Raw genomic sequence first — 144,179 nt, 5'->3', positions numbered from 1 at the left:
TCTGGTCACTTTATATCTTATATCAGAATATTATATTACTGTTAAGCCTACTATGAATATTAAAATACACCGAACCATGTGTCATGTATCATAGCTACATGAATGACATTTGCAGAAAAAAACCCCTTGTGAAAATCAGTTCGGTATTCAGTTCGGTATGATTAATTAAATGCGCTGACAGCTCATTGCACCGGCCATACAGATTACACTGAGTGGAGCGGGTGACCAGTCTAAGATGGCGGCCCCACGGCTCGACCGCGCTAGTAGGCAGTAGCGGTCGATAGGGCGTCTATCTATATGTCTATGGTTTTGGCTTTATTTTCTACAGTGAAAGGAAGCGGAAATGCGCTGTTCATCTACTTTATTTTTATTTTTACGGTCTATGACTGCAACATGTAGCAACAGAACATTAACCACTATATAAAAGTCCCTTTTTTATTTTCAGCAATATATTTTTCAGTTTTGCTCTAGTTTTACCCTGTATGACCAGAAAATCCCAGTGAACTGAAGTGTGACATTCAGAAATGGATTAATAAAATGCTCTTGCAGGAGTATGCAAGTTCTCAGCTTGATGGTTTAACAGTTGAAAGCAAAGAAATAAATATTAGTACTGTAATTGGTTCAGTAAAAACATCCTTGAGTTGAAGTTTTTTTGGAGGCAGTTTGAGGCTCTAACAGCTCAGTTTGTGAGTCAAAAATAAAACCTGCTGTGGTCGGAATAATTTCCTTCTGGACAAACAGCTTCTGCATGAGCATGTGTCTATGGACGTCTGTGGTTGGTGTCAGTTTGTGTGTCAATAGCGTGTGGTTTAAGAGTGTTTTTCCACTCCTTCACATACAATGTTCACAGTTTGACTTCTGCTTTACGAAGAACAGCTTTTCCACGAAATGAGCTGAGACTGTTTCATATCAAAAGTAACCTGCTCTGTCTTGTCTGTCAGTGTTCTCTTTGCTCCACTTTTTTCACTGAGAAAATAGACGAGTTGCATTAGAACAGTAACCTTTACCCTAATCCTAAAGGAAGTGACCCTGCAGATAAGCAGTGCTAGAGTCAGTAGTTATTTCCAGCTGCAGATACTGAAGTCATTTCTAAGAAATTACTTTTCTTGATTTCTCAAGAAACTTTTCTTGATCTCACTTTTTTTTTTTACTTTTCTTGATCTCACTTTTTTTTTATATATATATAAAAAAAATGTTATGGTAAATGGAAAATTTTGAGAGTACTTTTTGGAATAAATAAAATATATAATTCACTGTTTTAATATTTATATAATCATAAAAAATTCTTTTTTCCCTCACTTCTGGGGTATATTTGCAGCAAAGTATATTTTTAGGTAAAATAACAGTTCTGCTGTCCAGAGAATAGTTACATTTTCTTTTCTTTCAAGAATATCATCGCACATGTAGATCACACATTTTCTCAAAGTAGTAGTCTGTGATCTGTTCTGTTACAGAAAAGTTTGGCTCAAATTTGCTCATTAAAAAAAGAACTGAAAAATCTAATCAAGCCAAATTTAATTTTCAGCAACTTTAATGCCATTTTTCTGAGGAGTTACAGCTTTTGTCTTTGGGTGCATGTATCGTGACACTTGACTCATAGTAACATGTGACTGATCACTTATTACAACTCCCTCTCTTTTAAGATGTTTTAAGTCTTTGACTTTCAATCTATAATAATACTATGAATAGTGTATAAAAGGTAATTTCGCCCACATAATGGTGTAGTTAAAACATCTACAGTTTAAGCAAGGGTGAACAGACCATATAAACCAGACAAAACTTGACCCATGTATCAAACTTTGCTCCTGGAGGGCCACTGTCCTGTATTCACGTTTTTCTCATGTTTTCTCAATAGACTTCATAAAAGTATAGAATAGAATAGCATATTCCTAATAGGGGCTCATTGTAACGCAGTTTTACAGCATGCACCTGCTCAACTGGGGTTTAAACCCTGCTAGTGTCTTCTGCTAGTTAGTGAAGCATTAAAACACTATATCAACTGTTAAATAACATATTGGAGATTAAAATAATATCAGATTTGTCTAATTTAAAATAAACACCAAAAATAGAGATGAAAAAATAACAAGAAATTTACTTTTGCTATGGTAAAATAAATGTTCAGTGATATCTTCCAAAGATTTCTGAATTTTGCCGCATTTCTTTCTCTATATAGTGTTGATATGGCAACTAGTAAATACACTAAGTTTCAGCATGCTGGCATATGTGTAAGTATTTAAAACAAGGGTGTTACAACTATCCCCGCGCTCTCCCCTAATTACCATAGTCTCGAGATGACAACACGTGACGTCCCATTCGGAGCTGTTCTATGCATTTCTGTGGCAACACTATCAACACCTAAATTAATCTGCAGATGTCAGGTGTTACAGCAATCATGTGGTACAAGTAGGAGCTCTCGGAAATTTACAAGCTGTAATTACAAGCTCTACTAGGAAATGACCGCTTCTTACAAGTTGAAAAATCGGTTCAGTGAAAAGAGGAGGCGTGTTCCGGCGGAAACGTTCCCTGCTGCTATTTTGCAGTTGAAAAAAAAACAATTCCACCACTGACCAGGAAATCCCAGTCCAAAGACAGTGGCGGTTGCGCGATAGTCATATGCTATTTTAAGGGCGCATGCTTGGCCATTATGTAGGGGAGACCGGGGATGGTTGTAACACGGGTCAGTTGTACCTGATTCTGATTCACTTCGCACATGCTCAGTTTAGTTCTTATTCCTCATATGATAACGTAGAGCTCTGTGGCAGACACGGCAAATGTGGAGTGGAAAAAAATATATTTTGAGGTAAGAAAGTAACTTTTTTTACTTTTTTTGTTTTTGTTATGGGAATTTCTGCTTTGTAGTTAAACTCATCAAACTTTTATTATGTTTATTATGTGTCTGTGTAGATATTTTCCATGCAAATTGTTAGTGCTAATGTTTTGCCTATTAGCTGTAAGGTAAGCTAGTTCATGGCTACATGACTCTGGGTTAGTTGTAACAACAATGAAACACACACACACATACAATGTTCAAGTGTTCAATTTTATTATGGCCAATACTAACACTGTCAGTAACAAACATGCTTACAAACAAACAATGTTTGTGTTCAAATTCAATTTATAATGGTAAATTACTATGACTGAGAGTGACAAACACACTGAGACTAAGAGTGACACACACACATCAGTTATATTGAAAAGTCAGTGTTGAGTAAAAACCTTTCAAAATAAATTTGTCAATTCTTATTTCATTGTTACATATCACCCCGGTGGATATTATAATGTTACATCTCACCCCAGGGTATGTTACAACTAACCCAGACTATGGGGTGAATTGTAACATTTCACTCCTCGTGTTTGAAACTAAACCATGCATTTTCTGTTTGTGTTGCAAATATAATAGTTATGTCATTTAATAGCAGACACTTGTAACTAGTTTGACTTCAAAGTACTACAAGATATAGACAGAAAGGTCAAAATTGTTACAACCATCCCCGGTCTCCCCTCGCGTGTGAACAACGCGCATACACTTTGATTCTCTAAATGGACGCAGCAGTTTTTATTTTTGCAAATCATACATTATTACAAGGAAAAATATTAACACACTAGGGAAATCATTGTTGTGTCCATGAAGATGTGAAAATATAGGCATAAATCTAGCTTACACATTTACCCAAATTATTATACGCCTGTTTATTCGAAGCTTATTTGGATGGGTTTGTCCCATCCTCATACAATGTCACTTCTGTGTTTTACGGCCCTGACGAGAACGTCGGTCTCCTCGGCTGTGAACCGCTCCTGGCATGCGCTGGGAAATCCGCCGTTATAATAGCAATCCGCCATGGAACAAGCGTGCCGGCTCTTAAAGGGAATGTGAGAGGACGCTCTGATTGGTTTATTTAACGTTACGCCCAAACCACACCTATGAATAATAAAGCTACTTCAGACCAACACATTTTAGATTTGCGTCGGGCACAAGAGTCATTTATCCCGCCGGTATAATAGCAACAGCGCCCAAGACCCGCCCACAAAGTTACTTGCGTTTCGCGTTTGATACTTGCGTTTCAGAGCGTTAAAATAGGGCCCCTAGTGTTCAAAATATAACTTAACCTATTGAAAAGTAACAGCACTGATCAATAGAATGCGGTATAGACCAGGGGTTCTCAACCTTTTCCAACTCATGGCCCAGTGACTATTTAACAACATTCCGAGGACCATCTTTCCAAATATGATATTATGAACACAGAATAACAGAAAATTCCAAAAGTACAATGATATACTCTGCTGTTAATCTATTATGCCACTGTAGCAGACTAGGTCAAGTCAGCTATATAGATAAACTGTCCTTTGTACGAAAAAGACTCGGCAGGTTTACTCAGTAACCATTTATTCCTGTAACAATAACAGGGCAGGTCAGACCAAGGACTGGGTCAGACAAACAAGGGAAACACTCTTTTAACAAATTAAGTAATAATACATCCCCACATTCAGGCTAACATACCTGTAACAACAGGTCAGACATACAAGAGGGGAACATTCTCTCTATTCATTAGCAGAAATGTTCAACAAAGTTCATTCTCCACAATTAACATAGGCCTGCTGTAAGTGTAATTTATCAAATACAATAAGCAATATGAACATGACTGTTTAAAACGATATTCTGTCAGCAGATAATATGCAGTCAGCAGTTGCACATTTAGCTCTCAAAGGGAAGGACAAATACAGTAGTCAACATTTGAAGTGGATCAAAAAAGTTAAACAATATTGTCCTAAGTCACAAACGAGTATTGTTCAAAATTCATGTATAACTTTGATGAAAGGTTTTGATCCACTTCAAATATTGACTACTGTATGAACCCCAAAATGTTAAAGATGAGTTAGAGAAAATTGTAGATAGAAAATCTCACTTTAAGGGAACCTGATGGGAGTCCAGATACAAACTTGTGAGAGATGATGAAGATCTGCTCATGTTCTTCATAAACCGCCACCTGAGGAAAACAAACCATTATCAGGAAATACTTTACAAAACGGCTCAATGTGGAGTCAGGAGTGTGACTAGTGATGTATGTCTCGAGACCGGTCTCGAGACCAATTTTACGTGGTCTCGGTCTTGTCACAGCCTTGACGGTCTTTGGTCTTGTCTTGGTCTCGCTGTCTCAGACCGACATAGTGGTCGGGGGATTTATACAATACTACAATATCCACGGCGACACAACGTTCGATAATGCAACATTATTAATTATCTTGCGCCATTCAAATGCAACCAATCACATGCATGTATTTTTTGTGACACAGCTGTTTCGCCTATTTGAACAATGTATATCTTAATGGTCCAGCTGTAAAACTTTCGCCAACCGTGTTATTGGTTCTGGGTTCTAATCCGCACTCGTATAGATTTTTTTTTTCTCGTATAGTTTTTTTCTTCTCTCATCAAAACCGATTATGTTCATCAGTGGTTGTATCAAACCGTTTGTGTGCATTATGTTTTGTGATTTCACCAGAACGAATAGAGTATCTGCAATGGATTGAAGCGCGTGTCCGAGCGAAGACAGTGCGGAGTGCGCGCGAGTCACACGAGAAAACACTGTATCCGCGCCACTGATGATCGCAGCGCCGGCAACGAGCACTTTGATCACTTCATTTAAAAACACATATCAGTAACATGATGGGTTTTAACTTCATTCAGGAGATTTTGGGTACCTGCACAACTGACAGATGATTTTGAGCGCACCGCCAACGGTGTGTGTGTGTGTGGTTGTATAAGTGTGTTATTTGATTACAGTATTGTATTTAAGATGGTGTTAAACTAAATAAATGGTCTTAAATATCATCTGCATATCTCCGTTGTGTTGACTAAACATTAGGCATAATCCAAGTTTATAATTGTGTATCTTTAATTTGATGTTATGATTTTATCTACACATTAAGTATAATTTCAATTGGTTACATATTTCTCATTCTTTAGACAGTTGTTGGAGGAGCAAGATGGTGTTTGATGTTTTGTCATATAAACCAGTCAGTTCCAGTCATGTCAGTCCTCAACAGTACACAAAAGTTAAGGGAGTCTAATAGTGCAGTAACAGCCGTCATGCAATTGCTACACATAGTTGATCTCACCCAGTCTGCAAAAACATTTACAGTGAGCTCACAGTCACACACATGACATGGTCTGTCTCTGTATTGTTCTGCATGTGTAGTAGAAGTAATACCGTCTAATATGCATTGAATGTAAACTGCGGCTGAACCCTAGTAGGCTGCTGTTCTTGAATTCATACAAGTTATTGCTTAGCTTCAACACAAGTCTGTTTTTTCCCCCCTCCGGTCTCGACTTGGTCTGTCTTGGTCTCGACTTGGTCTGTCTTGGTCTTGGTACCCTCTGGTCTTGGTAGTGTCTTGGTCTCGGTTTAGGCGGTCTTGACTACAAGTCTAAGTGTGACATGATATTTATCATAAAATTAATTTAAAAGACTTTGTTTTTAGAAATGAATGCAATTAGCAAATATTTGTTTGTTAAATACAAAGTTATTTTTTTTATGTTTTTTAGTACCTGCCACGATTACGGTGCTTTGGGTGTTTCATTGTATATTTGTGGTTGTTTACTTGTCAAAATTCCCCCTCAAGTTTCTGTTATTGTGGTCTCCAGTTATATGGCAGCTACTCGGATTATTCTCCTCTAAATCATCAGGAAGCATCTTCCGTCAGGTAGATTACGTGTTTGCTATAGGCTACCGTCCATATGGGACAAACTGCTACTTTGATGTCTTAAATATGGGACAATACCATATTATGCAGGTTTATATTGGTTTATTCTTTAAGCCTTTTACTTTTATTCTGATAAGGTAAAACGGGTTAACGCGCTCAGATGTGGAAAACGTCTCCAATTACTATCATAACCTCGGTTCCCTGAGAGGAGGGAACTCTACATTTGGCGCAACTCTACATTGCGTAGCAATGCTGCGGGAACTCCTCCCTTCTCCACTTTTGTTAAAATCTTATGGGCTATTGCCAGCTTGGAACAGATGGGCAATTGTCGCGAAGTATGCAAAATACTGACAGGCAGTTTAAAATACACAAACGCGACAATTGCATCAGAATCATGACTGAACGTTTGCACAGCTGATCGAACACCGAAAACGCCGGCTAACGCAATGTCTCGTTCCCGCCTCTCAGGAAACCGAGGTTACGATAGTAATCGGAGAAGTTCCCTTTCGAGAGCGGTAACTCTACATTGCGTAGCAATACTGTGGGAACAGTATTAAATCCGGCTGTGAGAGTAGTGAAGATAAGCCCTGAGAAACGGGGTCAAGCTACACCAGTCACGGAAGAGAGAGAAAGTCAGCCAATAGCTCGCATCTGATAGGCAGAAGTAGATCAATGAGAAATCAGCTCCAACCCTATCCAAATTTGCATATCCAAATGCAATGAAAGCGAAGGCTGCACTGATCCAGGGCAGACACAACACAATAAGCACTCAAGCATGAGGGTTAAACACAGTGTCAACGGCGGTAGCAGCATAGCAGTCGAGAGAGAGCGGTAGAGCTAGATCTCACGGTGGCACAGATGGCGGCCGTGAAGGACACAATCTCCTCGCTCCCCTGAGAAATCTTGTCACCAGAGTGTGCTTACCAATCGATTGCCCGTCAACCGGGGAACAAAACGAAGCAATAGCGGCCACACACACCTTCAGCATGTGCTGTAAGAAGCCTAAACATCCGACACGGAACAGATCGCCGTCGATATCAATGTCCTGGCACCATTTAGCAAAAACTCGCCATTTTAGAGCGTAAAGGTGCCTAGTAGAAGGTGCGCACGCCTCCAGGAGTGTGCCCAGTTATTCGAATCACGCCAAACTCGTGATTGCAGAGTGTCCCGCTAATTTAAGGTCTCTGAAGTGGCCATACATGAATGTTCCACAGCTCGGGGCTGGGGAGCCATATCGTGCCGTTCGCCTAAGACAGCAGGTCCTGAACTGAAGAGAATATCCATGTTGAATTATTCCCAGTAGCCACGGTGATACACCCCTGCATAACCCTCCATGCGTCTAGGAAATGACACAGCGGTAGCGTTAGTTCTACGGCCGCCGTTGCCACTGACGATGTGTTTTGATTGGAGTCCCACCCCAGCGAGGCTAAAAGCACTGGCGGAGAAACGGCTTATGGAGGGGTAATATTGGCACTCTCGCTCCCTCGAGAGGCCATTATAGTTATGGGCTACGACTCTGCGTTGCTCTGGGGCAAGGCGAGTGACACAGTGTTGGGTGTAAGAGGAGGAAAAAGCTCTATTTGTGAAGGGATACATGTTTTTATTGTGGATCTCACACAAACAAACACATCTTTTACACAAACATTGCATTTGTCGCCTGCAGGAAGACAGGGGACACGATGCAGAACACGGCGATTAGGGGGGGGGCCTTCATCGAACTCTCCTTCTCTTGACTGATCCGTTAGGATGAAGGCTTGGTGGCCAAGGATGGTGTGCTGACTTTCTTGCGGCGCGGGGTTCTCCTCTGACCCTGACGCTTCCTCCCAGGCCCCGTCCACTGCTTGTGGCGAACATCCGGTTCGGGGTGGGGTGGCACGGCGGGCTCTAGCTGGTCCCTGAGCGGGCAGAGGCCCCAAGGAAGAGCGAGATCTCGACAAGGGCTGGAGCGAGCGACGGGGCATCACGTGGCTCATCGCTGATTGGTCTGAATTGTCGATCAGACCAATTTGATTTGTCAAAATTCTGATTGGTCGATTTTTTGCCGCGTTCATTTCATCAGTTTTGCCGCGTTCATTTCATCAGGTGGAGAGCACTAATTGCTAATGGGGGTGTTTTCAGAGCACCCCTGTTTCACAGGTAACAGTCTGTCTTCAGAACACCCCCCTTGGTTTCACTTCTTTTGGATTAGCCCAACCCACCAGAGAAGAGAGACAGATTGAAGAAAGTAGGCTACTAGAAGGTTTGCTGAATATTATTTATTTAATTGTTAGAGCATTTAATTCATAGTCAGTCTTCTTCTACCATGTCAACAAAGACATGGGCAGTGTGGCAGCATTTTTTTGCTGCATTGATTGGAGCCTAATGCGCAATGCATTAGTTGTGTGCATATGCTGTGCCCACTGTTTGCATTAGTTTTGAGCCTATGCTTTAATTTTCAGTTATGCACTTTATTTCATTTTTGCTCTTGATCTGTGTGGCGAGCAGGACGAGGTCGAGGGACGTGAGAGCGGCGCGAGACCGGTGACATGATTAATGATGAGCGACACCTGCGCAACGCACCAGTCTCGCATCTCTCACATCCCTCGACTTCCTCCTTCTCGCCACAATCTGGTTTGTTTAATAAATATATTTTTTTATTAACATGGACGTGCCTTTTGTGTTTAAGAGTAAAAGCTTTAAGTTAATAGTCTATTCGTGTCTCAGCCGCGAAGCTGCGCTCCTGTGTTCAGCCAGGCTGAAATGATAGTGCCTGTCAGTTATTATAACACATATGACAAAAACAATTGTCTAAATTATGTTGCATATTCCTCAAAAGTTATTGTGATGATAATATCACTAGTTGACAACATAGTACTATTTTCGGAAATCATCGGCTATGATATTGCGCAGGTGCATTTGATGCAACGCTGTCAAGCACTGTCAGAGCCAACAGACTCGTATGTTAGACTCATTTCAGTGCAAAATAATTAGGTCAAAAACGATTTAATATACTGCAAATAGCCTACTACTGTAGTTTTTTATGTTTATTTATAATTAATTTAGGAGGACAACAAGGCTACCAAATACTGCGCACAGTGCGCAGCTAATTAATTTAACGGGTTTTTTTTGTCTAACGTCATTTTTAGTTGAAAATTTCAGGACTTCAGTCGACCAAGATTTTCTTTGGTTGATTACAGCCCTAAAAATCACTAGTTCTCCTGATGCAGCTTCCATGATAGCAGCGTGAAGAAAGAGATTCGATTGAGGTTGGACGCAATTGTCCAATAATTTGAATCTCTGGTTTTTTTTTCAGAATTAAGTAGTAGGAAATTACTAGTCATCCTGTTTTTAATATCAGCTATGCATTCTGTTAATTTTGTGAATTGGTAAGTTTCGTCATGGTGTGAAGAAATATAGAGATGAGTATCATCAGCATAACAGTGAAAACTAATGCCATGCATCCTAATGATAACTCCTAAGGGTAGCATGAACAGAGTGAACAGTAACGGTCCAAGTACTGAGCCTTGTGGTAAGCCATAACTTTTGATCGATAAGACATCTCTTCATTTACTGCTACAAACTGATAACGGTCAGATAATTATGATTTAAACCATGCTAATGCAATTCCACTAATGGCAACATAATTTTCGAGTCTATTTAAAATAATGTTGTGGTCGATAGTGTCAAAAACAGCATTAACAGCAAAAACTAAGATCGAGTAACACTAATAGAGAGATACAAACATGATCGGATGATAAGAGTAAATAATTTGTGACTTTAATCAGAGCTATCTCAGTACTATGAAACGGTCTAAATCCTGACTGAAAATCCTTGCAAAAATAATTTCTTTCTAAAAAGGAAGATAGTAACTACGTGTAACTGTAACCATGGTATTATGGCAGAAATGTGGGATATATTGATTAAACATATTAAATGCATTATTAAAGTATTGGAATATAATTAAAGTATTATGTTATTAAACTATAGCCATTTTTGTGCATTTGTATGTAATCCACTGTTTTCATAACAAAACAATAGAAACATACAGTTATTTTTTACCAGTAGATATCCAAATGTAGGACACTATGGAAGCTGAATGGTTAATCTTAATAAAGTGGAGTCTTAAGAATATTTAAATTTTGTAACATAAAAATTATTTTGTTACCATTTTTACAGACGTTAATAAAAACAAAAACTGTAAAATGCAGGCCTGTATTCCTTTAGTTTCTCCTAAAACAAACACTGTTAAACTGTCTGACAGGAAGCTGAAGACAAACACATATGCACATATTTCTGCTTGTTTGCATGTCAACATGTGTGAGAGCAGAAACAGAACAGTCCATGAGAAAATGTGCTTTAAAAAAAAAAAAGAAAAAAAAAAAAATTTAGGTCTGCATTTAGATGGTCCATTTTGTGTTTGTTTGTTTTTTTTTGCAGAGAAAAAGAATATGAAATGCCAAATTGGACATGTTTCTCAGAGTGAAGCACGACACTGTTCATTTACACACAAGCAGCTCATGATCCAGTAGTGTGTCAAGAGCGTCTCGGTTCACAGTAAATGCCATAGATACAGTATCAACGGTAAATGTTGCTCCAAAAGAACTGCATCTCTGTAAGTGTTGTGACTTTGATTCACTTACGATGTACATTTAAAAATGTAACATGCACAAAATATCTTCCCAAATTTGTAATGAGAATCCGTTATAAATCTTTATCCACAAAAGAAAAGCTTTAATGTCTCTCAACAGGTCTTGTCTGTCAAAAAAAGCTTGATGGTTTAACATTTGAAGACAAAGAAATTAAGATATTAGTTTTCTTTAAAAAACTTCCTTGAATTAAATTTTTTTAGAGGCCCCTCGCAGTTTGAGGCTCTAGCAGCTCAGTTTGTATGTCAAAAATATAACCCACAGTGCGTCTGAATAATTTACTTCTGCACAGAGTTGTGGTTTAACCTGTTGCTTGGGTAAACAGGGTCTCCATGAGCATGAGTCTATAATGGACATCTGTGGTTGATGTCATTTATCTTGATGTCTATAGCGTGTGGTTTAAGTGTTTTTCCACTTCATCGCATACAATGCTCACAGCTTGACTTCTACTTTTCACAGAACAGCTTTACCACGAAATACCCATCACAGTTACAGCGTTGTGTTTTTGAGAGTGTGTAGCGTGACACTTGACTCATAATACCATGTGACTGATCACTCACTTTATATTACTTTTAACTTCTCAGACACAAGTTTCTTTTAAAGGGCACCTATTATGCAAAATTCACTTTTACATGGTGTTTGAACATAAATGTGTGTTGGCAGTGTGTGTACACAACCACCCATAATGATACAAATACAACCAGTGTTTTTTTTTTTTTTTTCATAAATCAAAAGCACTGTCTCAGAACGAGCTGTTCTCAGAATCAATGCAATGTGACGTAAAATTGCACAAGCCCCGCCCACGAATGTTGATTGACACTGCAGGTTGAGCATAGACACAGTCCGCCATTGTTTCGACGCTGGAGCCGCTGTAGAATGTCTCAGAAAGCGGTGATTGAGGTGTTTTGTTTTTTGGATGTTAGAATAAACATAGCAGTCTTCATTTACTCTCGTTGTTACTCGAGGATTGATCGGTACAACTGCTCTCGTGATACAGCTTACAGTCTCCGGAGCGACAGGACTAACGTTACTGATCACAACAGAAATGAAAGTGAGAGCGAGCACTTTATGATAGCTTGAGCTCATCGAGTCATTTTACAGATATACAGTTTACAAAGCACCCACTGAAAAGGTGTGTATACAGTCAGGTTCATAAATAATCTTTTTGGGTCTATACACCACCACAATGGATTTGAAATGAAACGAACAAGATGTGCTTTAACTGAAGACTTTCAGCTTTAATTTTAGGGTATTTACATCCAAATCAGGTGAACGGTGTAGGAATTACAACAGTTTGTATATGTGCCTCCCACTTTTTAAGGGACCAAAAGTAATGGGACAGATTAACAATCATAAATCAAACTTTCACTTTTTAATACTTGGTTGCAAATCCTTTGCAGTCAATTACAGCCTGAAGTCTGGAACGCATAGACATCACCAGACGCTGGGTTTCATCCCTGGTGATGTTCTGCCATGCCTCTACTGCAACTTCATTTTCCCTTGGCATTTTCCCTTCAGTTTTGTCTTCAACAAGTGAAATGCATGCTCAATTGGATTCAGGTCAGGTGATTGACTTGGCCATTGCATAACATTCCACTTCTTTCCCTTAAAAAACTCTTTGGTTGCTTTCGCAGTATGCTTCAGGTCATTGTCCATCTGCACTGTGAAGCACCGTCCAATGAGTTCTGAAGCATTTGGCTGAATATGAGCAGATAATATTGCCCGAAACATCAGAATTCATCCTCACATCCTCAATAAATATAAGAGAACCAGTTCCATTGGCAGCCATACATGCCCACGCCATGACACTACCACCACCATGCTTCACTGATGAGGTGGTATGCTTTGGATCATGAGCAGTTCCTTTCCTTCTCCATACTCTTCTCTTCCCATCACTCTGGTACAAGTTGATCTTTGTCTCATCTGTCCATAGGATGTTGTTCCAGAACTGTGAAGGCTTTTTTAGATGTGGCCTTCATGTTTTTGAGGCTCACCAATGGTTTACATCTTGTGGTGAACCCTCTGTATTCACTCTGGTGAAGTCTTCTCTTGATGGTTGACTTTGACACACATACACCTGCCTCGTGGAGAGTGTTCTTGATCTGCCCAACTGTTGTGAAGGGTGTTTTCTTCACCAGGAAAATAATTATTCAGTCATCAATTCCACCACAGTTGTTTTCCGTGGTCTTCCGCGTCTTTTGGGGTTGCTGAGCTCACCGGTGCGTTCTTTCTTTTTAAGAATTTTCCAAACAGTTGATTTGGCCACACCTAATGTTTTTGCTATCTCTCTGATGGATTTGTTTTGTTTTATCAGCCTAATGATGGCTTGCTTCACTGATAGTGACAGCTCTTTGGATCTCATATTGAGAGTTGACGGCAACAGATTCCAAATGCAAATAGCAGACTTGAAATGAACTCTGGACCTTTTATCTGCTCCTTGTAAATGGGATAATGAGGGAATAACACACACCTGGCCATGGAACAGCTGAGCAGCCAATTGTCCCATTACTTTTGGTCCCTTAAAAAATGGGAGGCACATATACAAACTGTTGTAATTCCTACACCGTTCACCTGATTTGGATGTAAATACCCTCAAATTAAAGATGAAAGTCTGCAGTTAACGTACATATTGTTCGTTTAATTTAAAATCCATTGTGGTGGTGTATAGAGCCAAAAAGATTAGAATTGTGTCGATGTCCCAATATTTATAGACCTGACTGTATATTTGTTTACTGTTAGTTGTAGCGAGTGTTTTGTGTACTTCGCTGTGTAATGTTATGTTCCATGATAATGAAAGGGAGAGAGAGAGAGTTTATGGATAAGACTTAATGCACACACTTCTTATACTGTGTTTATTCTTACAGTGATTTTCTGCAGTAAAACTAACTTCATCTTTTGTGTGATGTACAATAAACTTAATTGAACTCGTCAGTATATTTTGGTCATCATTCAGATTGGGTTAACTACAGCAGGCTTGTATTTATAGTGGAGCAGATGGCATATATAAGTTATAAACGTAATTAAAATAAACATACCTGTTCTATCTCTATTCAGCATATATTATCTAGCTCTGAGGGTATTCTTGTCCGACTCGAACACCGTTTTTTTTCTTCCACTTGGAGATTTCTTCTTTTTCCTTGTATTTGTATGGTTTAACCTTTGGCATTAGATATTACCTGAACTATTGCCTCTAGTGGCCAAAAATTTGTGTTGCAAGTGCCAGAGTGGCACACCTGAAACCAATGCGACTATAAGTATTGCTTGATTCTGTCTGTTTGTTACCAACACGCGTTGGTGTTTTAATGCTTTAGCCCAAACAATAAAGGCTTTTTTGCATCCTATTGAGTGCCTGGACTTGGATTTTTTTCCAATTCTTTTTTAACATTTAACCCTTCCAAGAGCACCAGACGATACAAGGGATACCAGCAGCGCTCCAGTTCCCCTTTGTCTACCGTTACTGTCAGTTTATGTTTTGATATTGTCATCTTTCTGTGAGATGAGATGTGAGATGAGCTCTGAGTGCGAGCTGGTTAGGCTCCGCCCACTGTGCGTGGAACTGCATCTCATTAACTTTTAAAGGAGACACACTAAAACGGTGCGTTTTTCTCAGCCCCCCAAAAACTGACAATTTAAACATGCTGTAAAAAATTATCTGTGGGGTATTTTGAGCTAAAACTTCACATAGGCTACACACTCTGGGGACATAAGAGACTTAGTTTACATCTTGTGAAAAGGGACATAATAGGTGCCCTTTAAGAGTGCCCTAACACAAAGTCTGTGACTTTGAAACTATAGGCTAATAGCAGAGCCCGTCTACGGAGAGCCTGTTCACTCCCTATTAAGTCCTATTGTACCGAATTTTGGTTGTAGTTCCACCAGAGTTCCACTGGGGGCGATCACCCCCGAGTGCAAAATGAATGGGAGTCTATGGGGCTAGACGGCTAAATTTGTCCCTTTCAGCCGATTGCCGTTGAGAAATCTCAGATTTGATTGTAGGTTTGGCAAGTTCAACATGGGTTATAGGTCGAAAATTGAATGAACGAGTACTTATGTCCTTTCGATTTCTTACAGGTTGAGTTGTTGTTGCCCATAACACGCTAGCATTCTGCTAATGAACGCTGATTGGTCAGTGAAGGACTGATTACGACCAGAGATACCGCTTGATGGCATCATGGCATCCGAAGCGGGAACAGAATGTATTCTAGCAGAAACTCTTCTAGCACGTGTATTTACCTGTGTCAGCTGTGCTGGCGATGCCTCCAGAGAAAATAAAGTGCAGAGCGCGAAAGCACCACAGTGACTGAAGGATTGCCGTAAAGCAGTATCTCTGGTCGTACGATGTGTATGACGTCATTGACATTTTGAAAGACTTTTTAAAGCAAATAAGTGACTCTAAAAAATCTAACACCCAGCAATGTGCAATTTCTTTGCATCTCCTTTCGAATACAACATTCAAATTACTAGACAAAAAATTATATCTTGAGAAAAGTGGATTTTGAGGGGTATAGCTCCATAGATCTCCATTCATTCTGCACTCGTCCTGTGAGCGCCCTCATGTGGAATCAGAGTGGAACTGCAACCAGTCAGAAGCCGGACGTGTAGTGAGAGAGAACCTTCTCCCCTTATTAGACATTCTCTGCTAATAGCCTAATACTATGAATAAATGACAGTAAAAGGTCATTTCACCCTCATAATGATGTAGTTACAAGTTCTAACAGCAGGGGTGAACAGACCATGTTAACCAGACAAACTTTGACCCTTTGGGATTTCATTTAGTCGTCATTTACTGCGAAAACACAAGCTTTTGCTGTCCGCACCATCTTATCTATAGGTCAGCATAACATTGAGTGGGTTGAGCCTTCATGCTCCATTGTGCCATTAAAAAGAGTCATGTGATCGTGGTTGGTGTCCGTACACCTGAGGTGATGTGATTCGCCACCACCACTTATCAATGACATATGACTTGCATTGACAGAGGAATATCCGATCTGTCCGCTTACATGGCAGACGCAAATGCACATCTTCAATTCACGTCAGATTTATTTCTACATTTGATTGAGGCCTAAAACCGATCTGAGAATAAAGTACTAACTCAAACTAGTGATTTATTCATGAATCGGGCATCGCTGGTTCTGATTTTAAATAGCCAACAGAAAACACCAGACACACATGATTACTGAAGAACTGTCAAGGAATGCTGTCCTCGTTGCTGAATACATCTAAATTATTTAAAAGCTAACAACGCTAGTATTGAGTAAATGGTTTTGCTTAGAGCAGTCAAAGTCGCTTTTAAGGAAAGTCACTTTGTTCACTCGGCAGCCATATTTGCAACACCTCCGCAGAGTTGCCAACTCTCACGCATTTGGTTGTCTCACATGGATGCTTTCAGGCTCTATTCTCTATTTCACACTCTCAAACTGCCCAAGTAAATCTCACGACAAATTAACCATTTTTGTTTATCCATGTTTTTCTAGTGTTTGGTAAGGTACGAATTTTGTTGTTCATTTTTTATTTTATTTTGAAAGATTATGAACTGTTCCTCTCAAAGTCAGGACTTCCTGTTTATTATTTTGGACTTCTCCCTTCCTGAAGCCTTTTGACACTTCCCTCTTTGTACTTTGAATCTGCCAAGTAAATGTCACTTTTGAGAGTTTCAAAGTGGACATCAGAGTTGGCTGCGCGGAGTTGAAGCGCGGCACTGTGTTCATTTGCATACAAGTAGCGTATGATCCTTTAGTGTCTAAAGAACTGTAACATCTAGTCTTGATTTGGTTATGTTTCATGTTCCTGTTAAAAATATGTCACGTCTTGTTTTGGTTTTGTTTTATGTCTTTGTCATCTGATTCCCTGTTAGTCATGTGATCCTGCCATGTGTTCCCTTGTCAGATGTGTCATGTTGTCATTGGTTCATCGTTCACAGGTGTCCTTTGTCTAGTCATACTAGTCATTGTATGTTTAAGCCCTCGTGTTTACCATGTCTTTGTCAAGTTTTGTTCCACTTTAAAGGATTAGTTCACTTTTAAAATGAAAATTCTGTCATCATATACTCACCCTTAAGTTGTTTCAAACCTGTATGAATTTCTAGTCAGTCAGACAGTTTCTGGTTCCCAATGACTGCCATAGTATATTTTTTTTCTACTATGGCAGTCATTGGGAACCAAAAACTGTCTGGTTACTGACATTCTTCTAAATATCTTCCTTTGTGTTCAGCAGAGGAAAGAAATTCATACAGGTTTGAAACAACTTAAGGGTGAGTATATGATGACAGAATTTTCATTTTAAAAGTGAACTAATCCTTTAACCACTGTTTGGGTAATATTCATGTTTATGTTTTGTTCTCAGTTCATGCCACGCTACGCTTTTTGTTTTCGGTTTGATCTTATGTTTCTAAATAAACTGCATCTCTGTAGTTATTGTGACTTTAATGTACATTTAAAAATGAAATTTGTAATGAGAATCAGTAATAAATCTTTTATCAACGAAAGATAAGCTTTAAGGTCTTTCATCAGTTTTCGGCCAAAATAATGGGTTGATGGTTTAACATTTGAAGGCAAAGAAATTAAGATATTAGTACCGTACTAGTATTCTGTAAAAACTTCCTTGAGTTCAACTTCTTTTAGGGTGTATTCACACCAGGAAAGTATAGTTCACTTGCTTTGGTCCGGACCAAATTTTATTTTTTTATTTTTTTGTTTGGTTTGGTTCGCTTTCACACTGCTCTTTTTGCAAGTGAACCAAAATTTGTAAACAAAACCACAAGTGTGCTAAGGTCGTCCATTCATTGGACAAGGAATCTCAAGTAGGCCTAGGCCTAGGGAAATCAGGAAGTGCAAAAAAAAAAAAAAGGCTCAGCATGGAGATATTTCGTACTGCAATATTTGTTCTTTTACTGTTTTTGTGTTATTCTCTACAAACGCAATATGAAGAAACTAATGAGTATCATATGACACAATGTCATCTATACGATGTTATAATTCGGATTTTGAGAAGACGACCATGTGCTGCAAGACGGTTCTGGCGGAGAGAATATGCTCTCATGTGCTCTGATGTGCGCCTACCATGGGATGCTGACAGTGGCACTGCGCAGAAGACGGATAAGGTGTAAATTTTTCATTCATAGAGAGGGGCTATGTTCACACATTCAAATAATGAGATTCTTATTGTATATACTGCTAACAAGCATTTATGCGCGATTAGACTAAAGAGAACGCTCTGTATGTGAATGTCGATGAACGATGCGCAGAAAGACGCGCAACAGTATCGTTTGGCCAGTGGGTCGGTTCATGTTCACATCGTAAACGAACCGTACCAGAGTTCGTTTGGAACTGTACAGAGACCACCTCTTCAGCTGGGTCTCGGTTCGATTGTTTTGTCCGTACCCGAGTTCGATTGCTGTATTCACACCTGCCCAAAAGGTCCGCACCAAGGGCGGGAACGAACTAGAGTTCGATTCAATCGAACCAAACAAGGCAGGTGTGAATACACCCTTTGAGGCCCCTGCCAGTTTGAGGCTCTAGCAGCTCAGTGTGCGAGTCAAAAATAAAACCTGCTGTGGCCTGAATCATTTACACCTTATAATAATAACTTATGACTTCTCTACAGAGTTTTGGTTTGATGTGTTGGGTGGACAAAAAAAGGGTCAGCATGAGCAGGAGTCTATAACTGGACATCTGTGGTTGATCTATATGTGTCAGTAGGGCGTGGTTTAAGGGTGTTTTTCCACCTCTTCACATACAATGTTCACAGTTTGACTGCTTTCCCACAAAATACACATCAATGATGATGTTTAAAAAAAAAATTTTTAATTCAAACATATTACTGCAAAATATTAAAATGTCATATACCGGTACAATAAAAGCTGAGACTGTTTCATATCAAACATCATACCCGTCTATGTCTAAGAGTATTTTTTAAATAAATGCAATGTATGATTTACTGTAATATTTTTCGAATTTAAAATGTTGATGATTATCTGTTAGTTCTCTTTCAAAAGACAAAACTGTCAAGTTGTTACAGCTATCCTGTCATCTTTGTCTAGATGCGTTTCTTTCTAAAATGTGTCATAGACAGTGGTTTAGCCATTTTTGTAATAACATAAAAAGGGTGCTAGTTGGAATACGGATATTGGTGCGAAGAAGAACATAACATTACTAATGGCGTTACATAACTGAAGAGACGAATTAGCATATTCTTATTAATATTAGCATGTTCTAATGCATGACAAGATAAATCACATTTAGAATAATCATTGAAGAATTGTTAAACGTTAGAAAATGTAATTATTATTATTTTTTTAAAGTGATGTATTTCCCTGGATCTGACAGGATAGGCAAGCCTATAGGCCCACCCGTAGATAAAATAAGCTATTTGGCGACACCAACTGGTTAAAAAAAGATTTTCTGGTGGCAGATGAGTGATTTGCAGTCAGTCCAGTTAACAAACTATAGTACCATCTATACATTTATTCTTCCGTAAATTGGCCCAATGTATTAACTCAAAATGTCACACCGCGCAAAACAAGAAAAGCTGCAAACTCCACAATTAAAATGTTATTCATCCCAATTAAGTAGGCATAAAAAAACAGCTTTAGCTCTCAAGAGAAGGACAAAGATGAACCCCGAAATGTTAAAGATGCAGACAGAAAATGTCACCTTATAACCTGATGGAGTCCAGAGATGATGAAGATCCGCTCCTGCTCTTCATAAACCGCTTCCTGAGGAAAAAGAGCACGGCGGAACGAGCAGTCTGTCTTGTTATTAATCCTTAAATGAATTAGGAAAATTACTTTATTTGAGAAATTATTACAATTAGGCTAGCATTTGTTTGCAAAGTTTTCTTATGTTTTTTTAGTAGCCTACCTGATGCGATTACGGTGCTCTGGGTGTTTATGTGGCTGTTTAGAAGTTAAAACGGTCCCCCCTCAAGTCTCTGATATTATCGTCTCCAGATATATGGCTCGGGTCCAAGATTTAAAACTCATGCGGAAGTCCATAATATGTTGATGACGTGCATATGGCGTCACGCGAACATGGCGGAACCCAGTGAGTTGTTTACAGTCTCAATACAAATTATTCCCGGTTTAGGCAAATAAAGTGGATCAAATGAGTTACAGTTCTTACACTATATTATAATTAAACCTTTTAGTAAACGTCTGACACTATCTGTTTATAATCGTACACTTGATCAAGCACTATATGAAACATGTATGCTAGCATATTGTGTTTATCCAAAATTACCACATTGTGGCGTATATAATATCCCACATCAAATGTATTTTTTCCACATGGCCTGTATTGTAAACATAGGCTACCCTCCTGCATTTCCATATCAAATGTAGGGATGGCTGACGCGAAACAGTCGATCCCGAAGCGCAGATGTTTCGAAACACTGATCCGAAGCGTGATTCAAAACAACACACATGTCACGTGACTATGGCCAAACGAAGCCTCGAAGTGTTTCATCAGGTGTGATCATAGACAGTATATAAACGGTGTGATCCGCCGAATCACCGTTTGATTGACAGGTCGGGAACAGACCACACAATCGCACATCTGTATAAAAGTGAAGTCAACGCATCTCGACATCGTGGGTTTTTGTGAGAGGAGTTTGATTTTGAGATAGCGGATTTTTGGTGATATATTGACAGTGCTATTTGATTTGTTAGGTTATTTAGGCTTACATTTAAATTTACACAACACATTGACTGATAGGCTAGAGACAGACAGAGTATACATATAGTGACACACATTAATAGCAGTTTCAGTCTGTGTTATGTACATCTGAATCATGTAGGCTAACGTTAATATGTACTTCATATATGTCGTCAGTTTAGGATTTGTTACTAATTGCTGTTTTCATTTTTATTCAGAGCCAGAAATGTCAACATCAAACCCATCATCTTCATCATCATTATCATCAACAACACCAGTAGAAACACAGGACAGTTTATGGGAACTTTTTTGATACTCGTATCCATCAAACCCAAACAAAGAAATTATCTGTAAAAAAAAGAAGTAGGCTAAGTCCTTCCACAGCAGAGAAATTAATATTTTTGAATAAAAATATAAAAAAAAAAGTGAGAGATTGTGGCTTGATTTATTTTATTAATATTCATTTTGCAGGACCAAAATAACATTATGCACAGTGAGGAGCCTATAGGTTACAAGCTTCACATATTAGAAAAAATACAATAATAAAAAAACCAACACATTTTTTAATGGCAGATCAACAGATCAACACCTGCAAGTGACCACTAGATGTCACCGTTGAGACGGGTGTCGGATTGTTTCATGAAGCCTCGACACAATATGGCCCATTTGGTTCAACTGTTTCATTGTTTCACGAAGCCTCGATCTGCCCACCACTAATATTATGTCAGTTAATACAAAGATCAGAAAGTTACACAGAGCTCTAGTCTATGTCAGTATATAGCCTATAGCCTAGTGTTACTTTCATCTACTGTACTATGTCACTGTCTTCCTTCATGTGCTGCCTGCAGATGTAAACACTCAGAAATGAAACTATAACAGTATTTGACCACTAGAGGGATGGGTCATACAGTATATTCCTACAGAATAAATGATAGGCTACTTGCTATGTGTTATTTGCTTAGGCAACAGTTCACTATTAGCCTATATAGTATAACAAATGTTCACCACAAAGAAGATTATACGCGCGTGATGACTCCGATCTTAAACCAGATGGAACTGAACAATATTCTGATTGTTCCAAACCAATCTGACTTCTCATTAGGTTTTTTCCTCTATTCTGTCACTGATGAAATTTTGGTTCCTCACCACGGACGCCTTTTTTCACATTTGTTGCCATTGGCTTTTGGCTTGCTTAGTTGGGGACATTTAATTTAATATTCAACAATAATATTGATCTGCCTGCATTGACACCATTATATGAGAACTGAACTGAGCAGCAAGAACATCACGCTTACCTCCATATATATATATATATGTATATATATATATATATATATGGAGGTAAGCGTATATATATATATATATATATATATATATATATATATATATATTATAATTTATATAGGCCTATATATAAATTAATAACTTTTTTTACAACAAAAATGAAACATCACTGAGCTTTCTTAAGCTGGACTGTGATGCTATTTTCTTCTGGAAACAAACTGTGTTGCATTATTTTCCTGTTATCTCTGTAAAGCTGCTTTGAAACAATCTGTATTGTAAAAAGTGCAATATCAATAAAGGTGACTTGACTGTAAATACCGTTTTTTGGCTCTCACTTTAAAATCATTATTTATTATGTCCAGAGTGTAAGATTTCCCTTAGATTAGGAACAATCCCACAGTGTGCTTTTGTGACTGACTGGTAACTCGTTTATAAATTGCAGTATATTATACTAGTGCGCCAATAGTGACCTAACCAGGTATTCCCAATTCCAAGAGCACCACGATTGACAGATTCTGACTGAATAAATGTTGCTTTCCCTTTACTACTTTCACTTACAACAAGCAAGCAAGTAAGCAATGATGCTCCATGCGTACTTCTTCTTCTGTTTGTGTGTTCTATGACTATGTCTATGACAGAAGGAGTTTAGCGCTTCCTACAGGCCTAGTGCAGACAGCACTAAGGTCATTTGTTCTGAAAGGTCTTTACTTGGTGATTTGTTTTTTTTAAATCAGAGGTGCAAGATTCAAAATGTAGGCCTATAGCCTGTATACATAAATATAAATATTTTTTTCTTTTCTTTTTTTATATATATTTCCTGCCTCAGTGTTTGTCCTATAAAGAGTCTTACATATTCTGCAGTGTGACTCAGTCTCCAAAATGTAAATACAATATATTTTGTTTCTTTTGTTTTTTATCATGTTAAAGAGAAATGACAAAACAGTGTGTTTTTAGATTAAACTGCATGTGGATTTAAATAGTTAATCAATGAATGTGATCTTATGATCAGCAGGATTCAAAGCAAATACAGAGCATTTTAACGAATATTTTAACTGCAAAACACGTATATTATAATATACACAAGAAGCACAGACCGTACATGAGTGTGATTGACTTGGACTCGAGCAGCTCAAAGTAAACCTCTATGACTTCTGTCCAGAGATGCGGTTTGATGTGTTGATGAAAATAAAGCTTCTGCATCATCAGTGTGTCTATATTCAGACGTGTGGTTTGTGTGCGTGTGATCGACGGATGGAGCCACGAGAAAACAAAGTTAGTGTTAGTTAGTAACCATTAGTGAGTAGTGACCATCCTGACCATCACACTTTTAATTGCAAAATCTTGATCCTACAATAAAATATGAAAAATCTACTGCTGCTTACAAAAACAAAAGCTTAAAAGGTCCGGTCCGCCATCTACAACAGTGTTATACAGAATATAGAGGAATATTTATAACCAAGAGTAGCGGTGTGTGTGAAGTAAGAGGGAGTTGCTGAAATATTATTGGTGGAGGAATCAGACGCAGTAACACTCTCAGTTTAACACTGTCCTGTTAGTCACAGTCTCTCTGTCTCGGAAGTGTTCATATAGTGCTATTATCTGAATATGGTTCACATGTTTGTGTTGTTCTGCTTGTGCCGTCTGGTCGGTGAGTTATAATCATATTCATTTTAACATATCACTTCTTGCTTTAGTTTAAATGCACACTATTTATAGAGATTTAATACAGAGCCATAAAACATTTTTATACTCAGCCAGAGGATTTTCTAGACAAAAGATGCTCAAACTAAATTATTATTGTGTTTGTGAGATCTATTTTAAACCACAAGACAAAAATATGACAAGTTCAAAAACAGCAGATCCTTTATTTCAAAGGATTCGTGCTTTACCACTAAACAATGACATGATATGAGTATTGATGAATCTCGCTGCTCTGAATACTGTTTGTTGAGTTTACTGGTTTCTTAATAAAAATACACTGGCTACTAAGAGAAAACTATATGTGTCCATATAAGTACAAAGTAAAGTCAAAGGCTTTAAGGACTGTTCATTTGGGTCTTTTAGTTCAAGTGTGTTTCTCTGTGAAACATTAGTGGGGTGTTTTTAACCACTTTACTTGATTTGCTCTATTTGGCTTCCCATAATCCTTCAGTCTCCAGAGCAGAGGCACTGAAGGAGCCAATCAGATTTAAGATGAGACACAATCACCCCTGTGGCTCCTCCCACAGATCACATGTATTGTGATAACAGTGCCAGATAACTAAATCACAAAAAATATTAATCTCAGCTACTTATGTTAAAACTCTATTTTGTATCGGTCTATTTAAGTTATTTGGGACACTTGGTAATAATCTCTGTTCTCCAGGAGTGTTTGCTGGTACAGATGCAGTGAAGTCAGTGTCAGTGACGGAGGGAGATTCAGTCTCTCTAAACTCTGGTCTCACTGAAATGATGGACGGAGATCAGATTCTGTGGAGGTTTGGAGATGAAAACACTTTAATAGCAGAAATCAATGTAATGGCCGGCAGCATGACTGTATATGAAGATGTTCCTGATGGGAGATTCAGAGGCAGACTGAAGCTGGACGATCAAACTGGATCTCTGACCATCACACACACCACAACTGAACACACTGGAGATTATAAACTAGAGATCAAAGATCGTGTGAGCAAGAGTTTCAGTCTTACCGTATACGGTGAGTTAAATAATTTTTGATATAATTAAAGTAGACACATTCTAAATAGTTATAATATTGAGATACACAAAACCTTTTTTATTTTCCTTTTCAGCCTATTGAACACTTTCCTTTTGATTAATTATTATGAATTTGGCAACTCAAACTTTTAATAATATCTGGAATCACAGTTGTCTACTATTTGTGAATGACAGAAACTCTCTCTTAACATATTAAAATGGTCAAAAGAGCCGTCTTATTTACTGATAACATTGTTCTCATCTTTCTCAGCTCGTCTGCCTGTTCCTGTCATCATCACATACTGTTCTTCATCATCCTCAAATTGTTTATTGCTGTGTTCAGTGTTGAATGTGTGTGATGCGACTCTCTCCTGGTACGCAGGAATCAGTGTATTGTCCAGCATCAGTGTGTGTGATCTCAGCATCAGTCTCTCTCTACCTCTGGAGGTGGAATATCAGGATAAAAACACCTACAGCTGTGTGCTGAACAATCCCATCAGCAACCAGACCACACATCTGGACATCCACACACTCTGCCACACATGTGCAGGTATATGATTTAATTTGTTGGTTTTACCGAGATATAAATTATGATGCCATATTATGAATGAGCTTCTTTCATCATTTACTCATGACTTCCTGAACAGGTTTGGTTTGTTTTATCTGTGGAGCACAACAGGAGATTGTGCAGATATCTATTTGGCTTATTTTGTTTTATTTTAATTTTGAGCCTGTGACAGCTAAAGTCAGTTTGTTGAAAATCTCAATTGAATTTATCATTTGTTTCATACGTTCCCCCAGAAGGCCACGCCCCCTTTTGTGATTCAGTTGAAGCTGTGCTGCGATTGGTCGTCACTGCGCTGATGGGCGTGGCTTCTGCGGCTGCTGCTGTTCTTCTGGTCAATGACGTCAGAGCTTCAAGAGGATAACAGGAGAAAACAGAACAGATATCATGAATATTGTGACATATTCGAGTTTTAATCAGTAAAAATGAAACAATATGTGTGGTCTATAATTATTAAGTAATGTGAAACAAAGCTTTGCTTACCAATGCTCTCTGAAGTGGATCGTTCATCACCTGAATCTGGTGTATTGGGCCATCTGGTGGCCAAAACGATGAATATTCTGGAATATTGAATATTTGAATATTTATTATTTAATGCCATCCATTTTACATTACTTTGTTTTCATTTTTTTCTTCATTTATGTTATGTAGCATTCCCGCAAATGCAAAAATATGTGTCACGCTAATAAATGACTGTGGAATTGAACTGAAAACTGATTATCAACCGAACTGCTTTACATCTATAAATCATGTATAGTGTTAGGAAGAATTTAAAGACCCAAGTACCAGATATGATGAATGAAGACCAAGAGTCAGAAGTGCAGTTAATTGAAGAAGTTTCATCAGGCAGAAGACATCTTCAAGACTTTCAAGGAGTTTGTAGGCCTCCCTCTGTACATTAGTTTTTCACAGCAATTACACCCTTCACCAATGTTAGGTCACCCATATGGTTTTTGTGTGTCCCATATGGAAATGTAATACGACATATGTCCCTATATCGCTAGTGACGCCGTCATATATGCTAAATATAAGACAAAATATTGCATATCACATATATACATATCTCTACATATATGTTGATATAGGTTTTTAACATATATAAATTCCCCATATTAAATATATTGACATATATTCATATAATACTACTGTATGTTTTGACCATCACCAATATTTTTAATTTATATGCCAAACTATATTTACTATTTAACTATTTATTTCAAGTCTACAGATCAAGTCTCCACATTTCATTTCAATTTTCAGTCTCATTTTCGAATATTTTATAAATTAAATGTATTATTTATTATTATTTTACCTCTTCTTGAACAGCTCATAAAAACAAAACAAATACTACACAAATTCTATTTGAAAACTGATAATTATATATGTGACATAAAAAAACACTATTATACACATACATAAAAAATATGGGCTGGTTTTATATGTCAATTGTTCCATTTTCTAATAGGTTTTATATATGTGGATATATTTCATATATATATATATATTTCATATGTGTACATATATTACATTTCCGTATGGGATAGCCCACCCTTGCCCCATTAATAGCACCCATTTGGGATCAAGTGAGCCCATATAATGAACACCTAAATCGGCCCCTCTTAGAGCCCACCATTGACCCATCATGTGCCCCTATGCACTACATGGGGCCCATGTGGGCCCGTTGGACAAATTTCTATGGGCCCCATCTGGGTTATATGCAGGACTGCAGTAACAGCCCATCAAAAACCCACATGGACATGTTGGCTGGGCTGCAACTGCAGTGATGATTCATCATTTAATTCAATTTGCAACAATTCTGCCCAAATCTTTCAAAAAGTTCTCTATATGATTGATATTGCAGTCTCTCATCACTCTTTTCTTGTTTATTAGATGTGCCATTGTATCAGCTCAAGACTTTTCCACCTACCTTTGGCTTTGACTAGACGTAAGATTGTCTCCGACGTGCTCTATGGATAAAAGTGCAACATGTATTATTCTAGACAGGACTTAAGTTGCATTTTATGTCCATCCTTAGAACCGGGTGTTTGTCCAGTTGGTGCAACCGGCCCCAGGGAATCAAGTAATCAGAAGAGCCTCATTCAATTCAACAGCATTCAGTAATATTCAACTAATTCATCATCACAAGAAGCTAATTGAGACATCAATTGTTCACACAATAGTATTAACTGTTTTTTGATTAGTTAGGGTTATATATTTGTATTATCTTGCTTAATCTGACGAATGTAAAAAAAGTTGCTGCCTTAAAATTTTAAGTACAATCAACTTGGATGTTTAAGTCATTTCAACTTAAATGACATTACACTGACTTAAAAAATGAACAGTTGTACTGTACAAGAAAAAATGTACAGTACAACTAAAAAGGTTGAAAATGGCTTAAATGAGTTAAAACAATGTAAAAACATATGCTGTCATAAATTATGGATCATATATTTTTTTAGCAGTATGCCATTTGACATTTGGGCCTGCGTGAAAAATTGTTTGTTTCATTTTCATCATTTATTTTGTAATTTTCACAATTCAACTAAAAACAGTCCATAGTAATCACACATGATCTCCGACACTATAAAAATGGGAAATGCTATAAAAATAGGAATGTTAGGGGGTAACAGTTTAGGACCCAAGGACCAGATGTTTGAAAGGAGACCCGGAGTCAGAATTATAATAAGTTGAAGAAAAGCTGAAGATAGTTTGCAGTTTCATCAGCAGAAGTTCAGCTTCAAGACTCACACAGGAGTTCGTAGGCCGTCCCGAAAGATCACAGTAGTTTTACCCTACAGGCTCTAACTATGAACAGGAGAGTATTCTCAAAACATCAAGATAACACGTTATTTCTCTTAAGGAGAGGACACTTTAGTCTAACTGGAAAGTAAGGCTTTAACTGAGAAATGGTCCCTTAAACTATAGACTGGAATGACCACTGTGACTTCTAGTCGTCTGGGTACCCTAGAAAAGCAGATGTATATATTGACACATGTTGAAGATTAACCAAACAAAACATCTTTCCATATTTCATTTCTGGAAGCCGGGCTAAATAAGCAAGCACTGTTACCGCATTCATATCAAATACAGACATTAGAGAATACATGAAAAGAACATTTCAGTAATCACACCGGTAACTTCTATAACAGAGTCAAATCTCATAAGCTTAGAGAAGTCATTCAACTCATGTGATGTTTAGAAGGAGAAATATTGATTAATACCTTGATTATAATCACTCATTAGATATAGATTTTAAGCTGCATTGGATTCCAGAATCCACCCCTTCAGGAAATATTAAGGTCATTACACACTTAGTCCCAAATTCATCATCTGGAGGCTCTGAACTGTAAAACACTTCTCAAAATGCTTGCTACGGATGCAAAAAACCCAGCAGAAAATCGAACCCGATCCAAAAAATGTTATACCTCAATTAATATAAGATACAGAAGTGGTGGTTGATTTTACTTGTTGCTAAAAACACAATAAGTCAACTATTTTTTAACTTCCATTCAAAGAAGTTAAGTTAGCGATATACTCGCCGGTCAATGTGTATCAACAGTGAGGAACTCAAACCCAGTCAGCAGGAAACTACAAGTGCAGTGCAGGGGAAATAAAGCCTCATGTGGAGAACAATCCAATGTCCACTCCTGGTTTCACTCTGTCAAACTTTTACTGAATCTTCCATTGAATTGTTTAAAAGGATAGTTCAAAGAGAAAATTAAAATGCGGTCATCATTTACTCATCCTCACGGTGTTTCAAACCTGTAGAGTTTCTGTCTTCTGCTGAACACTAAAGAAGATATTTTGTAGAATGTTAATGGACCCCAGTGACTTTTTGAATTTTTTTTTCCCTATGGAAGTCCAAGTATACAGTCACTGTTTGGTTGCTGACACTTCAAAATATCTACTTTTGTGTTCAACAGAAGAAAGAAACTCATACAGGTTTGAAACAACTTGAGGGCGAGTAAATGATGACAAAATGTAAATTTTATGGGTGAACTATCCACCTATGTCTTTGCACTTGACCACTTGCATGCCGTATCTCCTCTATTTGGCCCCAATGTTCTCGCTGGTGTGACGACTGCAAGTGTGTGTTGAACTTTTGATTACAGAGTGTTTACAGAGCTTTATTTTGATTTTCGATAATTTGCACTATAAAATAAACTTCTAAATATCTGGCCAGTAGTCCCTATGTAACAGAAGACACAATTTTAAAATTGTGGTGCATCTAATTATATGATAAAAACAGTTGCAAATGTTGTATATACACATACCCTAATAATCTTTGCACATAAAGAAACACGTTAACAATTTGTTTTACTACAAAATTACAAGTAGTATCTAATTAATTTAACTTAGAGTGGAATGTCTTCCTTGACATCTCGCGATTTCGTGGCACGCAATTTCCCGAATTTAAAATGCATGATGGGATACCCTTAGTATTCAAGAGTGTGATTTTAGTGTGGATTACGGGCACTACGGAAAAATAGTATGGGCAGGGGAAAATCACAGCAATAATATAAAAGCTGTTTAAATTTTACAGAGATTACATAACTAAAGCATGCGTTTGTTGCATCTTGTCATTCTGTGCACTTTGAGACGACTGTTTGGATAAAGTTTGGAGAACTTCACATTTTACTCATTTTGTGGATTAAAAAAACAATTGCATTTATAGCATTTAGTCAAGGCAAGTTTATTTCTGTAGATCATTTCATACACTGGCAATTCAAAATGCTTTACATAGAAAATAATACAAACAATCACAAAATAAAAGCAAGGAAAAATAAAACCGTTATTCCAAATGCTTTATATAGAAAGGAATTCAAATTTCACACACTATGGCAATTCAAAGTGCTTTGCATAGAAAATAAACACCAAATAAAAGCATGGAAACAGTTATCATTTAAAACACTTAAAAAATGACACTGTTACACCCTATGCTCTTTATATTTGTTAGCATTTAATTTAAAACAATGATCAAGTCTTAAAGAATTAAACATTATAATGTTCCAACATACAAACAGAGTGCAATATTTCATAATCTTTCAGTCATTATGACTCATAATTTTTCAGAAGTTATTGGTACTGGAAGTATTTTTCCTATAGTTTTCCATATCTCTGTTTAAATGAACTGAGTTCTCTGAATCTGAATCACACTAATACAAACTTTGATTCGAAGCAAAAAACTTTATGCAGATTAGGAAAAAGGCAAATATGTACTTTTTTTAGAACAACGTTTGCCATGATTCTGATTTTTGGAATATTGCAGTGATTGCAATGATTTATCCTTGTACATCTTATTTAAAAAAAAAATGCATGCACCCTCGTAACTTTAATCAAAATAAGTTATAACCACAAAAGGCACTTATTATTATAACTTCTTTGAATAAAGCTGGCTGCAAAATGAACTTCGGTTTATAAGCTGCAAATATCACATAATTAAAGGTGCTCTAAGTGATGTCAGGCCAAAATATTTTTTGTCACATATGCAAACATCTCCTCACTGTCCGCTAGCTGTCTGTCCCCTGAACACACTGTAAAAAAACGTGGTCTCTGTAGACACCACAGGCTCCACAAACGGCAACAAAAACAAACTTGGCTTACCCGCACCACGAAACATAACAAACAGTGTTCCAGCCAATCACTGGCAAGAAGTATTTGAGGGTGGGTCTGGGGGGTTAGTGCCATGGTTAATGCGGATGCACATGAAGGGGGTGTGTGAAGGAGAGAGAAGCATCAAGAGGGAAGTTTGAATAATGGCCGACACACGACCAAAGAGACGATGTTCCGATGATCAACTTACAAAGAAGAGGGAAAAGGATAAAGAACGTGCGAAGTACCGAATTTACATCGGTAAAGTGTAACCCCTCCACCCGGGTCCTTCTCACGCCGCTCCGTGCGGGTCTCGAACCCGGGTCAGATCAGAGATCAGAGGAGTGAGGTCTACTCGCACAGCGACTACTAGCTGGACTCCGTTTCACTCACCCCCCTAAACCTCACTCCCATCAGGGTCACGGCACCAAATGTAACCCCTCCACCCGGGTCCTTCTCACCCCGCTCCATGCGGGTCTCGAACCCGGGTCTCCGGCATGAGAGTCAGGCGCTCTAACAAGGAGGCTAAAGACTGCTGAGGCTAAGACAAGAGCGCCTATTGAGATCAGAGGAGTGAGGTTTACTCGCACAGCAACTACTAGCTGGCCTCCGTTACAAAAGCATTCGAAAGATGGCGAGAACTCTGCCGGCAGAAAATTCAAAATAAAAAATTAATTTTTTTATTTTTTTTATTAAATTTTTTTTTTTCTAAATTGATGCTTATGTTCGCCAAACCCACACAAGGATATAATTAGCTAGAACTATACAGATGCGGAGTAAGGAGGGTCTAGCTAGCCTCCGTTTTGTTTGACAATAGTTCGAACGTCAACAAGAAGTGACGTCACCCAGGATCGCTTAGAGAACCTTTAAACCAAAGTTGTTTTTTTAACACTTAAGGGTTGAAAAAGCCCTGCAGTAACAGTAAAGGATTCATGACATCATAATATTGCAAACCAACAAACAGCCATCTAGAAAATAGTCACAGTGAAAATGATCTATGCTAGTAACAGCTGATTTCACCATTTATAGGCAAAGGTACATTCGGAAAGAGTATTTCAAGTATTTCAATATGTTACAGTTCAACAGTTGTAATGTTTGTGAAAATAGGCGTTTTTGTTCAGCTATTTAAAGCTGCCGTCGGCAACATTTTTTTTATCAAATTCAGTGAAATTGACACTATAATCCGACAGAACAGCACAAATAAGGTGGTTTTAGAAAAAACCCGAGCTTCTAACTCCACCTGGAGCGTGTTATTTTGTTTTGCAAAAATCCACCGCTCCCGGATCATCGGGTCTAATCAGCGCATGGGGATGTGAGATCTGACTGTCAATCACAGGCCGTGCACAAATCACAGATCCCCCTCCCTCGCGCAGACGCGGACGTTACAATATCACATGCGGACGTTACAATATCACATGCACACGTCACGCCTGAAGTTCGCCTGAAGATTGTACGAAGCGTGATGGCAGAGGGAAAATCTAATAACAAGCTTCCAATTCCTCGGTTATTGCTATCTATGGATAGATTAGCCAGGGCAGCCTACCTCCGAGTCTATGGTGTTGATCGATGCTGAAGACGGACGCGTTCACAGTACACACGCACTGACGATGGGCGGGCGCTCGTTGGTAGTGGGGGAGGGGCATGAGAGTTGTAAACATTCAAAATTGTGTCTAAGTCCACTCAATCTGCCAGACTTGCCGACGGCAGCTTTAATTCAAGTGGAAATAATGTAGTGGCTATATGATGATCCTGAGGGATCCTGTCAGATCACGTGACCTCCACATTTCCCCTGTAAGAAAATTATGAATCACAGAATGTAAAGAGGAAGAAATGAACACTGTAATTTAAAATGACAGATCTGTCATCTATCAGTGATTATGACTATTTAAAATGTTTAAAGATGCTTTTGTCATCAGAGTGAAATCAGAGAAATGTGTACTCAGAGTTTTCCACAATGAAACGCTACAGTGATCTTACCTCATAGTTGGAAATTATACAGAACCTCTTCGCTGCTTTTTTCCCATGGCTGGTTTGAAAACTAAAATCACACAAACAATTAAATGCTAATTTAGCAAAATAAAGATGTTTCCACTTGCTATAGTCTCTAGGTGATCCTTGCCATTTTTAGATGTAATAAAATATCTGTTGTTAAAACTAGTAAATGTCTTTCTTTTATATTGCAGTATCTTATTTTCCACAGCAACATACACACATGTTCTCAAATAGGTTAATATCTGAATGAAGGTCAGTGTGTCTGAGGGTGTTTTCACACTTAAAGATAGTTGTTTTGTTCTGAAACAGGGACTTCATTTGTTAAATTGTTGCATTTTCTTCTTGGTCCGGTTCGCTTTCACAAGGCAACATTTCAAAGCGTACCAAAATGTCACATGTGAGTACAACTGTCCTCTTATTGGTCAGCGTTTCCTCTGCATCATCATCAAGATGATTGACAAGTTCGCTCCACAAGCTTATTATGGCTTTATTTGTAACTGTCGAGACACACACAAACACTATATGTAGTGTACTGTAGTGCCTATATGAATGTAGCCGTCATTTCTGATAATACCATTTGGTTCGTTGGTCCATTTGGTCGCATTACTTTCACACCTCAAGCGAACCGCCCCAGAGTCTCGGAGAGATTGCTTTGGTCTGGATCCGAATGCGTTTGCCGTGTTCACATATTTCTAAACTAACCGAACCAAGGGAGAAAACGCACCAGGTTCCTGAAACAAACACTCAGGTGTGAAAACACCCGTAGAAAATATTAGGCCTATTTGTAAAGCTTCTTTGTAAAGTGTAGTCAGGAAAAATTAGAAAGTCAGTCAGAAAAATCATCAAATCAAAACTCTATAGTGTTAATATTGTAATGATTTCTGAACAGTGTTTGTTCATCCTGACGAGAAGATTGAATGTGAAAACACATAGTTCTGTTCACAGAAAGCAGTTCACATGGTCGATCTATAGTTGCTACTGTGTGCCACAAACAAAACCCAGATTTGATGTGCATGACTACCTTTGAAAACTCTGAGAAATGCTGTCATTATTTTATAGTTTTTGAAATATGCTGTTGGCCAGTGTTGATATTTGAAATCAACCCACACAAACGCACCCCTTCTTCATTGCTCCGCCTCCAATCATAACCACCCTACTCTGAGTCTGTCTCGAACCACGCACTGCACTGACAAACTGCGCTTAAAATAATCGCAGCCTTTGCCAAATCGAGTGCGGTTTCATTGCGATTAATTGTGCAGCCCTCGCACTAACAATAACTCTGTACGCCGCATCATCTAGCGGTTGCCAAGGCGACTCTCACTAGCTGGCCTCCATTACGCACGCAATCCAAGAGAGGATGTCTGTTTATTATAGCAGAAGCGCAACAGAATAATGCTTCACAAAAAATAAAAGCACAGATGATGAACGAGGAACGACAAGGAAGCAAAAATAAATTAACGTACACTACACACTAGTAATTATAAACAAGAGTTGGTTGTTAGTTGCCAACAGCACAGCAGCTCCAGACACACAATGACACTCAAACCCAGTGTTACTCACTTGTGGAGCGAATCAAAGCAACATCTGTGTCTGTTTTCAGGCCTTCCCGCTTCTCTCTCTCCAGCGCTGGACAGCTTTTAATAGTAACGCGGGTCCTAAAGCTTTTGCCCAGACATAACCCTTTATTTCCAAGTGATTTCCCAGAAGTTGGTAACTTCTTTACCAACAAAACAACAACTATCAGCAGTCAGTTCTCTGCTCCACACAGACAGGAACCCAGTCCAACCCCACCCACTCCCAAAAACCTTCTCTCCTCCTTCTCTCCACTAACCGAGGAAGAAGTATCTAAACTTCTCCTCTCCAGTCATCCCACCACCTGCCCTCTAGATCCCATCCCCTCACACCTTCTACAAGCCATCTCTCCCACACTTCTACCAGCACTTACACACATCATCAACTCATCCCTCCACACTGGCACTTTTCCTACAGCATTCAAGCAGGCTCGGGTAACTCCACTGCTTAAGAAACCCACATTAAACACATCACTCTTAGAGAATTACAGACCTGTCTCTCTCCTACCATTCATGGCGAAAACACTTGAACGAGTTGCCTTCAACCAAGTATCATCTTTCCTCTCTCTGACCAACCAACTAGATGTAAACCAATCTGGCTTCAAGAAAGGACATTCAACCGAAACTGCATTGCTGTCAGTCACAGAAGCCCTGCGGATCGCAAAAGCTGCCTCCAAATCATCAGTTCTCATTCTCCTGGATCTGTCTGCTGCCTTTGACACCGTGAATCATCAGATCCTCCTGTCCACCCTCTCATCACTGGGCATCAAAGGAACTCCTCTCCACTGGTTTGAGTCCTATCTCACAGGTAGGTCCTTCAGGGTCGCATGGAGAGGTGAGGTATCCAAAGCACATCAACTGACTACAGGGGTTCCTCAGGGTTCAGTTCTTGGACCGCTCCTCTTCTCCATTTACACCACGTCACTGGGACCCATCATACAGGCACATGGCTTCTCTTACCACTGCTATGCTGATGACACCCAGCTCTATCTCTCATTTCAACCTGATGATCCCACAGTAGCTGCACGTATCTCAAGCTGCCTGGCGGACATCTCGGCATGGATGAAGGAACATCACCTGCAGCTCAACCTGGCAAAGACTGAGCTTCTCGTCCTCCCTGCCAATCCGTCTCTACAGCACGATTTCACTATCCAGCTAGATTTAACTTTAATCATCCCATCAAGGTCGGTCAGAAACCTTGGAGTAACATTTGATGAGCATCTGACTTTCACAGACCACATCACAAAGACAGCTCGATCATGCAGGTTTGCACTGCACAACATCAGGAAGATCAGGCCTTTCCTAACTGAGCATGCAACACAACTTCTCGCCCAGGCCTTGGTTATCTCTAGGCTTGATTACTGCAATGTTCTTCTGGCCGGTCTTCCATCATGTGCAACTAAACCTCTACAAATGATCCAGAATGCTGCAGCCCGTCTTGTCTTCAACGAGCCCAAAAGGGCCCACGTCACTCCTCCGTTCATCTCTCTGCACTGGCTACCGCTCGCTGCTCGCATCAAGTTCAAGGCATTGACGCTTGCTTACAGATCGACCACAGGCTCAGCTCCCTCCTACTTTCACTCGCTCCTACGAGTCTACATCCCTACCAGAAGCCTGCGATCGGTCAATGAGAGACGGCTCGTGGTACCATCACAGAGAGCTACAAAATCACTCTCCAGAACATTCTCATTCATGGTTCCTTGCTGGTGGAATGATCTCCCTACCCTCGTCCGGAAGGCAGATTCCCTAAATACATTCAAAAGACAACTGAAAACTCATCTCTTCCGTTAGCACTTGACATAAAAAAAAAAAAAAACCTTCTTCCTTTAATCCTCCCTTGTTTGGCTTATGCTACTCTGAGCAATGCCTGAACTTTGTATTTTGAGCACTTCTTGCGTTATTTTTGCCTCTTCACGATGACTCGCTTGCTGTAGTCCCTTTGGATAAAAGCGTCTGCTAAATGACTAAATGTAAATGTAAATTTCTTCTGAGCTTGTCTCTTTTGTACTGTGTCTCATCTCTATTTCTGCAGTCTTTCCTCAAATCTCCCTCTTGATCGTTCTCACTCCTCCACCGTCATACGCCCCTAATGCTGATTGGCTAAACGTTTGTTATTGTGTCGGACCGACTAACATCCAAACAGCATATTTCAAAAACGGCTTACCCCACCTTTGAAAGAACCAGACTATTATGTTTTCATATTATATGAACTGTGTGTGATACTTACCCTTGCCAGTTACTGGTTGAAACCTTCTGCGGCGATAGTAAATCACACAAGCAACTGCAGCCACCAGCAGAACACCAAGAACAACAACAACAGGAAAATGCCATGTTACATCATCTGAACCTGTAATGATATAGAGAGAATGTCATTAATGTGAATGTGTCTTATATATCAAACATTATAAACATCAGTGTAGATCTGATACTGTAATGATAAGTCAGACATTAGTGTGAATGTGTCTGATCTATAACACACTATAAACATCAGCACTATATAACCTGAGACGGATGGTTTACAAGGATAAAAAGCTTCATTAATAAATCATTAAGAAACATTATATAATGCTCAACAGATCGTTAGTTAAAATATATTCAAATAGCCATGAGATAACATGCTTGTTAATGTTTAAATAAACGTATGATTGCATGATGATTAACATCATTAATATTAATCATTAAATATTAATATTTTTCTTACACAAACGCTTCACTTCAGAAGGCCTTTATTAACCCCCCGAGCAACTTGTGTTTTTTGGTTTGGCCTTTTCTCTCTCCCTAAGTTTATTATTCTGGTCTCCTTATTGAGTTGCTGCTTAAATTAACTCCTTATATTTTGATACCCAAGTGTGTTTGTGTATGCCTGGAGCATGCAGTGGGAGGTGTGACTCTGAGAGACTGTGTTTAGTCTAGAAGTTAGTGGTGCTCTATTATATAAACCCCTCTTTCCTTATGCGGGTCCCTCAGGAAACTGTGGTGATTCAAAACAAATACCATTAAAACCCATTTAGTATACTTCTCTTTTTAGATTCCTGTTTCTACAATAAACAATAATAGTGTGATAATTAGTGAAATGGATTTTACCAATAATTTAAATACAAATCTAAATTAATTGAATATGTTGTTTTAGTAGTTAGCAATAATAGTTATTACTAATAAACTTAGTTCCTTTAAAAATATAATTTTGCAGTGTTTTGTTAAACTCCTTAAAATCTATTTAAGATTGTACCTTTAGTGATTAAAATTGGTTTAATTTGAGTAAACATCATATTACAACACAAATGGTTCACACAGTGCTGATGTTAATATATACCGGTAATACATAATATTATATATATATTTTTTTTAAAATTTTTTTTATTTTTTTTATTAAAACGCTTATATACTCACCACCACTGACAGAAAGAATTAATTTCCTGAATATGACGTGTCTGACGCTGGTGATATCGAGGTGATAGAGTCCAGAGTCACTGGTTGTGGTGTGTGTGATGGTCAGAGATCCAGTTAGATCGTCCAGCTCCAGTCTGCCTCTGAATCTCCCATCAAGAACATCTTCATTTATGGAGGAGAATCCAGACGTTTTATTGATTTCTGCCAAGACGTCTTCATGTTCAAATCTCCATCGTACCAGATCATCTCTGTCTAATTTAGTAACACCAGATTCTAGAATGACAGTAACTCCCTCCTTCACTGTCAGTCTGTTCAGTTTGTCTGTCTCAGGATAAAACATACAAGAATACAATTCCTGAGAACAGTCACAGAGAACCATCATAATAAATCCTATACAATTATATTTTATTTTGCACGAAATGTCTTGAGAACTTTGGTTACCAATGAATACTACAGTAACAGTTTTAGATGCAGATTTTTGTCTTGATGTTTTTGTGTAAACATCAACGTATGTAAATTATTTCCAGTGCTGATTTAAATACAACCATGATTACATTTAAATACTAAAGTGACTCACCAGTAATAGTCACATTGAATGCCTTGTGTATGGTGTATGTTCTCCTCTTGACATCAACTTCATAAAGTCCAGAGGTCTTGAATCTGATGTGACTAATAATGAGGTTTCCAGTCTGATGATCCAGCTGCAGTCTGCCTCTGAATATCCCATTAGCAATACCATCATATGTAGAGAAGATGTATTCATCTTTTTTCATTTTAGCAATAACATCTTTCCCTCTAAACCTCCACAGTATCTCATCATCTTTCAGTATTTCAGTATCGGCGTGTAGAACAACAGAATCTCCCTCTGTCACTGCCACAACCGTCACTCCATTAAAACTAGGATCCTTGACAGCTGAAGAACAAACCAGAAGAGTTTCTCTGTCAGTTATCATGTTTATAACACTGTCAGTAAAGAGATTTACAGAAGATTATGGAGTCTTGTGTAATAAACATCATGTGACTTTCTGCAGGCTAAATTTAATTTATTCAGTTTTTCTGTTTTTTGTTTTATCTGGTTCAAAGCAGATGGAGAAAGCACACACATTGTAACAGACTTTGCTTTGATAAATATTCGAATTAGTTTTTGAACACATTTTTTATATTTATGCGAGTTTAAATGGGTAATGGGAAATGCAGTAGCCTATCTGTTCAATTTAAGTCAGGTGCGTAGGGGAAAAATCTACCACAGATTCACTACATGATCCCAGCCGAGGAATAAGGGTTTATCTATTGCGAAACGATCGGTTATAAAAAAAACTAATTTATATACTTTTTAACCACAAATGTTGGTCTTTATACGGTGGTATATTTATTTTACATTTGCTCCATGTTGTCCTACAAACAATATTCATATTTAAAGGTGGGGTATGTAATTCTCTTTTTTGGCCATTTTTTCAAAATCACTTAAAATCCTATTCCTAACCCACTTACAGCCACTGAGTTAGAAGCACTGAAATAAAAATGAAGCAATTTAATCATCTGTGGAACAGGCAGGACTCGAAAAACTCCAGCCAATCATTTCCAAGACCACCTAGAATCATTGGACAGTAAGTGCGTCAATCAAACGGTCGTACCTTCCCCCCTCCCCCCATCCATGTCCATGTTCTTTGAATGGGTGGAGTCAAAGGAAAGAAGGTAGGACCATTTGAGTTGTGTATTTTCAAAATCTGCCGGCCGTTTTGCAAATCACATACCCCACCTTTAAGGCTATGAAAACAATTATAGTGAATGTAACCATGTAGGCTCTTGTACATTATGTGAAAAAAGGGTTGAAATCACTTTATTCCGTCACTCTCCTGACACAGATTTGCGGTAACAATGGATGCAACAATCTACTACAATCAATAATTTCAGAGTAAGTCAGAATAAATCCAAATTAGGGCTGCACGATTAACCTTTATCGCATCGATATTGAGGTTTTAACTCCCGCAATAACCTAACCTCAGGAGTCTGAGGTTTTTTCCCCCGCCTCTGACATTTGAGTGACAAACCTATTAGCCAATCAAAATGGTCCAATCTCGCGTTCCTGGCCAATTAGAAATGGCAATGGAAACAAGGTTGTATGCAGTGCTCCGGCTTTCTGTCAGCAGCAAAGCAGCTAACACTAGTGTTGTCAAAAATACTGAAATATCTGAACGGTACCAATACTATTTTCCCGAAGTATCGATACTAGCCGAGCGGTCACTTTCAGTTCTCTCCAAAGGCGCGTTGACACACGTGACGCACTCGTCTCATTCGCTCTGGTTAAATAGCAAAAGTGAAGTGAATGGAAAGATGGCGAGGGCGGCGCCCCCGCGACCGGTGTTGTGCCGAATTTCGACCCCCTGCCAAATTATTACCCCCCTCGTTGAAGTCAGTACCTGATTGCCTAATCCTAACCCCACCCCTAATCCCAACCCCTCCCCCACAACCAATCCTAAACCTACCAATGCTAGGGGGGTAATAATTTGGCGGGGGTCAAAATTCGGCACAACACCGGCTTTGGTTGATTGATAAAGAACACCGCGAGCGGGCATGTCGGAGAATAGCGCGGACAAGCGTAAAAACACACCGCGAGCGGGCATGTCGGAGAATAGCGCGGACAAGCGTAAAAACACACCGCGAGCGGGCATGTCGGAGAATAGCGCGGACAAGCGTAAAAACACACCGCGAGCGGGCATGTCGGAGAATAGCGCGGACAAGCGTAAAAACACACCGCGAGCGGGCATGTCGGAGTCGGAGAATAGCGCGGACACGCGCTTCACACTGCGAGCGGGTATGTCAGAGAATAGCGCGGACACACACTTCACACTGCGAGCGGGCTGCGGGCACCCAAAAGATTGTTTGACAATCAATAATCCCTCACATCACTCATTTTTTAAAATTATTTTATAGGTGTAAACAGATTTAAGGAACAGGCTCCAGGGGTACCATTTAGCAAGCATAGGCTACGCTCAGCATCAGGGGTGATTGCTGTTTGGACAGACCTTTCCCCACTGCTAAAAAAATCCTAAAGGAAATACTGTAACTCTTCTCATTTTAACTTTTCTGAAACATTAACCAAGATGGCCTAGTATTTTTGTTGATATGAGTCTGTGTTGTCTCGTTTTTTCACCGTAATTCTATTATTTTATTACTTATTTTATTTTATTATATTATTACTCTTATTTTAAAATGTGTGCAATATAACAGTTTCATGTTCAGTAAATGGCAGTGGACTACAGAATTATTTTGTTTTTCTAATTGTAAATCTAAATCTAATAAGAATTCATTTTCTATTTTTCAGTGTTAAAGAATTTAAAAACAAATGACCAAGTGTTTAAGTTAATTTCCATTATGTCTTCTTATTCTTTGGTATTTTAGTTCAGGTATTTAATAATCACGAAGCATCAAACAATCTCATTACCTCAATCACTATGTATGTAGTTTATTTAACCCTCTGTGTCGAAGTAACAACACATTTTATTCATAATTTTAGGTTTTATGCACTTAAAAGTATCGAACGCAAAAATCGCACCGCAATCGCAATATTTGTCAGAAAAACCGCAATTAGGTTTTTCTCAAAATCGCGCAGCCCTAATCCAAATGTAACAATTAATTAATAGACAGGTAAATGTATCATGCCAATTACAGAATCAATTTAAAGATAATCAATACAAAATATTAAATACTCTGAAGTAAAGAGTAAAAGATGCATACCTGACATTAGAAAAAACACATAATGCTGAGCGTCCGAGGACATTCAGCATCACGGGCTGATCTGAACTATAAATCACGCTGAGCCTCTTGAGGCTTTTCTTTAAATACTCAGACCAAGTTCAGAAATGTCAACTTAATGCAAACTTGTGAGTCTCTGGTGTATTTTGGGATTATTTATAGTTAGAAATCTGACATTATAGACAAAAAAAATTTTTTTCTTGTTTAATAATAAGATTTTTGTTTGCACAATAAACTTCATCTGAGATGTCACACAACTTGGACTTCTGTAACTATTGACTGAATATTCAGAAATCTGCTTAGATCAGATTCAACTATTGTCATTGTACAGAGTGCGGTAGAGAGGCAATGAAATACAGACAGTCTTAGTTATCTATATTAGAATAATTCAAGATCAGAAGACCTCTAGACCTACTCGTCTAAATGCATCTCAAAAATACAAAATGTCTCACTGTTGTTTTGAGTAAAAAATTATTTAAATTACATATATTGTTTGTCTTTTTAAGAAAACTAAGTCCAACTGGTGACTGTACTAATATGATCATATTACCATAGAATTAAAATGAAATCCTTATTTCCTTATAATAAAGAAGAAATTGTATTGAATATTAAATGGTCTGTTTGTCAGTTTTCTTGTCAGATAATGACAAATATTTTATTCATAAATAAAACTGAAACTCAGTTTACCAGTAACATTTTACATCTGTAACAAAACATTGTGGAGAATTTAAATTGTTTATAGTGTGTTAATTATGTAAATAGCAATTATTAAATAAAAAAAACTGAGACACTCACCACTGACACTGAATGTCTTCTCTGAGGACCCTTTGGAGTTTTTGATCTTTACTTTATATTCTCCAGAGTCTGTGGTTTTGATGTTTGTGATCTTGAGATCTCCAGTCTGTTTGTCCAGCTGCAGTCCGTCTCCGGATGCCCCTTCAGTTCTGATGGAGTCACCCTCGATTCTAGCAATGAGATCTCCATTTAACCTCCATTCTATCACATCTTCTCTCCGTACATCAGTAACATCAGTGTGTAAAGTGACAGACTCTCCCTCAATGACTGATATGGTTTCTGCATCACCAAACACACCTAGAGAACAACCAGAAACATACTTAGTCAGAAATTAAACATATAAAAACACTCAGAAATCACGAGTCTTGTCAACTGATCAATGGTACGATTAAATCTTGCATGTTTTTCTGCAGTCTGCATTAAAATCTGAGTGTGTTCTGTTTATGCCCATGTAGGTTTACGCACGCACAAACGCAAAATAAATATATTTAAAGTGATATAAAATATTTAGATTGAGCATTTGAGTATCCCAAACTTACAACTCAATCTTAATAACAATAACCTACAATGTATACAATTATTAGGCTATGTTTGAGTTTCGTCTCAAACAAACAATATAATTGAATCCAATGCATTAGATTAATCGAACTCAATGAATGTTGTGGCCATACGTTGAAAGTGTGAACACTGCCAGTGTCTATCATGTATACTCCGACTAAAATATCATGTAGCCTAGTCGTTATTGTGCACCATACAAAATATGTCCTGATCACAGTTGTTACATTTTGAAATTCAAAGAATAGGAAAATAAGAATGCTCGTTTCCAGTGTGTAGAAAACGAAAGTGCTGCAGTAATGTTAAAAAACCACTTACAGATCTCAAATAATAAGAAAAGAACATGTGTAAGTGCGCTCTTCATGTTGATGTAGAGATGAGTGATGGGGATAGTAGATGATTCGTAGAGTTATTAAAGTCCTCTGTTCTCTGAGTGTTTTTGAGCCGCCCTCAGCCAGAGAGATAACGTTACTGTACGACACGACGAACAGAAAAAAAAAACACGTAGACGTTTACGCAGATTTATTGGTGAAGTAGGCCTATATCTTGATTATTTATATTATGCTGAACGAGACTGGTCTTGCTTATTGATTTCAAAATCAAACCAATAAAAAGCCGAAGTAAAAAATGGCTGAATCTTCTTCTCTTGATTAATGGCGGATTGCAACCAACTTTTAGGTGCATACCGACACCTACTGTACAGGAGTGTGTATCATCGAGTATGAGGTCTCTGCGGAGCGACAAAAGGCGTGTCTCAATTTGGGGGCGTTTTCCAACTGGCTAGGCGTTTTACAACCTCTCTGCCTGGTTTGCTAAAACTTGAGTGGGCGATTCCTAATCCTTGAATACACTTTTCCCATCAGATATGAGTGATAAAGCGGTGAAATGAGGAGACAGGAGAGAGATCACCTGTCCTGCATATGGATGTAAGTGGATTTTTGTAAATTCTCATTTTGTCTAAGTTAACGTTTTAATTAGTTTGTGTAAGTTAAATTTGCTTGCAACATGATTAAGTTAGACAGGAAAAGCTCCAAGAGGTCTGCCACTTACAATCTATCGCTATTCGCTAACCATTAGCCAACATTCGCTAACTTTTTGGTGCATAAGTTTGTTACTTTAGTGTTGATAGTGGTAGTTCGCTTAATTTTTTCCTGTCGGCGTATTCTAGCTACTATAAACAAAATAGTTAGCTTGTCAGACTAGAAAACAATAGTTGTAAACAAATGTTAATAGGCTATTCCACCGAGTAGATGCCATTTATGTCCCCAGGACATTATGGCCCGGTTTCAGAGACAGGGTTTAGCCTAAACCAGGATTAGTCCATAGTTCAATTAACGTTAGGACATTTAAATAATTTTCATAAACATGCTTAGAAAAAAAAAACATTACTGGTGTTCATCTTGAGACAAAACAAAGGCACGGATATATTTTAAGATCACTCAGTGCAAGTTTATTTCATTTGGAACAGCTCAGACTTAAATTTTAGTCTAGGACTATGCTTTAAAATTGTTTGTGAAACCGGGGGGTATAGGTACTAATATGTACTATAAATACAAAAATAACAAAATACAGTTTAGGGAAAGTGTTGTGCACATTAATCTAACTGCAAATTGTATCTGATTAAAAAAATATTAAAAACTATAGTATTTTGGATAAATGACGTTTTCATTCAGTCCAGACCATGGTGTTTGAGTGTGAGGTGCGCTGTAAGAAAACAAGAAAAGCTCCACAGAAAAGCTGAAAAAGCATTGCTTGTTAATTTTATTATTTTTAATATAAATTTTAATGTAATATTTATAATTTTTTTGTTATTTATATTATATCGCATAACCCATTATGTACCCCTAAACATAACCCTAACAGAAACCTCTGCAGACCACTAGATTTAAATAGAAACATGATTTGACCTTTTTTAGCAGTGAGATCAGATGTTCAACACTCTTCATTATATCAGAGCAACCATGAATACCTCACATGTGTAGTCAAACCTATAGACTAACATAATGGATGAATGACAAAATGTAAAATGATTATGTACAGAGGAGGAAACTTTTGTTCAATTAAAATGGATGAATTTGTTGTCTATTCAGCACATCACAATTCAGCGGAGAGGACAAAAGCCTCAACCACAGCGCCACCTTGCAGACATTTAAAATTTGAATGAATTAGGAATTTAGTGGTACTAGTTAAAAATTATATCATATGTAATTTACTTATATCTAGGATATACCTCGACTGGATATGTCTTGCAGCTGTGGAGTCTTCATTCTAATGGTAGGATCAATGGCTACTATTGATTCTGCAGGTGCCATGTCAGAATTAAACCCATGTGCAGTTATTAATACATCATTCATGTTGCAGTAATACTCTGTCATCTTGGGGGGAACATTTGACTTTTCAGAGGTGGGTTTTCCAAGCTCATTAAAAAACATTCTGTACGTTTAAGAATTGTTTTGATAAACTTGTGCTTTTTCCAACTATAGTCAGACATGGAGAAATTCCCACCAAGGTGTTTGACTCCTTTCTTTCTTTCTTTCTTTCTTTCTTTCTTTCTTTCTTTCTTTCTTTCTTTCTTTCTTTCTTTCTTTCTTTCTTTCTTTCTTTCTTTCTTTCTTTTTTATTGTTATTAGTCCTTTTCTAAAAAATAATGACAAGGATGGCAAAATGCCTTTACAGTTAGTGTGACTTTTAGTTGTCATATCTTCATGCAATGAAACTTGATATACTGTATTATGAATGTGTTTTTATGTCATAAATTTATCAAGATTGGTCATGGAAATCCAGCAAAGAAAGAGAAGGCGGACTGACAAGCCACACAAAACTGGTATGATTTATTTTGTTTGAGGTGCTCTATTATTTATGGTAAATGTTGACTGTCATTTACTGATGTTCTTCATTTGTCCCTTCATAGTGGCAACTGTTGACCAACCCCTGAACATACAGGAGGCATATTTGTTATTACTCAATTTATAAAATGTAAAAAGGGAATCATAACCACAAGAAGTTCAGATTGTTATGTTTTGTTAATGTATAGCTTCCTCCGCTGGTCCTTCGTGAAATCTTACTGGAGGTTGTGCTTCAAGATGGTGATGTTGCAATTGGCTCCCTTGCCCTCATGACTTCCCTTGGCTCTGATGACTTCCTAGGATACTGTGGAGACGACTGTTTATGAGGCTGGAGGAAGCATCTAATGTTTCATGCAATGTGTTCCTCATGTTTGAACTTGCCACATTTATTGCTTATTTTATTGGATTGTCTCTTTTTTACTATTACATTAAGTAGACTAGAGAATGCTGCATTTATCAATATAGTTTTTCATCATATTGGTTACAGTATCTTTACGGTCAATAAAGTGATGCTAATGTTTAAAGTTTTTAGAGTCATTATTCTAAGTTAACACATTTTACCTTAATTTAAAGGTCAATACGTTTTACATCTCATTTAATGTAACAAATAGCCTATCACTTAAATAGCAGACATTACATATAAATATAATATTTTGAAAAATACAGGTGAGAAAGACCAATACATTAATTTTCACCATTGCTTTACAGTAGGATTTGGTAACTTTATTGGAAATTGCAATTAATTTTCCTTGTTAATCACCGTTACAACTTGATTTATGTTGTGTAGTTCACACACACACACACACACACACACACACACAACGAAAATAAAACTAATGTAATTATAAATAGTTGTGTAATAAAGTCATTTTTAATACTTTTAGCTTTTAAGGTTTACATTTAGAGAAAAATTGCAGGCAGGTAAGAGAGAATATTATAGACTACAATATAATACACACTCACGGGCTATTATATACAAGATCTGTATCTTGTAGCCTATATCTGACATACGAACGGGAAATTTGGTTTATGAAAGAATTCCTTTTTTAGGAAAATAGGTACTGTAGCCTGTATTTTATACACATATTTTGACATAAATGTTGTCGCGATATAGACTAATAGTAAAAATCAAGAAAAAAGGAGAAATAATAACGCATTTCCGCTTCTGAAAGGGCTTCCGAATACGTACGGTTTTGATTGGATGGTTGGAAAATGCCTAGACCGGTTTGAAAACGCCCACTAATTGGGAAACACCTTCTTGTTGTTCCGCAGAGACGTATACTTGGTATCATCATCATGTTTCTTAGGTGTCCCACTAATTAAAGCCCCACATACAACAATTGATAGGAACTCTCGATCGGAACCATTGAAAACAGTACATTGAAAACAAGCTTTGCTGAAGTTAACAGTATATACATTTCTTATTACACATAAAAAAAAAAAAAAAATGAAAAACTAAAATGCCTAAATTGACTGGCTACATCAGCATCAGTCTCTCTCTACCTGTGTGCTGAACAATCCCATCAGCAACCAGACCACACATCTGGACATCATCACACTGCCACACATGTGCAGGTACCACAGATTAATTTGTTGGTTTTACCGAGATTGATAAATTAAGATGCCAGATATTATGAATGAGTTTCTTTCATCATTTTCTCATGGCTTTCTGAACAGGTTTGATTTGTTTTATCTGTGGAGCACAAAAGGAGATAGTGCAGATATCTGGCTTATTTAAAAAAAATAATAATAATAATAATAATTTTGAGCCTGTGACAGCTAAAGTCAGCTGGTTGAAAATCTCAATTTAATTTATCATTTGTTTCATAAGTTCCCCCAGAAGGCCACGCCCCCTGTTGTGATTCAGTTGAAGCTGTGCTGCGATTGGTCGTCACTGCGCTGATGGGCGTGGCTTCTGCCGCTGCTGCTGTTCTTCTGGTCAATGACGTCAGAGCTACAAGAGCTAAAACAGATGTCATAAATATTGTGACATATTCGAGGTTTAATCAGTAAAATTGAAACAATATGTGTGGTCTATAATTATTTAGTAATGTGAAACAAAGCTTTGCTTACCAATGCTCTCTGAAGTGGATCATTCATCACCTGAATCTGGTGTGTTGGGCCATCTGGTGGCCAAAATGATGAATATTCTGGAATATTGAATTTTATTATTTAATTCCATCCATTTTACGTTACTTTGTTGATCACAGTTTTCATTTTTATTCTTAAATTATGTTATGTTGCCTTTTTTCTGTTTGTTTAAAGGGCACCTATTATGGAATTTTGAAATTTACCTTTCATGTAGTGTGTAACATAGATCTAAGTGAACAAAAACATCCTGCAAAGTTTGAAATATGAAAGTGCACCGTATATAAAGTTATTGTCTTTCAAAAGTAAGAGTCGACTCGGAGTCATTTTTATGAATCGTTAGAAGACCGAAGCTTTTTCTCTGACTAGATGACGTCAACTTGTCAAGTTATTTGAATACGATACGCCCACTTATTGCGCTCCAAGGCCAGCAGGGAAAATATCATGGCGACGAGACGCTGTGTTCTGAAGTGCGGCTCAAAAGCAAACTTTTTTCATCTGCCCAAGGAGGAGCATTTGAAGACTAAGTGGCTACAATTCACTATACCACATAAGTATAGTCCGAGCCTTGTGCTTTGTTCGCGTCATTTTGAAGACGATTGCTTTTTAAATGCAATCAAACTTGGATTCGCGAGCCGGCTGATATTGAAGGAAGGTTCAGTTCCAAGTGTATTTGCATCAGCTTCCTCCTCCGTATCACTGTAAGTGTTATTAATAATTGTTGCTTTTATATTTTATGTAGCATGCTTAATAATTATTTTGTTTGTTGTGTAAGCACCGTTTAGCTTCTAGGTCTTCAATGACAATTGTATTGAGATATGAGAAGTGTTTGTCGTTGTTTTCGGAGTTGTCTAAAGAATAGAGTAATACCTCAGTAACGTAACTGCATTTTTTTTGTGTGTAAAAACGTTATGTTTATGCATCGGGCTAACGCAAACAAAGACTGATTGTGCTTTTACAATATGAACTCTGGGCTATGCTCGCTAACATAACATTAAATTCTTTATATTATTTTTCGTTTTTTACTACAAACTATAAAGCAGTGGACTATAATCATTATTATAATACAATTTAATTGATAAAAGCATCATTGTACTCCGTGTTAAACAATAAGTATTATCTCTGTAAACACTGCTGGGTCATCTGACCAATCAACGCAGATTAGCGTCGCGCATAGGAGGGGTTTGAAAAACGAGTCGTTGAACGAATCATTTGGGAGTCGGTGAGCAAATCAGGTAAAACTAAATGCATATTATACGACAACAAAAGTGTTTTTTGTCATTGCATGCATGTAAAACTGTTGTTGGGGACTCCCACAACAACATTAGGAACATTTTAAATGTCATAATAGGTGCCCTTTAATAAGTAGCATTCCCGCAAATGCAAAAATATGTGTCACGCTAATAAATGACTGTGGAATTTAACTGAAAACTGATTATCAACCGAATTGCTTTACATCTATAAATCATGTATAGTGTTAGGAATATTTAAAGACCCAAGTACCAGATATGATGAATGAAGATCCAGAGTCAGAAGTGCAGTTAATTGAAGAAGTTTCATCAGGCAGAAGACATCTTCAAGACTTTCCAGGAGTTTGTAGGCCTCCCTCTGTACATTAGTTTTTCACAGCAGTTACACCCTTCACCAATGTTAGATCAGCAATATGTTGTAATATCCAAGCACTGTTACCGCATTCATATCAAATACAGATATTAGAGAATACATGAAAAGAACATTTCAGTGATCACACCAGTAACTTCTATAACAGAGTAAAATATCATAAGCTTAAGAGAAGTCATTCAACTCATGTGATGTTTAGGAAAAATGATTATAATCACTCATTAGATATACATTTAAGCTGCATTGGATTCCAGAATCCACCACTTCAGGAAATATAAAAGTCCTTGCACACTCAGTCCCAAATCTTCATGTGCATTTTCCTGTATTCGTCATGCGGAGGCTCTGAACTGTAAAACACTTCTCAAAATGCTACGGATGCAAAAAAACCGGCAGAAAATCGAACCCGATCCAAAAAAAAATGTTATACCTCAATTAATATAAGATACAGAAGTGATGGTTGATTTTACTTGTTGCTAAAAACACAATAACTGCTGTCAACTATTTTTTAACTTCCATTCAAATATTAAGTTTAGCGATATACTCGCCAGTCAATGTGTATCAACAGTGAGGAACTCAAACCCAGTCAGCAGGAAACTACAAGTGCGGTGCAGGAGAAATAACCCTGATGTGGAGAACAATCCAATGTCCACTCCTGGTTTCACTCTGTCAAACTTTTACTGAATCTTTCATTGAATTGTTTAAAAGGATAGTTCACAGAGAAAATGAAAATGCGGTCATCATTTCCTCATCCTCACGGTGTTTCAAACCTGTAGAGTTTCTGTCTTCTGCTGAACACAAAATAAGATATTTTGTAGAATGTTAATGGACCCCAGTGACTTTTTGAACTTTTTTTTCCTACTATGGAAGTCCAAGTATAGAGTCACTGTTTGGTTACTGACATTCTTCAAAATATCTACTTTTGTGTTCAACAGAAGAAAGAAACTCATACAGGTTTGAAATAACTTGAGGCATGGACGCGGGAACTAGGGGTGCTGCAGGTGCTGCAGCACCCCCTGTTGGCTAACTGTGATGACAATAAAATGATAGCTTATAAATATTTCTGGTTGTTGTTTCTGTTCCACGACATTTTGTATGTCACGTTTGGTGTGTGGGATGAAGAGATGGATCATTTTAGTTATTATTTAATTAAAAATTATTTAATTTATCTTCAGTGTGTAGTATTAGCCAATCAGATGTGCCTTGACGTGCCTACGCAGCACGCACACTCACGGCCCACACACAAGTTGCGCAACTACTACGAGCAGGACAAGCTACTGTAGTTCCCGCCGGCGAACTTCCCGGTACCTTTGGTGTACCGAAATCATCGTAAGGTAGAGACACGGTGTCTTACATCTCTGCGTCTTTTTCCTGCCGCCATGCAGGCCCAGATTTATATAAAGGATCGTTAAGCGTTTAAGAATGTCCCTCGGATAAGACAGATTTGCATAGTCTGTTACTTTGTGGCACTTAGGCCTTTTTTTGGCCGTTATGCGGTTTATGAACACTTAATCTACTTGTGGTTGTTTTAAAATAAACATTCCCGCGCGACAGAAATCCATGTCCTCGTCTGTGCATGTTTCCTAGCGACCGCAGCGCGCGCACATCTGAGCACACCGAAACGCTATAGAGAGCCTAAGTCCCTCCCCTTCCGGTCGACCACCATGGGACCTTATTTCGGAAAAATATTGTATGGTAGTCAATGGCGAGAGACAACAAATATTTTGATCTCGTTTGAATTGTGCCCTGAATTACACATATGATGTTTGTCAATTTAAAAGATACATTTTAAAGTCAAGAAAGTCGCAGTTTGATGTAAAACTGTTGAGCTGTAAGACTGTGAAAATACGTAATTACAAAGACTACAAACCCAGAAGGCGCACATGCGACGTCATACCTTTTCTCTCAATGAATGAAGCTAACTTTACTGAAGCTAACGTCTGTCATTTTTTCTATAGTCTTACATTATAATCCTAACGTTACGCCGTCATGCCTGACTCGTGTTTTGAGCCAGAATACACACATACGAGCAACGGATCTTGTGACGTAGGCTACATAGTGCGAGACGAGAGATGTAGTTCATCGAGCGATTTTCACATACAACTAAACGTTACTCTTCTGTTTTATGACAAACTGCGACTTTCTTGACTTTCATATTTACCTTTTAAATTGACAAACATCATATGTGTAGTTCAGGGGACAGTTCAGACGGAATAAAAAGATAAGTTATCTCTCGCCATTGACTTCCATACATATTTTTTCCGAAATAAGGTCCCATGAGCCGGAAGCGGAGGGGCGGGACTTAGGCTCTCTATTGAGCTATGAAAACATGACGAAACAAAAGTTTGTACATAATACAAATAAACGTATTTTTATTCATTATTTGCTTCTATTGTATTCCAATTTGTTGGCCTTCAAACACCTTAAAATGCACATATGTAGGTCCGAGAAATCCAAAATTTCTCGGGGGAGCATGCCCCCGAACCCCCCTAAGCTGCCTAACGACCCACCCTGTTTTATAAACAAACGCCCCTGCCTGCAGAACTGTATAACACGGGGAATAAACTGTACTATCTCTGATTGTGTGTCAGTATCCCCACCCCGCCGCCGCCGCCAGCACCCCCTGTCGAAAATGACTTCCCGCGCGCCTGACTTGAGGGCGAGTAAATGATGACAAAATTTTAATTTTATGGGTAAACTATACATTTAACAATTGTTCAGTGGCAGAGCCACACACACACACAGCGCTCCAAATGTGTCATTCGCCGACGAGACTGACAAGCACGACAGATAACACACGTGAATACGTGCGTGTACGTCTCCATTGGTTTTATATGGAGACGTACACGGAAAAATCACGTCACGTAGGCACGTCAATAACGTGTACCTGTTGATACAGACGTCACGGCGGCGTCACGTTAGAAGTTAACGTGTGGATAACGTCTGCACGTCTGCACGTCTGCTATACGATCTAATTTAGATGTATTTTAGTTTACAAATGTTCATTGACTTGGAGCTAGGCTCTGCATTGGTTTTAGCCTGAAATTGATATTAACTGTGAACTTATTCCCCTGAGTGTACTTTTGCAGTTTTTCTCAGTCACTTTGTTTGGTACATTTTTGAATCATCCTTAAGATTTTTAAACCAGTAAATGCATTTAAAAAAATAATTCATACTAGCAGCTCCACACAATGGAAGTAAACCTGCTCAAAATCCCTAGTTCATCTCTCAAAAGTCAGTATTTATGTGAATGAACATACTAGTGCCATCAGAATGAATAGTCCTTGTGTCATTGTTCACAAACAAGATAGTCAAAACGCTTCGTCATGCACTCTAAAAAATGCTGGGTTGTTTCAACCCAATTTTGGGTCAAATATGGACAAACCCAAACGTTGGGTTAAAATGTAATTTAAAAATTTAACCCAACGGCTGGGTTTGTCCATATTTGACCCAAAATTGGGTTGAAACAAACCAGCATTTTTTAGAGTGTGTTGTCAATAATAAAGTGTTCAGTATTTTCAGATTTAAACTATGGCTACGATTTATATTTATATTCTTTAAATCACAATACATATACATTCATATACATACAGTATATATCCTGATGACATCGCTAGGCTATCATTATGGAGGGTATGGAGGTTCCCTCATCATAGGTCACACAATCACTATTCAATTAAAATGTATACACGGGTTTCTGTGCAACGTCATCACGTAGATGCGCGCGCATCTAAGAGGCAGAAAGCAACAGTCTTTACGGCTATATCTAGCAGAAGCAGAGATGACGCGGAGCTGTTGTGCTGTAAACTAACCTAAATGCATAGGGTATGTCAGGTTTTTATGATTCGCAAACTTAGTTGGACAATTTCATACTAGTCAACTAACTAACTTTTTACATAATGTTATATTAATATGCAAATGAAACACAAGCAAACAGATTCAACTCTGAAATTGCAGTTTATTATTGAGTCAACAAGAATTTACAAACAATGCGAAATCTACGTTAATTACAATGTTCTTTTACAGAACTCGGCATAACATATAGCGGTCTTGCCTCTTGGATGCGCGCGCATCCGGTATTGTTTGTATACAAGAAACCTGTGTATAAAGTTTATTAAACGGCAAAACAGAGAGAACAAAAATATTTAAGAGAGATAGAGAGGGAGGCTTATATCCAGGGCTTCCAATGCAATGCACTTGTGCAAAACGAAAACGCTTGTATTTTTAAAGCGCAAAGTTAAACAACTAAATCTTAATTTGAACTAGTGTAGCAGCCCTTCAACTCGGAATAAACAGGCTTGGGAGTGTTTCCATACGGGTGTACTTTAATTCAGACGAGCGTGCATTGCACCAACACCGTGAAAACTTAAAAAAGGAAAATAACAAAGGCAATTTAGCCAGATACAAAATAATCCTTTAAAGGGGTCATGACATGAGAAACCAAATTTGCCTTGATCTTTTGGTATATAAGAGGTCTTTGTACCATTAAAACGTCCTGCAAGTTTCATAGCTTAAGACGTCCTCCCCATTATAAACGAATCATTTATTTAATCAAGCTCTAAATACAGCTCGTTCTGGATCCATGGTAAGAAGTGACGTCACGGTACGAAGTGACGTACCAGCGTTTGCATATGACCGCCTCCAGCGCAAGACAGCTACGCTTAAAGCGCAAGACAACTACGCTCACTTCGTATCGTTGTCGCGCCCGCGCGCCGCGCGCCTCACAAGTGTTCAGTCGCCGGACAGCGAGTGGGTCTGTGTACAGGGAGATCACGACGCCGCAGATGCTGTTCCTGGCTGTGGACAAACTACATCTTTGAATACGCTGCGAAAGATCCAGTCGTCAGGGAAAAATGGATGCACTTTATTTTTTGCGGACGTCCCAGTCACGGCAGTGTTAGTTTAAGCGTTTGTTCTATACATTTTAAGGATGACTGTTTTGAGCTTTGCCAGAAAACTGTTGCTCAAAGATAAGTCCGTGCCGACTATTCTGGGCTCAACAACGACGACGCAAACTGTAAGTAATGTATTTAAAACGTTAAACTACTTTTTAAATACGCTGAAAGATCCAGTCGTCAGGGAAAAATGGATGAACTTTATTTTTTGCGGACGTCCCAGTCACGGCAGTGTTCTATACATTTAAGGATGACTGTTTTGAGGAAAAAATCCCAATATGATGCTTGGCTTTGCCAGAAAACTGTTGCTCAAAGATAAGTCCGTGCCGACTATTCTGGGCTCAATAACGACGACGCAAACTTACTTTTTACCATGGCTAATATAAACAGATTTGTATAAGAGAATCTTGAAAATATGTCGCCTTTCTAGTAGGCCTACATGTGATAGAAAATTAAAAATGTTGCCTTTATCAATGCTGCATCTTCTAAGATGGCCTGTCTGTGCATGCATTTTTGTCCGTGGTACACCCTATCATTTCATTGGAATTAGTTAAATAATGTTAAACTGTTAGCAAATGAAGCTATAGGATAATTATGCAACAATAATCCGTTTTCAAGTGTCTCGGGTTAATTTTTTTTATTAATTCAAAATAGTTTCACTTTCCATGTGGACACGGGCTGATCCAGTCTTCGTTGTTGTGGTGATGGTTCATTTTCCTCTGATTCCGGCTCAAACATAATAAGGTTTTATCGTTGCAAGAGCCATCGCTTCGCATGCATCACCCGCTACTAAACAGTTGCGCCGAATCTGCAAATGTTCTGGCTGGGGGCGTTAATAATTGATGCATAGGCACTGACGTTAGCCAATCATAACAGTGGGCGTTAACACTGAACTCTTAAAGGGGAAACACCCCCAAAACAGACTGTTTGAATCAGAGGATGAGAAACAGGGTGGGAAAAGGTCATAAATCACTACATTTTAAAAGTTTTTTGTAAAAAAAACTATAGTAATACTATAATTGCACCTAAGGGAACATAATAATAAAATAAATAAAAACATGTCATGACCCCTTTAAGAGAGAGAGGCCGGCCGATGTCAGAGCCGGGAGAATCGGACACTGGAATCAAAAGAACTCAAGGTGGCTCAGAACAAAACATCTCTGGGTAATGTATAATTCAATTAAGTTTAATTGGGGGAAGAGTGAAATTGAACCATATTGGCTGAGAACTGTTTTCTGTGGTACGTAATCTGAAATTAATTGAGATCTACGTACAGATCAAGATATTTCAAACAGATACGAGGAAAATAATCTGAAATTAATTGAGGTCTGTGACAGAACAAGATATTTCTAGCAGATAAATAATCTGGAATTAATTGAGAACTGTGACAGACCAAGACATTTCATACAGATAGGTACCTGGAAATTAATTGTTCCACCACGGAGCAAGTTATTTTTGGGTGCTGAGGCTAATTAGGGGGAACCAAGAGAATCGTAACAGATTTTTTTTTGGTAAACCGTAATTAGGAGGACACTAATAGTGTAACCCGTCCGATTTGGGTTAAAAGAAAGATCGGGTTTGTCGGGGACGCCTGACAAATAAAGAGTACGCGCGTAAAAGAGAAATCCACAGAGAACAGATAAGCGGCCAATATGGGGAAGTCTCAAAAGCAAGCTTGCGAAATTTTGGTACACCGGTGTTTTGTCAAATGAGATAAAAATTAAGGGCAGAAATGTATGATATTGAGCGCCACAAGATTAAAGATGGTGCGGGAATCAGTTGAACAGGGCAGTGAGAAACAAAGGTTGTTGTGTCTGCGTTCAACGTGTGTAAAAGTGTGAAAAGACAATGAGTTGTTGGCTTGAAGCAGATAAAAGAGAGTCGATGTAGAATGTATTGCCATATAGTAAGATTGAATATAACTGATAAAAGGGTTTTTATTTTTCATCCGTTAGATGGATGCATGACATTAGATGTCAGAAGATTTTGTTTGTAACAAAAGTTGAAGTAGCAAGCAGCAATAAGGCTGTCTTTGTGAAGGATTGAGATTTGAGTAATATGATATTTTGGTTTCTGTAAAAACAGTAAGTAGGATAAGTGGGACTGAGACAGTAATGATAATAGTTGTTGAATCGGCAGACTAACCATTTTGAGAAGAAAACAACTGTAGAAAATGTATGTTATGAAAATAACATTTCTGATAAAATTTATGAAACTATATATGAACGGCTGTTAAGTCAGATTAAGAAATGGTATGAAAAGTGAGGTTCAGATTAAAAATAATAATAAGGTATTGAGTATGATTAACAGGGATTAACATGATATAAAGATAATGAATGTTTCATTAAGCAAAATGGGGAACAATTCTATATTTTAATGGTAAAAAAGAAAGTGAAATTATGTTTATTTTTGGTTTGACCATTGTCTTTTGAACCTAAAGACTCCAGCTATGCTGGGAGTACAGCAACAGCGCGTGCTTATTCAGCCCGGCTTCCGGATGTTAAATGTGTACTTGCTAATGTAATCAGTGTTGTGGATGATACTACCGAATTAGAGAGATGTAAAGACAGATTTTGGAATTCAATAATGTAAAATGTCGGATATTTTGTTGATATTAAGTCATTGAAGAAAAGACATTGTCTGTTTTATAAAGGAAATTATGGGTCGGGGATAATTTCCCCTGGACAAGTGTGATTGAAGTTAAACAGAAACTTTGTGAAAACAACTTAGAAACAATTTATGTATTTCCGTGCAGAAAATTAATGTTCTGCCAAAAATAATGATAAAATAATGATTTGGCTAGTGTGATAGAATCCGCCACTGGTGGACTGTCAAATAATAGAGAGAACTGCTTATCAGCTCTGTTTACATTCCTGAGTGGGACAATCAAGGTAATCGAACTATAGGCAAGGGGACAGAGAGTTTTTTAATTGTGGTCAGCTGCGTTTAGCAGTAACTGAAAATGACCACTCAGAAAGGTGTAAAAGAAAGTTGATGGAATGTGAAAGTGACGTGTATTAATGTGGGTTTGAAAGTAGAACAGGATTTGAATGACGATATTAAAGTAAAAATGTGTAGAAAGGGATCTGTTTAAACAAACAGCTTGGTAGTGGTGACCATGAAGGAGCTAGAAGCTGATGTTTTGGTTTCAAAAGATAAGATTGGGACTTGGCTGAAACTGCCAGTATGGCAGTCTCAATCTGAGAGGGAATTTGTAATGTCTAAAATTCCCTGTAAGAGTAAAAGACAACTATAAAATTATTTTTATATTGAAAACGTATGTCATTTCTGGCAAAGGTGCCTTAAACTGGGCTAGAATTAAAAGATAAAGTAGAGAATGTTTAGTATGACAAAAAGTGTACCAAGTCCTGAAGGCCTCAGAGTCTCGCTCTCATTCAATGTCAGAAGGCTGTTATCTTAGCCTGTCATGACAATAAGCTATTTATAGTAAAGCACAGTGTTTCAGCTGAAAATTATAGCATAATGAGATGTTAAAAGAAATCATGTTAAAGGAAATCATTGCCATTCAGAGGGCAATTTGTACTTAAATATTTTAGATTTGTAAAACTGAATGACTTTAAAGAAGTCTTTAAAATAATGATGTAGACCTGAATGACAGAAGTGACATTTTTGTACTTGTTATTTTAGGACCAGTAATGTCTCTGTCTGATCTTAGCCTTCACCATGACACAGGACCTATGACCATGGCTATAGATGTACATGAAGAGACGATGTGAATAAAGTTCACTGAGATTTTGTTGATTCGGACAGGTCTAACAGATTTGTTATTAAATACTGTTGTTATTAACCTGTCTCCCTTAACATTTATTAGGCAGTCCAGATGCAGGTGACTCTTAAATGTGCCTTTCCTAAGCTCCAGAAAGCAGCTGAGTTCTGTTGAAGAAAACTGATTGTGTGATGTGCAAAGCGGGTTCACCAGTGGGTACAAGTGGCCTACCCAACGACGGGGCAGATCTTCCTGGCCAGGGGACTATACCTAAGGCAGGGAGGTCACGCAATAACACTGGACACCTCCGGATGGAGGTGTTATATGTGAGACAGGTATGAGAGTTGAACGCTGATTACTGGAGGCCAACCGGGGTCAGCAGAGCATTTGGAGGTGAGGTGTGCTGTGATGAGTTGCGGCAGTCTGACCGAGAGAAAATGTGAGTTCCTCTATACCACTCACCAGAGAAAAAACCCCGCAATTCACTGTATGGCTTGTTTTCAATTGTGACAAGTCTGATGGAAATTATAGATAAAAAGCTAATGGAAAATGTGCTTTCAAGAGCCAGCTGAGACCATGAGGTGATTGTCCTTATTTGTTGGGGAGACAGTAACATAACTTATTAATTTATATAAGGAACATGATGTTGTTGCCTTATGGGCAAGGAAAATTATAGAAGTTGATTTCGAACTAATATGTCTATAGGATGGTTTTAACTCCTGAAGATCATGAGACATGGTGGGGACTAAAATTTAAGACAGTTTTTGTAGAGTTTGGATAATAAAGGTGAATTGAGAATTTATACAAGTATTCAAACTAAAGATAACCTTAGAAAATGATAGCATAATGTATTTTAGATTGTTGTAATGGTTCTAATTTGAGTTAAACATTTGTATATTAACATTTGTGAACTATTAAGGGTTCTAGACTATGATTAATTAAGTTTCAGTCTTAGGAGGCTGTTAAAAAATATTATTTGTGTATAGTATGAGAGACTGCTGAGTGGAGGAAAGGATTGGTACTCTGTCTGTCTTTCTGTTATCAGGCCTGGTAAGGCAAGCTTAAACAAAATAATGATAATGAACAAAAACAACCCAGCTGACTTTTCTTAAGAAAAATGAATAATGAACAGATAGAACATTTGAAACGGTTTTAGAGGCCAAATTTCAAAGATGTAAAATTATATGAAAGCTACAGGAGAATGTGAAGTTTAAATCTAATTTGAACTTTAAATATTATACTTTTAGAGTTAATATAAAAAAAGCGAACATTGGAAATGAGCAGTTAACATATGTGTATCTAGCATGAGTGTGTGAGATGGTGACAGCACTTTATGTCTTGTAGGGGTTTAGTTTAGGGCAGCTATTCCGCCTGATATTGTGTACAGTATATTGTGTCTTTAACCTCTGAAGAGTGTTTTTTCATTACAAATGAGTTAAGGCAGGTGACAAATTGTAAAGAAGGCAAATGCTGAGTGAATCTGATGAGAAGATGATAGAGAACATGGGACGAGCTTTAAGTTGATTGGTCATCACGCTCCGTCTGGTAGTAATTACTTTTGTCATTTATGATGTGGATTTGAATTACTTTTGGATAAGTTTAGGTATTTATATAAATTGGAATTGTGGAGTATATCTCCGTCCATCGTGGGGTGAAATAAAAGAAGATGTTATAGATTTGATGGCAACAACAAAGTCAATATCAAATTATCCAGAGAGTCATTTATGATTATTGTAAACAGGAGGAGAATGTGTTTTTGACTGACATTGACCAAGTCTGTACAGCACGAACTGACCTGATAAAAGAAACTATTGATGACTTTTAAAAATGGTTGCGAGACAAAACAACAGGCCTGAAAAGCAGGATACGCAGTGAGACTGAGGTCCGTTGCCCTTCAAATACTTCGATAAGAAAATGAAATTGTGGCTTTAAGTGAAGAATGTAATATTTTGTTTCAGAGACAGAGAAAGATGTCTGGAGGAAATTTGTCTGAAGACACTATGTTAAATGTTATGTTAAATTGATGATCGAGTTGTGTCGACCATCAAAAGGGGGATGGTATAACAATTGCCAAATATGGTTTATTAAGGGGTAATTGGGTAAAGCCCTGAAAGAAGCCATTCTTCTGCCTAACAAAATTGCTGTCTGGATTGTTTCAACAGGAAACGCCAGGACATCGAAGTGGCAGCACGTACTTTACTATCTGACAATAACCTCGAAATTTGTTTTGCTTTACAGAGAGCATGCAGGATTGGGAGACAGGGCAAAATGTGTTGAATAATGGCTATGGATGAATTTTGCTAACTGTCCTGGCCTGGGTTTTATTGCATAACTTTAAAATTTTCCTTTTGCAGAGTGTCAGGATGGATTGCATCAAGCTGAACTGATTCTGTTTCCAAATGTATGAATATTGACTTGTGAACGATATGTTTTTTTCAGGGGAAAAGGACTCTGACTCTAATAAGCAAGAAATGTCTAATGATAATATGTTTCAGTTTGTAAACAGATGGTGAAAATTCCACAGGTCACACCAAAAGGGACGAGGGAAAGACAAGCGGTCACTAACAAAATACTTAAGGTCTCCATTCACAGGTGACAGCAAGCAGGAAATGGTTCATTCCAGTGGGGGTGCGGTTGTGATCTCAGGAGATCAGTGTGACACCTGGGTCCAAGCCGCTCACCTACACCAACAGGCCGCAACCATCCCATTAGTCCATGGGGCGAACGAGGATGTGGACCAACTAATGGTTTAAGAAGGTGGTTTTGTGATGATTTTGAGGATTTTAGCTGATTATATTGAAATAGGGCTTAGTATTGATATTGGTATATGACAAATGATTTGATTGGTTACTGATTCATTAGAAAATATTTAAGGCAAAGGTTTTCAGGAAGAGAAGATCTATTAATTAATGTAAATAATAAGGATTATTATTGAAGCTTGTTACGTAGAACCACTGCCTGATTGAATTAAAAGTAAAAGAACAAAATATGGTTAGGGAAATGGATATGGGGAAAATGTTGAATGTGTAGGAGTTATGATTGTAAGTGTTATTCTGATAATTTTGTTATTCATGGGTGAATGAGAAAACTGGAATGTCTGTTCAATTGAAAATGACAGTCTATCTGGATGATGATGATGATGATGAACAAAATTATGCAGATGATTCAAGTAGAGATTACAGTTAAATGTGTTGATGTTTTCTTTTCTTTTTGAGAACGATTGATATGTAAAGGTTTTTTTTTTTTAAATTTTTTTTTTTTATGCTTTTACCATTTGCATTTTATCTGTTTGTTTTACTACTGTGTTATAACTATTTATTCCTTACTAGTGTGACTGAGGGTCTGCTTGTCAGAAGCTCGGGAACAGTGTTTCCCAGTTTAGCCCGGCATTAGTAAATTGTTTACTTGCTTGCAAAAAATTATGGGGCCTTCCCCAACAAAAACAGCCTTATGATTCTTCATTCTAAACTTTTTCTTCACAGGTTCAAGGAGAGTGATCTTTTATGATGTGTGATGTAATGACTTGAACTTGCATTTATTATTATTATTATTATTATTATGTTTAATTAATAATGATAAAAAGTGAGGAGTTGTAGTGGTGATTTTATGATATTCATTGATCTTTAGTAAAATATAGATGATTCAAAGAATGTCACATGTGTGACTCTCACTTGTAGTGAGAGAAGATTCTGTTTATGTACCTGGGAAGGCAGAAGGGAGAGACACTCCAGAGAACAGACGAACAAGGACCTCTGACCTAGATGTCAGAAGGCCATTTGGTGAAGGAGGGCTTATGGGCCAACTAGTGACGAATCTAAACTAGTGTTATGGCTTCCTTGTCTATGGAAAACCACTGGATGGAAAACTACTGTGGGAGGAGGGCTCTGAAGAAGAAGGCCTTGAATCTTAGATAAAAGCTGGTTCAGTCTGTCTGGGGGGGTGTCACTCTTCTGCACAGGGTAACAACTGTGTATTAGACTGCTCCTATTCTTGCAAGAATAAATACTTCTATTTTATAATTTGACTCTGAGTGTCTCCCTTACGCAGTGATGTTTGTTTGATGAATTTTTGCCACAACATCTGCATATTCTGTAGTTTTGCATTTATTAAAACCATATATCCATGACTGTTTCTGTTTGAAGGTTCATAAATTCAAAGTCAATGAGATCAGATCCAAGAGCTACCAGCTCTTATTATTTACTACATTGAGTAGTTTAATTTATAAACACAGGAAAATTAATGTTCACGGCCGGAAAGTTAATATTTCTTGGAGTTTATAAGAAGGGATAACTTTATTGAGAAATTGATAGGTTAATATGGTCGTTTGCTGGACAAACACCTATTTGATAATTACATTAATTTCCCTTAAGGAGTATCTCATAATCGATCTGAAATAAGATTATGAATATGTGAATGAGGAATTATAAGACGTTGTGATTGATTATTCATATATTCATATAATCTATCTATTTTCAATTTCGATAATTTAATGTAAATGTAATATGCAATATATGAATCATATTCATGATTAGTTATTAAAATTCCCTATAGATCATTTGAGCTAATGTTCAGGTATGACCCAATGCCGTTACACCAGCAAGGACTATTCTGAGCTTTCAATTTCATTGTGGTTGTGTAAAATTGTTGCACTATTACATACATCTTTGAACTGGAATATTTTAAATCTTGTATTGCAGCACTATTATCCTGATGTTCCAGCTGTTTTAACTTGCACTAACAAATATAAAGTATATCAGTGCCATTGCTAAACCCTGTCTGTAAAACCGGCCCTAATGTCATAAAGTTCAAATAAACCTTTCAGGAGCGATCACCTGTGAAAGTTATGAGATCATGCTTCTGTTGCAGACGTGTACTGTGTATTTAAGAAAAAATAGTTTCATTAACAAAGAATTGTAACATGGATGACATTAATGTATGTTGATATTTTTATGTATGCAGCAACACAAATGTAAAAATATTTCTCACCAATAAATCACTGTAGAATCTAACACAAATAAATATTACCTACCCAACTAGTATACATCTATGAATCATATATATATGCCTGTATTAAAACTGAAGGTGTGTCATAATAAGAATAAACTATGAATTACTTCAAATTTAATGACGGTTGAATAAAAACACATTTAAAGCATTAAACAGTTTATTAAAAAACAACAACAACAAAAACAACAGACAGTGTAAAGTTCATTATGAGGCAATATTATAGTGCAACAGACAGGGACAATAATATTTCAGTATTAGTTCTGGAAGTATGATGTAACATTTGCCTTGATTATATGGTTGTTTTTATTGGGTTGTGTAATTTTTAAATATGCAATTTGTCAATTAAATGCATTTTGGTAACTGATCGTGAATACTGACTGAAGGCTTCAACAGGACCATATGCATAAACTTCAGTTATAAAGGTTTAAATACAGAATCATCAAAAGTACATTTTTCTTTATGGAGAAAATTAAGATTTTAACTTCGAATATATACACTGTAAAACACAATTGTAAGTTTAACTTGGAAAAAAAGTATGTACAATTATAAATTGGAGTTAATACAATGAAGAGATTGGCAAAAGAAACTCAAAATAGTATGTTATCTGAACATTATCTAAGTTGTTTTGACAAAAACAGTCACTGCATTCATTCATTTCTAACAATCACACAGCATTTGTTGTATACATTTAGCAGAAAGGCTGAATTCTACAAGTTATTTGTGATTTAAATAAAAATACTTATTTATTTATAGAAAAATGTATTTATGCATCAAAATGAATGAGAAACAAGTTACCAAGTCACTTTCTGTTTCAAACTTCTTCCACAAGCACAAATAACACAAAGGTGCGGTTGGTAATTCTCTAGAATTTATTTTTGTTATGCCGGTTGAAAGTCTCTTCATATCCTGATAGCAATCACTATGTTAAGCGGTCTAAATGTATTTTTATAAATATATATTATGTCGTCTGTAGAAGACGCAGGATTAAAAGATTAAATGCACTGCAAGTTTAGAAGCTGCAACTATCAGATATTTAAATCAGTTTAAATGCAGTTTGTTATATATTTAATATAACATTTATATTTAAAAGCATATTTAAAATAAGGTTGAAATGTTCTTGCAGTAAATTACAGGACATTTAGATGATAAATGATTGATTAACACCCAGCTAGAAAATATGACTATGAGCGCCACACAGTTAACATTATCTATTGTTTCAGTAACAGATGGTTTAATATTTGCATAAGTGATTTATCATTAATGAGAGGCCAGCAAAGCATTTCATGTTTCATGTTTACGATCCTCTCTGATCATGTGACCTTCATCTTTCTCCATCTAAAAAAACAACGAATCACAGAAAATAAAGAGTGAAATAAACAACTACAGAAACTCAGAAAATCAGCACATCTGTCATCAAACATCTCACCTTCACTTAGACGTTCTACAGAAGCTCTCCGTTCTTTTTTCTCCACATCTGCTTTGAAATATAATCACACGCACAATTAAACACTAATTTTGCAAGATAAAGATGTTTTCCTCTCACTATAGTATCTGTAGGTGATACTTGCCCTTTCTGGAGCTCCTGTGACGATAGTAAATCCCAGCAATCAGTTTGCGCTGTAAAGCAGGTTATTAGATATGAATAATAACATACAAGATTAGAAGTACAAAATACAAATAAAATTACAGTATTCAATCTGTAAAATACTTCAGTGTAAATAATATAGAGTGACTCACCAGTGATGATCACAATGAATGTTTTATGTTTTGTATCATCATGAGTGCTGCTTTTTCTGATGATTTTTGTGCGGTCACACTTGCTGTTTCTGTTCAAACTTTGTGTTTTGGCTGAACTCTTTCTTCTGATAATCTCGGCTTCATAACGTCCAGCGTGTTCAGATCTGATGTCTGTGATGTTCAGAGATCCGGTCTCATAGTCCAGCTTCAGTCTGTCTCTGAATCTCCCGCCTTCACCATTATATAAACAGCTTGTATGGGGATGTCCATTGATTTGAGCTATGCAAGTTTCATTAAAATACCACAGCATCATATCATCATGTGTTTTGTTTAACACATCAGTGTTTAGATGAACAGAATCTCCCTCCTTCGCTGACAGTTTCATCACTTCATCTGCTTTACCACCGAACACACCTGAAGACACAAATGAACAGTTACAGTATTAGTGTGGGTGTGTGTACGGGGACCAAAATATAACAACTGGTGCCAATGAAAAGCCCCCACAAAGACAGAGTGTGTATTTGTATCCAGAAGTGAGATAAATCTGACAAAACCTCTAACAACCTCCTTTGGGGGCAACCTCATTTGTAAAAAAAAATGGTATAAAAATATAGTTAATTTCGCTGCAGCTCCTTTCTTTTTTTTATTTTTTTATTTTTTTATTAAAGGTATGATTTAAGTTACATTTAATGTCCGCCTCCTCATTTCCCTGAACTTGAACGTTGTCACAGTTACGTTTGATCACTTAAATTCACATTATTTTATTCCATTCTAGAACAACCGCAAGTGCTGAATTACTACTCATACTGGTCACTTTGCTTGACAAATTAAAATTGTGGGGTAACACAACGCTGTTTTACTTGGTCAGAACAATCATACTAAAATACATTTGAGTGTGTTGAAAGTTACATTACCGTGTGCATTCGCTCAGTGGCTGGTATGATGAGACACTTGATGCACATTGCAGTGAACTAGCTTGATATTAGAATATCATATTAATAAAGACTTGTGTTTCTAAATGGCATGAAATTAATTAAAAATTGTATATTGGAGAAAATGCTGTACTATAAATAAAGCTCTGTCTGATTATGCTGTTAGCTACTTGACAAAACAGTGTCTTTGAGGTACAAACATGTTACTCGCAGTAAATCAAGAAAACGAGATTCAAACAATGAGACTAATTGTTTTTAGCTAACAATTATTCATTTTCTGTTGATAAATGTATCCAAACAGTTGGTCATCTGTCTAATAAACACATAATATAATAAAGCATCTTTTGGTGTTTCTATGGTTTCTACGAAAGTAAAATTGCTGATTTATCTGGATTAAAACATTGTTGGAGACGTTTGGGATAATGTAAAGAGCGGGGCACAACCTAACACTTTTTGACTTTCTCAGTTTGTGTAAATTCACTTGGGTTTCAGAGTATTTATTTTTCCCCACATTAATTTCACACATGTCTAGTACAATTATGTGGTTTTGTTTCATTAACACAGTGTATATTCCTTTTCTTGACTTACCCTGAAATAATGGAAGTGAAATGTGACAACATGCCCCATAGTAACATGATCATATGACAGATTAAAATATTATACAAAAAATAAAATAAAAATAAATTATATATATATATATATATATATATATATATATATATATATATATATATATATATATATATATATATATATACCAGACAAACTAAAATACAAATGTTTTTTTGTACAACATAATAGCATTTTTTTTAAGAAATTCAAAATTATATAATTTTGACAATGGACACACTGCAAAAAACAGCTAAACAGCATAGTTCAAAACAATGCAGGCCAATAGATGAAGAAACATATTCATTAAAACACAGAGCTGATGACAACACTCCCCTCCCTTCACACACAGCTCTCACAGAACAGGACACACATAGACGAGTCAGTACGAATGCTGTACATTTCCTGAAATACTAATTTCTGAATATTCAGGTTCTTCCTTTCAGTCGTTATTCACCGGTATCTTGCGGTTTCTCAACAGAAATGTAAAAAAGTTAATTATGCTAATTCAATCGGTAACTGTATGGAATAGCATTCTAATAGCAGTAATGTTCCCAATCTGCGCAACTGGGATTTAAATCCGACTAGTATATTCTACTAGTTAGTGAAGCATTAAAGTATCTAACTATCTTGGAGATTGAAATAATTTATTATTAGAAAATGAGACAGTATAACTAGAGTTTATTTTTTCACCCAATGAGTGAAAATAAAAACTTTTTTTTGCTGAGCCCTAGCTGTGAGACTGCATAGGCCTAATCAAAATGGGATGCCCTTATTGGTGTGACATCCTGTAAGTGGGCGGGGCAGGCATCAAACAGGAAGTTGACCCTGAAATACATGAACTGAGGAAAATTACATTCGTTTTTGCTGATTTCATAATAAGGTCCTAAAATGGTCGCAGCTACTATATTGTACAAACTTTTGATGGAAACACGAATTTGATGCACTGCTGATACAAAATAAGTTAAAAAAAAAAAAAAAAAAAGTTAAAAAAATGTAATATCATGTTTCTATTTTCAGAATAGGTTGTTTTAATTTTCTCCTATCCATCCAAATTGACAGCATGGTTTTGGGTGATTGGGACAGTGCTTGGAGGCTTTAAGAAAACGATTAACCTTACAATAGAGAACCATTGTTTATGCTCTGTATGCTTTAAATAAATATTCATGAACTAGCTAGATTTTGCTCAAATAAAACCACACAATTCTGAAAATAGAAACATTATAGTTAACATTTATTTTACTGATTGTGTTGCAGTAATAAACCATATTGTTTCCATTAAAGGTTTGTGGTTAAATGCGTTTGTCAAACAGTTAATTCATGGAGGCATTTTCCTGTTAAAATGGAGGTAACATCTTCAGTATTAGTGTATCGGGCTGTGTTTTTAATTTATGGCAAGAAACCTTGCACAAGGCGGAAATTCAAAACCTGTCCCAATCGCCCTTAATTCACCCTAAATACATGTTCGGTGATATCTTCCAAATAAGTCTTATTATTTTTCACTCTATAGTGTTGATATGCCAACTAGTAGTCTAAATACACTAAGTGTAGTTGTAGTGGCGGTTTTATGATATTCATTGATCTTTAGTAAAATATAGATGATTCAAAGAATGTCACATGTGTGACTCTCACTTGTAGTGAGAGAAGATTCTGTTTATGTACCTGGGGAGGCAGAAGGGAGAGACACTCCAGAGAACAGACGAACAAGGACCTCTGACCTAGATGTCAGAAGGCCATTTGGTGAAGGAGGGCTTAGGAGTTGGCCCTGGTGACGAATCGAAACTAGTGTTATGGCTTCCTTGTCTATGGAAAATTACTGAATGGAAATCTACTGTGGGGGGAAGGCTCTGCGGAGAAGGCCTTGAAGATTAGGATAAAAAGCTAGTTCAGTCTGTCTGGGGGTGTGTCACTCTTCTGCACAGGGTAACAGCTGTGTATTAGACTGCTCCTTCTTGCAAGAATAAATACTTTTAATTTTATAATTTGACTCTGAGTCTCCCTTACGCAGTGATGTTTGTTTGATGAATTTTTGCCACAACAATTTGGTGTCAGAAGTGAGATTCCTTGGACGATGCCTCCTGGACCTGAGATCGGACGGTGTTTGGCCACCTGGACTGAGTAAGTTCCAGCTCTACCTCGTAAACTTAAGAGAGAGAGGCCGGCCGATGTCAGAGCCCGGGAGGATCGACCACTGGAAATCAAAAGAACTCAAGGTGGCACAGAACAACATCTCTGAGTAAGGTAATTAAATTCAGTTTAATTGGGGGAAGAGTGAGATTGAACCATATTGGCTGGGAACTGTTTTCTGTGGTAATAATCTGAAATTAATTGAGGTCTGTGACAGAACAAGATATTTCAAGCAGATAAATAATCTGGAATTAATTGAGAACTGTGACAGACCAAGACATTTCATACAGATAGGTACCTGAAAATTAATTGTTCCACCACGGAGCGAGTTATTTTTGGGTGCTGAGACTAATTAGGGGAGCCAAGAAAATCGTAACAGATTTTTGGTAAACCATAATTAGGAGAAGCACTAATAGTGCGAACCCAACCGACTTGGGTTAAAAGAAAAGATCGGGTTTGTTTCAGAGACGTCTGACAAATAAAGAGAACGCGCGCAAAGGAAAATCCACAGAAGACAGTGAAACAGCCAAAGTATGGGGATGTTTTAAAAGCAAGCTTGCGAAATTTGGTACACCGGTGTTTTGTCAAATGAGATAAAATTAAGGGCAGAAATGTATGATATTGAGCGCCACAAGATTAAAGATGGTACTGGAATCAGTTGAACAGGGCAGTGAGAAACAAAGGTTGTTGTGTCTGCGTTCAACGTGTGTAAAAGTGTGAAAAGACAATGAGTTGTTGGCTAGAATGTATTGCCATATAGTAAGATTGAATAACTGATAAAAGGGTTTATTTTTTATTTTTCACCCATTAGATGGATGCATGACATTAGATGTCAGAAGATTTTTTTTGTAACAAAAGTTGATCCTCTTTGTGAAGGATTGAGATTTGAGTAATATGATATTTTGGTTTCTGTAAAAACAGTAAGTAGGATAAGTGGGACAGAGACAGTAATGATAATACTTGTTGAATCTGCAGACTAACCATTTTGAGAAGAAAACAACTGTAGAAAAGGTATGTTATGAAAATAACATTTCTGATTAAATTTATGGAACTATTTATGAACGCCTGTTAAGTCAGATTAAGAAATGGTATGAAAAGTGAGGTTCAGATTAAAAATAATAATGATAAGGTATTGAGTATGATTAACAGGGATTGAAAAGATTTAAGATAATGAATGTTTCATTAAGCAAAATGGGGAACAATTCTATATTTTAGTGGTAAAATAAAGAGTGAAATTATGTTTATTTTTGGTTTGACCATTGTCTTTTGAACCTAAAGACTCCAGCTATGCTGGGAGTACAGCAACAGCGCGTGCTTATTCAGCCCGGCTTCCGGGTGTTAAATGTGTACTTGCTATTGTAATCACTGTTGTTGATGATAATACCGAATTAGAGAGATGTAAAGACATATTTTGAAATTCAATAATGTAAAATGTCAGATATTTGGTTGATATTAAGTCATTGAGAAAAAGACATTGTCTGTTTTTTTAAAAAGGAAATTATGGGTCGGGGATAATTTCCCTGGACAAGTGTTAAAGTTAAATAGAAACTTTGTGAAAACAACTTAGAAACAATTTATGGATTTCCGTGCAGTTTATGAAAATTAATGTTCTGCCAATAATAATGAGGAAGATTATGATTTGGCTAGTGTGATCCGCCACTGGTGGACTGTAAGAGGAACAGAGAACTGCTTATCAGCTGTGTTTACATTCTGATTGGGACACACTGCTTCAAGGGTGTCAGTAAGTTGGTGCTGCTAGAAAGCTCAAGGTGATCGAACTATAGGCAAGGGGACAGAGAGTGTTTTAATTGTGGTCAGCTGCGTTTAGCAGTAACTGTAAATGACCACTCAGAAAGAGAAAAGAAAGTTGAAAGATGGAAGTCGTAAGTAGATTGAAAGAGAAAAGAAAGTTGATAGATGGAAGTCGTAAGTAGATTGAAAGAGAAAAGAAAGTTGAAAGATTTAAGTTGTAAGGAAATCCTTTTAAAAGGAAAGAACTAAAGTACCAGTAGATGTAAATTGCAGATAAGCAAAATATTTGTAAAAGTAAAGGTAACTAAAAATATGATTGTCTTATAATGAAACGCTTAAAAAAAAAAGGTTTTGGAAGATCCTAATTGTAGATTGGTAAACCCCTAGAAGAGAAAATATGGAAAATATTGTCAGATAAAGTTGTAATTGAAAACCTGACAACTAAAATGTAGGATGTTTTAATGAAACGTTATTGAGAAATATAATAACTATTTGTATTTAAGATCAAATAAGCAGAAGCAGTAGCACTGGGTTGCTAAATGTAAAAACAATTTTGTAGAAAGGGATCTGTTTAAACAAACAGCTTGGTGTTGACCATGAAGGAGCTAGAAGATGATGTTTTGGTTTCAAAAGATAAGCTTTGGGACTTGGCTGAAACTGCCAGTATGACAGTCTCAATATGAGTGGAAATTTGTAATGTCGAAATTCCCTGATGTATGGGCAAAAGACAACTTTAAAATTATTTTTAATATTGAAAACGTATGATAAAGTAGAGAATGTTTAGGGAAGAGAAACATTGTACCAACTCCTGAAGGCCTGAGTCTCGGTCTCATTCAATGTCAGAAGGCTGTTATCTTGGCCTGTCGTGACAATAAGCTATTTATAGTTGAAAATTATAGCATAATGAGATGTTAAAAGAAATCATGTTAAAGGAAATCATTGCCATTCAGAGGGCAAAAAGTACTTAAATATTTTAGATTGTAAAACTGAATGACTTTAAAGGAGTCTTTAAAATAATAATGTAGACCTGAATTGAGAAGTGACATTTTTGTACTTGTTATTTTGGGACCAGTAACGTTAGGTGAATTGAGAATTTATACAAGTATTCAAACTAAAGATAACCTTATAAATACTCATAGCATAATGTATTTTAGATTATTGTAATGGTTCTAATTTGAGTTAAACATTTGTATATTAACATTTATGAACTATTAAGGGTTCTATGATTAATTAAGTTTCAGTCTTAGGAGGCTGTTTGAAAAGATTATTTGTGTAAGAGAGACTGCTGAGTGGAGGAAGGGATTTGGTACTCTGTTTGTCTTTCTGTTATCAGGCCTGGTAAGGCAAGCTTAAACAAAATAATGATGATAAACCAAAACAACCCAGTTGACTTTTCTAAAGAAAAAAATGAATAATGAACAGATAGAACATTTGAAACGGTTTGAAAGGCCATGTAAAATTATATAAAAGCTACAGAAAGATGTGAAGGTTAAATCTTATTTAAACCTTAAATATTATACTTTTAGAGTTAATATAAAAATAAAAAAAAGCGAACATTGTAAATGAGCAGTTAACATGCTGTATGTGTGTCTAGCATAAGTGTGTGTGATGGGGACAGCACTTTATGTCTTGTGTTAGTTTAGGGCAGCTATTCCGCCTGAATAGTGAGTATATTGTGTCTTTAACCTCTGGAGAGTGTTTTTTCATTACAGATGAGTTAAGGCAAGTGACAAATTGTAAAGAAGGCAAATGCTGAGTGAATCTGATGAGAAGATGATAGAGAACATGGGACGAGCTTTAAGATCACGCTCCGTCTGATAGTAATTACTTTAGTCATTTATGATGTGGATTTGAATTACTTTTGGATAAGTTTAGGTATTTATATAAATTGGAATTGTGGAGTTGTAGATCCTGGGTTAAAAAATAAAAGAAGATGTTATAGATTTGACAGCAACAACAAAGATGTGACACATTGGCTAAGTCAATATCAAATTATGCAGAGAGCCATATATGATTATCGTAAACAAGAGGAGAATGTTTTTGTTTTGTTTTTTTGACTGACATTGACCAAGTCTGTACAGCATGACCTGACCTGATAAACTATTGATGACTTTAAAATGGTTGAAGAGGACTGAGTTGCGAGACAAAATAACAGACCTGAAAAAGCAGGATACGTGGCGAGACTGAGGGCCGTTGCCCTTCAAGTACTTTGAAACAAAATATTACATTCTTCACTTAAAAGTCACAATCTCATTTTCTTATCGGAGGCAGAGAAAGATGCCTGGAGGAAGTTTGTCTGAGGGACAACGTTTGGGTTAGTGTTGATGGCAGACTTTATCGAAGACACTATGTTAAATGTTATGTTAAATTGATGATCGAGTTGTGTCGACCATCAAAAGGGGGATGCTTTATGTTTTATTAGGAATAAATGTTGGGAGAACACTAGGGGTAATTGGGTAAAAGCCCTGAAAGAAGCCAGTCTTCTGCCTAACAAAATTGCTGTCTGGATTGTTTCAACAGGAAACGCCAGGACATCGAAGTGGCAGCACGTACTTTACTATCTGACAATAACCTCAAAATTTGTTTTGCTTTACAGAGAGCATGCAGGATTGGGAGACAGGGCAAAATGTGCCCAATGAAATAATGGCAGAGCATAACTTTAAAATTTTCCTGTTGCAGAATGTCAGGATGGATTGCATCAAGCTGAACTGATTCTGCTTCCAAATGTATGAATATTGACTTGTGAACGATATGTGTTTTTCAGGGGAAAAGGACTCTGACTTTATTTAACAAGAAATGTCTAATGATAATATGTTTCAGTTTGTAAACAGATGGTGAAAATTCCACAGGTCACACCAAAAGGGATGAGAGGAAAAGACAAGCAGTCACTAACAAAATACTTAAGGTCTCCATTCACAGGTCCATGGGGCGAACGAGATGATCAACACGCCTGGAGGAGGATGTGGACCAACTAATGGTTTAAGAAGGTGGTTTTGTGATGATTTTGAGGACTTTATCTGATTATATTGAAATAGGGTTTAGTATTGATATTGGTATATGACAAATGATTTGATTGGTTACTGATTTATTAGAAAATATTTAAGGCAAAGGTTTTCAGGAAGAGAAGATCTATTAATTAATGTAAATAATAAGGATTATTATTGAAGCTGATTAAGTAGAACCACTGCCTGATTGAATTAAAGGTAAAAGAACAAAATATGGTTAGGGAAATGGATATGGGGAAAATGTTGAATGTGTATGAGTTATGATTGTATGTGTTATTCTGATAATTTTGTTATTCATGGGTGAATGTGAGAAAACTGGAATGTCTGTTCAATTGAAAATGACAGTCTATCTGAATGATGATGGGGATGAACAAAATTATGCAGATGATTCAAGTAGAGATTACAGTTTAATGTGTTGATGTTTTCTTTTTCTTTCTGAGAACGATTGATATGTAAAGAGGGTTAAAAGTAGCAGTCATCCGTGTTACGAGATGGCGTACAAGGACAGGGTTTGAAACTGAGGGATTTTTTTATTTTTTTTTATTTTTTATTTATTTTTATTTATTTATTTATTTATTATCTGTTTGTTTTCCTACTGTGCTATAATCTTTTTCCTTACTAGTGTGACTGCGGTAGTGAGCCCGGCATTAGTAAATTGTTTACTTGCTTGCTAAATAATTAATGGGGCTTTCCCCCACAAAAAAACAGCCTTATGCTTCTTCATTCTAAACTTTTTCTTCACAGGTTCAAGGAGACTGATTTTTATGATGTGATGTAATGACTTGAACTTGCATTTATTATTGTTGTTATTATTATTATTATGTTTGATTAATAATGATAAAAAGTGAGGAGTTGTAGTGGCGGTTTTATGATATTCATTGATCTTTAGTAAAATATAGATGATTCAAAGAATGTCACATGTGTGACTCTCACTTGTAGTGAGAGAAGATTCTTTTTATGTACCTGGGGAGGCAGAAGGGAGAGACACTCCAGAGAACAGACGAACAAGGACCTCTGACCTAGATGTCAGAAGGCCATTTGGTGAAGGAGGGCTTAGGAGTTGGCCCTGGTGACGAATCGAAACTAGTGTTATTGTCACGGGAGGAACACAGGAAGCAAAAGCAGGTACTCAGAATATTTATTGTTACACAAAGAAGTACTCAGTCCACTATCCACTAGGCTGGCGATTCAGGCTCACGCAGGGACCCGATGGTCAGACGAGTGCAGGTGAAGTGAGTAGTGCTGATCCAATCCAGGTGCCGACGTGAAGTGAATAGGAATACCACACGGAACAGGAAACACAGAAGGAACCCAAGACACGACCGATCTCATGGAGAGGAACAAACAACAATCCGACACTGAAACAGAGAATGAGGTGAGTATTTATGGGAGATGGAACGAGCTGCAGCTGTGAGTGATAATGATGGTAATCAGCTGGAGCGCTGATAGACACGTGAGCGGGACAACGCCCACTCACACATAAACAAACAAAGACACGAGACGAAAAGGAGGCAATGCACTTGACCACCGTGACAGTACCCCTCCCTCTAGGAACGCCTCACGGCGTTCCCAGACTCCCTTACCTGTCGATTGTAATCATCGATCAGAGAGTGATCCAGGATGCCACTGGTAGGAACCCAACTTCTCTCCTCTGGACCGTAACCTTCCCAGTCCACCAAGTACTGAAATCCGCGTCCCCTCCGCCTAGAGTCCAGAATGCGACGGACCGAATAGGATGGTTCCCCATCTACGAGACGCGGCGGTGGGGGAACCGGGACAGGCGGATTAATGCGAGAAAAGAAAACGGGCTTAATTTTAGACACATGGAATACCGGATGAATTCTCTTGTACGCTAGAGGAAGGTTGAGGCGGACTGCCACCGGACTAACAATCTTGGTGACAGAAAACGGGCCAATGAATTTAGGAGCTAATTTATTAGACACGGAGCGGAGCGGAATATTCTTGGTAGAAAGCCACACTTTGGAACCGACGACGTATACGGGAGGCCTAGACCGGTGGCGATCGGCCTTGGCCTTGGTGCGTGCCCGTACACGGAGGAGAGTCTCCCGGGCTCTCGTCCATGTGCGGTGACACCTCTGGACAAAGGCGTGAGCAGAGGGGACCGCGACTTCGGATTCCAGACTAGGAAAAACAGGTGGCTGGTATCCTATACTACACTTAAAAGGAGAAAGGCCCGAAGACGATACTGGCAACGAATTGTGGGCGTACTCCACCATAGACAGTTGCTGACACCAGGAGGAAGGATTCTTCGCAGCCGTACATCGCAAAGTTCTTTCCAAATCCTGGTTGGCTCTCTCAGTTTGACCATTGCTCTGGGGGTGGAACCCCGAAGACAGACTGACCGTCGCCCCCAGCAGCTTACAAAACTCTCGCCAAAATTTGGACACGAATTGGGGTCCCCTGTCGGAAACCACGTCTGTCGGGAGGCCATGTAACCGAAAGACATGATTAACGACTGCAACCGCTGTCTCCTTGGCTGAGGGCAATTTGGGCAAGGGAATAGAGTGAGCTGCCTTCGAGAACCGGTCCACCACGGTTAAAACTACCGTGTTACCCTGGGAGGGTGGGAGGGCGGTAACAAAATCTAGCGAGATATGGGACCAGGGTCTCGAAGGCACCGACAGCGGTTGGAGTAGCCCATCTGGGGGTCGATTGGACGCCTTGCCAATGGCACAGACTGAGCAAGCCAAAACAAAATCGTGAATGTCGCGAGCCATAAGCGGCCACCAGAATCGTTGCTTGACTACAAATAGAGTACGACTAACTCCTGGATGACAGGCTAGACTAGAAGAGTGACCCCACTGAATGACGTCTGGACGAAGTTTCTCTGGCACAAATAAACGGTTAGGAGGACACCGGATCGGAGGCGTTACCCCTTCTAGAGCCTGCTTGACTCTCGACTCGACCTCCCAAGTGAGCGCAGAGATAATTAAGTTCTCAGGAAAAATGCGCTCGGGAGTAGATGCGTGTTCGGAACGATCAAAAATACGCGACAAAGAATCGGGTTTGATGTTTTTGGAACCCGGACGATACGAGAGGGAAAAATCGAAACGGCCGAAAAAAAGTGCCCACCGAGCCTGCCTGGAGTTCAACCTTTTGGCGGTCCTAATATATTCCAAATTCTTATGATCGGTCCAGACCATAAAGGGTACCCCTGACCCCTCTAACCAGTGGCGCCATTCTTCCAAGGCTAACTTGACTGCCAACAACTCCCTGTTGCCAATGTCGTAATTACACTCAGCAGGTGATAGACGATGAGACAAAAACGCGCACGGATGCATCTTGTTGTCTGAAGGAGAGCGTTGGGAAAGAACTGCGCCTACCCCCACCTCTGACGCGTCGACCTCCACCACGAACTGACGTGAAGGATCAGGGGCGATGAGAATGGGAGCCGAAACAAAGCGGCTCTTGAGTTTGGAAAAAGCAGTTTCGGCTGCTTCTGTCCACCTGAACGCAATTCTGGGGGAGGTCAAGGCAGTCAGAGGCGCGGCTAGTTGGCTAAAGTTGCGAATGAAACGCCGGTAGAAATTGGCGAACCCCAGAAACCTCTGTAGGGCCTTACGGGAATCTGGGTTTGGCCAGTCTACCACAGCCTTAACTTTGTCAGGATCCATAAAATTACCTTCTGCCCCGGAGTCCACCAGTGCGGTGCATGGGTGATCGTGGATAGACCATCGGAGTCTTACCGGGAGGATGGTGGATGTGGATGAGGACTTCTCGGCGGAGATCCCACCCGATAGTAGCCTCAAACTTACTATCGGGCTTGGCCTTTTACCGGGCAGGCGAATGCAAAGTGCCCCGCTCCGCCGCAATACAAGCAAAGGCCTTGGGACCTCCGCCTCTCCCTCTCCTCCCGGGAAAGCCGAGCTCTACCCACCTGCATAGGCTCGTGATCGAAGGGACCGGCCGCGTCCATGCCACTGGACCGTAGATGTTCCCTACCTCCGCGAGGCATGTCTGATGGCGCTCGGGGTCCCACCCGAGCTAGGCGAGAGTCCACCCTCAGGGCCAGATCCATAAGATTGTTAAGGGAGGTGGGCAGGTCCAGGGCGTAGATCTCCCTCTGGACGCGGTCGGCCAGCCCATGCAGGAACCTATCCCACTGCGCCTCCTCGTTCCAGCGACACTCGGCCGCCAGGGTCTTAAATTCGATGGCGTAGTCAGACACCGAACGATCCCCCTGGCGCAGTTCTGATAAGACCCTGGCAGCCTCTCTCCCCGCAACCGCACGGTCGAACACTCTCCTCATCTCGGCTGAGAGTGCCTGGAACGAGGAACAGCAGGTCTCCTGGTTCTCCCACACCGCCGTTCCCCATAGTGCCGCTCTCCCAGTCAGCAACGTGAGTACGAAGGCCACCTTAGATTCCTCCCTCTCGAAGATTCTGGGCTGCAGGGCGAAATGCATGCCACAACGTGTAAGAAATGGACGACAGAAGTTGGGCTCACCAGAATATGGTTCCGGAGTGGGTAAGCGGGGCTCCGACTGGGAGGCGGGCACTGGTGGAGTGGGAGGAACAGGCGGTGGAGCTGGCGCAGCGGGAGGTTGCAGCTGTTGAAAACGCTGGGTAAGCTCGGACACCTGCGAGACGAGAGCCTGAATCGCACGCGCTGCTTCCTCCTGATGCCGATCCTGTGCATCCATCCTCTGAATGCTAGCGCGCACAAAATCGTCCATGGTTGCTGAAGTTCCACCTGCTGCTTCCATGATGTGGTCGGATTGTTCTGTCACGGGAGGAACACAGGAAGCAAAAGCAGGTACTCAGAATATTTATTGTTACACAAAGAAGTACTCAGTCCACTATCCACTAGGCTGGCGATTCAGGCTCACGCAGGGACCCGATGGTCAGACGAGTGCAGGTGAAGTGAGTAGTGCTGATCCAATCCAGGTGCCGACGTGAAGTGAATAGGAATACCACACGGAACAGGAAACACAGAAGGAACCCAAGACACGACCGATCTCATGGAGAGGAACAAACAACAATCCGACACTGAAACAGAGAATGAGGTGAGTATTTATGGGAGATGGAACGAGCTGCAGCTGTGAGTGATAATGATGGTAATCAGCTGGAGCGCTGATAGACACGTGAGCGGGACAACGCCCACTCACACATAAACAAACAAAGACACGAGACGAAAAGGAGGCAATGCACTTGACCACCGTGACAGTTATGGCTTCCTTGTCTATGGAAAATTACTGAATGGAAATCTACTGTGGGGGGAAGGCTCTGCGGAGAAGGCCTTGAAGATTAGGATAAAAAGCAGGTTGAGTCTGTCTGGGGGTGTGTCACTCTTCTGCACAGGGTAACAGCTGTGTATTAGACTGCTCCTTCTTGCAAGAATAAATACTTTTAATTTTATAATTTGACTCTGAGTCTCCCTTACGCAGTGATGTTTGTTTGATGAATTTTTGCCACAACATAGTCATGCTACATGTGAACGTATTTAAACCATGTGTGTTAGGTTACAACAACTAGCCCTGTGTTAGGTTGTGTCCCGCTCTCCGATATGAAACTGTGTCATTTTTCTTCGCTGAAATGTAAAGGATTGAAAGTACAGAAACAAACAAAAACAAAAGTCTTACCATTAGTGAGCAAGAAAAACAGGATGAACACAATATAACCTTCCATCGTTTTAACTGCTGTGGCTCTGGTAAATTGAATAAGAGATGTTTAAGATTCAAATGGTGCTCCGCTGATTATTTGCTGTGTTGTAATGGCGTCTGCTACGGTCTCTTTCTTTTCCTGCCTCAGCGGCGAAACCCCCGCCCTCAATGCATCATTTGACTTCACTACAGCTGTTCTTGACACTTAGTGTAAAGATGAAGTAAAAAAAATTCTAATTAAAAACAGGACACGCGAAATGAGAGTAGGCTAATCATTATTTATTTTTGTCAAATTAAAGAACCCGAAGGCAATATTGCAAATTGGTTGTAATTCTGGTAAAATGAAAGTGAAAGTAACTTGACCAATCAGCGTGATCTGAAGCCTCAGCTAGGAAGAGCGCTGTAGAGAGCAGCATACAACCCTTCATTCTGCCATAGAAAGATATAGTAAAAGTTGTACAAGTATTATATTAGTATGCTGTTGTAAATTTCCTTATTTGCCATAGGCCTATATAACTTCCTTATTTAAGCTTTCTGCCTGCGTCTAACACTATACACTCACCACCAGTCACTTTATTAGGTAGGCTACACTTGTTAAACTGCTTATTATTAACCTAAACCTAGGCTATAGATGGGATCAGTAGTTTTTGAAAATCAGTTTTGGCCATGATCAAGACGATCTGCTGAAGTTCAAACTGAGCATCATGAGGAAGAAACGTATTTATGTGATGTGGTATGGTTGTTAGTGCCAGACACAGGTCAGAGTGTTTCAGAAACTGCTGATTTACTGGGATTTTCAAGCACAACCATCTTGGTTTACAGAGAATGGACCAAAAAAGAGAAACTATCCAGTGAGCCGCAGTTCTGTTACCCCTTTTCCACGAAGGCAGTTTGAGTGTTGGTTCAGAGCCAGAGTCTAGTTTCAAATCAGTTCTTTGTTCTCTTACCCCTTTTCCACCAGCATGAGCCGGGTGCTAGTTCAGAGCCAGATCTATTGCCAGTTCGGAGTTGGTTTGACTGAGCGACATTTTTCAAATAGCAGTTAATCAAGCTAATAGCAGCTCGATTGTACTCTCCAACTATGCAAGTTATGGCGAGTAACACCAATAGTAACGCAACGACCGCCATTGTTGATTGTTGGCTTATTCGAGATGCATTGGAGCGGTGCAGAACGATCGGATCTGCTGGAGTGTTTGGAGAGCATACGACTCCTTGTGCTTTTGAATCGCTTTCGCAGTTCTTTGATGTCGGCCTGCGAGAAGCCGATGCATCTCGAACAAGCCTGGTGTGTTTGTGTTTGGCGCATCCGCGCTAGCGTTGCTGGGCAACATTAGATCTATACAATGACGTATACTGAACAAAATTATAAACGCAACACTTTTGTTTTTTTGCCCCCATTTTTCATGAGCTGAACTCAAAGATCTAAGACTTTTTCTATGTACACAAAAGGCCTATTTCTCTCAAATATTTTTTTCACAAATCTGTCCAAATCTGTGTGAGCACTTCTCCTTTGCTGAGATAATAATAATAATTATAATAATTTGTTACATTTATATAGCGATTTTCAGGGTACTCAAAGCGCTTCACACATCGAAGGGGGGAATCTCCTCAACCACCACCAATGTGCAGCATCACTTGGATGATGCGACGGCAGCCATATTGCGCCAGAACGCCCACCACACACCAGCTTACTGGTGGAGAGGAGACAGTGATGAAGCCAATTAGTATATGGGGATGATTAGGAGACCATGATGGACAGAGGCCGAGGGGGAAATTTGGCCAGGATGCCGGGGTTACACCCCTACTCTTTTTCGAAGGACATCCTGGGATTTTTAAAGGGATAGTTCACTTTGAAATTAAATTTTGGTATGTTTTAGCTTACCTCAAGGGCATCCAAGATGTAGGTGTCTTTTTTTCCGCAGTAGTTTAAATTTTGATATTTTTAGGTCAAACCGTTCTTGTCTGACAGTCATATAATGCAGGTATACTGTCTCAAAGAGCATGCACAGAGTCCAAATTAAAACAATACCCCATCGTCCAAATTAAACAATTCCCCATCGTAAGTACACATTGATGGCCTAAGACACGAAACGAGCGGTTTGTGTGAGAAAACAAACTGTATTTATATCGTTTTTATCTCTTGTAACTCAGCCACGTCCAAGTGATCTTTGACAAGTGTGCCTTAAGGCAAGTTCATACTAAAGGATTTTAAAACGTCGGGCTGAACTGTGCAGTTCACACTACATGACTTGCTCTCTGTGAAATCAGGAGTGTTCAAGTTGTTGAGCTGTTCACACCACACGACACAACGTGATTGATCCGCAACAGGAGGTAACTCACTACATGAGTAGACAACAACTCTGTCATCCAACGATTATATCTTGTCTACAAACCACGTTTTGTCACGAAAAATCACGCGATAAAACGAACCGGAAATGACGCAATACAGCACGCACGCCACTACCCAGCGAAGAAGAACACAAGTACACAACACGCGAGTCTTTGTTTGAATATGGACGTCAGGCAGAAATTAGTGCTGCAAACTGTTTGCGCGATGATTTGCTCTGGAAAAAAAAAAAGCTTATTTTCCCGGTGACCTCAACCCATGCCTTGCTCTGATTGGCTGTAGCTCATGATATCACATGTGGTCGAGTTGTGCGACAGCTCCGGATATCTAGCATTCTAGATATTTTTCTGGGCTTAGCGACGCGTCTGCGAGCGTCTTTGATGCGTTGTTGGCTCTTTCATACTAACAGATTGGCGAGTGTTCATCGGCCGCTAATCCCCCGCAATTTGCACGCGATAATTCAATTCAATTCAATTCAAGTTTATTTGTATAGCGCTTTTCACAATACACATTGTTTCAAAGCAGCTTTACAGAAAATGCATTTCAAAAATATACATACAAAAATACAGTTAGTTAATCATGAAATTTAGGGCATAACATATCGCCGGCGTTGGGTCGTCTCTTCACAGGCGTCGAGTCGTCTCATCACAGGCATTGGGGCATCTGAAGTCTCCATGAGAGGCTGGATACTAACTGGAGCTGACAAACTCTATTTGAGTTATCTCGGGACAGGCGTCCCGAGATAACAACAAAAAAAGGCAGATGGGAAATAATTAGCGTAGCTGCTGTTCTTAATACGAATGCATTTGATCTGATTTAACTGTAGTATAAAAGGTATGAGATGCATCATGTGAATGCTTGGCTAAAGAGATGCGTCTTTAATCTAGTTTTAAACTGGGAGAGCGAGTCTGAGCCTCGGACAGTATCAGGAAGGCTATTCCAGAGTTTAGGAGCTAGATGTGAAAACGCCCTCCCTCCTTTAGTGGACTTAGATATCCTAGGTACGACCAGAAGCCTCGAATTTAGCGATCTTAAAGAGCGCGATGGAATATATGGCGATAGAAGATCTCTTAAATACACAGGAGCTAAACCATTTAGGGCTTTATAGGTCAGTAACAATACTTTGTAATTGATACGGAACTTAATAGGTAACCAGTGTAGAGATGATAAAATTGGTGTTATATGATCATATTTTCTTGACCTAGTAAGAACTCTAGCGGCTGCATTTTGGACTAACTGTAGCTTGTTTACTGAGGATGCAGGACAACCAGCTAATAGAGCATTACAGTAATCTAGTCTCGAGGTCATGAATGCATGAACTAACTTTTCTGCATCAGAAACTGATAGCATATTACGTAGCTTAGCAATGTTTCTAAGGTGGAAAAAGGCTGTTCTTGTGACATTTGAAATATGATTTTCAAAAGACAAGTTGCGGTCTAGTATAACACCCAGGTCTTTTACTGTAGAGGATAAAGTAACAGGACGTCCATCTAGATAACAACCCGACCTGTCGGCGAGCTCAACGATTTGCAAATCGGGCTTAAATCGGGCATAAAATCCTGTAGTGTGAACTAGGCATTAGCCTGGCCACAATAAAAGGCCACTCAAAAATGTGCAGTTTTATCACACAGCACAATGCCACAGATGTCGCAAGTTTTGAGGGAGTGTGCAAATGGCATGCTGACTGCAGGAATGTCCATCAGAGCTGTTCCCCGTGAACTGAATGTTCATTTCTCTACCATAAGCCGTCTCCAAAGGCGTTTCAGAGAATTTGGCAGTACATCCAACCCAGGGATGTGCGGTCAGGGTAGGCAGGGTAGGCAGTGCCTCACCAAAGGAAATGTTGACATTACATTTATTAATTCCAAGAGCTTTATTAATTCATGACATTATTAATTGCATTTATGTTATTCCAAATATAATTTTTTGTAACAACATTTTTCAGGAATACACATTATAATATACTAATTTTGCCATTGTTTGCTCCTAAAAAACATTTTTCATGCAGGAAATTCAAAGCTATGGCCATTGAGGCAGAGGTTAGCAGTGCCTCTTTGGTCCATAGAACGTAGTTTACGTAGATTTGCGCATGCGCAGTCAGTTCTCATGCTGTCTTGAATTATCAACATTGAGGCAGAGACCGAGCTTGCTTCATGTCACGTGATCCACTCGCTTTCGCTCAATCCGCGCTTCCCGATACATCTAGCGGCGCTTAGCGTTGGCTGTCAACCTAGTTCTACGGCTGTGAACCGTTGGATATTATGGATATTTATTACTTTTTTAACTTTTCTGACTGTAGCCTATTCAAATCCTGGTGCGCCGTCACCAGACCAATAGTGTGTGTGTGGCTGTCAGAGATGCGCGGGTCAGTGTATAAACATACAACCCGCACCCGACCGACGTTTTCAACTAACCCGCCCGCAACTCGGACCGCAAAAAAAATTTGTACGCTTCCTCTGACCCGCATTTTTTAAAGTAAATGCTAATAGTAGCGTCATTGGGACATAGACGTAGGAACTAGGGGTGCGTATTTTTCTGAATGCTGTATAGCCTAGTGTTTTGTAATAAAGGCTTGATTTATTCATTTATTTCGTTTCATTTTCTTAACAATTAAGATGCTGCATGTGTTTATCCAGTCTAATCAAAGTGTGCGTCTCTCCCCTCTCTAATTATCAAATTAATGAACACTATTAGTTAATAAAAGGTATTATGGAACTAATACACACTTACATATTTAATTAATAACAATTCATATATGAACTAATATATTAACCAGACAGACTCTTCATTAGTTGCTAATGAGGCAATCATTAATGAATAGCGTAGATAATCATTAGTAATACATTAATTCAGTATTATCTGTGCATTAGTTAAGCATGAATTAATGCTTATTAGTGCACACTTATTGTAAAGTGTTACCAAAATATTTTTGGATGACTCGTAACCGCGGGTGACCGCAGGCACCTGCTCATTTTGGATCAACCCGCGCATCACTGGTTACTACATAAACTGAATGAATATATGAACATATATGCCACATTGATAGGTCACAGCCTACCCATGACAAGATTTCACCGCACGTTATTGATCCAACCGGCCTCACAACCGCAGACCATGTGTAACCACACCAGCCCAGGACCTCCACATCCAGTATCTTCAGCTCCAAGATCGTCTGAAACCAGCCACCCGGACAGCGGCTGCAACAATCGGTTTGCATAACCAAAGAATTTCTGCAAAACTTTCAGAAACTGTCTCAGGGAAGCTCATCTGCATGCTCCTCTTCATTGATGAGGAGTGGACCAACATTCCACAGGCCACAATCAACAACCTGATCAAGTGCTTGCACTGCATGAAAAATAAAAAATGGGGGCAAAAACAAAAGTGTTGCATTTATAATTTTGTTCAGTGTAAGACCTGGCTCTGCGGTGTCTGAATCATCCTGCCTTATATCAATGGTTCAGCCAACAAATCTGCAGCAACTGTGTGATGATATTATGATAATATGAACCAGAATGTCTGAGGAATATTTCCAACACCTTGTTGAATCAATACCATGAAGAATTAAGCAGTTCTGGAGGCAAATGGGGTCCAACCCGGTAATAGCAAGGTTTACATAATAAAGTGGCCGGTGAGTGTATGACAATAAAGGTTGTAATGAAGATTATTATGCACCCTCAAATATTAACAGGTTAGATTTAGGCTATTAAATATCACTGCAGGCACTTTAGTTCCTCCAGTTATTTTTAATAAAACTAGTTGAATATTTTTCTCATGGGTAATTATAATATTTAATGAGACCCACAAAAGAACACAGTGTTTGATTATATTATTGGACAGACATCAGTATTTCAGTCAATAATTAGTTTTACCTCTCTTGCTAATATGAACCTCACAATTTCCCATTCCACACAATTTTTTTTTAACATTTTTAATTCATGACCTGAAAGATAAAAAAAATCTAAAGAAAAGATACATAAAATTTGAGATAATTTTAACAGTCGCCTGTGTTAAAGAAAGTTGAATTACTCAAAGAACAGCAAGTCTTAAGACAAATTAAGTCAATACATTGTAACTGTAATATATATGATCACCACTGGTGCGAGTCAACGGAAGGGTGGTCAGTTCCTGTTAGGGGAGGATTCACAAGCACACGAGTCCTGTCATTTCAAAGCAGTCTTTTATAATCTGTTGAAGAAAATGGTTCACGTTGTTTTGTTCCTCTCGTGTTTGTGGGAAGTGGTTGGTAAGTTATAAATGTATGTTTTATATATACTTTATATCAGTGTTTACTAATTTAGGACATGCTTTAGTATTTTGTAAATCCGCTTATTTGGGACACTTGATCTGTAATAATCTCTGTTCTCCAGGAGTGTTTGCTGGTACAGATGCAGTGAAGTCAGTGTCAGTGATGGAGGGAGATTCAGTCTCTCTAAACTCTGGTCTCACTGACATGATGGATGAAGATCTGATTTACTGGAGGTTTGGAGATGAAAACACTTTAATAGCAGAAATCAATGTAATGGCCGGTAGCAAGACTGTATATGAAGATGTTCTTGATGGGAGATTCAGAGACAGACTGAAGCTGGACGATCAAACTGGATCTCTGACCATCACACACACCACAACTGAACACACTGGAGTTTATACACTAGAGATCAAAGATCGTGTGAGCAAGAGTTTCAGTCTTACCGTCTACGGTGAGTTATTTTGTTTCTTATAATTAAAGCAGATACATAATAAATGAATGATTTTTCAATCTCGAAATTATAAATATTGAGATACACATATTTTTGAATGTCCTTTTCAGCCTATTGAAAACTTTCCTTCATTATGAATTTGGCATCTAACACTTTTTAAAAAAATCTGGAATAGTAGTTTTCTGTTTGTGAATGATATCAGAAACTCTCTCTCAACATATTAAAATGGTCAAAAAAAAGTCGTCTTATTTACTGATATGACTGATCCTGATTTTTCTAATCTTTCTCAGCTCGTCTGCCTGTTCCTGTCATCATCAGTAACTCTTCACAATGCTCTTCATCTTCATCAAACTGTTCACTGGTGTGTTCATCAGTGTTGAATGTGAGTGATGCGACTCTCTCCTGGTACGCAGGAATCAGTGTGTTGTCCAGCATCAGTGTGTGTGATCTCAGCATCAGTCTCTCTCTACCTCTGGAGGTGGAATATCAGGATAAAAACACCTACAGCTGTGTGCTGAACAATCCCATCAGCAACCAGACCACACATCTGGACATCAACACACTCTGCCACACATGTGCAGGTACCACAGCACTGATCATATATGTGTGTGTTTACTGACCTGATCTCTGTCTTCTGTTGTAGATCACACTGATGCGTTCACTTCTTTCTTTATCATTACAGAGTCAGACACACACTCTTCTTCACTCTCTCCAGTGTCTCTGATAGTGTGGATCTCTGCTGCTGGATTTCTGATGATTGTTGCTGCAGTCGTTGGGATCTTCTGGATCTGCAAGAAATGTAGAAAAACTGGCCAAGGCGGCAAGTGTTACAAACTAGTTTTATAACAAATAATACTTTAAAAATATATATTTACCATTTTTAGTTTTTCAATTAATAGAGATAAATCTACTTTAATATTTTAATTATATATATATATATATATATATATATATATATATATATAGTTTATACAGCCTATTTCCTTTTTATGGAAATAAATAAACCAAAATAATATAATATTGTAAGGGTGGAAATAATTCAAGATTATTTCAAAGGAAAAAAGACATTTGCTTTTCACTCAGACATTTTCAGCACAGCAGTGCTGATAGTGATCTAGGCCTGTAGGCCAGAGGTTTTGGACAATGGGGGAAATTGTGACGGTCTGATTGGTCAGTTTTGAATATCTCACACCTGGGTGTTAGTCACATGGTCGGGGGAAAATTACAAAAGAAGATTGTAACGGTTGTTCTGGCTCTTTCTTTTGGATGTGCTAATGGTGCTGGGTCCCTTCTGGGACACTCTGCCTTTAACACTAACACACACACACACACACACACACACACACACACACACACACACACACACACACACACACACACACACACACACACACACACACACACACACACACACACACACACACTGGTTTGAGTTATCATTTTGTTCATCCATGTTGTAACTATTTTAAGTGTAAACATAACCTTATTACACATTGAACCTTTTTAATTCATGGAGTCAGATTAAAACGAGATAATTGCATATGAGAACATGTGTCTTATTTAACCAAATTACTTTAAGATGCTGAAAAGACTAAAACACGCGCGTCCTTTACCGGCTGGTTGGAATATGTATATAATATGTATAGTTATTGGGTGTAGAAATAATGACACTGGACAGCACTCTTTACTCATCTCACTTTTTTTATATTTCTCAAAACTGCATCAAAACACACGGGAAATACAAACTCAGAAATGTACATAATGATTTCAATAATAAATCAGCTTTCTCTACAATTTATGACCAAAATCCTACATGCTGTTCAAAATAACATCTCTGTTTGTATTTAACTCATTGGTGACAATATAGATATTTTAGCTAAATTAAATATTTAACAATTAACTTAGATTATGATTGTTTATTGACTAATTTGTTTATATAAATCTACAGTAGGGCTGCTTGATTATGGCAAAAATCATAATCATTTTGGTCAGTATTGTAATCATGATCACTTAACACATTTAAGAAGTGGGAGATATGAATAAAATCTTAATTTCTCCCACTCAATTTTTTTTCTCACAATAGCTAACCCTTCTCCCCCCTTGCATGATACTAAAACAGATCTAGATAATAATGAGTATTGAGGTTTTAATTAATCTGTCATTTTTGTTTAAACAGCTAAAGAGATCACTTATGCTGATCCGACATTCTACAAAAGAAATCCACAGAAATCGGTGAGATCATTTATTTTTAAATTTATGTTGTGCTCTTTATAATTTTACCAGTCAGATTTATAGTTGTGTGCTTGTATCATTTTACGAACACAGACAAAACAGCACCATACAACATATTTAAGAAAGCTATAGGACCATTCAGGGCTGCCGCTAGCGGGCGAAAGGTGATGATTCTGTAATGTTTAAACTTGTCTGTGGGTTATTTGTACTGAAATACGTTTTTAAAGCAACCAATAAACACTGAAAGAGTGCAGGACCTCTAAATTTAATCAACACTTTATACTTTTCAACTTTCAAATACGTGTTAAAAAATCTTAAGCCAGTAATCGTGCTATAGTTCAGCGAGATTCAGCTGAAATAAACAGGAAACTGAATGTGACAAAATTGCACTGCATGTTCTGCATGTCTATGTGTTACATCGGTTTAAACTTGATAATGCCGTTTTCAATTCTTCATAATTGCAGTTCTTTCCCTCACTGAAGCCGTTAAGTACACAGTCTTGTACCTTTGTGTTTTTGTCCACTTTTAGATTTTTTTTTGTGTGCTTCAAATCATAGTTTGTAATGTTGTGATTCATCTGATTGGCTTGGTCATGGCTTATTATAACTAACGAAGAGATCCCATATGGGGAAAACAATTTATGGAAGAAACTTCCGGAACCAACGCCGCTGAAATCATATCATATGTCATATATGTCATATCACGGCATTATAATAAGTGTTTCTGGCCATCTCTAAACATCTCAGTTCTGTTATTTTTTATTATTAATATTCACTGTAAAATAATTTGTTTAAATATCTGCATGTCTAAATTAAGTATATCAGCAAGATGTCAAAAGGTTTGATGCCGTTTCCTCAAGCTGCTTCACATTAGCAGTAGTAAGAACCTGGACCTGATCATTGTCTGATATTTTAAGACCTTAAAATACTTAAAATATCATTGTCTTACGAAAAATCATCTGACTTAATCTCATTAAGTGTTCAGGTTTCAAATGTTTTATTGTTGTTAAATCTTGTGTTTTGTACATAATGTTAGTGGTGAGGAGAATGAAGTGGTGTATGCAGATGTCAGAAGATGATCAAACTTCAGTCTTCACTTCAGTGCAAGATCCAGCTGTGTGATCACTTTCACCAGGAGCGTGGTTGAGATATGGGATAGGTGAGAATCACAACATTAACTGGTGTATAAAATAAATATTTTTTTATTTTCAGCTAGATATTTTTCAGTTTTGCTCTAGTTTTAGAAGAGATCCTGTTTGCCCAGGATATCCCAGTGAATTGAGGTGTGACATTCTGTGAAATATTAATAAAATGCTCTTCTAAAAAACTGCTTTCTAAGGACTTCTAAGAAAAATCTTGTGGCCTGGAACTAATATAAACTCTTCAAATGCGAGTAAAAATCAGCATTGGCGAGTGTATGAAAGCGTTAGTCACAAGTTGGCTGGTATTTTTATGAATTCTAGCAATGCATCACTGTGAGAACACAATCTGGCTTAGTAGGGATGTCCTGATCAAGTTTTTTGTGCCCCCAATCCAATCAGAGTCATTGAATATCGAGTATCTGCCGATACAGAGTCCAGATCTGATACTTGTATTATATATACACACATAACTGTTGTTGGCTATATGCTGCATTAGAGGAAATGTCATCATTATGTTCAGTTTAATTCAGTTCAAGGACTTTTAGTTTGTGTTTCTTCAGTTCATGCCTTCCTTTGTTTAATTTCCCGCCTCTAGTTACCATGGCCACGTCATTATTAGTTCATTTGTTCCAGCTGTGTTCTACATTGTTTAGTTCACTATATTGTACTAACTTCACTCTTTGACTGTTCATGATTATGTTTAGTTGTGTTTGCTGACTCCTGTTTTTGAGTATACTTGCTATTAAACTTTGTTGATAACTTTATTCATCTGTCTTTGTCTGTCTGCCTGCAAACACTGTGTGACAGGAGAACAGCAGTATGTTGGCCATCGAGGCTGAGAGTATGCTAACATTAGTAGTAGGGTACACAACGGTGCATCTGATTTGATTTTCCTCTAAAACACTAGATGGCACAAAACCTTGCTGCGGCACTCTCCAAAACATCCACTTTTTCAAGATACACGTGGAAATTTGGCTGATTCTTGACACGATCCCGGACAGTAGCACAAAGTTGATTCTATGCTAAATTTATGTAATATTTTAAATGTAGATTTATGTAGCAAATGAGAATTGCTAAAATTATTTAATATATTTTGAGACAACGCTCTTGTTAAAGGTGAACTAAGTAACTTTTTTACCTTAACTGATCAACTTCGGAGTCACTGGAATGGTTATATTACTTATTTTGGGTTGAATGGTGGTGGTTTCGCACCCCCCTGGTGCCCGTGAGCGGAAAAACAGCTTTTGCAAATTTGGGCCGGCGGCCCGCCGGCCTCTTCGTCTGGAAGTATCGTGTGATCCCAAGTCTCGCGAGGTAAAGAATTGCTTTACTGCAAAAATAAATCTGCTATAATGCTGTCATTATTGCGCTCCCTCACGCTGTTGGAACCCGAATGAAGACGACGTTGCAAAGAGTTTCCCATCTGCTTTGATGTCGTTGATCTACTAAGCCTCTAGTGTCTGAGAATAGCCAGCGAGTTTTTAACAGTTGTTGTCAAATATCTATTCCGAAGCTGCGGGGGGAGCTCTAGAGAGAAACCTCCGAGCAAAACGCGAGGATACAACAAAGAAATCCCGATCTTACTGAGGGCTGCTTTAATGATTTTCAGTTTTGTTCAAGGTAATTAAAGCAGCAGTTTTTTAATAATGGAAGAACATGTCAAAGTATGGTATTTGGTGTAAAAGGCCCCCCTCGTCACCTCATACATTTATACGATTTTAAAAAAAATAAACCACTTTTATGTTGTTTTTCAGCTAAATCTGTTGCACCTTCAATATTCAATACAAACATATATGTATACATATGTAACCCCTACACCCAGGTCCTACTCACCCCGCTTCGTGCGGGTCTCGAACCCGGCATGAGAGTCAGGCGTTCTAACAAGAAGGTTAAAGACTGCAGCCTCTAGCGTCTGTCGCTAGAGCGCCTATTGAGATCAGAGGAGTGAGGTTTACTCGCAGAGCGACTACTAGCTGGCCTCCGTTACACATACATATTTGTTTTTTCTGCAAACATACACTATGGGATTAGTATAGAAGATGTGCCTTTAGACCCGTTGTACCCTAAAACGGTCAAAGCATTGTAACAAAAGTATTTGCAAGCCCAACCCAAATGTTTAATGTCACGATTGTTACCATTCGTTAGCCAACAAAGTTGGATATTTAAAGCTAGTGAAGGCCATCTTTAAGCAAGACTGTTTGGATTTATATGAAGTGGTAACACTTCATAATAAGAGTCCATCTGTAGAATTAACTAAGATTAGTAAATGCTGTAGAAGTATTGTTCACTGTTAGATTGTTAATTTCATCATTTACTAATACATTTTTACATTTTTAAATCTGTTAACACTATAGGTACTGTACTAATTAACATGAATGATCAAAGTATAATTAAATTATTTATATTTAAAAAGAACAGTACATTTTCATAGTTCAGTACTGCTTTTTTTATTTTTGCAATACAATTCAGCACTATTTTATTGGAGAGTTATGTTCCCATTTTAAAAACTATCAGTTATAGGCCAGCATGGTCCAACATGGATATCATTATTGGTAAATCCACTATTGTTCGACCTCTATTTTATCTGTGTGGTCACAATTATGAAGCTATAGTTGTATTGCCTATGTACAATAAGCAGAATAACTACATTCCTTTGGCTTAGTGTGACCGTCAACGGTAAAGGCAGCAATTTAATTATATAAATAAATATAGTTTGACGTAGTGAGCGTTTATAGTGAAATGTTACACGGAGTTAATTTACACATGAGAAACTCATGTAAATATTGCTGCACACAAAGTCCATCTCTTCAAGTGCACTTGCTTTGAGTCGCATATATGCATTTGAAAACACAATAGGCACCAACCCAGAATTAGTTGTAAATCTGTTGTCAACAAAAGAGAAGCTTTAAGGTCTCCTTTATGTTTTCTGCCAAAATAAAAGCTTGATGGTTTAACATTTAAAAGCAAAGAAATTAATATGGCCACACACATAAGGAACTGTAATTTTAGTGTTGTTCTGTTAAAATGTCCTTGAACTTCTTTTACAAACAGGGTCTGCATGCGCATGAGTCTATAACTGGACATTTGTGGTTGATGTCTGTGTTTGTCTTGATGTGTCAATAACACGTGTTTAAGGGTGTTTTTCCATTCCTTCACATATGATGTTCACAGTTTGACTTCTGCTTTACACAGAACAGCTTTACCGCGAAATAGCCGTGAATGCTGATGTTTGTCAAAAACGAAAATATTTTTTGTTTTATTCAGTGATATGTCTGAAAAATATGAAAATATCATATACTGACAAAGCTGAGACTGTTCATATCAAAAGTAACCTGGCTCTATCTTGCCTGTCTGTTTTTTCACTGCATGAGACAATGTAGGCCTATGTGTTGCATGAAAACAGTAACCTTAAAATACTCAAATGGAACAATCCTGCAGATGAGCAGCGCTAGAGTCAGTAGTTATTTCCAGCTCTAGCACGAGAAGATGAAGTCATTTAGAAGAACAGTTTTTCTTGATATCACACCTTTTTTTGACTGTCAATGTCTGAGAGTCATTTTAAGAATAAATACATGATTCACTGTTATAATATTTATATTATCATACAAATACAAATTATTTTTTTTATGCCATTATTAAACATGAAAAAGTTAATAATTGTATTTTATTGAGAAAATATTTTGGTTTGACTAGTATATTTTTTTTATTAGATTAAGCTGTCTCACGGTGATGTTACAATGTGCCCCTCACATGTTACACAATGCTATGGGGCATGTTGTCACATTTCACTTCCATTATTTCAGGGTAAATCAAGAAAAAAGTATACACTGTATTAATAAAACAAAACCACATAATTGTACTAGACATGTGTGAAATTAATGTGGGGAAAAATAAACACTCTAAACCCTAAGTAGATTTACACAAACTGAGAAAGTCAAAAAGCGTTACGTTGTGCCCCGCTCTCCCCTATAAGCCTATCAATAATTATTTGTTTGTTACAGTATCTGCAATAATTATGAAAACCCATGCAGCAGGACTATCAATTTATTTATATATGCAGTTTAATTCTCTATTAATTACAGATAGGACTATATACTTTATTTATTAAAATTAAACTGCATGTTTCCATTAATTGTGAAGTTAAACATCGAACATCGCAAATCAAGCGCATGGGGCTGCATGTTTTTTCTTATTATGAATTGTATCCTATTTTCCGTTATCACAGTGAACTACGTGAAGTGATATGGAGCTGTAATGCGGTCAAGACCTGCCGGAACTACTTTAGCCGTGCGAATCAGATTCAAGCATTCAACGGCCCTGTAGTATAAATACAGTATATGTATATATATGCTGTCAGTCGATTAAAAAGATGAACTCAATCACAATTTTTTTCTGTGATTAATCGTGACATTTTTGTAGGTTTATATCTAGTTTATATATTTTATTATAACTTCACAGTTAATCTCCAAATTAATGTAGAAACAACATAAAGACAGTATATTTCAAATACTTGTTTAATGGCATCTTTTTAATGAATGAAGGTCAATCTCACTGATACTAATACAGCCATTGATGTCTGGATAAAAAATATTTTAACCATTAATTATAGCCATGCATTCAACATTACAGTGTAATTGAAAGCTATAATTTTTTTTTTAACATTTATTAGGCTTCAAAAAATATAACAACTTTAAATTGAAGGTGAACTTCAAACAATCCTCACATAAACCCATAATAAATGTCATATTTATCCTTGCCCTCCCTGTCTAACTGTCATGAAACTGCACATGGAACAGACAGTGGTGATCCAAATGCAGGCTTTAATAAAGGATGATCCAGGTAACACAACTAATAAACAGGCAGAGGGTCAGAGTCCTGGTAAGCAGTCCAATATAGCAGAAGTACAATACAGGGGCAAGGCAAACGGGTAAACTAGATACAGGCGAGGTGTCCAGGAAACAGGGAAACTCAGACTAAAACAGGATACAATGAAATAGCTCAGACTTGCAGCGTGACAGTCTAACAACACTTAGTAAAGAGACAAAAGAAAACCAAGGCTTAAATCAGAGAAGCTAACAAGCATAATCAAAAACAGGTGAAAGACATAAAGCATAATCAGTCCAAGTAAAACCATAAGAAGGAATGAAAAATAGAGAAGGAGTGCCCCCCAGTGACTCACGCGGGCACTCCAGCCGCTGATTGTCACACTAACATACAGAAATTGAATAAAGCAAGGCATAAATTATAGATAAAATATAGAATAATCCTTATTACAGCTAAAACAGTTCTTTAGTCAAGAGCAGTTAGTGATTTTGTCTGTTCCCTTAATTATTTGATTAACTTTACTAACAGTGAGAATTAGCTACTGTCCCTTTAAGAGCAGCCGCTGCTTACAGAGATGTGGATCTCACACATGCCGATCATTCTCTCAAAACTCTGCACGTTCTTTTAAGACTTTATTTAAATCAAGTCTGCTCTTATTTTATGAGGATACTTGACAAAACGGACATTTTGGCATAATTGTGTGCAGGCCAGCTGACAGTCTTGCCTGGGCCCGGGACGAGATAATCTTAGATGTAGAACTAAACTAATGTAACTGTAAACTCATTTTCTACCATATGCTGTAATTGAATAAAATTAGCTGCCAGATAAAAAATTTGCTGCTAGATAACAACAACTTGCTTTGCAGTTTTTTTTTTCTGGTTTCACCTCACTCCAGTCTAAACTAAATTATTTTTTTGGTAATGAACTGAAATAAGCTGAAAATACTATGTAGTTTATTGCATACATACATTGTTTGTTCGTGTTACTTCACAGTTCTTCAACTTAAAAGTACACATGATTGACCATATTTACTTTGTTTGCCTAAATTGATCGTTTTGTGGTGAACAATTCATCCATCAATAATAATTGCCATGTTAATAAGAATTTGTCTTGGTACAACTCTCAGACGTAAATAACCTAAAGACAGTCATCATAAGTACAACAGTAATAACAACAATACCCAGCAACCAGTTAAACAGTAGACCAAACCCCGCAGACATTAAAAAAGACAATACCCCTCGGCAAAGAAAGTGCACAGTGCATACAGTTGGTAAAATGCTGCTAGCAGTCAGTGCAACTTCAGATATATTTGATAGCCAGAGGGTAAGTCCTGTCTCTGAAACGTGATGTGGATATGCACACCAAATACAAGAAAAGCCACAAACTCCATAATTAAAGGGATATTCATCTCAATTAATTCAGTAATTCAATAAATATATAAATAACATTGTTCATTAAGTCATCAGCAATCGGTTGTTTTGGTCACCAGTTGAACATTTAGCTCTCGAAGGACAAATATGAACCCCAAAATGTTAAAGATGAGTTAGATAAAGATGTATACAAATAAATCTCACTGTAAGGGAACCCGATGGAGTCCAGAGATGATACAGATCTGCTTCTGCTCTTCATAAACCACCACCTGAGGGGAACAAACAATCATCAGGAAACAGAACACGGCTGAATGTGGAGTCAAAAGTCTGACATGTCATCATAAAAATAATTTTAAAAAGTTGTTGTTTTTAGAAATTAATACAATTAGCAAATATTTGTTTGCAAGGTCTTCTGAAGGTTCTAGTACCTTGCGTGATTATGGTTCTCTGGGTGTTTATGTGGTTGTTTAGAAGTTAAAACAGTTCTCCCTCTAGTCTCTGATATTGTGGTCTCCAGATACAGTATATTTGTTTTCTGTAAAAACTTCATTGAGTTTAACTTTTTTTAGAGGCCCTGGCAGTTTGAGGCTCTAGCAGCTCAGTTTGTATGTCAAACATAAAACCCGCAGTGGGTCTGAATAATTTACTTCTGCACAGAGTTGTGGTTTAACCTGTTGTTTGGAGCATGAGTCTATAACTGGACATCTGTGGTTGATGTCAGTCTCTGTGTTTATCTTTATGCTTCAGTAGCGTGTGGTTTAAGTGTTTTTCCACTTTATCGCATACAATGTTCACAGCTTGACTTCTACTTTTCACAGAACAGCTTTACCATGAAATGCACATCAATGCTGATGTTAAAAAAAAAAAAGTCATCACATCGAAATGATACTACTGCAAAATATAAAAAAATGTAATATACCGGTAATATGAAAACGGAGACTGTTTTGTATCAAAAGTAACCTGCTCTGTCTTGTCTGTTAGTATAAACAGCGCTAAAGTCAACCGCTATTTCCAGCTCGAGCAAGAGAAGCTGAAGTCATTTCTATTGACATTATAAACATCATACTGGTCAGTGTATATGTGATTATTTTTAAGAACAAGTACAATGTATGATTTACTGTTGTTATACACATTTTTAATAATTCAATTTATTTTTGAATCACTTCTTGGCAGTAACTAAATAAAAGGTGCAATGCTGCTACACATTTCTCCTATAATGTAAACTATATATTTTTCATTTTTTATGTGAATCATTACACATTTTCTCAAAGTAGTAGTTAAGTCCATGATCTGTTCTGTGACATAAGTTTGGCTCAAATATGCTTATATTTAGAAAAATCAAATAAAGCAAAATTCAATTAAAAAAAGTGCCATTTTCAACAAGTTTAAAGGAGAACTCCGGTCAATTTTAACATTGAGCTAAATTTGCGCACATACCTGTATTTACTTCCTGTTTTCAGTCGAAGTCCACAGTAGTCGACTGTCGAGTTCACGCGCGTGATCATAGGTAACTAAGCAACAGTGGAGACTCAGACTGTCAGCCGAAGACGGTGCTGTGTGGTGTTTTGAGAATATCAGCTCTGATGGATATTTGTAAAAAGAATCATCTTAGTTACCTATGATCACGCGCGTGAACTCGACAGTCGACTACTGTGGACTTCGATTGAAAACAGGATAGTGTAATGGAAATTTTCTGTGATTACTTTGTATTCAGTGATTCCTAATGAAGGCCTCATCTGTTTTCTCACTTGCAGTGAGAGGGGGCCTTTGTGTGATAATTTACTGTGGTTGGGAGTCAGTGGAGGTAGGGAAGAGCAGGTGGTCAAGGGGTCATCTTGAGTGCATTTGTACTTTATAGCCTAAAGGGTTAAGGGGGCATTTACCTCTCCAGGGCCAGTGGAAGAATAAGGAAGACAAACTGATATCTCTCCCTTAGGGGAGGGGAAGAAGCAAGGCCTTGGGTGGAATAAGATATAAAATAGACAGGCACTGCTTCTCCTTATCTCTCCTCACTGACTCACACATGTGTATTGGTGACGAAGATCTCTCTTGCAAGAGAATAAATACTATATAAACTTTAATTTGGACTCAGAGTGTCTCTTACTCAGTGATGATGTTTGTTTGAAAGAATTTGCCACAACAATATCTTTAAATATCTCAGTTTTCGCCATTTACTGCGAAAACACAAGCTTTTGCTGTCCGCACCATCTTATCTAAAGGTCAGGATAACATTGAGTGGGTTGAGCCTTCATGCTCCATTGTGCCATTAAAAAGAGTCATGTGATCGTGATGGGTGTCCGTACACCTGAGGTGATGTGATTTGCCACCATCACTTTTTAATGACGTATGACTTGCAGTGACAGAAGAATATCTGACCTGTCCGCTTACATGGCAGACGCAAATGCACATATATAATTCACATCAGATTTATTTCCACATTTGATTGAGGCCTAAAACCGATCTGAGAATAAAGTACTATCTCAAACTACTGATTTATTTATGAATCGGGCATCGGTGGTTCTGATTTTAAATAGCCAGCAGAAAAGACCAGACACATGATAGAACTGTCAAGGAATGCTGTCCTTGCTAAATACATTTACATCTAACAACATTATCACGGAGTAGTAAATGGTTTCACTTAGAGCAGTCCCTTTAAAGAACTGTTACTGTTCACACCATATTTTCAACACCTCCTCAGGGTTGCCAACTCTCACGCATTTGGTGTGAGTCACGTGACTTCAGGCTCTGTCTCCTGCTCTCACGCCAGGTTCACACATAGTCCGTTTGCGTTTGCAGTGCGCAATTGATCTGCGGCTGTACCAACACAACATTTATTCATTATTTTTTATTTCAAATCCAAAAGTTGTTACTGAAAATGTTTAGTCAGCAACAGATTCTCTTTGTACACAGTACAGTTTTACATCTTTCATATACTTGTTCACGTTTAAACACTAAATTGAAACAACGTATTATTCAATGCATTACTTATATAGATGTATATTATATTAATCTGCTCAAGCAAGTGGCAACACATTTAAATTTACTTTTCATCTGTTAGAATCACAAGCATTTTAAATTAAAACTTATAATTGACTAAATACATCAGACTATCAAGCCTTTTTTCTTTTTCATTTAAATCTTTATACAAGAAATCCTTCAGGTCATAAATAACTTGTTTTTCCACCTCCCAGAAGAGATGAGTGCCATCCATTATGTTGCTTTTTGAAAAAGATGTAGTTTTTCTCGCTTTACCCTGGGCAAAAACAAAAAGGCCATATATTGACCCCTCAGGTCCCACTTGCTCTGTGTGGGTCTTGAACCCGGGTCTTCGGCGTGGCAGGCACACGCTATAACAAGGATGCTAAAGATCGCCTCTAACATCACCAGGTTTACAGGCACAGCTCTTACTAGCTGGCTTCCGTTACATAGTGGGCCCTATTTTAACAATCTAAGCGCAAGGTCTAAAGTGCACTGCGCAAGCGCACTTAGGGTGTTTAATGCGTCCGAATCCACTTTTGCTAGTTTAATGACAGGAAAATGGTTGGCGCATGGTCTAAAAGGGTTGTCTCTATTCTCTTAATGAGTAATGGGTGTGTTATGGGAGTAACGTTTAATAAACCATTCAGAGTCTTATCTCCCATTCCTTTTAAAAGCAATTTGCAGTCACGACATGGCAAATTCTCTATTTACATGGCGGAATTTGATAGTGGAAAGACTGAGCGCTTCTCCACAATGCAAACGGATCTGCTCGTGCTTGAGGTTAAACCCTGCGAGCAGACCATCTATGGGACAAAGTGTACGCGCGTTGTGGACCCGCCAATAGGCGCATATTACTAACGTGCTCTTCAAATAAAAAAATATTGCGCCATTGATTTTAGAGTTTTTTTTCTGTTGCCTCAAAATAGCAATGTGCCAACAGTGCGCCTGAACAGACCTGGTTTTCAGACCAGCAGCCCATGAGCACCCAAATGCATTTGGTATTTAAACAACGTGGCGAAGGACGTGAAAATGATAACTGCGTCGGGCTGAAACTAGAAAAAAACACTTTCGTCAGGCGCCGCATTGTCCAGGGTGTATGATAGGGCCCATCGAGTTTAATTATATGCATTTATGGTGAAATATTTTTTTTTTTAACTCAATCCATGTTTACTTTTATGCTAACAATGTGCTGTCACTTTAATTCAGCGCATGCAGCACAGCAAAAACTAGACTCCTGGAAAGCATTGCTGCACCGTTTGCAGTGTGAACGCTCTAACCTGTAAATATGGGCATAAAAAAATACGCACAGCAGACAGATTATGTGTAAACCTGGCGTCGTCACGCTCCCCAAGTAAATCTAACGCCAAATTAAAAAAGCTAATGTGATGACTGTCTGGCATATGACATCATGAATCATGTTATTTTGATGTCATATGCCATTCGGTCTGCACAGAGCCGCATGAAGTCAAACACACATATGACAAGGTATGGGTTTTAATAAAACCAATGAAGACCAGCAACCTCTTGATTGGATCAGTCTCAACCAATCACATTTTCCCGAACCATGCAAGGTCAGCTGCTGACCCCCACCTGCAGATCACTGAAGATGTTTAGGCGGCATTGTGAAACGTCAAATACCCCTTTTCCACCAAGGCAGAGCTGGTGCTGGTTCGGAGCCAGAGCCTAGTTTCAAATCGGTTCTTTGTTTTTCCACCGCCAAAGCACCAGCTCCGAACCAGTAAAAGTGGTTCTTAAGTAGCACCAAATCATTGCAGGGTCTAGAACGGAGCCAAGTAAGAACCGCTTGCGTCAGGGTCTGGGGGCGGGGTTACCGTGACCAACAAGACGAATAGAAACTTGTGACCGCCATTTTTAAATAGCAGCTAGTCGAGCTAATAGCAGCTCGATTATAATATCCGTATATGTAAGTTACGGCGAGCTACACGAACGTGTTGGATTCCGATGTATTTTTGCAATCCCATGAGCATCCATAGTATTGCAACGTCCGTTATTGTTGATGGCTTGTTCGAGATGCATCGGAGCGGCGCGGACCGATCAGAGCTCCGGGAGTATTTGGAGAGCATACGACTCCTTGTGCTTTTGATCGCTTTCGCAGTGCTTTAATGTCGCGCGGCGATCGGTCTGCGAGAAGCCGAACCATCTCGAACAAGCCTGGTGTGTTTTTGTTTGGCGCTGCCGCGCTAGCGTTGCTGGGCAACATGAGATGTATACAGTGACGTAAGATCTGGCTCTGTTTTGGCTCTCTAGCCTGTGGAAAGGCAAACCGGTTCTTAGAAGAACCGTCAGTAGAACCAACTCCGAACCGGCTCTAGCTCTAGCTCTGAACCAGCACCTGGTTCTTGTTGGTGGAAAAGGGGTATAAGATAACTATTATTAATTTGATTATTAGGCTACTATTATTGATATACTTTGTTTTACGCGTTTCGCTCCGTCTTCGAGTCTTTCAAACTCTACTCCTTTGGCCGTGGGCACAGAAAGACGAGTTCGGCACATGCGCATTAACAAGTGGACTTTGTATGACAGGAGCTCAAGTCACTTGCACATGCGCTGTTGTACGCGGGCAGTGTGTGTGGACATAGACATAATAGAGAGTAGACGCCCAATCAACTGCTACTGCCTACTGGCGCTGACGAGCCGTGGGGCCGCCATCTTGGATCACTGAGTGGAGATTACCCGTGCTCCACCACATTAATCTGTTTGGCAGGTGCAATGAGCTGTCAGCGCATTTAATTAATCATACCTCATTGAATACCAAACAGATTTTCACGCTGGGTTTTTAGCTGCAAAGGTCATACATGTAGCTATGCATGGTTCAGCGTATTTTAATATTCATAGTGAGCCTAACAGTAATAGAATATTCTGCTATATGATATAAATTGACCAGACGTCCGAGATCAAAACTGGGAACATAAACCCCGAAAAGGGTGAAAAAAACATACTCGGTTACCTAACGTAACCTCGGTTCTCTCTAGAAGAGGGAACGAGTACTGCGTAATGAAATTACGCACCGGGTAAAGTCATCTTTGCTCGAGATATGAAGCCAAAAATGTATCCTTAAATTTGAATATATTGTCAACGCAGTGCAGCAGCAGGCAGACTTAGAGCGGGCTGTCTTGCACGCTCATTGGCTGCCCCGCGGCAACTGCAGCAGCCTACCACTGAGCCGGGCGTGACGTCATGCCCTCACGGTCATAGCCCGCCAGAATGGGGTGGCTTAGCGTATATAAGACGGCTCGGGGCTGCTAACTCTGGTTTTTCATCGCCTGGAGCGAAGTGAGCTCGGGGCGCGACACGGCAGGGAACGCAGTACTCGTTCTCTCTTCTAGAGAGAACCGAGGTTACGTTAGGTTACCGAGTACGTTCTCTTACGAGAGGTTCTCTCGTACTGCGTAATGAAGTTACGCACCGGGAACCCCTTGTCAACGCTGTGTGCGCCAAGCATTCACTACATGAATCCCAGGGGGGGGAACACCCCGGGGGACACAGATACAGTGCTATGCATAAGTTTAGACACCCATGCTAAAGTTGACTAAAAAGAGGAATAAAAAATCATCTTTTGGAAATTGAACTTAATGCCTTAATTTAAAAAAATAGGAAAAATCCAACCTTTAAGGACACCAATTTTCTTTGTGAATGAATAATGTATCGTAAATAAATACATGTTCTTCCTTAAAATACAGGGTGCATAAGTTTGGACACCCCTATGTTAAATTCCCATGGAGGCAGGCAGATTTTTATTTTTAAAGGCCAGTTACTATATGGATCCAGGATACTCTGCATCCTGATAAAGTTCCCTTGGCCTTTGGAATTAAAATATCCCCACATCATCACATACCCTTCACCATACCTGGAGATTGGCATTATTCATTCACAAAGAAAATTGGTGTCCTTAAAGGTTGGATTTTTCCTATTTTTTTCAATTAAGGCATTAATTTCAATTTCCAAAAGACGATTTTTTATTCCTCTTTTTAGTCAACTTTAGCATGGGTGTCTAAACTTATGCATAGCACTGTAAGTGAGAAACAGGCGGCCAACATAGTGGGCTCGCACATGTAAATAAGTACACCGAAAGGGGATATACATACAGAGCGGCACCGGCGGTCTATACTGAACTCATTGACCCTTATAGCTCAACTCAACCAGGGCAGTCGTTAGAGACTTTAGACTGAAATTCCAGGTTATAAAACCTAACAAATGTAGAGGGGGAGGCCCAGCCTGCCGCCGTACAAATGGCATGAATAGAAATCCCACTGGACCAAGCCCACAAGGAGGCCATGCCTCTGGTGGAGTGAGCCCTGATGGCATTGCAGGTCTTTTGACGCATAAGCCGCAGCAATAGCGTCCACTATCCATCTGGATAGACTGTATTTCGAGGCGGCGAGACCCTTGGTTCGCCCACCAAACGAAACAATAAGCTGCTCCGAACACCTGAAGGCGGCAGAGCGCGTGATGTAAATTCTCAGCGCTCTGACAGGGCAAAGGAGGTTCGCGTCGACCTCGCTGCCCGATGTCGGTAAAGCTGAGAGTGAAATGATTTGCACACTGAAGGGGGTTAACAGATAACGCGTGTAAGTCACCCACACGTTTAACTGATGCTAGAGCGATCAGAAACGCGGTTTTGAGCGCAAGGTACTTCAGATCCACAGAGTGTAACGGTTCAAAGGGATGTGCTTTCAGGGCCTCTAGGACCAAGGAAAGATCCCAAATAGGAACCGATGGGGGCTGCGGGGGATTCATCCTCCTGGCTCCTTTAAGGAAGCGGTTGATGAGCTCGTTCCTTCCTATCGCCTGGCCGCGCGTCGACTCTGCAAACTCTGCGATGGCCGCGACATATACTTTGAGCGTGGAGGGGGACCTGCCCATGTCCAACAGCTCTTGAGGGAAGCAAAGCACCCACGAAACCCCGCAAGTTTGTGATTCTAAGCCTTTGCCAGTGCACCAATTAGTAAACACAGACCATTTGGACGCATAAAGCCGCCTGGTAGAGGGGGCTCTAGACTGCCTAATTGTGTTCACGACCCCTTCTGGCAAAGCAACGGGTATCCGTTGATTATCCATGCATGCAGAGACCATCACTCTGGATGAGGATGCCAAATCGACCCGCCGGCTTGAGAAAGGAGATCCTTCCTCACCGGGATCGGCCATGGGGCTGAGTCTGACAGCCGCACCAACTCTGAGAACCATGTCTGGTTCTCCCATCGGGGGGCTATGAGGAGCACCAAATGACGTGTTTCCCTGATTCTCCTGATTACCTGTGGTAACACTGAGACCGGAGGGAACGCGTATAACGGGCATCTGGGCCATGTCTGGGCCAGAGCGTCCTCGTTCTTCGAAAAGAACCTTGTGCAGTGGCCGTTGTCTTTCGACGCGAATAGGTCGACCCAGGCTCGGTGAGGCACACGAGCGTTCAGCCAGCGTTGCAGAGGGCGCATACGCAATAGACTGAGCACTGCTGCGGCTGAAGCCATAAAGCTCAGCATTCTCTGAAACGTTTTCAGGGGAAAAATACTGCCTTTCTGGAAAGACGCGGCCAGACGCTGAACACCGTGCGCGCGCTGTGTTGACAAGCGGGCCGTCATAGCCACCGAGTCAAGCTCTATTCCCAGAAAAGAGGTTGACTGACGGGCCAACAGTGAGCTCTTGGCCCAATTGACCGTGAGACCCAGGCTTTCCAGATGACTGAGTAGCACAGCTCTGTGAGACATGAGTTCCACCTCTGATTGTGCTAAAATCAGCCAATCGTCCAAATAGTTCAGAATTCGCATACCCTGACTTCTCATAACTTCGTAAATGTACAGGGTGTTAACGACAGGGCGAACGGTAGGACGGTGTACGGATATACCTGACCGTCGAAGGTGAATCTCAATAATGGCCTGTGACGGGGTATGATCTGGATCTGAAAGTACGCATCTTTCAGATCGAGATAAATAAACCAGTCCCTCGGGCGAATTTGCGCGAGGATTTGTCTGGTCGTGAGCATTTTGAACGGTCTCCTCATGAGAGCTTTGTTCAAATGTCTCAGATCTAGTATAGGTCTGAGAGCTCCGTCCTTCTTGGGGACGAGAAAATAACGGCTGTAAAAGCCTGACTCGCTCATGGATGTACCAGCTCTATTGCCCCTTTGCACAGCAGTTTTGCTATTTCTGCGCGAAGTAGGTGTGCTACTTCTGAGTTCATGCTCGTCACGGTCCGGGCTCGAAAGCGCGAGGGACGGCGAGCGAACTGCAGCGCATAGCCCTGCTTTATAACATTCAGCATCCATTCTGACAAGCCTGGAATCGCTTCCCATGCTTTCGCACGCATAGCAACGGGCAGAATGGTCTCCGGGTTCTGATCGCCGCACTGTGCGGGATCAAGATACTGAGACGGAGATATCAGCGCGGCGCGCGCTCTCGATGTCTGAATAGGGCGGCTCGCTGACAGCAACGGCCGGCTGTTTCACATTCAATGACTCGATTGCTTTGGGCGGAGAACATTTTGTGGCGCGAACAGCGGGGCGCGAACAGCGGGGCGCGAACAGCGGGGCGCGTGAGCGGCGTTGGGGTTACGGTGTTTATCAGTAAGTGTGAGTGCTCGTGAGCGGTCACAGGGCTTACGTTCACAAGCCGGCCGGTATAAAATGGTCTTCGCGTTCCGATCGGCGCACTGCGTGGGGTCGAGAACCTGTAGCGGAGGTATCAGCGAGGCGCGCACGCTCTCGATGTCTGAATAGGGCGGCTCGCTGACAGCGGCAGCCGGCTGCATTACACCCAATGACTCGATCGCTTTGGACGGAGAACATTATGTGGCGAGAACAGCGGGGCGCGTGATCGGTGCTGGGGTTACAGTGTTTATCAGTAAGTGTGAATGTTAGTGAGCGGTCACAGGGCTTACGTTCACAACACGGCCGCTAAACAAAGGTCTCCGCGTTCCGATCACCGCACTGCGTGGGGTCGAGAACCTGTAGCGGAGGTATCAGCGAAGCGTGCGCGCTCTCGATGTCTGAATAGGGCGGCTCGCTGACCGCGGTGGCCGGCTGCATTACAGCAAATGACTCAATTGCTTTGGATGGAGAACATTTTGTGGCGAGAACAGCGGGGTGAGCGGTCACAGGGCTTACGTTCACAACACGGCTGGTACACTTTAAGTTTTCGTCCCCTGGAATAACTGTGTAACAGAGCGGGCAGTGAGTAGGTGTGGGCACTGTAACGTGGGCACATATCCTACATCTAACACTCGAGCGGTGCGTGCCCGCTTATGTGAGTGGGCTCTGTGACAGTGAGGGACACCGGGGGGGATCGTGCTTGTGTGTAGGGGTGAACACAGTGTCGTGGGCACATCTTCTACACTCAAAAACACCGTCGGCGAGAGCCGGAAAAACAGACATTACACTCTTTATGAGATTTATCTGGGTCGCCGTGGAAACGCGTCTGTGTGCAGGCGAGCGGTTTGAGCAACTGGCTCGTTGGCTGCGGTATACACTACTGCAGTAGCCTTTGCTAAGGGGACAGGCAGAGCGGGTCGCTTTGATGGCGGTCCGGCCGCGGCGGGACTCGCGCACCTCCTCCGTGCGGCTGCTAGGAGGACTTTGCGGCTCAGATTTCAACGCGATCTTGGGCCGGGGTCCCCGGGGGGGAGGCAGCTTGTGGCGGCTGTTAGAGCGCGATCTAGGGCGGCCATCCTGTCGTCGTTGCGAAGAAGGTCCGTTGCAGGCCTTAAGCAGGAGGGCAGACTTTGAGTGCCATCTCGCGGATGGCGGGCAAAAGTGCGCTTCTTCACGGGGGGCTTCTTGTTGCGCGGCCCGCCGGTGACAGGCTGAGTGACAGCTTCAGCGTCGAACACGGCAAGTCGAGCCCGCAGGGTCGACATTGGCAGTTCTTCGCAGTGGACGCAGCCTGCCGAAGACAGAGCGAGGGCTGCGTGGTCTTGTCTCAGGAAGAGAGCGCAGAAGAAGGCGGTCTCCGTCGCTGAGCGGGAAAAACGAAGCATTTTGAAACAAACACCTCGTGCTCTTTTATCCACAGAGAGGATAATACATTATATCAAAGATATAGAAAGGATATTGACGCCGGATAGCATAGCAGGCACGGATGGCTGAAGGTGGCGAAGACGGCCGGCTTCCTCAGACGCTTTCCTAAGCTAGCTGGTCGCTGGTTTCGACGGCTTCTCTCAGAGTCCAGCGATGCGTAGAGCTCGCTGAAGAGATGAAAAATCAGAGTTAGCAGCCCACGAGCCGTCTTATATACGCTAAACCACCCCCCATTCTGGCGGGCTATGACGCGTGAGGGCGCGAAGCGAGCAAATATCTGAGCAAAGCTCGCTGCCGGCCGCCTGGGTGCTGGAGGGGCGGCTTCCGTCCGTGAGGGAGCGGAGTCGCCGCCACCGTGGGCCGGAGCCTGCTGCCATCCACCAGGCGGCGGAGGAGTATCGCAGTCTTGTGGGTACCCCCCGGCCTGCGAGGGGCGATGGGGGTATGTGGCGAGCAGGACGCGGTCGTGGGACGTGAGAGAGCGGCGCGAGACGCACCGGTCTCGTATCTCTCACGGAGGAGCGGACGCATAAAAGGAGGAGCGACGACAGTGGAGATCGAGAGAGGAACAGGCCTGAGTTTATGTTGTGTTTTGTTTCTGTAGCCAGCAGTCGTCCGCGAGGGGCTGCTGGCTCATACTTTCATTTTGTATTTGTTGATTTTATTTATTAAAGTGTTGAATGTTCGCCGGTTCCCGCCTCCTTCTTCCCATAACAACATACCTCGTTACAATGACTTATCAAGTCTCAGTTCATAGCCGGGTGAACACCGGCCGGTGCAGTAAACATAGCCTAGCTAGCTGGCTACGCTTTCAGTACAGTAATATCAAAGATCCTTGTTCCTTCTCAAGGACCGCGGACCCTCCTGATGACAAAATGATGTCACGCAAACAGCCGAAGCATACAGTCAAGTATAGTACAGGCCTATAGCTGGGACGCGCCTATATAGAGAGATCCAACACGAGTCCTGATCATCAGGAAGAGAAATCACAATGTCTGAGTCCTGTATCAACACCTGCCATTGCTAATAGAGTACATGTGGCTTATGTAGCTACATTTCAGAAAACCCCTCGCTCACAAATATTAGGCTACATGCAAATATTGGATAACCATGCCACGACGGTGGGCCAGACTAAAATCCTACCCATAGCTTACCTTGCATTGCTTATGCGTGTTCTAAACAAGTCGGAGTCGGCTGGGTTTCGAATATAAGATGTTGATGATTATCTGTTAGTTCTCTTTCAAAATACAAAACTGTCAAGTTGTTATAGCATCCTGTCATATTTGTCTAAATGTTTCTTTCTTAAATGTGTCATAGACAGACATTTTTGTATTAACATAAAAAGGGTGCTAGTTGGAATACGGATATTGGTGTACAGAAGAACATAACATTACTGCTGGCGTGACGTAACTGAAGAGACGAATTAGCATATTCTTATTAATATTAGGGTAACACTTTACAATAAGGTTCATTAGTTAACTACATTAGTTAACATTAACAAATAATGAACTGCACTTATACAGCATTTATGTATCTTTGTTAATGTTAATTTCAACATTTACTAATACTTTATTAAAATCTTGTTAACATGAGTTAATGCACTGTGAACTAACATGAACTAACAATGAACAGCTTTATTCATTTTAACTAACATTAACAAAGATTAATAAATACTGTAACAAATGTATCGCTCATTGTTAGTTCATGTTAGTAAATACATTAACTAATGTTTAATAAATGAACCTTATTGTAAAGTGTTACCAATATTGGTATATAGTTCTAGTGCATGACAAAATAAATCACATTTTAAAAAAATATTGAAGAATTGTAACACATTAGAAAATTGTATTATTTATATAGGCTAATATATATATAAGTATAAGTATAAGTATATAAGTATTTCCCTGGATCTGACAGGGTAGGCAAGCCTATAGGCCACCAGTAGATAAAATAAGTAGCATGCATGGCGACGCCAACTGGTTAACAAAAATGATTTTCTGGTGGCAGATGAGTGATTTGCAGTCCAGTTAACAAACATTAAGTTGTTATTTAGTAGTATCATCTATATTCATTCATCCGTAAATTATTAAGCCTACCCCAATGGATTTACTCAAAATGTCACACTCAAACTCCACAATTGGTCATTCATCCCAATTCAATAGGCCTAATTTAAATTAAATAATAATAATAAAACACACACATTGTATAAAACACACACATTGTATAAAACACACACATTGTACATTAGCCTGTCATCAACAATCAAAGCTTTAGCTCTCAAGAGAAGGACAAAGATGAACCCCAAAATATGAACCCCCTCACCTATAACCTGATGGAGTCCAGAGATAATGAAGATCTGCTCCTGCTCTTCATAAAACGATTCAGGAAATAAAACACGGCACGTGCAGTCTGTTGTGTTATTATTAATCCTTAAATTAATTTAGAAAATTTATTTATTTGAGAAATTGACACAATTAGCAAATTGTTTGATGCGTTTACGGTGCGCTGGTTGTTAAGAAGTTAAAAAAAATCTCCCCTCAAGTCTCTGATATTGTTGTCTCCATTTTAAAGGGTAACTAAACACTAAACCAACTTTTTTTAGTTAATGATCTGTAAGAATGGAGCTTCATAAATGCTGTTCATTGATTCGAGTACTTTTTTTAACATTTGAGTATAAAGTGTTTTAATTTTCAAATATATGGTGTAAAAACGTCTGAGTGCTGCCCTCTTCAGGTTAAACGGAATCTCCTAAAGTAGGGGTACTCTCTGACGTAGGGTACTCTGTGACGCTACTCTGCCACGCCCCTGGCAGCCCCTGGTATAAAAGCATCTGCTTCCGTCAACTATGGAAGGCCAAAAGGACCTAAACGTGTGAAACTTACGCGTTAACACGCATTTACGCGTTAACACGCATTTACGTGTTAACACGCATTTACGCGTTAACACGTAAATTGCGTGTTAACACGTAAATGCGTGTTAACGCGTAAATGCATTTTTGGGACATTAGCACCACCTGCTGGTTTGCTGCTCAAACACAGAGAAAGCTTGTAAATACCAGTTTTTAATGTGAAATACATGTTCAACAATGTACTTTTCATCGGTTAAAACTAGGCATATACATATAAGTACAGCATATTTTAAATAAGCCTCTAAAGTCATGCCATTTTCACAAAGTTTTGTTTGGATAATTACACATTTCCTTCAAATAGTATTTTCATGTAGCCTACACTCCTACTGTATTATATTTCTAAAGCATCTTTTTATAATTTAACTATATGCATTATAGTATATAATAGCCCCTTCTGATAACACATTAAGCCTTGTGAATCTGATTGATATATATCAACACACCCACACACACTACACTTTACACATTATATTACATTAAACATACTGATACCCCAAACAATTACATATCCAATACAAACATGCAGCAAATATTTACTTTTGTATATACCAATTTCTGAACTTAATTGAAATTCTTCACTCAAAAGTGGCCCAAACCAAGTACTGAGTATATATGCATGAGGCTTGAAAAATCTCACTTTGCATGTAATGAGTCTAGCCTACTTTATTGAGAAGCACATATATATAGGATATATATATCACTACACACTACACACACACACATGCGTAATAATAATAATCTAAAGTGAGTGGCTTGAATTTTTAATAAATGAACTCAAACAGAACTTCCGCTTTTAATGTCATTTTATAATGGATATTAAAATGTGAAATGAATATAGGACCAGTAATCATATATATGCCTATTCTCGCCTAAATGTTGGATAGATTTGGAGTGCTAATACTCGTGATCTATCTATTCAGTTTCCTGGAAACTGCCATCAGTGTCGTTGGCTCATCGCTCACGATGGCTCATGCGGTAAGCTCAGCGTAGTGCTTGAGTCACTCTATCATGAATAATGCAAATAAAATAAAGGTGTTGTGTCACGATGACACCGCCTGTCGTTACTGTTTGTAATCATTCTCATGACTATTAATTTAGTGATGCACACCTTCGTTTTTTTGTATTTATTCATGAGATTGTGAAAAAGCGCTTACCTAATGGTTACGATGAGCCTACGTCACCTGACATCTTCCGTTCGGTGCGCGCCCGTGATGAGCTTCGTATGAGACGGGAATCCATAGCCTACATCATTTTTCCAAATTATATATTACACTTCTTGTAATTGTAACCCCAGTGATGATACCCGCTATGTTAAAGCTGGGGCCTGGGTAAGTATTTGTTTCACAGTTATGATTACCTATAATAATCACATGTATTTGCCATTCCCTTCAGCAGCAATAAAGACTATTGAATCCAATACGGGTCTTATGAGTTTTTTTATGTATTTAAATTAGCCAAGTAAAATAATGTGAAAATAAATAAAATGTGAAAATACACTTTTTTTTAAATTAAATTAAATAAATGTCACATTAAATCCCTTTAAAGGATTTACAATGATATGGAATAAACCAAACACTTATCTTCACAAGCGTTAAACTCAATAACACAGTCTTCGAATTAGTATTAAACCCAATGAAATACTCAATAACTCAAATCAAAACTCACTTAAGTGGGCCCACATACACGCTCTCATTCACACACACACACCCTACGTTGCAGGCCTGATGGTGTCCAGAACGCGACGTGTCCCGCAAACCGATGATGTCGTGGCTTCAACTCGCAAAAGGGGCTGTCTCGCTCTCCCTCGATGCAACAGAGGAACTCTGGGCTTTTCCGGTCACCCAGAGCGCTATCTGTTGTGACGATCTGTCCCTCGTTGCCAGAGGAACTCCGGGCTTTTCCGGTCACCCGGAGCGCTATCTGGTTCGCCTCCTCTCAGACGAATGTCATCCGGCTCGTCGCTCGTGCTATTCACCACACGAGCGCATGGAGTGAATGTGCTGAGTGAAATCCATAACGAATGTCACCAATAATTGCTAAATAAAGTTCTTATTAGCAAAATACAAATGTTAATGACCGATTCTGTCTGTATATATAGGATTATCGTGTGAAAAACCTTTTATTCAGCCTCTACAATACTATTTTTCTCCGACTCGTCTCTCCTCTCCCCTCTCTCTTAGCCACGCCCCACTTTTCGTCAAATGCGTGATACGTGAGTATGTAAATAAACATTAAACATTAAATAATATTATATATAAATATATAACTATATACATACACATGAAGACACTGTAAAGGCACAGAATAAATAAACCTTATAAATGTAAATAAACATATTACTTTCAAACAGTAATTTAGTGTCTTTAGGATCACCGGGCTACACCCTCCCCCTTCTAAATGTTTGAGGTCCTCATCAAACTTTTGGGACTTTACAGGTGTTTAATTTTTTTCCTCTCAGTTACTCTACTGCATTTACGGCAAGTAGCAAGAGGGTGGCACCAAACAGTGTTACAATTAATTCTCCTACCCTCTGAAACAAAACTGCAGTGCACTGGCATACCATGAGTAATGGTATATATTGGGCGGTTTGTAGATTTACCCAACTCATCATAACTGAGTTTTACTACAGGCTTTAATTCTCTTTTAGACCTGATTTCTCTAGCAGGCTCCAGACCATTGGGATTCTTTTCACCATCAGGTTTTTCAGGAAAGGGTAAGTTATCCCCTTCTACCACTGGAGTGTTAGGTCTTTCGACTTCGTGCGTTGTTTCCTCATCCTGTCTTTCCCTCTCCAGAGTATGACCCATCCTCTTTGGCTCATTATCTTCAACATAGTGTATTCCTTTTCCCTCACTGTTGTCACAGCTCCTGGATAGTTCACTCTCTATAGGAACAGACACTCTTATTTCCTGTAGAACAGATCTCAGATTATGCGATTCTGGTAGTCTTTGAAGTTCTTCCAGGGTTTCTAGAGGTACGTATGCATCAACATCCTCGCAATCTGAAGATAACTCATCCTCTTCATAACTTCCTTCCACAGGTACATCGGCTGTTCCTGCTTCATGGAGAGGAGTTTGTCGAAGAGTCTGGGACCTTGTCGCTGGTCTCTGAGGTACTTTCTTTTCCTCTGTCTCTTTTGGCATTCTCACCAGGTATCCGATAGGGAGAAGATGATTTCTATGCAATGTTTTGACAGTTCCCTTACCTTTCTCAGGTTTTATACGGTAGACAGGTAAGTTTGGCATCTTACTGACAACCACATACGGTAAAGAACTCCATTTGTTTCCCAGTTTGTTCTTTCCTGCGACTCCTAGATTTCTCATGAGAACTCGATCTCCTTCTTCAAGTATTTGATCTCGAACTCTCTTATCATGAAGTCGTTTGTTCTTCTGGTGGCTCTTGTCTGCAGCATCTGAAGCTATTTGGTAGGCCCTTTTTAGGTCTGTTCTTAGCTTAGCTACATATTGCTGGTAATTTTCTGCTTCACCTTCAGATGAGACAGAGAAACAGAGATCAATTGGGAGTCTTGCTTCTCGTCCAAACATGAGGACATAGGGGGAATATCCAGTTGCGTCATTTCTTGTACAATTATAAGCATGTACTAGTTGACTGACATGCTGACTCCACTTTTGCTTCTGAGACTTGTCAAGAGTTCCAAGCATCGACAGCAAAGTTCTATTGAATCGCTCTGGCTGCGGATCCCCCTGAGGATGATATGGAGTCGTTCTTGACTTTTGAATCCCCAACATCTTCAGCAACTCATGGATTAACTTGCTTTCGAAGTCTCGTCCCTGATCCGAATGTATACGTGCTGGTAATCCGTAATGAACAAAATACCTTTCACATAACACTTTGGCAACCGTGAGAGCTTTTTGGTCTTTCGTCGGGAAAGCTTGAGCGTACCTAGTGTAGTGATCAGTGACTACAAGGATGTTGAACACTCCTTTTGAATCAGGCTCCAGAGACAAGAAATCGATACAAACAAGATCCATGGGACCACTACTGGTGATCTGCTTCAACGGTGCGGCTCTTTGGGGTTGTGTCTTACGAAGAATACACTTTCCACAGTTCTTCACATACTGGTCAATTTCATTTGACATCTTCGGCCAATAGAAACGATCTTTTATTAAAGCAGTGGTCTTATCTACTCCAAGATGTCCAGTTTCATCATGCAGGGACTGTAAGACCATGGAACGATACTTCTGTGGTAAAACAAGCTGAAGACACTCTTCATGTTGTTGTCTCTGTACCACCCGGAATAATAGTCCTCTCCTTACCAGAAGTTTGGATCCCTCTTTCTGCAGTAGATGCACTTCAGGATCTTTGTCCCTGGATAAGGAAAACAACTGTCCTTTTGTCACAGCATGCCTCACTGGAGAAATAGCAGGGTCTTCGTCCTGAGCTTTCATTAAGTCATGAGAACTCAAATGCTCAAGGCAACCAACGTCTAGTCTGGTGGGAAATGCATAGCATTCAGGTATGACTTCGGGGGACACTCCCAGCTGCTCTACACACTGTTGAGTATTCATTGTTTTGCACAGGGCCTGGATACCAGAAGGTGATATTTCTTGCCAATCTTGTTCTTCTGTAGAGGAAGAAAAGTTGCGCGACAAAGCATCAGCATCGATGTTGTTTTTACCAGGTTTATACTGTATGTTGAAGTTGTAGGTGGATAACGCAGCTAACCACCGGTGACCAGCTGCATTGAGTTTTGCAGTAGTAAGTATGTAAGTAAGTGGGTTGTTGTCTGTTCTTACTGTAAATCGTGCACCATACAAGTAATCATGAAACTTGTCTACCACTGCCCACTTGAGTGCTAAAAACTCAAGTTGGTGGACAGGGTAGCGCTGTTCAGACGCCTTCAGCTTACGGCTGGCAAATGCTACTGGCCTTAAGCCTTCTGGGTACTCCTGGTTTAAAACTGCTCCCAAACCATTCAGGCTGGCATCTACATGCAGAATGTAGGGCCTGGTTGAATCAGCAAATGCCAACACCGGTGCATTAGTAAGACAATGGATGATCTTCTTGAATGCATCCGTACATTCTTCCGTCCACCTGCCCCCAAAAGCTTCAGACTCTTTGTAGTACACCCCTTTGTTCTTTACTGCTCTTTTGCCATGCTGAGTAGGCGGATATCCCTTGGTAAGCTCAGTAAGGGGTCTGACTATAGCAGAGTAATTCGCTATGAAGCGCCTGTAGTACCCACAGAATCCCAGGAATGATCTGAGAGATTTCAAATCAGTGGGTTGCTTCCAATTGGTTACAGCTTCAACCTTCGCTGGATCAGTGGCAATACCCTTCTCAGAAATGATATGCCCCACATATTTTACCCGAGGTTGACAGAATTGACACTTGTCAATTGAAACCTTTAATCCACTTTCTTCAAGTCTATCTAGGACTTTTAGCAGACGTTCCTCATGTTCTTCAAGTGTTTTACCGAACACTATGAGATCGTCCAAGTACACAAGTACTTCCAGCAGATTCATATCCCCTACGGCCTTCTCCATTAATCTCTGGAACGTAGCAGGGGCTCCAGAGATTCCTTGTGGCATTCTCTCAAACTGATAGAACCCAAGCGGGCATATGAAAGCGGTCTTGTCCTTATCTTCATCAGCCATCTGGATCTGATAATACCCGCTCCGTAGGTCTAAAACGGAGAACCACCTGCTTCCCGTAAGACAATCTAAAGCTTCGTCAATCCTCGGCACTGTGTATTGATCTGGGATGGTTCTTGTGTTTAGGGTTCTATAGTCGATACACATACGCACCGTTCCATTCTTCTTCCTGGCCACAACAATGGGAGAAGCATATGAACTCCTGGACTCTTTGATGATTCCAGCAGCCAACAACTCATGAAGATGACGCCGTATGTCATCAATGTCAGCAGGTGCAAGTCTACGGGATCTCTCTCGAAACGGTGTGTCATCATTCAAGCGAATGTGGTGTTCCACTCCTTTAGCGGATCCTACATCCCATTCATGGACTGAAAAGACATTCGTTCTCTCCGCCAGTTTTTGGGATAGCCTATCCTTCCAATACTTTGGAATCGGCGAATCTCCAAAATTGAACAAGCATGGATCTACAGGTAATCCTCTTGCTGACTGGTCTTTCTCCACAGTAGTAGCAACTTCAGTGGTGTATCCGTGCGCCACCACGGAACCCACAGGAATACAAACTTCTTTCTGCGATACATTTCTCAGTAGCACAGGAAATCGGTTCACTTGGATCGCTGATGAGGGAATTATAGTAGGCTTAACTAGAACCTCAGCAGGACTACTAGAAGTTAACGGTTGATCAACAACTAATATACTCTTGTCAATGGATTGCATCACCTTTACTTTGCATGTAGCTTGACACTCACTCCTCGGTGGAATACTGAGTGGACCTGGACCTGACCAGTGAATTTCAGCCACCGCATCTTCTGGGTTTGTCTGTTCTCTGGCATCCATTTTGATCGTCTTTGATTTCTGAAGATTTACTGGCATCGTGCGAACAATGTCTACTCCAGCAGACTCTTTACAAAGCTGCGCTAACCGCTGGAACATACTGGCATTGGTACCAATGAGTAATGGAACCTGTTTGGGTCCATGAGGCTCTGGACACACTAAAGCCAACACACTGATGGATTGTTGCACTCCTGTCAACTTCTCCGGAAATTGCAGCTCTACTTCCACATAGCCACGATATGGGAAACTGGAATCACTCAAGCCCCAGACAGCTAGTCCAGAAATGGGGTGAATTGGAGTATCAGCCAGGTATTGGTTATACCATTCTTCAAAGATAATGGTTACCACTGATCCACTGTCCAGCAAAGCTTGACAAGGCGTTCCATTTACCTTTACCGGAATAACAGAAGATGGTCCCACTAGTCCTTCAGGGATACTGATGGTTGGTTTGACTTGAACCGCGCTTTTCTTCACAGAACAGTTATGTTCCTCTTCAGGATCCTCCTCGTTCCTCTGTTTTCCTCTAGCTTTTCGCAGAGATTGAATGAGCTTCTGAATAACTTTCTTCTCATTTACGGGAGCTTTGCATTTTGAAGCAATGTGTCCGTCACCTCCACACCGATAGCAGAAGTAATCTTCAGAGCTTTTTGAAGATCCGGGTACTTTTGATCGGGTGAACTTCACTGAACATGCTTGGTTTCCCTCTAAAGAAATGTCTTTCTCCACTTTAGATGTTGGTTGTACTCCCATCACTTTCACTTGCTGTCTGAGTTTTGTCACTTCTTTCTTCAGAGCTTTTACCTCATAACTTTCATCAGTGAACTCTGATGCTTGCTGGTTTTTATGTTTCTTTTCAGCAATCGCATCATCCTTTGACTTAACGGTTAACTCTGCCACCATAGTTTGTAAGTCTTTGATCTCAGTTGCTAGCTCTTGAAATAATTGGTCTTTGATATTTTCACTTCCAACTCGCAATTGACGAACTGTTGGATTAGACTTTCGTCTTTCACCTTCTTGTACCTCCTCTTCCCGAATCTCATGTAGCAGATCTAGGAAATCAGGTGGGTTACTCTTTCGTTCCCTTAGCCGTAACTGAAGTAGCATTATGTCAGACTGGGTTGCTCCTCGGATGAGTTGCTCCAGACGTGCTTTTCCAGCAGACTGGGCTGGTAGCCCTCCTCTTTGTACAACTCTGATCAACATTTTCTCAAGTCTCCTCAGAAAATCCGACAAGCATTCTCCATGACGTTGCCTTAGTGCTCTGAACTTGAAATATAGATCTTCACCAGACTCTGAGCTTCCAAAAACACTTTCAATAGCGGCTAGGTACTCTTTTGGAGATGCTTCAGCATTGGTAAACCTTACTGCTTGGATAATCTCCAAGGCTGGTCCACGCAAACTCTCCACAATCCTTAACTTCTTTTCTTTTTCGGAACGATCACTTTCCTCAACCATGAGCATTGCTTGTTCCATCCAATTCTCTAAATTATCCTCTCCAGCCGGAACAGGAGTGATACCCGAAAAGGTCCTCAGCCGTCTAAAAGAACTGCTATCACTTGAGATTTTGGTGGTTTTAGCAAGCAATTCACCCACCGCCAAGATGATAGACTCAGGCGTTGAAGCATTTAACAAGTTAGATGAACTTGATTCTTGATGTTCTTTTCTTAGGCCTGATTCATCAGGCGCAATGAAACTTTCTCCTTCACCATCTAAAGCATTACCCTCCATTATGTTAGCACTCAGGATCCATGGGTCTGATCCATCAGCAGGCAATACATCAAGAGGGAGTCTCTCTGCATGCACTTTCTCACGGCATTCACAGAGCACTATAAGAGACTGTGATTCTTGGCTATACATCCGTCCTCTTACCCTGACTCTTCCAAGGGCTTTGATAGAATGCATAGTGTCTTCAATTTTAGAAACATCTGTCTCTTCTGGAATTCTACTCACAATGATGGCATAATCTGGATCAATGCCTTCACCTCGACACCAACTTTTCAAATCAGGGACTGAGAAAGAGGTCTGCAAATGAGCCATAGCTAGAGCTAAACTGTTACTTTTTACTAGAAAACTTAAAACGTGATTTTTTTTTCAATTACTAATGCTGCTGCAGTAATAAGGGAAATGGATCCCAGCGGTGCCTCCAAATTATGTAACCCCAGTGATGATACCCGCTATGTTAAAGCTGGGGCCTGGGTAAGTATTTGTTTCACAGTTATGATTACCTATAATAATCACATGTATTTGCCATTCCCTTCAGCAGCAATAAAGACTATTGAATCCAATACGGGTCTTATGAGTTTTTTTATGTATTTAAATTAGCCAAGTAAAATAATGTGAAAATAAATAAAATGTGAAAATACACTTTTTTTTAAATTAAATAAAATAAATGTCACATTAAATCCCTTTAAAGGATTTACAATGATATGGAATAAACCAAACACTTATCTTCACAAGCGTTAAACTCAATAACACAGTCTTCGAATTAGTATTAAACCCAATGAAATACTCAATAACTCAAATCAAAACTCACTTAAGTGGGCCCACATACACGCTCTCATTCACACACACACACCCTACGTTGCAGGCCTGATGGTGTCCAGAACGCGACGTGTCCCGCAAACCGATGATGTCGTGGCTTCAACTCGCAAAAGGGGCTGTCTCGCTCTCCCTCGATGCAACAGAGGAACTCTGGGCTTTTCCGGTCACCCAGAGCGCTATCTGTTGTGACGATCTGTCCCTCGTTGCCAGAGGAACTCCGGGCTTTTCCGGTCACCCGGAGCGCTATCTGGTTCGCCTCCTCTCAGACGAATGTCATCCGGCTCGTCGCTCGTGCTATTCACCACACGAGCGCATGGAGTGAATGTGCTGAGTGAAATCCATAACGAATGTCACCAATAATTGCTAAATAAAGTTCTTATTAGCAAAATACAAATGTTAATGACCGATTCTGTCTGTATATATAGCAGTGGTGGGCCGTCAGGGCCAGCAAGGCCTTCTCTGCTGGCCTAAACACTATGAGAATCACTGACTTGCACTTTAATATATTTTTTTATGAATGAGTATTAAATTATTCCCAAAAGTCCGTTCTCATAATTTCATAGCTTTTCTCTTGGTTGCGCTGCTTCCAGTAGTGTATATTTATTTTAGTGCTTTTATCCAATCATATTTCAGTCATCATGTGTTGCCAGGGTCAAATATATCTGCTTCGAGGCCTTCAGAATCGATAGTGCGGGCGCCTGTAGCTTAATGAATGGCAATGAAACTGTTGCTTTAACCAATCAGATAATCAGTCAGATTTAATCAGCCAATCAGATATCGAGTTGATTGCACCGGGGCCATCTAGCAGGCATACAATAACGTAAGCATTTTCACGCCCTTTGATTGGATGGTCAGAGCGTGTACTATTATTACTGGTAGTCAGAGCTAGCTAACCGCATCTGTAGCGAACTGTGTAAACTAAAATACCTGTAGATTTAATAGTTTTTCAACCCACAAATTCATGTTTATTTCCTTCCTCGACCACCAGCAGGTTCAAACTTACCGGAAAAAAAATCCCTTATTCAGCTTATGCGGAGTCACAGATCTATCGATCTGTCCGGGTAAAAACAGAACTGACTGCAATGTATCAGGACTTTGAAGGCAAAAGTCCCGCTGATCTCAATGATATCGTTCAAAAATCTGTGTGAGAGCTTGTGTCGGCTGTAACTTTACACATCGTCATGTTTTGCAGTGTTTTCCCTGTTTAACGTTACTGCTTCTATCGAGCAGACACTCTCAGCACTAAAGCGAATTCAAACAATGACAGAAATACGACGGGACAGACTCGACTTTCAGCACATTAACCTCGATGGCGATAGAAAAGGTTGCTGGGACTGAAAAGCACAGACAACCTGTACAACCAAGTAATTCAAGTCTTTTTGAGGAAAGAAATGAGGATGGATTTTGTGTAAAAAATCAGTTTTGGAGAGTATAATGCATTTTTTGCCCCTGTTTTTGTCCGTGCTCTGCTGAATATGATTTTCTTCCTAATTTTTCTTGTAAATTTATGATCGAAACAACTTCTTTTTTTCAAACATTAATACTATAGCCATTGAAGGATAAGACAGTGATGAGGATCCGTTTCTGAATTTATAATCGGAACGCAAGAACCACTGTACACAAAAGCCGAACTCACTCGCTCGTTTCTCTCTACCCGGCCTTTCGCGAACTCACCGCATTAACCCTATAACTGCCGGAGCAAAATAAAAACAGGAATTTCACAATTATAGAGAGTATGTGCGTGCGCTGCTACACTATTAAAAGTTATTAATTCAGGGTGGACATCACAGAAGGCCTAGGTGTAATATGCACGGCCCGCCACTGATATATAGGATTATCGTGTGAAAAACCTTTTATTCAGCCTCTACAATACTATTTTTCTCCGACTCGTCTCTCCTCTCCCCTCTCTCTTAGCCACGCCCCACTTTTCGTCAAATGCGTGATACGTGAGTATGTAAATAAACATTAAACATTAAATAATATTATATATAAATATATAACTATATACATACACATGAAGACACTGTAAAGGCACAGAATAAATAAACCTTATAAATGTAAATAAACATATTACTTTCAAACAGTAATTTAGTGTCTTTAGGATCACCGGGCTACATAATAATAATAAATAATTTAATGAAAAGGCTTATATTGACCTATTAAGATGATTTTACATCTACCTTGTAAATATATGTTTTGCTATTTTATTAAAAAGTGTATTTATATATTATATATCAATCAGATTCACAAGGCTTAATGTGTTATCAGAAGGGGCTATTATATACTATAATGCATATAGTTAAATTATAAAAAGATGCTTTAGAAATATGCTACAGTAGGAGTGTAGGCTACATGAAAATACTATTTGAATGAAATGTGTAATTATCCAAACAAAACTTTGTGATTGTGAAAATGGTCATGACTTTCAGAGGCTTATTTAAAATATGCTGTAATTATATGTATTATATAATTTATATATTATAATTTATATAATATATAATTTATATAAAGTCACTAGTTTTAACTTATGAAAAGTGCATTGTTGAACTACAAGAGTAGTACCAAACCAGTAGGTGGTGCTAATGTCCCAAAAATTTATTTACGCGTTAACACGCAATTTACGTGTTAACACGTCATTACGCGTTAACGTTAACGCGTAAATTGCGTGTTAACGCGTAAATGCGTGTTAACGCGTCAGTTTCACACGTTTTGGTCCCTTTGGCCTTCCATAGTCAACACCACTGTAGCGAGTCAGGAGTTGGCTCTGGTCCAAGATTTAAAACCCACGCGGAAGTCCATAATAGACTACGTTGATGACGTGCACATAACGTCACGTGAACATGGCGGCACCCTGTGAGATGTTTACAGTCAAAAATATTCCTTTAAAGGATCAAATGAGTTACAGTTCGTAGACTATAACAATACCTTTTAGTAAACATCTGACACTATCTGTTTATAATCGTACACTTGAAACAGGTATGCTAGCATATAGGTTACCAGTGTTTTTCCAAATTTACCACATTGTTTCTAAGCCTATTGTATTCCACTTGACCGCAGTCATTGCTCGTATGGCTATCTCACATCAAATGTATTTTTCCACCTAATGCGCCTGTATTGTTCAAACACACCCTCCTTCCATCTTAAAGATTATGTCAGTACACATACATAGCTCGGATAACTTACACAGAGCTCGATATAGCAGCATATTACTTTCATATACTGTCTTCCTGACATGTGCTGCAGATGTAAACACTCATGAAACTATAGCAGCATTAGACCACTAGAGTTGTGGGTTATTCCTACAGAATAAATTATGCTTGTAATGTGCTATTAGGCAACAGTTCACTATTACTATTGCTTATATTAGAATTATCAAATATGTTCAACACAAATAAATGCACTGATATACAACAAAGCAATTTACCATAGTTTCATCCAAAAAAAAGAGTAGGCTAACTATACAATTATTGTTCCGACTTTAAAATCATTATTTAATATATGATCAGTGTAAGATTTTACCTTAGATTGGGAACAGCATCACACAGTGCGCTTTTGTGAGTGACTGACTGAGTGGTAACTCATTTATAAATAGTATACTACCAGCACTGTGCAATGCATACTACTAGGCTACTAGTGCGCCATCTAGTGTCCTAACCAGGAAATCACCATTCCAAGATCAGCGCCACCATCCAATACACTTCAATTACAGATGATTAGACTCAGTCAAAGTTATTTCTGATTACAAATTTCTTCCAGTCATTATTGGGAAATAAAATATTGTTTTTATTGGCATTAATCACATGAACACATGAATGACATTTAATGTTAATATCATTGCTTAACAAAAAGTGGCTGCAACGTATTTATAGTAGGCTATTTATATAAAAAAATTAAAGGAAATTATAAGCCAATATATATATCACTGATTCTTGAGAGTCGGGACAAAACACGTTTTAAAACCTTTTTTTAAAAATACACACTATATCAATTAGAGTTATATGTTTCTGCAGAGAAAGGTATTAGCTATTTAACCAAGGAACAGGTTCTAAATAAAAACACATTTTTAACAAATAAACATGTTTCCCTTCAGAACTGGATTTGTGTCAACTCCGTCAGACACACTAAAAAGTAAACAATTTTAATTCTTCCAATCCAACAAGAATCTAAAGTATATTGTAATAGTGTTTAGTTACTCTGATATGTAAAAAAAAATACAATATATAAACTTAAGTTGTGATTTCACACTATTCTGAAAACTCAGATTTCTAAATATTTGCATTTTCAAACTTTGATTTTAATTTCAATATTGTAAAAACTAATTCCTTAAATAAATAAAACCTAAGAGGATGTAGATCAGATGGTCCTTTATTACAAAAACAACACCAACTGAAGGAAGAATATTTTTTTCCCCAAAAAATTAACAAAAACATACATCCAAACGTCAAAGATCTGACGGTGTTGACAAAAAATATGTGCATTGCTGATTATTGAACAGATGTGCTCTTTAAACACTACTAAAACTACTACTTGTTATTAGAGTACTGAACTTACTGTAAAGCAAACTATAATAAACATATTGCACATACACTGTTTCCAACTATTTTAAATTACACCGTTTCCAACTATAAAAAAAACAATAAGGGAAACCAGGGGCTCCCCCTCTGTCGTGATCATTTTTTTGGGCCATATCGCCCAGCCCTACACTGGCTTCTCATTTGTCTATCTGTCTCTATATATATATATATATATATATATATATATATATATATATATATATATATATATATATATATATATATATATATATATATATATATTAAATTGCTGGCAAAGTTACACGTTACACAATAATAAGCAGACCACTGCCTGCCCATTCTCTACAAGTCAGATGCGTATGGTTAAATAATGTAATGCATGCTATGTATGTGCATTTATGTGTAAATAAAATAACAGTTTAATTTTGGTGGATTTGTCAACTCCATCATCTTACAAGTCAACTCCGTCAGACATAGAACCTGACGGTGTTGACGTCTGACGGAGTTGACGTAAGGGCATGTATTTTCCACAAAAACATGTATTGTGCATTGCAGGTAGGTAGTTTTTCCTCAGTTGCTAGCTGTCCCAATAACCTCACTAAAATGCTTAAATTCAATCCACTCTGGTTTAAAAAAAAGTATCTTAACAGAAAGATGGTATTGACATGGTGCAGCTGTGACCATAGGAATATTGACATTGTTTGTCTAAAATAAAAATAAAACATACTAGAGCATATGTGGTAGTGCTGCATTCACCACAGGCAGGGAGATGAAAAGGGGTCCTCAGGGATATAGCTGACCATGCTATTTCCTGATTTAAAGAGCTTTATGAAACAATCTGACGGAGTTGACAGAAACTGAGGACACAACTTTAATAGGCAGATTTCTATGGAAAATATTGTTTGATGTTCACTTCATGCATTGTTTTTTATATGCATACCCCTTATTTTGTATTTGATATATATGTTTTCACAATTGTAGAGCTTTTTAAAAAAAAATTGGGATGGTTAATATTGTGACCTCTTGCTGAGGACAAGTGCAATAACATGGACCTTCTAACCACAGACCATACATTTAAACAAATTTTCCCCAAAAAGATAAAAAAGTTTATTCTAAAAATCAGATAGGTATATACAATTCCTTTAGATTTAACTTTGTAAGTATGTCAATCATGATGAATTTCTTAATTTTTGCTATAAATTAGACTTTTCTATGTGGGACATGTTTTTTCCCGACTCTCAAGAATCAGTGAAAAATATTCATAACAAAAGCTGTTATGAAAGCAGTAAGTCACATCCAGAAAAATTTATGGATCTATGGGGCCTCTGCTGGAAGTATATGGAAATTACACTTTATAGCTAAAACTATATTATCTGCAAAAAAAATGTCAAACCAGCAGATGGCAGAATTATGCATAGATATCATATAATAAAGGCTAGATGTCTCGTCCGCGCTGCTGGCCAATGGAGGTCGACGTCCGCACACGGCAGCCATCTTGCCACAGGGGGCTCGCTCACTTGTAACATTGTTTTAATGGTGCATGTACTTTTTAAATAACCATAACTTGCTCAATTTTCCACCGATTTTTCAAACGGGTGCAACCAGCCCCAGGGAATCAAATAATCAGAAGAGCCTCATTCAATTTAACAGCATTCAGTAATATGCAACTAATTCATCACAAGAAGCTAATCGAGACATCAATTGTTCACACAATATATAGTATTAACTGTTATTTGATTAGTTAGGGTTATATATTTGTATATCTTGTTAATCAAATAACAGTTAATACTATTGTGTGAACAATTGATGTCTCAATTAGCTTCTTGTGATGAATTAGTTGAATATTACTGAACGCTGTTGAATTGAATGAGGCTCTATCAGCTGGGCTAAATAAGCAAGCACTGTTACCGCATTCATATCAAATACAGACATTAGAGAATACATGAAAATAACATTTCAGTAATCACACCGGTAACTTCTATAACAGAGTAAAATCTCACAAGCCTACAGAAGTCATTCAACTAATGTGATGTTTAGAAGGAAAAATATTGTTTACTTGATTATAATCACTTATTAAATATACAGTTTAAGCTGCATTGGATTCCAGAATCCACCTCTTCAGGAAATATAAAGGTCCTTCACTTAGTCCAACATTTTCCTGTATTCGTCATCCGGTGGCTCTGAACTGTAAAACACTTCTCAAAATGCTTGCTATGGATGCAAAAAAACCCGCAGAAAATCAAACCGATCCAAAAAATGTTATACCTCAATAATGAATACGGAAGTGATGGTTGATTTTACTTGTTGCTAAAAACAAGTCTGGAGAACTTCACATTTTACTCATTTTGTGGATAAAAAAAAACAATTGCATTTATAGCATTTATAGGCAAGGCAAGTTTATTTATATAGAATACTGGCAATTCAAAGTGCTTTACATAACATAAGAAAAATTATCACAAAATAAAAGCAAGGAAAATACTACATTCAAAATGATTTACATAGAAAGGAATTCAAATTTCACACTATGGCAATTCAAAGTGCTTTGCATAGAAAATAAACACCAAATAAAAGCAAGGAACATTTAATCAGTAAAACATGTTAAAAATGACACTGGTCCCTATGCTTTTTATATTTGTTAGTATTTTATTCAAAACAATGGGTAAGTCATAAAGAATTGAATAATATATTGTTCCAATATACAAACGAGTGCAATATTTCATAAATTTCCAGTCACAATGAGTATAAGCATACGTTTTTGGTACTGGAAGTATTTTTCCTATAATTTTCCATATTTCAGTTTTAAGCCATGAACTATTAGCCTGGAAATCCAGGCCTAAATCTGAAAGATTAATAAGCAAAATCAACTTGTGCTCTTGTGAGAACTCTGGACTTCCAGGGTAATGAAAACACCCAGACCTGAACTGAATCACACTAATACAAACTTTGATTCGAAGCAAAACACTTTATGCAGATTAGAAAAAAGGCAAATATGTACAATGAAATGGCAAAGATTACAATGAAATACGTTTTAGCCAGCAGATGGCCCCAATACACCAAATTCGTATAATCAACCTTTTCTGATACATAAGAGGAGAGAATAGGTTAGCAAAGCTTCTTTTCTTCATCACTAAACAATTAGACCTCACATATTTTTTTTATTTTTTATCGTTACGAATTTGCAATATATGTCACAATCTTTATGATATCTATTCTGTTTTCTCCTGTTATCCTCTTGAAGCTCTGACGTCATTGACGAGAAGAACGACAGCAGTCGCAGAAGCCACGCCCATCAGCGCAGTGACGACCAATCGCAGCACAGCTTCAACTGAATCACAACAGGGGGCGTGGCCTTCTGGAGAAACTAATGAGCAATGATAAAACAGAGTTGAGATTTTCAACAAACTGACTTCAGTATCTGTTATGAACTCAAAAATATCACCTTTTATTCTCCACACAAGAAAAGACATGAGTATATAAGTAATGATGGTGATGACAGAAGCTCATTCATCATATCTGGCATCTTATGTTAGTAGTCTCGTTAAAATAAGCACATTAATTCAGTGAATGAATGAGAATAATATGATCAGTGCTGTGGTACCTGCACATGTGTGGCAGAGTGTGTGGATGTCCAGATGTGTGGTCTGGTTGCTGATGGGATTGTTCAGCACACAGCTGTAGGTGTTTTTATCCTGATATTCCACCTCCAGAGGTAGAGAGAGACTGATGCTGAGATCACACACACTGATGCTGGACAATACACTGATTCCTGCGTACCAGGAGAGAGTCGCATCACACACTTTCAACACTGATGAACACACCAGTGAACATGATGATGATGATGAAGAACAATCTCTACTGATGACAGGAACAGGTAGAAGAGCTGAGAAAGATTATAAACATCACATCAGGATACATCATATCAGTAAATAAGACGGCTCTTTTTGACCATTTTAATATGTTGAGAGAGTCTGTGATGTCATTCCAGTAGACTACTGTGATTTAAAAAAGATTCAAAAGAACACTTCATAATAATTAATAAAAAGGAAAGTGTTCAATAGGTTGAAAAAGAAAGACAAATATATGTGTGTATCTCAATGTTTATAATTTCAAAATCATTCATTTAATATGTATCTGCTTTAATTACAAACAAAATATGTTACTCACCGTAGATGGTAAGACTGAAACTCTTGCTCACACGATCTTTGATCTCTAGTGTATAAACTCCAGTATGTTCAGTTGTGGTGTGTGTGATGGTCAGAGATCCAGTTTGATCGTCCAGCTTCAGTCTGTCTCTGAATCTCCCATCAGGAACATCATCATATACAGTCTTGCTGCCGGCCATTACATTGATTTCTGCTATTAAAGTGTTTTCATCTCCAAACCTCCAGTAAATCAGATCTTCATCCATCATGTCAGTGAGACCAGAGTTTAGAGAGACTGAATCTCCCTCCATCACTGACACTGACTTCACTGCATCTGTACCAGCAAACACTCCTGGAGAACAGAGATTATTACAGATCAAGTGTCAATAACTTAAATAGACCGATGCAAAATAGAGTTTTGTATCTCTAATGAAGAACAGCAGCTCAGACATAGCTGAGATTCATATTTTTGTGATTTAGTTATCTGGCACTGTTATCACAATACATGTGATCTGTGGGAGGAGCCACACGTGTGATTGTGTCTCATCTTAAATCTGATTGGCTCCTTCAGTGCCTCTGCTCTGGAGACTAAAGGGTTATGGGAAGCCAAATAGAGCAAATCAGGTAAAGTGGTCAAAAACACCCCACTAATGTTTCACAGAGAAACACACTTGAACTAAAAGACCCAAATGAACAGTCCTTAAAGCCTTTGACTTTACTTTATACGTATATGGACATATAGTTTTATCTTAGTAGCCAGTGTATTTTTATTAAGAAACCAGTAAACTCAACAAACAGTATAAACTTCAGAGCAGCGAGATTCATCAATAATCATCTCATGTCATTGTTTAGTGGTAAAGCACGAATCCTTTGAAATAAAGGATCTGCTGTTTTTGAACCTGTCATATTTTTGTCTTAGATCTCACAAAACACAATAATAATTTAGTTTAAAGCTGCAGTCCGTCGTTTTTCCTCTTTGTCGCCATCTCTGTTCGAAATCTGCAATTGCAGTTATTCGCGGAATTATTAACTGTGCGTGGGTAGTAAATCGGCATGAAACAGCGCGGATGAACACAATGTATTGAGGAGAACCTGTCGCGTCGCTGTGGATACTACTCTCATCAGCAATCTCAAAGTATACTTTTTGAAAGTGTCAACATTAGAATTTTCATCGGGAAATCTCGTCTGAACAAGTAAGTAACATTCACTTTTGTTCTGACCAAATTCGGGGGGTGGGGGGAAGCATTGCAGTAGGCTATATCATGCTGATTAAATCTAACGATAGCTTATATCACGTCAAAACATGAAAAATATATTTTTTCTGTAGCCACTCTGAAGTCCGAAGTCTTTGTGTTTTACAACTGGTGAATCTCCAGTTGTCACTGGTGATTGTCGCTTTAAAACTTTCGGGATCCGCCATACCAAGTGCTAAGCTAAATCTCCACCTCCATCATCCACACACGCTAGCCGGGACTCCTGCCCTATGTGTACAGAAGTGACGTAATGACGCAAAGACATGCTCGAAATTCCCGCGGAAATCCACCAGTACCACTGGAATTAAAATCGTTATTACAAGCTTACCGGTTTGAATCGAGGTAAGGCAAGCAGATCGTTTTGAACACTGGCTGGTTACGTTTTTTTTCCAAAATGTCTTTTTTGATATTTTTAAACCCAAAAATGTGCCGGACTGCAGCTTTAAGCATCTTCTATCTGGAAAATCCCCTGGCTGATTATATTAAAAAAATGTATGGCTCTGTATTAAATTTCTATAAATAGCATGTATTTAAACTAAAGCAAGAAGTGATGTGTTAAAATGAATATAATTAAAACTCACCGACCAGACGGCACAAGCAGAACAACACAAACATGTGAACCATATTCAGATAATATGACTATATGAACACTTCAGAGACTGAGAGATAGTGAACTAACAGGACAGTGTTAAACTGAGAGTGTTACTGCGTCTGATTGCTCCACCAATAATATTTCAGCAACTCCCTCTTACTTCACACACACCGCTACTCTTGGTTATAAATATTCCTCTATATTCTGTATAACACTGTTGTAGATGGCGGACCGGACACAGTACCTTTTACATTTTTGCAAGCAGCAGTACATTTTTCATATTTTATTGTAGGCCTATGATCAATATTTTGCTATTTAAAGTGTGATGGTTGGGATGGTCACTAATGGTTACTAACTAACACTAACTTTGTTTTCTCGTGGCTGCATCAGCAGATCACACTCACACAAACCACACGTCTGAATATAGACACACTGATGATGCAGAAGCTGTTTATTTTCATCAACACATCAAACCGCATCTCTGTACAGAAGTCATCGAGGTTTACTTTGAGCTGCTCGAGTCTTCAAGTCAATCACACTCATGTATGGTCTGTAGCTACTTCTTGTGTAAATTGCTATTTTATAATATACGTGTTTTTCAGTTAAAATATTTGTTCAAATGCTCTGTAAATACAGACTGTATTTGCTCTGAATCCTGCTGATCATACGATCATATTCATTGATTAACAATTTAAATCCACAGGCAGTTTAATCTAAAAACACACTGTTATGTAATTTCTCTTTATCACGATAAAAAAAAACAAAAGAAACAAAATATATTACATTTTGGACAGTCACACTGCAGACAATGTAAGACTCTTTACAGGACAAAGACTGAGGCAGGAAATATTTACAAACACAGAATATTTATATATTTATAATTTATTTATATATAGGCTATACATTTAGAATCTGGTACCTCTGCTTTAAAACAGAAAATCACCCACTGAAGACCTTTCAGAACTGAACTTCTCCATGCTGACTGCACTAGATGGCGGTAAACTCCATCTGTCATAGAACACAAACAGAAGAAGAAGAAGAAGTATTGCATGCGTCACGCAGAGCCAGGCTGCGTTCGAAACCGCATACTACCCTAATATATAGTAGGGAAAAAGAGTAGGCGAGCGAAAAAGTAGGCTTGTTTGAGATGAGCAAAATCTGCGCAGAGCCGATCACCGGTGATCACCGCGAGATGCATGCCGGTTAGAAATGTGTCCGACTGCGTTCCGCCTGGCTCTGATGTCATGCTGACGTATGTCAAAAATCTCTCGCGAGCGCAAGGCACACCTGTCGGATTCTGCAGTTGAGCGCAGTTGCTCTCCACCGACTGCGCTGATCAAAAGCATGATGGGAAACGCCTTTCTGACGACACAGCTTAATGCTCATTGGTTTAAACAACCGTGATGTATTGTTCTTTTTTTAAATGTTTGAATTTAAAACTCTGATTTCGTGTTTTTATGTGTATAAATTATGTGTGAGTATTCCCAAACTCTCTGACAGTGCGATCTCTATGGATTATGTGATTATGTCATTTTTATAATAAAAAAATATATATAGGCTATATATATATATATATATAGCCTAGGCCATATATAAAAACACGTCTGTAGTAAAGAAACAAATGATTGATAAACACGTAGCCTATTTGGAGTGGGATTGAATAAGTGCTTTGGGTGTCTTGTTCATTATATCTATTTTCATATAAAAGCAACAGAACTTAAATTACATCCAGTTTATTACCAACACTGTGCACGAGCGTGAATTCCGTGAATCCCGCGATATCCATCTTTGATCTCACAGCTGTCAGATCCATGGTCAGATCCACTGTGAGAAGAGAGAACTGTCCGGCTTGCCTGCGCTTTTTTTTTCACTCCTCCCCTCACTGCAGCCGGCTACTCTCGCATACAATTCAGGCGAGGCAAGGCGCATCTCAAACAAGCCTAGTATGTACGAATCATAAAAGAGTAGGCGAGAATTACCTGGGTGACGTACTAATTATCGCGAGATTCGGACGTACGTACACTTATAGTGCGTTCGAATAAGCCTACTTTCCTACTATATAGTAGGCGAAAACAGTACGTGAAAGAAGTAGTAGCCTACGTTCGAAACATCAGCATTCATAAAAGAGTAGGCGAGAAGTTCCCGGATGGCTCACTGCTTCCAGACAGATTTTTGAGTGCTCACCCAATGGATACTTATGGAGTGAAAACAGTATCAAAACATTCCACAAATGCACACAAGATAGTAGGCTTGTTTGAGATGAGCAAAATCTGCGCAGAACCGATCACCGGTGATCAGCGCGAGATGCATGCCGGTTAGAAATGTGTCCGACTGCGTTCCGCCCATAGACAGTATCGAGAGCCTAAGTCCCGCCCCTCCGCTTCCGGCTCATGGGACCTTATTTCGGAAAAAATATGTATGGAAGTCAATGGCAAGAGATAACTTATCTTTTTATTCCGTCTGAACTGTCCCCTGAACTACACATATGATGTTTGTCAATTTAAAAGGTAAATATGAAAGTCAAGAAAGTCGCAGTTTGTCATAAAACAGAAGAGTAACGTTTAGTTGTATGTGAAAATCGCTCGATGAACTACATCTCTCGTCTCGCACTATGTAGCCTACGTCACAAGATCCGTTGCTCGTATGTGTGTATTCTGGCTCAAAACACGAGTCAGGCATGACGGCGTAACGTTAGGATTATAATGTAAGACTATAGAAAAAATGACAGACGTTAGCTTCAGTAAAGTTAGCTTCATTCATTGAGAGAAAAGGTATGACATCGCATGTGCGCCTTCTGGGTTTGTAGTCTTTGTAATTACGTATTTTCACAGTCTTATACCTCAACAGTTTTACATCAAACTGCGACTTTCTTGACTTTAAAATGTATCTTTTAAATTGACAAACATCATATGTGTAATTCAGGGCACAATTCAAACGAGATCAAAATATTTGTTGTCTCTCGCCATTGACTACCATACAATATTTTTCCGAAATAAGGTCCCATGGTGGTCGACCGGAAGGGGAGGGACTTAGGCTCTCTATATAAGAAACCCACGCGGAAGTTCATAATAGACTACGTTGATGACGTGCACATAACGTCACGTGAACATGGCGGCAGCCTGTGAGTTGTTTACAGTCAAAAATATTCCTTACTTTAAAGGATCAAATGAGTTACAGTTCGTAGACTATAATAAAACCTTTTAGTAAACATCTGACACTATCTGTTTATAATCGTACACTTGAAACAGGTATGCTAGTAACGTTATAGGTTACCAGTGTTTTTCCAAATGTACCACATTTTTCGTATGGCTATCTCACATCAAATGTATTTTTCCACCTAATGTATTGTAAACACACCCTCCTGCATTTCCATCTCAAAGATTCTGTCAGTACACATACATAGCTCGGATAACTTACACAGAGCTCGATGTAGCAGCATATTACTTTCATCTACTGTCTTCCTGACATGTGCTGCAGATGTAAACACTCATGAAACTATAGCAGCATTAGACCACTAGAGTTGTGGGTTATTCCTACAGAATAAATTATGCTTGTAATGTGCTATTAGCCAACAGTTCACTATTACTATTGCTTATATTAGAATTATCAAATATGTTCCACACAAAGAAAATTGCACTGATATACAACAAAGCAATTTACCATAGTTTCATCCCCCAAAAAAGTAGGCTAACTATACAATTATTGTTCCGACTTTAAAATCATTAATATATGACCAGTGTAAGATTTTACCTTAGATTGGGAACAGCATCACACAGTGCGCTTTTGTGACTGACTGACTGACTGAGTGGTCACTATTTTATAAATACTACCAGCAGCTGCATATTATACTAGCCTACTAGTGCGCCATCTAGTGTCCTAACCAGGCAATCACCATTCCAAGATTATCGCCACCATCCAATACACTTCAATTACAGATGATTAGACTCAGTCACTCAAGTTATTTCTGATTACAAATTTCTTCCAGTCATTATTGGGAAATCAAATATTGTTTTTATTGGCATTAATCACATGAACACATGAATGACTTTTAATGTTTATTTCATTGTTTCACAAAAAGGGGCTGCAACGTATTTATTGTATGCTATTTATATAAAAAATTAAAGGAAATGTCAAACTCTCAATCTCATTGAAAGTCATTGAGACTTTCCCTTATCTCGAACTGACTTGTGAAGATGCCGTGCACAACAACGCAATGTGACAGTAACAGAAAAATATAAAATCATATACAATTAAATGAGCCAATATAAAAAGCATTATAAAAGATAAACAGCATCAGAAGCCTGACATGTTAAAGGTGAAGGCCTTAAATGATTCAGTGATAGTTCAGTCACAGTGCACATTATTTAAGATAATAAACTCATAGGCTACATCATTTCATAACAAGCAAATTTACAGCTGTTGTGATTAAATACAATTGTTTTGTATGACAGACACTGAATTCACATGAACATACAAAGATTTTCCATAAACTTGACTGTAAAACACTCTTTTCCTTGGTTGCTAAAGAAAAACTTGTGAGGAGTCTGAGCATCTGACAGCATTTTAGATATTACACAAAATCACTCGGATTGCATTATATTTGCATTAATGTTGCTAGCACCATGCTTTAATAATGTATATAAATGTGTGTACAGTAAAATTGTTTTGTCAAACAAACTAATAAAACTGCAAAGCATCAGGGGTTGAACATTGATCAATGTGGACATCAGAACAACAGTGTTTTAATCCATTAAATGATTCCAGTTGAAAAGCTCCTAGTAAAAAAGATTCCTCCTGATGAATATGGTTGGCTGAATTTTCCAGTGTGATTGCACATATCTGATCACGCCAGGCAAAATTGCAAACCGTCACTCTTACTGTTTATTACATCAGTGAGGTTACCTGAGCACAAATACAAGAGAGAAGATCAGATCAGCAACATGCAGAAAATAGTCGTTCACTGTTTGAACTGAAATAAAGTTGTATTATACGTAATTCCATGATGTTTGACTATTAATTTAAAAAACAAAACGATAAAAATAATAATATCAACATGTGTCCAACACTAACATTTGCAAAGTAAACAAGGCAGTGATTTAGATTACAAGACTGGTGTTATTTGCCAAAAGTTTCCGGCATCGTAAGGTCCTGTTTGCACTACTATTTGCAGCACATCCTAAAATTGCTAACAAAATATTTTGTGTTGGTGCTGGCTTTGTTTTGAGGTATTTCATTTTTATTTTGTGGCTTTTTTATTGTCCGTAATGGTGACGTTATCTGTGGTCAGCTTGTCAGTTTAAAAAAGAAAGTAATGTAAAATTTACTTTCTTTTCTTAAAAACAAAGCCAGCACCAACACAAAATATTTTGTTAGCAATTTTATGATGTGCTGCAAATAGTAGTGCAAACAGGATCTTACATGATGTTCGAGATAACTCCTGATGCCGATTTTAAAATAAATCTTAAACCTCAAATGCTTCTCAAGGGTTGGATTCTGATGCACTGCTTCAATGTATATGTAATGAGTTATTATAATCAAGGTATTAATCAATATTTTTCCTTCTAAATATCAGATGAGTTGAATGACTTCTCTGGAGATTACTCTGTTATAGAAGTTACCGGTGTGATCACTGAAATGTTATTTTCATGTATTTTCTAATGTCTGTATTTGATATGAATGCAGTAACAGTGCTTGCTTATTTAGCTCGGCTTCCAGAAATTAAATATGGACTCTCAATCTGTCATTGGGTCTATATGACTCCAATCGATGTTTCCGTAGTTAATAAACATGGTTCCCTTCATCTCAGTTGCATAACATTTTGTGACTTTTTCAAAATTATCTATCTATACACACACACACACACAAACTGGGCTTGATGAAACGTTTTTTTGTTGTTCTAAAGGTGTGTAAAAAAAAAAAAAAAAAGTTTACACTTATGGTCTTTGGGCCCCACAATGAAATGAATGGGGAAATCGAAAAAAAAAATTTGCTTTTTATTTTTCATTTGTCAAAAAAAAAAGAATAAATCCAGAATAAATCAGAAATTGTTTATACCACAACGAAGGCCTGCTTCTAGAGCACAAATGCAATGTGGAACGAACATGAACACTTACACACACACACACACACACACACACACACACACACACACACCCACACACACACACACACACACACACACACACACACACACACACACACACACAGGTGTGACTGGAATAGAAAGCATTTTTATAGAAATTGGCAAATAAAATAAATAATTCCAGCATAAATCTGAAAATTCTCACACATAAATTAAGGCTTGGTACTAGAGCACTAATGCAATGTGAAATGAACATGATCACACACACATTTGCATACACACACACACACACACACACACACACACACACACACACACACACACACACACACACACACACACACAGAGACACACACACAGGTATACTAGAGCACAAAAGCAATGTGGAATGAACATGATTACACACACATGCACGTGCACGCACACAAACACACACAGGTGTGTTTACTCGTGTTCCTATCCGCCTATAGCTGTCATTTTTTTGTTTGTTTTTTGTTTTTATTTACTTTTTTTAAAATGTGTTTATTATTCTAAAGTTAATAATTTCATACATTTCGATTATTTAAATAATATGTTATTGTAATCAAGTGTTTTCTTTTAGTGGCAACTTATGTGGCAATATTGCAGTAACAAGAGACAAAAAAAATCTAAACTTTGACAAAAGTAGTGATTTAATGTATTTTAAAATGTTTAAATTATATATATATATATATATATATATATATATATATATATATATATATATATATATATATATATATATTCATAACAAAAGCTGTTATGAAAGCAGCAAGTCACATCCAGAAAAATAAATGGATCTCTATGGGGCCTCTGCTGGAAGTATATGGCAATTGCACTTTATAGCTAAAACTATATTATCTGCAAAAACATGTCAAACCAGCAGATGGCAGAATTATGCATCTAAGACCCAGATCAATATCCAGACACAACTCAGATTGAAATTTGATCATCATTAATTTTTTTTTTAATAAAAATGTAATATTTCATATGCATGCTAATGGTGTAGTTGAGGAATTTTGCAATAAATAGGTAAAAAAAAGTACTTCATATACCGCAAAACATAGCGTAAATGTATAGATAAGAAGTAAACGAAAAAAATTATATATCATGTTGTATTATTAAAATGTATCGTTTTTGTACAATCGCTCTATGCATCTTTGGGGTCATATAGATGACCACCGTAATGACGTAGGTCATATAGACCCCAAAGACCAGAAGTGTAAACAGGAAACCAAGACCATAAGAGGATTAGCATGTGTCAATACATACATCTGTTTTTTTCTAGGGTACCCATACAACAATGGTCACTGGGGTCATTGGAGCTAATAGTTTAAGGGACCATTTCTCAGTTAAAGCCTTACTTTCCATTTAGACTAAAGTGTCCTATCCTTGAGAGAAAGAACACATTATCTTGATGTTTTGAGAATACTCTTCTGTTTATAGTAAAAGCCTGGTCAAATCCAATCTTGGAAAAGATGTGTGTGGGTGTGTGTGTTACTCTTCTTGGTTACAGGTTAAGGAACCACTGGCATTATTGAAGATTGACTGAGTTGTTGTTCTGGACATGCTGGAGCCCAGCAACCCAAATCTGCGACCCGGAAGGTCACGACGTGCCTAACTTCAGGGTCCGAGTGTCAGATGCATAATCGATGGAGATATGCTTCTGTCTGTATATGTGTGGAAAATTACCATGTTTATATATTTCTTAGCCAATGAGAATCATTCAACCTAAAGTAATGACATACAGTAGCTTAGACCTTTGTGTAGGGTATAACTGCTGTGATCTTTGTAACTGTAAGTGGGGGCGGCAGTAAAACTTTTCTTTAATTTATTATAATTCTGACTCTTGTCTTAATTAGTCATTTCTAGTTCTGGGTCTTTGACTGCAAATCCCCATTCACTTCACGTGTTATATCAGGTGTTTGTAATACTTACCAATTTTTGTTTGATGAGACACTCTGTTTCGACAGCAAGTCACAACAGCAGCAACAAACACGACCAGAAGCAGAACAGCAACACCAATTGCTGCTTTATCATTACAGCACAAGATTGGTCTCCATTTGTTAAAGAGATCGACCAATCAGCGATCTGACTTGACATGTGCACCTCTCTGTTTCGGTTGTCAGTTACACTATAATATTAATAGTTTACTTAAAGGATAATTCCGGTATTTAACACCTTGAGTCTATATTGTAGTTTGTTTTGGATGAACAAGAGTGGTGGACAAATTTTTTTTGACAATGGTTCCTCTCTCGAGGTGAGCGCCCCCTGCTGGCCTCACTAACACCTCTTCCAGCAGCAACCTGGTTTTTCTCAGGAGTCTCCCATCCAAGTACTAACCTGGCTCAGCCCTGCTTAGCTTCAGTGGGCAACCAGTCTTGGGCTACAGGGTGATATGGCTGCTGGTGATATGATAGTTTAGCAGCACATTTGATTATTCCTTTAAACTCTTTACTTATTTTTTACCCATTCATATTAGGAATATGTCACTTTGAGGTCCTCACACTTTCTGTTTAACCAACCAGGGTCTCACGATCACAAAGTCGTCAGTTTTCGGTCACTAAACAGAGGTAATTGACTATACCCGAGATGGTCGCATTCACGCTTACGCAATCAAAGATACTTTTGGATAGCCCCCATGGTTTTTTGTACACTTGAATTTAAAGTAACGTTTACTTCAGGCAGATATGGCCACTACTACAGATATAAGTCGACCAACATTACTTCTCTTATATTAGCTTTGGATTGGCCATGCTGTGGTTTCCAACATAAACTTATCTAAAGTAACATTAAATTAAAATAAATTAAAAGGTAAGACACCTAGATTTATGTTGGTTAAGCAGCATTTTGCTGTCCTTAACAGAAATTCACTTCTTGTCTTTGCAAAACCAAGTAGCCTACACTTGAATTAGTGGCAAATATTAGTCATCACTAATCTGACGCAGATTTTGCGGTAACATACACATCTGTTTAATCTACTTGGGAAAACTATTTCAGAGCAAGTCAGAATAAAATCAAATGTAACAATTTATTATGTCAGATAAATTTATTATGCCAATTTCATAATCAGTTCAAAGATAATCAATACAATAGCATCAAATGCTCAGAGATAAAGAGTAAAATATATAAACCCGACATTTAGAAAAATACATGATGCTGAAGCATAGACAGTATATAAGATGGACACAGCGACCCCATAGACTTCAACGGAGAAAAGTGAAGCCCATTTGAAGCACTCACTTCCTGATCGCCAGGCGAACTGCGCAGGCTCAAACTGAGCTTGAACACGTGAGCAACGTGTCTGACAGCTGTCAGTCTTCTAGTAGCTGTGCGGAGAGAAATCTGAATCATTCCCTTCCGAATCTCTCAGAGACGGAGAGCGTGAGCATTAGCTGTCCATGAGCTAGCAGCAGGAGCAACTTTATCACTCTCTGTGGGCTACTCCCTTCACTTTATCGGACTTAATGCCTCCACGTTCCCCCGATTGCCTGCGAGCTTCTACGCCGGTCTATACGGTAATTTCTCTACTGTGCGACAGAGAGTCGCGTGAGTTATGACGCAATCGTTAGCCTATTTTTACAAAAACGGCTTCTACGGGGCCATAACGTAAGGTACAAGGTAATGGAGCCTTTTATACATTGTCGAGTTTCTTTAGAAATAAATAATGGACAAATTGAGTCTTTGGACGCCTCAGATGTAAAGTTATTCACTGTCAAAGTGACGCAAAAATGAATGGGAGTCAATGGAATGCTAACAGCAGGTGAAGTTCTGCTACATTGGCGGCGCCCGCGGAGGCTTCAGTTTCCGGCGGATGGATTACCCCCTTGTGCTGAAGTCTTTGAGGACCTTCAACAACATTATGGGCTGATCTGAGGTACAGAATCGCGCCCTGAACCTTCTTCAGCATCTCCCTAAATACTCAGACCAAGGCAGAAACCTCTTTTCAATTGTACACATGAGTTCACAGTAGGGCTGCATGATTAATCGCAATAAAACCGCACGTGATTTGGCAAAGGCTGCGATTATTTTATGTGCAGCTTTTCAGTGCAGTGTGGCTGACCAGTAGTAAATACTGCTACATTTGAACACCAGAGGGCGCTCTCACGTTATAAGAGACTCAAACTCACAGTGCTTTCAGATGGAGCAGTGTTTACAGAGCCGTACATCAATGACAAGCTGCACATAAAAGATAATCGCAGCCTTTGCGATTTCAAAATAGCAATAATCCATCTCGATTTAAGTGTGATTACATGTAAATTGCGATTAATCGTGCAGCCCTAGTTCACAGTGGGTAATTGCATTAATCACCGTCCCAGACTTAATGGGGACAGAAGTTGATTTACATGGTGGCACACCCACAGCAGTTCACAAAATATCTCTAAACTCTCCACACCTTATTACCTTTTTGGTTTACTTCTGTGGGCATGAGACTTCTTTAAACCAGTCGCACTGAGACATTCCAAATGATACCACACATGTATAATACTGTGTGATAATTATTCACATTAAACCATATAGATTTTAGGGTGGATTTCAGGTAGGGAATAATATGTAAATTGGGAGGTGATCAACTCAAGTGTGATTGTGTCTCGAGTGGGGATGGTAATATAGCAAGAGAGTTCAAATGTTAATTTCCTTTGTTTTCTCAGAGAGTAGCCCTCTCTTCCAGTTCTTCCATTTTCTCCAGTCTTACACATTCAATGTAAACATGCAACGAGTGCACAGGACACAATGGCGAAGCATTCAAGACTTACACTTAAAAATAAGTCAGATAGAATAAATGGTATGAGTATTTAGTGTGCTGTCCGAGGAGAGGACTCCAAGCTCAGTATTTGGCCCAAACCTAGAGTACTCCACCAAAAAGTTGCAATTAACGCGGACCAGCAGCCAAAAAATTATGTTTTAAACCCAAAAAAACTTGCAGAGTGCAAAGCTGGTGTGCCAATCATAGCCGCCACTCTGGCCACGTGGTATATGAGCTTTCAGCCACAGCTGAAGTGATCACAAATATAGCAGGCCTAGGTGGCAAACAAACAAGACCATCACCATCAACCCCAGTGTTTTCTTAAAGCGAGGGCCCTGGTCATCATCTGCACATGCCCCTGAGACGGACGCACTCGCATCGAGCAAGAGTCTAAGTCCATTCTCAATAATGAGATGCTCTGTGCTGGTTGAAACCTGCTTTTTGCTACACTAGTCAGACCCAAACACCTGAGGTAGTAAAGAAGTCACATTTGTAATTAAAGAGCGCATCCTGAGAATGTGCCATTATCACCCAATCATCCAGACAGCACAGGGCCTCACCATTGGCTCAGGCTCTTTTCTCAGGCGTGGTGGTGTGCCTGTCATGCAGCTGAGACTGCAGCTGAGCAGTTCCTGTGTGTCTGGGTAGAAAATGACCTTAAAGAAATGGCCTTGCATTGTTTCTGAGCATGTGTCCAAGGTGTCACCACAGAGACCACTGGGACTCACAGGGAATTTGTGTTTTCTGAGTCCTTTATCTCAGAGAAGTTGAGCCACAGCTCAGGTTCAACAACACCAAGCTGCCCATGTTCTTGTCCACATTCTTTGGTATCTTGACCTGCTACACATGCAGCACTGCCTCTCCTGCCTTCTCTGTGGCCCAGGCACAAGATGCAAGCCTCGTATCCGTCCGGGAGCAGAATCGGGCCCCTGAACATGTTGCATTCCTTCAGGGACATCCTCTTCTTCACTGGAACGCTGAAGGGGATTTGTGAAGAGAGTGTTTTCCTCTTGAGAGCATAAATCTATGGTAAGAGTCATATTCCAATAGCTTGAAGGAGAAATATTCTGAGACAATGATGGCCAGTGTCATGTTATATAGAGGATGGCTCTGGCCATCACATGTGCGCTTGAGCGTCACTGGCCTATAAAATTGGGCTTCAGTATCTCATAGCGTCAGCTACTAATGCAATGTCAATGAACCGATCTTGAAAAGGAACTGGGGAATTCTATTAATTTGAGGATTTTTACTTCTGCAACACAGTGGTTGACATCTTTGCATGGCTTTTATATAAGCGGCAATGGATAATTATATCACATTGAATGATAAAGGAAACAAGAATGTTCAAACCCTGAACAAACAAGTGTGTACCAGATATTGATATTGTACCAGAAAATATATTGTACCAGCCCTGAAGTAAGTATTTTGAATGTCAAAATTGTTTAATTTTCATTAATTTGATAATGTGGTAGCCTACTTATCCAATTTGTTGCAAGTGTGAGACAGTAAGCCCGCCCAAGAGCACTTCTGATTGGCTGTGATTTGTGATTAATGTTGTCACGTATGGTGGACAGGAAAAAAATGCTTATCACTGGAATCTTATCACATTGCATCTGGTGTTTAAAAAAACACACACAATATGTCTGAACAATGGAAAAAAAAATAATTAAGCATATGATTCAAACAAACTCAAACTCATAATAATCACATTCAAACACTGATGACTGCACTGATGAATACTTAGACTTGAATATGCCTCCTCTGTGAGGATCATTCTTTAAATTGCTGAATTCATTTATTTGTATTTTTTTAAGTGAAACTTTAGGGTGGTATGACTGTTCTCAGATCATGAGTCACATTTAAAAAAAGAGAAAAGTGTGGTATTCTCTCATGAGACAAAAAAATGGTATAAAACATTTCTAAGAACTTGACACGTGCGTTTACATCTCGATTTTGAAATGATTTGTTAATGACCCTGAGATCAGCCCGGTATCACCCCAAAACGTCATATACTGACGGGTCTTGACCATACGTCAACATACGACGAAAAGGGTACCCCTATAACGTCAATATGAGACGCAGACATAAGCGCACCAGCAGCGCCTCCTAGCGGTACCCTAACACATACCTAAACCCAACCATACCCGAATCGTCACACATGGACGTTAAAGGGTACCCTTTTCGTCGTATGTTGCCGTATGGTCAAGACCCGTCAGTATGTGACGTTTTGGGGTGAGACTGTGTTACTGAGATCCTTAAAGCATTTCAATATTAAAGTGACTCACCAATGATAGTAACTCTGAAAGTCTTGTGTATGGTGTAACTGCTGCCGCTCTTGGTGATGTCTACCACATAAGGTCCAGCGGTGTTGGGTCTGACGTTAGTAATGATGAGCGATCCATTCTGTTGGTTCAGATGAAGTCTGTCTTCAAATCTCCCATCAAGAACATCAGAAAATATTTCAGCTGTTTGATTTTTTAGTTGACCAATGAGTGTGCCACTAAACTTCCAGGTTATCTGATCATCTCTCTGTATTTCAGTAAGACCAGGCGATAGAATGACAGAGTCTCTCTCCAGCACCGGCACGAGCTTCACTCCATTTGATCCCAGATTATTCACACCTAATGAACATAAACATTTCTGTCAGAGAGCAAACACTTTCACATTGAGTCTCAAACCTCATCTAAATACCTGACATACTCACCAATGACATTGAATGTCTTTGAAGATAAGCCGGCGGTGTCGCTGTTGATCTCAAGTTCATAAAGTCCAAAGTCTGTGATTCTAACTTTGCTGATCTTGAGATCTCCAGTCTGATGGTCCAGCTGCAGTTTCTCTCTCTTAGGCTTAGTGAGTATGTTCTTATCTGATACTGATTCTAGCAATGAGACGTTTTCCAAACCTCCACTCAATCAAATCAGGTATTTCTGTAACATCTGTATGTAGAGTGACAGAATCTCCCACAATCACTGATACAGACTCCACAACATCTGTCTCAGCACCAGACACATCTGCAGAACACACAGAAACAGTTATTTACGTTGAATTTCACATTAAATATGAAAGCAGAAAAAAAATATTTTTCAAAGAAATCATTAAATTGATCAAAACTGATATATAGGCAGTTAAGTATAGGCAATTAGCAGGCTGAAACAGCGTGAAATAGTTGGCAGAGTCCAGGACAGTTATTTACGTTGAATTTCACATTAAATATGAAAGCAGAAAAAAAATATTTTTCAAAGAAATCATTAAATTGATCAAAACTGATATATAGGCAGTTTAGTATAGGCAATTAGCAGGCTGAGGGCCCTATCTTGCACCCAGCGCAATTGACTTTGAACACCGACGCATGTATCATTCCTATTTTGCACCCGCGCACAGCGGACTTTTCCCTCCACAGACGCACGTCGGTAAATTAGGAAATAAACTTGCGCTCGCGGGGGCGGTTCAGCGCAAAGAGAAGGCGTGTTCCGGCGCAAAACTTCCATGGTGCTATTTTCCAGTTTTAGAAAGCAATTGCGCCATTGACTAGGAAAAAAACAGTCTAAAGACAGTGGCGCGTTGCGCGTTAGTGATATGGTATTTTAAGGGCGCGTGCTTGGCCATAATGTTAACGCGCATCCACTTTGATTCTCTAATATAAACAGATGCAGCAGTTTTCATTTTTGCAAATCATACATTATTACAAGGAAAAATATTAACACACGAGGGAAATCATTGTTGTGTCCATGAAGATGTGAAAAATATCTATCTAGATAAAAAAAAATAAAAAAATCTAGATTAGGCTACACATTTACTACCCAAAATATACGCCTGTTTAACCGAAGCTAATTTGGGTGGGTTTCTCCCATCATCCCCAATGTCACTTCTCTGTGTTTTACGGCCCTGACGAGAACGTCGGTTTCCTCGGCTGTGAACCGCTCCTGGCGTGCGCTGGCAAATCCGCCGTTATAATAGCAATCCGCCACGGAACAAGCGCGCATGCTCTTAAAGGGAATGTGAGAGGACGCTCTGATTGGTTTATTTCACGTTACGCCCAAACCACACCTATGAATAATGAAGCTACTTCAGACCAACCCCTTTTAGATTTGCGTCGGGCGCAAGAGTCGTTTATCCCTCTGGGAAAATAGCAACAGCGCTGGGATCCGCCCACAAAGTTACTT

The 144,179-nt window shown here is 38.8% G+C and overlaps 3 protein-coding genes and 1 long non-coding RNA gene across 7 annotated transcripts in view; 2 read left to right on the top strand and 2 right to left on the bottom strand.

The window, feature by feature from the left end:
* LOC306987959 overlaps positions 1-21,341 on the bottom strand; it is a 25,403-nt gene extending 4,062 nt beyond the window's left edge. Inside the window, exons 1-3 of one of the 2 annotated variants that reach the window (XR_013795287.1) lie at positions 20,183-21,341; positions 19,976-20,086; positions 4,905-4,985 (exon numbers count right to left, since the gene is read on the bottom strand). This is a non-coding gene — a long non-coding RNA (uncharacterized lncRNA). The remainder of the gene's footprint in view (positions 1-4,904; positions 4,986-19,975; positions 20,087-20,182) is intronic. The other variant, XR_013795288.1, reaches the window with a different exon arrangement.
* Positions 1-21,378, top strand: part of LOC306987909 (uncharacterized protein) — a 26,874-nt gene extending 5,496 nt beyond the window's left edge. Inside the window, exon 7 of the transcript XR_013795268.1 lies at positions 21,193-21,378. The gene's annotated coding sequence lies outside the window, so the exon portion shown is untranslated. The remainder of the gene's footprint in view (positions 1-21,192) is intronic.
* An 8,724-nt stretch (positions 21,379-30,102) lies between these two features.
* LOC306987877 (uncharacterized protein) lies at positions 30,103-139,023 on the bottom strand. Of its 3 annotated transcripts, XM_079592492.1 has the most exons (8): positions 138,436-139,023; positions 43,487-43,747; positions 42,614-42,910; positions 38,640-38,975; positions 38,063-38,383; positions 36,900-37,019; positions 33,087-33,147; positions 30,104-32,898 (listed from the first exon to the last, which is right to left on the bottom strand). In XM_079592492.1, the coding sequence occupies exons 2-7, from the start codon at positions 43,530-43,532 to the stop codon at positions 33,101-33,103; spliced, it is 1,167 nt and encodes a 388-aa protein (XP_079448618.1). In that variant the 5' UTR covers positions 43,533-43,747; positions 138,436-139,023; the 3' UTR covers positions 30,104-32,898; positions 33,087-33,100. The 3 variants fall into 3 exon arrangements, with proteins under 3 accessions (XP_079448619.1, XP_079448618.1, XP_079448617.1); XM_079592493.1 differs by lacking the exon at positions 138,436-139,023 and having other exon boundaries at positions 30,103-32,898; positions 38,066-38,383; positions 43,487-43,831; XM_079592491.1 differs by lacking the exon at positions 138,436-139,023 and having other exon boundaries at positions 43,487-43,867.
* On the top strand, positions 78,205-87,023 carry LOC306988234 (uncharacterized protein; the record flags this gene model as incomplete). The annotated part of the gene is made up of 4 exons (XM_079593041.1): positions 78,205-78,286; positions 85,848-86,177; positions 86,468-86,758; positions 86,821-87,023. The coding sequence occupies 4 exons, from the start codon at positions 78,205-78,207 to the stop codon at positions 87,021-87,023; spliced, it is 906 nt and encodes a 301-aa protein (XP_079449167.1).
* Positions 139,024-144,179: the final 5,156 nt, after the last annotated feature.

This window comes from Phoxinus phoxinus (genome assembly GCF_949152265.1).
Source record: "Phoxinus phoxinus genome assembly, chromosome: 20".
Taxonomy (NCBI): Eukaryota; Metazoa; Chordata; class Actinopteri; order Cypriniformes; family Leuciscidae; genus Phoxinus; species Phoxinus phoxinus.
This window is presented reverse-complemented; position numbering and strand designations above follow the sequence as displayed.

What these genes read in the sequence shown, in the direction of transcription:
- LOC306987877 (XM_079592492.1), bottom strand. Translation starts at nt 43,532, where the DNA reads ATGAAGAGCGCACTTACACATGTTCTTTTCTTATTATTTGAGATCT. An exon ending in ATTCAATGTGACTATTACTG is followed by an intron (nt 38,384 to 38,639) that starts GTGAGTCACTTT and finishes ATCCTGAGACAG; the next exon opens with ACAAACTGAACAGACTGACA. An exon ending in AATTCTTTCTGTCAGTGGTG is followed by an intron (nt 37,020 to 38,062) that starts GTGAGTATATAA and finishes ATATCATTACAG; the next exon opens with GTTCAGATGATGTAACATGG.